Source organism: Ascaphus truei, chromosome 11 (genome assembly GCF_040206685.1).
Source record: "Ascaphus truei isolate aAscTru1 chromosome 11, aAscTru1.hap1, whole genome shotgun sequence".
NCBI classification, from domain to species: domain Eukaryota; kingdom Metazoa; phylum Chordata; class Amphibia; order Anura; family Ascaphidae; genus Ascaphus; species Ascaphus truei.
The window spans coordinates 20,007,454-20,151,632 of record NC_134493.1 but is presented as its reverse complement, the minus strand read 5'-3'; the positions used below and the strand labels follow the sequence as shown (position 1 = coordinate 20,151,632).

General features: G+C 44.3%; 1 protein-coding gene across 4 annotated transcripts; it reads left to right on the top strand.

The window, feature by feature from the left end:
- The first annotated feature begins 43,249 nt into the window (after positions 1-43,249).
- Positions 43,250-128,038, top strand: USP7 (ubiquitin specific peptidase 7). 4 transcript variants are annotated; one of them, XM_075565326.1, is made up of 33 exons: positions 43,250-43,985; positions 73,884-73,988; positions 75,193-75,391; positions 76,178-76,316; positions 82,440-82,528; positions 83,519-83,627; positions 86,240-86,370; positions 89,433-89,487; positions 93,440-93,520; positions 93,614-93,704; positions 96,242-96,324; positions 97,624-97,733; positions 99,423-99,579; positions 100,074-100,133; positions 105,346-105,490; positions 106,620-106,750; positions 106,906-107,040; positions 107,989-108,090; positions 113,430-113,535; positions 114,130-114,204; positions 115,365-115,457; positions 115,543-115,610; positions 115,955-116,055; positions 116,687-116,840; positions 116,993-117,060; positions 117,594-117,696; positions 117,786-117,863; positions 118,699-118,799; positions 121,435-121,534; positions 121,892-122,011; positions 124,687-124,758; positions 125,414-125,504; positions 126,727-128,038. In XM_075565326.1, the coding sequence occupies exons 1-33, from the start codon at positions 43,904-43,906 to the stop codon at positions 126,831-126,833; spliced, it is 3,441 nt and encodes a 1,146-aa protein (XP_075421441.1). In that variant the 5' UTR covers positions 43,250-43,903; the 3' UTR covers positions 126,834-128,038. The 4 variants fall into 4 exon arrangements, with proteins under 4 accessions (XP_075421441.1, XP_075421440.1, XP_075421443.1 ...); XM_075565325.1 differs by having other exon boundaries at positions 117,588-117,696; XM_075565327.1 differs by lacking the exon at positions 43,250-43,985 and adding an exon at positions 59,071-59,175 and having other exon boundaries at positions 117,588-117,696.
- Positions 128,039-144,179: the final 16,141 nt, after the last annotated feature.

Below are 144,179 nucleotides of genomic sequence, written 5' to 3'. Positions count from 1 at the left end.
GCTTCAGCTTAGGAGCGTGAGCACGGGAGTGGCCTCTTCGTGAGGAACGGCCTCGGCCCATGACGCCGGTCTCAGCAGGGGGAGACAGCAGGCTGGCCGAAGTACACCGCAGGGCAGCGTCGGGAAACCAACGCTTCAGCACAGAAGTCAGGAACGGGCCCCCGCATGGAACTAGCAGGCGGCCTCAGTAAACAACGCTTCAGCAGTGAAGTCAGGAACGGGCCCCCGCATGGAACTAGCAGCAGGCCTCAGGAACTAGGGGCAAGAACCAGAAAGGTTAGTACACCAGGATACAAACCAGAGTGGCTTGTGGCAGAGACAGTAACGTCCAGGGTAGGAATTTCTTAAAGGCATAGGATCTTGACTCGCAGCTAGAGGGCGGCGATCAGAAGTAAACAGGTAAGGAAGGAACACGCCGCAGGGGGCGTGTTCCGTGCATCGTTACAATATAGAGGTTTTACCCGTATTCTCCCATATATCATCCCAGTCTTCTCTTGTTATTTCAGTCTGAAAATCCAGGGCACACTAGTCCATGTATTTGTGGGCTGAGATATCCTTTTGGGGAATTAAACCTTGGTATAGAGATGAAATCAGGCCTTTTTGGTATTTTTTGTTTTGCATAAATCCTCGAATCGTGTGTATCTAGGAAATTCCTCCTCAGAGAAACCCTGCCGCATAAAGTGTCGGACCTGCATATACTTAAACATGTCAGTTAGATGTAAACCGTATTTTCTCATCAATTCCTCAAACGACATCATCTTGCCTTTTTCTAACAAATCTCCCGTCTCTAGAATCCCTCTATGTCTCCAGATTTCAAAACCCTGACCCTGAATTCCCGGGAGAACCCCCGGATTACCAAACAGGGGTGTACGTCTAGATGGAATTGACATAACCTTATACTTCTTTTTTTGCCATTTGCCAGTTCAGACTGTCTCCCAAGCCCAGTCCCAGAGCTCGGCCACAGTAAAGAAGGCAGACCCACCGTGTTTTTGAGTGAGCTCTCCAAATCTACCCAGACATAGCTCCCTTTCGGGAGTTCCAGTAAACCATTTGTTTCAAATGGGAGGCCTTCATGGTCCCAAGGCTCAACAAAGTATCCGGACGTTCCTCCTTCTCCTTCCGTGCACCCCAAAACTGGAACAACCTACCAGAGACTCTCATATCCACCACCAGCTTAAGTTCTTTCAAATCTAAGGCTGTCTCACACTTTAATCTGGTCTGTAACTGTTTCATACGCTCATAATATATATTTTCTTTAACTGTGCACGCAATGTCTCTGTATATAATGTATACCTTGTTCATTTATGTAACTGTACTTGTAACCATGTATTATTTGTTTTACTCTGTGCCCAGGACATACTTGAAAACGAGAGATAACTCTCAATGTATTACTTCCTGGTAAAATATTTTATAAATAAATAAATAAATAAATATCATATTTTAGGATATTTGGGACTGCCATATCACCCCCTTCCTTAGACTCTAAAATAATTGACCTGGCTTATCTCGGGTGTTTGTGTTTCCAAATAAATTGCATAATTTGATTTTGAATTTCTTTTATATTTGTATGTGGGACAGATATTGGTAGTGTCTGGAAGTAATACAGAAGTCTGGTGAGGATATTCATCTTAACCACAGTTATACGCCATATGCAGGAAATACAATGAGAATTACAGACTTGTAGGTCTTCCCTTATCTTAGAGAAAAGATCAGGATAATTATATTTATATAATGAATTGTAGTTTCTAGTAAGATATATCCCCATATCCTTCAAATGGGTCTTTTTCCACTTATAGTCAAAGTGTTGTTTAAGAACCTCGACCTCCTTTTCAGTTAGCATTAAATTTAGAGTTTCCGACTTTCCCATATTAACTTCATACCCAGATAGCTCACCAAACGCCCGGAGGGTGGATTGTAAATTCGGGAAAGTTGTCAAAGGATTAGATATAGTGAAAATAATATCCTCTGCAAAGAGTGATATTTTGTAGCACTCATCTTTTATTTTAATCCCTTGTATATTTGGGAGGCTCTGATTGTAGCCGCGAGGGGTTCGATTGTCAAGACAAAAAGAAGAGGAGAGAGGGGGCACTCCTGTCTAGTCTCATTTTTAATTATTTTCAGATTCCTCTCCCCCCTGGGATCTTTAGTGGCTGTTGGCGACTGATAGAATGCACAAACTGGCTGTAAAAAGAGCCACGAAAATCCAAATGCCTCTAATGTTTTATCTAGAAAATCCCATCTTATCCTATCAAATGCCTTCTCCGCATCCAGGCTCAACAACACTGCTTTTGCTTTAGACTTATGTACTGTATCTGATCAATCACATTAATCATTTTCCTTGTGTTATCCGACGCCTGGCGTTCGCTCACAAAGCCCACCTGGTCAGAATGGATTAATCTAAGCAGTATTGGGTTCAACCTGTTAGCCAGGATTTTACTATAAATGTTCAGATCCGTATTAAGCAATGAGATTGGTCTGTAACTACCACAACATAAAGGGTCCTTACCCTCTATAGGGATCACCACTGTATTGGCTTTCGTCATCTATGGGGGGATTTGTTTTCCACTAAGAAAATCCTTAAATAAGTCCAATAAACATGACCCTAGGATTCCTATAAAAATGCTATAATACAAATTTGAAAAAACATCTGGACCAGGTGCCTTTGATGGCTTCAATGAGCCGACCGCCCTTACTAACTCTATCTGGGTTATTTTTGCATTTAAAATTTTATGGTCTTCCTCTGTCAATTTTGGGAGGTTACAATCTCTCAGAAAGTCCTCAATCTGGGTCGAGTCCGGGATTTTAGCATTTGGGGTTGAATTGTCTAGGTCGTAGAGTATAGAATTGAGCAAATTCTTCTGCTATCTTAGAGGGGTTGTAAGTCACTCATCCTCCTTTTATCCCAATAGTGGGGACCAAAGCCTTCGACCTGATCCCTCTAAGTTTATTTGCCAGTAAATGGTCCGCCTTGTCTCCCTTATCATACTGCTGCGGCCAAGTTTATTCGAGCATTTGCCCGTTCTTGGCCGCAGCAGTAGCCTGGCGCGCGCCCGAGTGTGACGGGCGCGCGCCGAAGCAGCGGAAGAGCGCCCTCCGATCGGGGCGCTCTCCCTACCGCTGCCGGGTCCGCCGGGTCCCCCGGAACCCCCTGCCGCCGTCCCGCAGATCGCGGGACACCAGGGCTCCCTCGGGGAGCCCTGTACGCGCGTGCAGGGGGCGCAGGCTCCCGAAGACGCGTGACCGCGCGTCTATGACGCGCGGCACGCCGAGGGGCGGCCACTAGCAAGCCGGGAAATCTCCCGGCTTGCGGTACCGACCACACTGCAATAAAGTGTGTCGGTACTGTATTACGTCTGCTTAGTCCACTTAAGGGCCTTCTCTACATCCTCTAATTGCAACTTCTTAAGTTCCTCCCTTGCCTGGCTCAGGATTTAAAAAAAATTCCTCTACAGGTTTTTTTTATGTGGGTGTTCTAACTTTACAATTTTTTCAGTTAGATTTTTTTGTTTTTTCTATTTTTATTCTATTTTTGTGTGACGCTATTGAGATAAGCTGTCCGCTGATCGTGGCCTTATATGCCTCCCATAATATTGCTGTTGATTCTACAGATCCATTAATAATGTGAAAATAATTTTTAAGTGACTCTCCAATTTGTGTACTAATCTCAGAGTAATTTAGTAATGAATCATTCATCCTCCATTGGAAATATGGAGTCCTGGCAAATAGGGGATCAAACAAAATCACCACTGGGGCATGATCTGACCACATGATAGGCCCTATATATGAGTGAACCAATACTTCCAGAATGTTTGGGGATACAAATATATTATTGATTCTGGAGTACAAATTATGTGGGTGAGAATAAAAAGAATAATCCCTTTGTCCTTTATGGGAGCTACGCCAGGCGTCCCACAAACAAAGGCCTACCCTTCTGGCCCAGCAGCCTGCCTCTCTACCTCCAGGTCTGAAGAGATCTGGGGTCTCCGGCCTCCCGTCCTTCTTGAGGGGCATCTCTGCCGATTCCCCTGTCTGACACTGGAGTCGAGGGAGAGAGAATGACATAGAACGAAAGTGTCTCTTTGTGAAGTGCCCCAACTGAAACCAGGAAAGGATTAGTTTCAAGGATAATGGTCCCAGGTATCAGAGGTTTTCAATCAATGGCCACTACCGCTAACAGGATCTCACCAGTATGGAGAGGAATGGAGTGGAGTTCCACAAATGCGTGGTCAATTAAATTCCCTGTGGCTCCTGAATCCACAAAAGCCTGAGTGAACATGGAGGCTGGTCCCCAGGAGAGTGAAATGGGCAAGAGGAGTCGTGAAGGTTGTGATGAAGAAGGAATAGAAGAAATGCCAAGAGAATATTCCTCTATCTTAACTGGGCACTAGGGTTTCCGATTTTGAACAATTTCGGGCAAGATGACCTTTGAGCCCACAGTACAGGCATGATCCACTGACATGTCTCCTAGTTCTCTGCTGCTCAGGTCATTTGGCATCACCTAATTGCATCGGTTTCTCACCTGGGAGAGGTGCCGTAAGAGTAGTATTGAAGTTGGGAGCAGGCCAAATTATTGGGGTTTTTGAGGAACGGTCTCGCTCGGTCTTACAAAAGGCGCGCGCACCCGCTCTAGTTATCAGCCATCCCCAGGCACTGGCTCCGCCCCCCCGTCGGTTGCAGGCAATTACCCTGGATTACCTCCCATTCTCCTCCCCTGCTCTCACGGACCTATCCCTGCAATTACCCACTCAAACCTCTGCTCCTCCCTTCACCCCTAATGGCCCTTCTTCCCATATAACCCCACTCTGTCCTCTCAGTCCTTGCTCTGCATAGCTTTCCTGTAGCTCCTGTGTGTGCAGTGTCTATGCCTAGCTCCCTTGTCTGTTCCAGCTCTGTTTCCTGTCCCTGCCCCTGTTTGGATTCCTTTGATTTGAACTTGAACTCTGCTTTGGACTTGACTAAGCTGCCTTCTCCTGCCCTTGAACCCTGACTTTCGGACATCACTATGCTGCTCTCTCCAACCCCTGAACTCTGGCTCTTGGACATTACCCTCCGACCTCTGGCACCCCGGACTCAGCAAGTATAATGTTAACCCTTACTCACCAGGCCTGGCAACACAACTTACCACAATCCGGGCACGACCTCACTGCTGTGGGTGCGTGATATACCCTTACCCACCTCAGTACTGGGGACTGGCCAGGTCTGCGGGCATACAGGCGTTACAAAACTCTTTTGAATGCCTGAAGAAATGCCACGGCGTCGTAACCAGTGAGGATTCCTTCTCCCACAGAGGGGAAGCCCAGGCCAAAGCCTCAACCATTAGTAGGGACATTACGTAGGCTACCCGGGATCGATGGGTGCAGAACATGGAGGGCTGGGGTTCGAACTGAATCGAACACTTGTTAACCAGTGGTGATTCGAACTGAATCAAACACGTCGTTAACCAGTGGGGATTCCGTCTCCCACTATAATGTTTGCACGAGCCCACAAACAAGACCTGACCCCGGCACTGAGGTGGGAAGGACTATGCCACACATCCACAGTAACGGGGGCGGGCCCAGAAGGTGGTTTGTAACGTTGCTGGGTCTGGGTATGAAGAAAGGGTTAATCCAATACTTGCCTGGGTCCGTGGGTTGGAGAGGTACACGTAGTTGAAGTCCGTAAGCCTGTGGTCTGGGGTTGGAGAGGTACTCGTAGTCATTATCCGTAAGCCAGGGGTCAAAAGCCAGAGAGAATCCAAATGCAAAGCCAGGTCGGTACACGAGAGGTTAACTGCAGAGAACAAGACAAAACTGGGCTGGACAAGACAGGCACACGCAAAGGCTACACAAAATTATGCTCAGCAATGAGACTGAGCACTGACTGGGTCTTTATACAGGAAGTGACCAATGACTTGGGAGGCGGAGCGGAGGCGCGGACTCAGAGGAAGCTGGGATAGGTGCAGGCAGACAATGAGCTCATTAGTAGCTTGACACGCAGCTGGGGATCGTTGCACGATGTCACGCGTGCGCGCTGCGTGCAGAGGAGGCGCGTTGCGACCAAGGGGGTGGAGATACGCTCCATGACGCTCTGGAAGAGCGGGTGCGTGCTCTGTAAGCAGAGCAGGGTTGCGTGCACCAGCAGGGGGGAGAGCCAAGGCAGCAGCAGCTGCAATACTGGAAGTAAGAGAGGAGGGAACATGCCGCAAGGGACGTGTTCCCCGATTCCTCACAGTACCCCTCCCTTGAGGATCGGACTCCGGGCGATCCATAAAAGGCTTCTCCGGGTACCTGGCGTGGAACCGTCTGAGTAAGCCAGGAACGTGGATCTGGTCCTCAAATACCCAAGAGCGTTCTTCGGGCCCGAAACCCTTCCAATGTACGAGGAACTGTACTCCTCCTCTGGAGTACCTTGAGTTGACAATAGACTGGATCTCGAATTCTTCATGACCTTGTACCAGTACAGGAGGAGGAGGAGGACGAACATCAGGATACCTGGGACTCTACTTGACAGGTTTCAGAAGAGAGACATGAAATACTGATGGTATCTACATAGAAGGAGGCAAGTCCAGGCGATAAGCCACAGGATTAACCTGTTCCAGGATCTTGAAGGGTCCCAAGAATCTGGGAGCCAATTTTAAGATAGGGGTCTTTAATCTGATGTTCTTTGATCAAAGCCATACTTTGTCTCCTGTTTTAAGCCTGGGCGCCTCTAGACAATGTCGATCCGCTTGGGTCTTTTGTGTGAGGAATCAGGGATCGCGGCGCCCGCGCCCTGGTTCCTCTGCTGATATATTCCCTCCTGCTGCCGTGGCGCGCACCCCTCGCCAGCGCCACTCACCTCCGTCGGTTCTGGGGGTTCCCCGTCGTCCTCGGTTTCCAGCAGTACCTCACGCGGCCGCCATGTTGCTCGGGCGCGCGCCTGAACAGCGCGCGCCGGGCGAAGTTAATTTATTCACTGCTCTGGCAGTGAAGACCCGACCCCAATACAGGAATATGATCTCCTGTCAAGACAAGAGTCCTCACCTGCCTGCCAATCAAGGGAACCTATCCAGGATGGCTCCACGCAGTCCTCCAGGTCTGCCTTCACTTCTGATTGGTCAGCCACACTTTATAATGCCAGTCCTTCCTATCATTCATTGCTCGACATAGTTTTCATTGGATTACTACTCTGGCGTTTTCTCTCTCATTCACTCAGGTTACGACTTGGCTTGGCGGACGTCTCTCTCTGGCTCTAGACCCCTGCTTGGACAAACGACCTTCCAGAATTCTCCAATCCCAGACCTTGGCTAACGGCAACGACAACGGCATTTCTACACCGGTACCGGCAAGTATTGCTAGCGAAATACACCTGGCCTGGCAACGCCAAAATCACCACACTCCGGACACGCTCCCTTTGCTGCGGGTGCGTGCTTCTATACGTTCCTCACCTCAGTGAAAGGAACGGGTCTGGTCTGCGGGCAGCACCGGCGTAACATTATGTCGAGCCCACAAGACGCAGACCAGACTGTGGACTCTATGATGACGGCCATGTACCAACAAATACAGGCCTTAACGGATCAAGTGGCTCTCCTCTCCCAACAGGTATCGGACCGCCCTTTACAGGCTCCGCCTGCGGCTGCACCCCCGGCACAGCCTGACTTATCTTCCACTTCATTTTCAGTTCCGAAGATTCCGGCTCCAAGGCCCTACGCAGGGGATCCACACACCTGTCGTGGCTTTCTCAACCAGTGCGAGATCCAGTTCGAGATGGCTCCCCAGCTGTATGCTACTGGCCGGAAAAAGGTAGCCTACGTATATAGTCTGCTCACAGGTAATGCACTGGCATGGGCCTCTCCGATCTGGGAACTACGCCCTGATATTACCCGCGATTACGCGGCCTTCAGACGGGACTTTCGACAGGTTTTTGATATCCCCGCACGTCAAGAGACTGCTTCTGATACCCTGCTAGAGCTTACACAGGGACGTCGGCCTGTGGGTCAATACGCCTTGGAATTCAGAACCGTAGCAGCTGAGACTCATTGGGGTCAGGAGGCTTTAGTCGCCGCCTTCTGGAAAGGTCTATCGGAGTCTCTGAAGGATGAACTTGCTTCCCACACCAGGCCAGAGTTACTGGAGGATCTCATCACTCTGGCTACTCGTATGGATCAGCGCCTTCAGGTACGCCGCGCTCAGCGTCAGCTTCCCCGGGCTACGCCTTTCCGTGCTTCCTTTTCCAGGTTCTCTACTAACCAGAGACCCGTCGTATCCCCGTTACCGGCGCTGGAGGCTCCAGAGCCGATGCAACTTGGAGTTCAGCAACCTCGGGTACCGTCACGACAACTTCGCTCTACTGGGGAATCGTGCCATCATTGCGGAGCTTCTGAGCAGCGTACCCGTAACCATCCTCCATCTCCGGGAAACGACTAAGCCCAGTGAGTACAAAGGGGTGCTCTCTGGGTACTGAATCTCCTTGTCCCCCTCCAAGAAGGGAACTTCCCAAAAGATTGACTATTCCCGTCTCCCTTTCAGGACCGACTTTCCGCACCTCCACTGCTGCATTTATCGATTCCGGCGCAGGAGGGAATTTCATAGATCAAACCTTTTCTGAGCAAAATCAAATTCCGCTTTCCAGGAAGGACTCTCCCGTTGCCTTGGTCGGGATTGATAATCGACCTCTCACCCCGGCTTATATCTCCTTAGAGACCGGACCTATCACCCTTTCTACTCATTCTCACAAAGAGACTCTGGGTTTTGATGTTATTCATGCCCCAGGAACACTTATCACGCTTGGCTTGCCCTGGTTACAGAAGCATAATCCACTCATCGATTGGGTGTCTCCTAACCCTATTAACTGGAGGTCAAGGTCAGAGAAACCTTTTTCCTCTATCAAGCAACCATCCTTTCTATTAGCCAATACATCAAGTTCTCTGAGGGAGTTGCCTTCTCCATATGCCGAATTCTTGGACGTTTTCAGCAAGGCTCAGTCTGAACTTCTACCTCCTCATCGTTCCTACGATTGTCCGATTGATCTGGTACCTGGTTATACCTTGCCGAAAGCCAAATCTTATCCTCTCTCGTTGCCCGAGACCAAAGCTATGGACGAATATATTCGTGAGAATCTTAAGCGGGGCTTCATACGTCATTCCAATTCTCCTGCGGGGGCTGGATTCTTCTTTGTCAAAAAGAAAGATGGTACTCTCAGACCATGTATTGATTACCGGGGTCTGAACCATATCACGGTGAAGAATCGTTATCCACTCCCACTCATCTCCGAACTCTTTGATAGACTTCAGGGGACAATCTCTTTACTAAACTGGATCTCCGTGGGGCATACAACCTCATCCGCATCCGGGAGGGCGATGAATGGAAGACTGCCTTCAACACCCGTAGCGGACACTACGAATATCTAGTGATGCCCTTCGGGTTATGCAACGCACCGGCAGTTTTTCAGGACTTCATCAATGACATCTTTCGAGACGTTCTTAATATATTTGTCATTGTATACCTGGATGACATCCTTATTTTTTCTCAAAACTTACAGGATCATATCATGCATACGAAGTTTGTGCTTTCACGCCTCCGCGAGAACCGGTTGTTTGCTAAAATGGAGAAATGCATTTTTCATCAGTCTACCACTTCTTTTCTCGGATACATCAACTCCAACAAAGGTTTGGCCATGGACCCAGAGAAGCTAAAGGCCGTCGTGGATTGGCCACAACCCAATTCCCTCAAATCTGTTCAACGGTTTTTGTTTTTTTCTAATTATTATCGGAAGTTTATCCGCAACTTTTCCACCATTGTCGCTCCTATCACGGCACTGACCAAAAAAGGTGCAGACCCTTCATCTTGGTCTCCAGAAGCCGTCACGGCATTCGAGACACTGAAACAAACTTTTGTCTCTGCTCCCATCCTTCGACACCCTAACACGAATTTCCCCTTCACCTTAGAGGTTGACGCTTCGGACTGTGGGGCTGGGGCGGTTCTGTCTCAGAAATTTTCTTCCCAGGATAAACTTCATCCTTGCGGGTTTTTCTCCAAAAGATTTTCATCTGCAGAGAGGAATTATGACGTGGGCCATAGGGAACTTTTGGCCGTCAAAATGGCTCTTCAAGAATGGAGACATCTTCTGGAGGGGTCAAAAGAGCCATTCACCATCCTTACGGACCATAAGAACTTATTGTACATTGAGAATGCCCGTCGCCAAGCTCGCTGGTCGTCATTTTTCTCTAGATTCAATTTTGTTTTCTCATACATTCCCGGCACTAAAAACGTCAAGGCGGATGCTCTCTCCCGGCAATACTCTTCTGAAGAGAGATCAGAGAAAACCACTGAGTCCATCCTCCCTAAACAAAGAATCTTAGCAGCTGTGGCATTCAAGAATCTGGAGAGGATCATCAAGTCTCAAGAGAACCTCCCGTCCGGTCTTTTGGGTTCCTAAAGACTCTTTGTATGTGGAACCCAAATTTATCCCTGAAATACTGGACTGGGGACACGCCGTCCGTTCGGCAGGGCATCCTGGATTCAAGAAAACCTTGGACCTCATGCGTCGTACCTTTTGGTGGCCCAATATGGCTAAAACCATTCTGGAATTTACACGGTCCTGTCCGGTATGTGCGCGTAACAAGATTCCTCGTCAGAAACCTCAGGGTCTTCTCTTACCTTTACCTATTCCGGAGCGTCCCTGGTCCCACATTTCGATTGATTTTATTGTGGAGTTGCCTAGGTCGAATGGCATGAATACTATTCTTGTGGTAGTAGATCGGTTTTCCAAGATGGCACACTTTATCCCTCTCAAAGGATTACCCTCCTCACCCGCCCTTGCGGATATTTTTGCCAAAGAGATTTTCCGGATCCATGGGATTCCTACATCCATCGTGTCCGATCGGGGTTCCCAATTCGTCTCCAAGTTCTGGAGAAATTTCACCAAGAGACTAGGTATCTCGTCTTCCTTTTCTTCTGGATATCACCCTCAATCCAACGGACAGACCGAGAGGGTTAATCAATCCCTCGAGAAATACTTAAGGTGCTTCGTCTCTAATTCTCAGGATGACTGGGCAGAATTACTTATCTGGGCTGAGTACGCATTCAATTCTTCCAGGAATGAGTCCACCCACGAGACTCCCTTCTTTATCAACTACGGATTCCATCCGGCTCGCCTACCTATTACTAAAGAATCCTCTGGGGTACCAGCCGTGGACGAACATATTGCTATCCTACAAGACTCTTGGTCCAGAATACAATCTGCATTACAAAAAGCATCCTTGACATCTAAAAATCAGGCTGATCGTCACCGTCGTCCGGCACCCGAATACAAACCCGGGGACAAGGTGTGGCTATCTTCCAAGAACATCCGTCTCAAAACGCCTTCCCTCAAATTGGCTCCTAGGTTCCTGGGTCCCTTTTCCATTTTGGAGCAGGTTAATCCGGTTTTTTTTCGACTCCAACTTCCTCAAAGCATGAGAATTCCGAATGTCTTTCACACCTCACTTCTCAAACCTTTTATCTCCAGTAGCCTCTTTCCGGATCACACTTCGAAACCAGATCCTGTGATGGTACAGGGTAACGAAGAGTATGAAATACAGGCTCTACTGGATTGGTCCACTGGAGAGGTTTTGGACCCGAAGAGAGGTCATGGGTACCCCTGAAAGATATTCATGCTCCAGGACTCCTCAAACGCTTTCGTAAGAAGTTTCCATCAAAACCATGGAAGGATCGTCCTGAGGCCGATCCTGAAGGGGGGGGTACTGTGAGGAATCAGGGATCGCGGCGCCCGCGCCCTGGTTCCTCTGCTGATATATTCCCTCCTGCTGCCGTGGCGCGCACCCCTCGCCAGCGCCACTCACCTCCGTCGGTTCTGGGGGTTCCCCGTCGTCCTCGGTTTCCAGCAGTACCTCACGCGGCCGCCATGTTGCTCGGGCGCGCGCCTGAACAGCGCGCGCCGGGCGAAGTTAATTTATTCACTGCTCTGGCAGTGAAGACCCGCCCCCAATACAGGAATATGATCTCCTGTCAAGACAAGAGTCCTCACCTGCCTGCCAATCAAGGGAACCTATCCAGGATGGCTCCACGCAGTCCTCCAGGTCTGCCTTCACTTCTGATTGGTCAGCCACACTTTATAATGCCAGTCCTTCCTATCATTCATTGCTCGACATAGTTTTCATTGGATTACTACTCTGGCGTTTTCTCTCTCATTCACTCAGGTTACGACTTGGCTTGGCGGACGTCTCTCTCTGGCTCTAGACCCCTGCTTGGACAAACGACCTTCCAGAATTCTCCAATCCCAGACCTTGGCTAACGGCAACGACAACGGCATTTCTACACCGGTACCGGCAAGTATTGCTAGCGAAATACACCTGGCCTGGCAACGCCAAAATCACCACACTCCGGACACGCTCCCTTTGCTGCGGGTGCGTGCTTCTATACGTTCCTAACCTCAGTGAAAGGAACGGGTCTGGTCTGCGGGCAGCACCGGCGTAACATTTTGTCTCCGAACGGATTCTTGGAGGGTTTTCCGAATCTTTTTCCAAGACTCTAGAAGAGAGTTGACTCTGGCATCAGCAGCAGGAACTCCAGAAATATTAGAAGAGATAGGAAGAGAGTTAGGATGGTAGCCATAATTGACGAAGAAGGGTGACTCTTGGGTGGACTCGTTTCTGAGGGAGTTGTGTCCGAACTCAGCCCATGATAATAGAACAGCCCAATCATCCTGTGTATCCAAAACAAAACATCTTAGGTATTGCTCTAACGATTGGTTTACCCTCTTAGTCTGTCCATTGGTTTGCGGGTGGTACCCGGAAGAAAAAAGAAGAGACATTTTGAGTCTTTGAGAAAAGGCTCGCCAGAATTTTGACACAAATTGTGATCCTCGGTCAGAGACGATTGAGACAGGGACCCCATGTATGCGAAAGATCTCTCTGATGTAGATATCCGCTGGAGTGGCCCAGTTAGGGAGACCCTTGAGAGGTATGAAATGGGCCTGCTTGGAAAATCTATCAATGACCAGAATTGTATTCATACCATTGGAAACAGGCAGCTCTATAATAAAATCCATTGATAGATGGGACCAAGGACGTTCCGGAATGGGAAGCGAACGTAGCAGACCAAAAGGCTTTTTTCGAACTGACTTATTTCGAGCACAGACTGAACAAGATGAAACAAATTCCTTTATGTCGTTCAGCATGTCGTTCAGCATCTCTGGCCACTAAAAAGTACATCTGATTAAATCAGTGGTTCTTCTGATCCCAGGGTGACCGGCCGACCTGGAAGTCATCGGATCGGTCTTCGGAAATGAATTGACGAGACAAAGCATCGGCCTTCAAATTCTTTGTACCAGGAATGTAAGAGATAACATAATTAAATCTTGAGAAAAAAGAGAGCCCAGCGAGCTTGACGGGAACCAAGGTGTCGAGCGCCTTCAATATACAATACATTTTTGGGTCAGTAAGAATAAGAATTGGTTTCTCGGTACCTTCAAGAAGGTGTCTCCACTCTTGGAGTGCAAGTTTGATAGCCAAAAGTTCTCTATTACCAACGTCATAGTTGATCTCCGCGGGGGAGAATTTCTTGGAAAAGTAGCCGCATGGATGCAGGTGATCTTGAGGAGCACGTCTTTGGGAGAGCACTGTCCCGGCTCCAATATCAAAGCATCGACCTCCAATGTGAAGGGAAGGGAGGGGTCGGGGTGATGCAAGATGGGAGTGGTGGTGAAGGCCTTCTTTAAAGACTCGAAAGCAAGACAAGCCTCCGGAGGCCAGGAGGAAGGATCAGCACCTTTCTTGGTCAGAACGGTAATAGGAGCAACCAGTGTGGAAAATTTATGGATGAACTTACGATAATAATTGGCAAAGCCAAGGAATCGCTGGATGGCTTTAAGCGACGTAGGCTTGGCCAATCTAATACCGCCTTTAGTTTCTCAGGATCCATGGAAAATCCCTTCTCGGAGATTATATAACCCAGGAAGGAAGTCGAATTTTGATGAAACATACACTTCTCCATCTTGGCATACAGGCGATTCTGACGAAGACGAGAAAGCACTAGCTTGGTATACTGGATATGTTCAGGCAAGGATTTAGAAAAAAATGAGTATATCATCAAGGTATACGATGACGAATAAATTGAGAACATCACGAAAAATCTCATTTACAAATTCTTGAAAGACCGCAGGAGCATTACAGAGTCCAAATGGCATTACTAGGTACTCATAATGGCTGTCGCGGGTGTTAAAGGCCGTTTTCCATTTGTCTCCTTCCCTTAGGTGTATCAGGTTGTAGGCACCCTGGAGATCGAGTTTGGAGAAAATGGAGGCACCTCGTAGACGGTCAAACAATTCTGATATGAGTGGTAAAGGGTAACGGTTCTTCTGTGTTATCTTATTCAAGCCTCTATAATCTATGCAAGGGTGAAGAGATCCATCCTTCTTTTTTACAAAGAAGAACCCTGCCCCAGCAGGAGAGGTGGAGTTCTTAATAAAGCCCTTTTTAAGTTCTCCTGAATATACTCGGACATGGCTCGGGACTCTGGAAGGGACACGGGGTAAGACATGCCTTTAGGCAGAACGGCACCAGGGATCAGATCAATGGGGCAATCAAAGGGACGATGTGGAGGAAGAATCTCTGAACGGACCTTGTCGAAAACATCAAGAAAGTCATGGTAGACTTCAGGAAGGGACCCTTTGGAAGGATCCGCAGTCTCTAAACCAGCAAGAGAAAGTGAAGTGGGAACGCAAGGAATGGCACATGGGGTAGACCAACGTATGGGTTGTTTATCAGTCCAGTCAATCACAGGATTGTGCAGTTGTAACCAGGGTAGGCCCAAGATTACCTGTACAGATGGTGAATGAGATTTGTTCCTTGTGTCCATCTGTGGTGGAAAGAGTGAAGATCGCGGTCTCCAGGGTGATAAAGGCAGACTGGAGTGGACGACCGTCTCTCGCTTCGAGTCCTATGGGAGTGGACTTCCTAAGCTGTGGAATCCGGTGTTTCATAGCAAAATTCTGATCCATGAAGTTTCCTCCAGACCCAGAGTCGATGAAGGCAAGTGCAGAAGTATGAAAGTCTTTAACCTCCATTATGATAGGCAGAAGGATCCTTTTAGGCATATTTTCCTTGGAAGGAGGACAAGAAGATATGGTACCCAAAGAAATTCCATCATACCTTATAGGCCGCTGGCGTTCTACTGGACGCGTAGGACAGTGGTACGCCAAATGACCAGCTAGGCCACAATAAAGACATAGCCCCTCGCTTCTGCGGCGCTGCTTTTCTGTAAAGGACAACTGGTGAGTACCTAGCGGCATGGGGTCTGGTGCTTTAGGAACTGGAACAAAAGAAGGAGAGAGAGTAGGAGAGAGAGATATAGGTTCAGGCGTACGTGTAGTCTGGCCTTCACTTCGTCTCTCTTGGAGGCGTTGATCCACCCGTATACATGTAGAGATCAGAGCTTCCAGGGCAGTGGGTCTTTCACGTGCAGCCAATTGATCTTTCAAGGAGTCAGAGAGGCCCTGCCAGAAGGCTGCAGTTAAAGCCTCGTTGTTCCAACCGGTTTCTGTGGCAATAGTCCAAAATTCAAGAGCGTACTTCGCGACAGTCCAGTGGCCCTGGGTGATGTAGAAAAGAGAAGAGGCCGCAGTAGCCTCACGACCAGGAGTATCAAAGACCTGCTGAAACCTTTTTTTGAAAAAAAGAAAGTTCCTCGTGAGTTCAGGCATTAACTCCCAGATAGGAGATGCCCAAGCCAATGCGTCTCCGGTTAGCAATGCAATGATATAGGCCACTTTAGATCTATCGGTAGGGAAGCGAGAAGGGGTTAATTCAAAGTGGGTATCACATTGGATTAGAAAGCCTCGGCATCTTAGGGATTCACCCACATACCGATTGGGTGTCGGAAGACATGGTTCCTGGGGTATGTTTCCCACTAGTGTAGAAGCAGTTGTGGTTAGGCCCACCTCAGGGGGGGTCAATGTTTGTTGGGCTGAGCATACAGTAGCGCTTGCGCGAACCCACAAACAAGACCTGACCCCGGCACTGAGGTGGGAAGGACTATGCCATACACCCACAGTAGCGGGGACGGGCCCAGAAGGTGGTTTGTAGCGTTGCTGGGTCTGGGTATGAAGAAAGGGTTAATCCAATACTTGCCGGGGTCCGTGGGTTGGAGAGGTACACGTAGTTGAAGTCCGTAAGCCTGTGGTCTGGGGTTGGAGAGGTACTCGTAGTCGTTATCCGTAAGCCAGAGGTCAAAAGCCAGAGAGAATCCAAATGCAAAGCCAGGTCGGTACACGAGAGGTTAACTGCAGAGAACAAGACAAAACTGGGCTGGACAAGACAGGCACACGCAAAGGCTACACAAAATTATGCTCAGCAATGAGACTGAGCACTGACTGGGTCTTTATACAGGAAGTGACCAATGACTTGGGAGGCGGAGCGGAGGCGCGGACTCAGAGGAAGCTGGGATAGGTGCAGGCAGACAATGAGCTCGTTAGTAGCTTGACACACAGCTGGGGATCGTTGCACGATGTCACGCGTGCGCGCTGCGTGCAGAGGAGGCGCGTTGCGACCAAGGGGGCAGAGCTACGCTCTGTGACGCCCTGGAAGAGGAGCGGGTGCGTGCTCTGTAAGCAGAGCGGGGTTGCATGCACCAGCAGGGGGAAGAGCGGAGGCAGCAGCAGCAGCTGCAGTACTGGAAGTAAGAGAGGAGGGAACACGCCACAAGGGACGTGTTCCCCGATTCCTCACACCCACAGACAGGAAGCCTAGGCCAAAGCCTCAACCATTAGTAGGGAAATTATGTAGGCTACCCGGGATCAATGGGTGCAGAACATGAAGGGCTGGAGTTCGAACTAAATCGAACACTTGTTCAAAAACCCTCTACAAGTTATAGGGTTCCCTCCATAACGTACAGGCATTGGGATCCATGGTTCCCTGGGTGTAAGGGATGACGGGGCTGGCACTGGAGATGCTGCCAGTAATGGCCGAGTAGGGGTAGAACCCACCTGGACAGATGGCTTGATATGAGTGCCACCTGTTTGTTTTGTTGGGCAAGGCGTCTCTCTTGATTTCTGAGCAGTTCCCCATGGAGAGATACGGCTCGTGCTACCTCAGCAGGGTCCATATTTGGCTGAGCAAAATGTGATGGTGCTCATCTCGAATCAGGAAGCGGACACGCAGGGCTGAGGTAGGGATTCAGAATAAACGACCGAGTCCTGTTAGAGTATTCATAGTCGGTAAGCAGGCAGAGGTCAGGGCTGGCGGCACTGGTGCGGAGTCCAGGCGATAGGAAAAGGGTCAGGCCAGGCAGAAATCGGCAAGGTCTGGGTCACGGTCCGGGGTCAGCAACAGGGGAATCCAAACAGCAAAAGGGAAACGCGTGACAGCGAAGAAAAAACAGGAGCAGCAAACCTTAGAATCTTGCTCGGTGACTCCCACTAGGAAGTGCAGCCTTATATAGCAGGCCGCCAGTAAACAAAATGGCTGAACTGAGCAAAAAGGGCAGGTAACCTGGAAAACCCGAACTGCAGCAAAACCGGCACGGATCGGGCAGAATCCTTACAATACGACAGTTTCTCTTACCATAGAGAACAAACGGCTGTGGGCTTCCTCCAGGCTCAACACCAAACGCTAGCGTAATCACGTAACACTCAAAAAGGGGGTAGTCCCAACGAGTTTCATCACAGGTCATGTGACTTCATCAGGGCTATGAAGAGACTTGATACAAGCAATCCTTAAATAGTCACTTGTTAACTGATTGCAGCTGTACACAATGATTAGTAGCAAATGCACTAAATGAAAGAGCGCAATCAGTCTATAGAAGATGTAGTTAAAAACAGCACAAGAGATAATAGCTATGATATGTATCAGATAACAGAATGTACATATACAATGGAAACTGACAAAAAAAGTATAACAAGTATAACAAATATATATATATATATATATCACATCACACACAGAAATAAAAAACAGCGCTAAAATAGACTACTTCTAAATAGTACTAAATATAGAACCACTTGAACAAACTATCCCAGCTAGAAAGGAACCTAGAACACACTGAAATATTTATACAAAATATAAAAATACTTAATCCTTTAAAAGTCCAAGCAGTGAAAATATATTGTTTTTCTATAGTGAAAATATATGTTCCAATAAAAGGAAATTTGGATCCACTGGCTGCCTTCTCCACAGGGAAAACCACTCCCATAGATAATCTGAAAAGAAATAAAAGGGGGAAGGGAAAAAGAGAGGCGCACTCTCCCAGTGTAATATTGCTTGAATAATTTATTACACTATAAAAATCATCAATGGTTCAACTCGCAAAAACAGCAAGTCACTCTTATTTCTGAGTATAATACTCCGCTGTACACGCTTCACAATGTCTTCCACTGGCTCCACACGTGGGGTCTGTGTTGCACGTCCTCCGCTCCACTCACAGATCGGAAGTGGTATCACACTGAATTCAATCCCCCTGCTACGCCGAGACAGGAATCGCAACAGTTCCTCCAGATTTTTTACTGAACCACGGTTCATTAGAGGAACAGAATAGTCTCAAACCTCACAGAAGACCTGTCCAATGTCACTGGGGATTAGGACCACCTTACGCGTTTCGTCGTTAAACAACTTCTTCAGAGACTACTCTCTGAAGAAGTTGTTTGACGACGAAACGCGTAACGCAGACCTAGTCCCCAGTGACATGGCACTTTTAGCCATTGGACAGGTCTTCTGTGAGGTTTGAGACTATTCTGTTCCTCTAATGAACTGTGGTTCAGTGAAAATCTGGAGGAACTGTTGCGATTCCTGTCTCGGCGTAGCAGGGGGATTGAATTCAGTGTGCTCTGATACCACTTCCGGTCTGCGAGCAAAGCGGAGGACGTGCAACACAGATGAAGACATTGTGAAGCGTACACAGCTTAGCTGGGGACAGACGGAGTATTATACTCAGAAATACGAGTGACTTGCTGTTGTTTGTGAGTTGAACCATTGATGATTTTTATAGTGTAATAAATTGTTCAAGCAATATTACACTAGGAGAGTGCGCCTCTTTTTTTCCCTTCCCCCTTTTATTTATTTTTATATATATATATATATATATATATATATATATGTATATGTAACCCATGTTCCCCCCCCCCGGTCGCAGACTGGACCCCTAGGGTGTAGTGAGAGCTGGTTACATGTATGTGGGTGGTGCGTACCTGTGAGGAACAGGAGGGCCTGAGTCTCCCGCGGTGGTATAGGGGATAACAGGGACAGGCTTCTGGGGTATATGCCTCCATCTTCTCTAGCAACGGTGGTGCAGCGCCTCCATCTCTGGCGAGCCTTAAGGGATAAGGTGAAATTCTCCAGAGAAGCCCTGGTCTCAGGGCGAGAGATTTCAGTCTCCCACAGTCTTGATATAAAAAGCAGCAATGTCTGTTTATTCTGTACAGCAGATCAGTAGCAGCACACAGCAGCAGTTCATGCACAGCAGCAGTTCCTATGCAGTGTACAGGGTCTTGACCTCCTCTCCTTCTCCTCCAGGCTGTACCCCTGCAGGATGGGCTGTATGGGGCTTCAATACCCCCGACATCCACCCCAAGGGTATACTCTCTGGGTGAGGCAAGATCCCCCCCTCACCCCCTGAGCAGGGTGAGGGGGCTTGGTCCACCGTCTATAGTTTTATCAGCTCTAAACAGACTGGCCTTCTGCCTCCTCTCCAAGCACAGGTGTCACTCTAATCATGACCTCTCAGGTCAGACCTCCAGCACTCTCTGTTCCCAGGACGAACTTCTTGTCACTTACAAGAACAGGCAGGACTAAGATTAGTCAGCCCCACCCCTCATGATGTCAGCAGGCCCTCCCCTGTGTCTCATGCCTGCACACAGAATCAGGGGCCTACCTCCATCCATCAAGGCAGGGCTTGACGCGGGGAAAACCCATGATAACTACAGGCGGCCTGCCCTTAGCAGGACTTACACCAGTAGGAGAAAGATATATAGCCCCCATTTCTTACCGGGGCTACATATATATAAAATAAAGAGACAGCTGGCACTCCAAAGACCAAACAATAGTTGCGGTGTATGTCTTGTAAGAATAAACTAGGAAAGGGTAGTCTACTCTGGCAAGAGTAAACAAAAGACAGCACTCGGTGGTAAAGGAAAAAAGACCTGTATTCAGATAAACAGCAGCACAAACATGACCAACGTTTCGGTCCTCGTGGGACCTTCCTCAGGGCTGTGCTCACGAGGACCGAAATGTTGGTCATGTTTGTGCTGCTGTTTATCTGAATACAGGTCTTTTTTCATTTACCACCGAGTGCTGTCTTTTGTTTACTCTTGCCAGAGTAGACTACCCTTTCCTAGTTTATTCTTACAAGACATACACCGCAACTATTGTTTGGTCTTTGGAGTGCCAGCTGTCTCTTTATTTTAGTTTGTGCTGCTGTTTATCTTTTAAATTTACCCTTTCCTATATATATATATATAAAGAAATAAAGGGGGGAAGGGAAAAAGAGAGGAGCACTCTCCTAGTGTAATATTGCTTTAACAATATATATTATATATATATATAATATAATATATATATATATATATAAAACAGAAAAAAAAACAGATAATCAGCGCTAAAAAGCTGTACAAACAATAGTATTCCTAAAGCAGTAGGAGATATTTAAGTAATAATCCCCGAAGAACAGGCCATTACTGGCCAATAATGCCCTGGCTGGAAGAGTTGAAGGCCCGAGGCGAAGCCAAGGGACTTTAACCCATCCAGGGCATTATTGGCCAGTAATGCCTTGTTCTGAGGGGATAATAACTATTATAGGCTAAATGTAGGCTTATTTAAAAAAAAAAAAAAATTGTCATAAAAAATATACATTTTTGTAGTCATTTTGATTTTTATCAGCATGATTGTCTACTGTACATTCTTATTCTTTTACTGCAAGTTTATTAAAAGGAAATGTTACATACACAGACCCCTCTATACACACACACACACACTGCAACCCCCCCCCCTCTATATACACAAACACACTCTGCAGTTCCCCCTACACACTGTGCAGCCCCCTCATCTACACCCACAAAACACACTGCAGCCCTCCTCCACCCTCTACACTCACAAAACACACAGCAGCCTCCCCCCCATCCACACCCACAAACACACATAACACAGAAACACACTGCAGACACACACACACACACACACACACCAAAACACAGAAACACACTGCAGACACACACACACACACCAAAACACACTCTGCAGCCCTCCTCCACCATCTACTCCCACTGACACACACACACACACTGCAGCCCTCCTCTACACCCACAAAACACACCGCAGACACACACACCAAAAAAACAGACTGCTGCCCCCTCTACATCCATAAAACACACACCAGCACTCCCCCTCTACACCCACTGCAGCCCCATGTAAACCCACACACTGCAGACACACACAAACACACAACACTCTGCACCCCTCCTCCACCCACAAAACACACACTGAAGACACACACACTGTAACCCCCCCCCCCCTCTACACCAACAAAACACACACTGAAGACACACACAAACAAACAGACTCTGCTAGCTCTACATCCACAAAACACACACACACACACACACACACACACACAAAACACTCTGCACCCCTCCTCCACCCACAAAACACACACTGAAGACACACACACTGCAGCTCCCCCTCTACACCAACAAAACACACACACAGCATACACACACCAACAAGACTCTGCTGCCCCCTCTACACCCACAATACACACACCAACAAAGACACACACACTTATAAAACACTGAAGACACACATACTGCAGCTCCCCCTCTACACCAACAAAACACACACACAGCATACACAAACCAACAAGACTCTGCTGACCCCCTTTACACCCACAAAACACACACAAACCTTTCCCCTCACTCTCCTGTGCGGAGCTCTCTGTAGGCAGGGTGGGGGAGGAGTCAGTGCCTTGCTGGTGGCTTCTGTCCAATTACCTCCCCTGTCTAAGAGCAAATTTCACTCTTTGTAAATGAGAACTGAAAGCTGATTGGCTGAAAAACATGGCAAGCTGACAAAAATTCCGGGCTATTACTGATTGTATAATGCCTGGAATTTTAACCAATCAGAGAGCAAGGATTTCAATAATGCCCGGAATTTACCAGCTTTAGCCTATAATAATCATTACAACAAAGTACAGGTCAGTTGAAAAAGGGATATAGGGTAGATGGCCCAAATAATTCCTGGGGTCTGAGCAGCTTCTGTGGAATAAACCAAGTTTCAGGGGATCTAAAAAACAAAAAGCAGAAGCGCATGCCCCATAGTGTATTACCATTTAATACATGTACAGTATTAAGTTGATGAAAACATTAAACATGCACACTCATATTGTGACAGAGTCATAGACTCTGTATACATTAGTAGGAGGTGGCAGTATGCCTGCTTTCCAGTATACGAGGAGTTAACCCCACTAATTAGGCAGTCCACAGGTGATCCTAATTAAGTAAGCTCATCTGCTTTTAAAAGAGGAAGAGGAAATGCCTCTGGGGCCGCAGTCTCTCTCAGACACTGATAGAGGACAGAGGAGAGCTGACAGACAGACAGACACAGGCTCCACAGACTTATGCTGTCCCAATGGAATAAAGCTCCCAGGTAAGGAGCCGAGTGGTGTTACCAAATATTGTTGGTCTGGTCTAGTTCAGCTAGCCAGGCAGGTAAATAGACTGAACTTTTGTTTAGTTAGTTCCCCTAACGGGGATAGGCTTTTGGTTTATGTTTTGTTTTCCTTAAAGGGACAGAGCACCCATTGTTTTGTTATATTTTTGGACAAATAAAACCACCAGCATATTATTTCACCGGAAGAATTGTGTTGCCTCCTCACTAACCACGGTCATCCTGCCACAAGATATATATATATATATATATATATATATATATATATATATATATATAATCAAAAAATAAATAGATGATACCGTTCTGTGGCTAACGAAATGCTTTTATTTGTGCGAGCTTTCGAGATACACTGATCTCTTCTTCCGGCGATGTTACAATGAATGAAGCAAGGATAACTTAAAAACAGTGTCTCTTGGAATGTTATCTGTGCTTGTCCTTCCCCCGGTGTGGATGTGTTTTATGGCTAGATATAAAACAGGGACTGCGCTTAATATAATAGTGAGCAACACCAATAAAAATCCAAAAATGATATCAAATATAAAACCATATATGTTAATTAAAATATACAATTAGAATACAATAAAAAAATAAATGATTATAATATATCTGATGCCTACAGTAACTATACCACATATATGAACTACTAAAACTAGATGATACTTGAATTACTAATAACTATAATTACATAATAAATATAACTCAATGCTTGGGAGTGATATTTTACATGTATATCCGGATGGGACTCTGAACTACCATAAGTATAACTATATTCTATATCAATCCACACAGAAAATACTGTAGTAGTATACCAAATGAACTTCCTATAATGTCCTAATAAAGTAGGAAAGAATAGTATGGATAATGATACTTATGAGTCCATAGATAAAAAATCAGACATGTCTTGCACACTGGATACAGGCTGCATTCTTTGTGGGCTCAACGACCTCCCCTTGACCTGTATAGAAAAAAAGAAAAGCGCCCAATCCTAGTGCAATACATTAAAAAATATATGTAAATTTAATATCCCAGATTCACAAATGAACACTCACAAACAAACGTTAAAAAAGGCATGTTATGAGTATATACTCATGCTCCAACGATCCGTGACTGTGTCTTTGCTGATCATCAAAACTGCACGCCACGAGTCTCCACACCAAACAGGAACTTGCGATGTTAGTCCTCTGTATAGGTATCCTCCGGCAACACACCACAGGCGTATGTGGTTCCGGCTGGGGAATTAATTCTGTGTGGCTCCAATTGAAAACAGTGCAAGTCTCTTACAGTCTGTCGCGGAGCAGCGCCAAGATAGATATATCAAGTATAGTCCAATCCTACGCGTTTCATCAGATAAACTGACTTCATCAGGGAATACTTCAAGTATAATTTAAATAACCAATAATAATAAACTAATATTAATAAGCAGACATAATACATGATTAATTGTATACATATAACAGACATCAAGCCAAAAATGTGATAAGCAAATAGAAAATATATTGTAAATGAATGAAGGGAAAGAACAAACCAGTCAATTTACAATAAGTTGGATCAGATCGAAGGGCCAGAGAATGTTGAATATAGATATTACCTTGGTAAATGGGATGAGAACATATAAAATATATGCTATATCATAAAGGATAGAGAGAAGACTAGGGAACTGGGGATTGTATAAAGGATTGTGGGTTTCTCCTTTAACACAAATTAAACAGGACTCTACGGGGGTCTTCCAGTGACGTCACCAAGTATGGTCGGGTAAGCGTGGAGCTCCATGGACTCACCAGCAAATTTTAATTAGAAAACACCCTTCTGGCCCAAAATTGATCACTTTCTCAGGCTCCCCGAGAAGACCTAAGAAGCGAGGATGTCTATTAAATTTAAAAAAATGGCAAACCAAGGGGTCTCTAAGTACTTTTCTCCGCCTCATAGAAGAGCAGAGGAGTCGGGAGAAAAACAAGATGGCGTCGATACACGAGGTGCTGCAATGGCCTCAGGCGAACGGGCACAAACAGGACGGAGCCCAGAGGTAGAAGAGCCGATAACCCGCTCATACCTAGAGGATCTCTTCGCAGCAATGCATTTAAAATTGCACACATCACTACAAGCGGACCTAAAGGAAGCTGTTAAAAGCATCAAACAGGAGATCACGAGCCTGACGAAAAAGACGGAAGACATAGAAACTAAAGTGGAGGGGTCTCTGCTGAGGCAGACCGCGGCAGAAGAAGAAATTACCCGCTTGGAGGAGGAGATGGCAATTCTCAGGGAAGGTCTGGAAGAGCAAGAAAATAGGGACAGTCGGCAGAATCTGCGCGTCCGGAACGTCCAAGAGACAGTATCACCTGAGGAAATGAGACCTTACCTGTTGGAGTTATTCTCCATGATCTGCGGAGATATTGATGAAAAGGATCTCGAGATTGATAGGGCCCATCGGGCTCTGGGGCCGAAATCAGATGACCCTAAGCGCAGATGCGATATCATAGTGAGAATGCACAGCTACTCCACTAAGGAAAAGATCACCACGGCCTGCCGCGAGAGGGACTCCCTAATCTTCCATGAGGAAACTTTACTGATGTTTAAAGACCTCTCAAGACACATCATCAACCGCCGCAGGGAAATGAAGCCCCTTACCACCCTCCTACGTGAAAAAGAGGTGAGATACCCCTTCAAATTAATCGCCAACAAAGGGGGAAGATTCCTGACCCTACGCCACCCAGAGGATATGGCGCCGTTTGCCCGCGCACTTGGCCTGACCCCCCCGCAATCATGGTCGGAAGAGCCAACAAACCAAGAATCCGAGGAGAGCAGAGGAGGACCGACGCATGCACCCGAAAGAATCGCCGCACTTCACCACACCAAAAATAAATAAGTGCCCACTGAAATCAAAGAGGTCTTAACTCAAACAACTGATGCGACAATACCTGTTTTTCCGTTGGTGCCACAGCCGGCCTGTGAGTTCCAGAGGAGCGTCTCACCTGACCCGCCTAGGAGGATGCCACCTATGGAGTTACCGAGAGCTATGTGAAAATTCCCCTACAGTCAACTGCCAATGGTGAAGACCCTTCGCTATCCCGCAACTTCTGCAGAAGCGAAAATGTTGCCCCGTTGGGCATTTACTCTAAGTTTTGGGAGAGATGGAGGTGGGTGGTATGGTGGTGGCTTTGCCCGGAAACCTGGACTCCTACAAAAAGTCAGCCCGATGCTCCAGGAGGAAAGCTGGCCCCATCCGTCGGAGTAGAAACCTGAAGCGGTGAAGGGTTTGTGGGACAGGCAGGCGGGGGGGGGGGGTGAAACGATCCCACCGATATCCCATGTCCCGTTGCCACTGAGACGCACTCTCTCCCCCCCTCTCATTCAAACTTATGACTCACCAAAGCTAATCCCTTGCAAAAGTTCCCCTGTCCATCTTCCAGAAGTTACTGCCCATACACACATACCGAGCATGGTTTTGGCACCTCCAACGTCTAACTCACTAACCGAAATGTTAACATACAGCTAACATGTTTAAATCCCCTGGGTACTTCAACTCACGACTTATGGTTTATACAATAGACTTAGGGCTCCCCCCCTTCCCCTCACCCCACCCCCTTACCCCCCCCCCACCCCACTCCCCCTCGCTTCAGAAGAATAGACATCCCCCTCCCCACCGCAGACAGCCTGATTGCCCCCTGGGTTCAGACAATGTGAAGTGAATCTCATTGGGAATGAGTATTAACACAAAGAAAAGTTCTTGAACGTGTCACCATGCCCACCAACAGGTTTCCCAGGACTGATGTCTTAACCTGGGCCACCGGGAAGATATCAAGTGGAATCGGGTCAGCCGGCGAATCCTCTGAGCCTGAAAAAATTGTCCCGGCACTGAGAGTCCCCATGTCGGCAGCCCTGCGTGTTACATAATTTTCTCTCTTGAATATTAGATTGATAACTAGCGACATTTTCACCACAACAGACATGTGGATCTCTGCGGCCCAGATTCACTAAAGATTCACTTTATTTATTTATTTTCCCCTTCAATATGTGCATCAATACAATCCACACAATAGTAAGTAATTAGTAAAGTTGCCGATCGATTGGGGAAGATTCGGCTCAGGGGTGTCAGTTTCTTCCTGAAGTCCTAGTCTGCAGTACCTATGCATATTCAACGGGACTGCTGCTGCTCTTGCTAGCTCTCTCAAAGAACCTTCAAAACCTGAAACGTGACACCTCTGCACCTGTGTTCTATCTCTCAGCCTGCCTTTATAAACTTCCCCTTCCTGTATCTCAGTGCCTGTTTATACTGCCAGGTTCCTGTGTTTGCTGTTGCTGCTTCTGTTACTGTCGCTGTTTGCTGTTGACCAGTCCTGCTTCCTAGTCTCAGTCCTGCTTCCTAGTCTCAGTCCTGCTCCCTAGACCCAGTCCTGTTCCTGCCTCCTCGCTGTTGACCTTTGCTTGTGACCCCGACCATGGTACCTGCTGCCTACCTCCGACCTCCACCTGTGACCCCAATGAGCCCTGCCTGCTCCCTCCTGTTCCTGCCACTGGGATCCACTCCTTCCGTAGATCTTTCCATTCCGGCAGTTACAAAGAAACTTGAGATTCTGCGAGACATCCAGGAGACCCTCAAAGAGACACTTTGTGAGGCACAAGTACTGTACAATAAAGCAGCAGACCAACACCACAGACCCTCCCCAAAGTTTCACGTTGTGGATAAGGTCTGGCTTTGAACTAGAAATCTACAATTAAAGGTTCCAACCATTAAATTGGGACAAAAAGACATCAGGCCATTCCGCATTTCAGCACTGATAATGTAAGGAATCCGTTTCTGGCTTTGCTTGTAGCTTTGCAGATCTCTGCAGTTCACCTAATACTCCCTCTTGCAATCATTAGCACCTGTGCTAGCTTTCACTGCAGCCTTTGCCCTGTGCTCTGTCATTGGAGGATTCTCACACACCTCCCTCCTGTTACTGGCCTGTCGCCCTTCCTTATGGACGTTACATGTGTTCTGCCACAAGCCATCTGGCTTGTCTCCTGTTACTAATGATTTCGCTACGCTCTAGTTTCTAGTTCTCGTCTCTAGTTCCTGGTACCAGTGGCCTGCTGTTGCTCTCTACGCAGAGGACTGTGTTCATGTTTCCCGAAGGCCTGCTGCTTCTCTCTACGCAGAGGCCGGAGTTCTGCCTGCCTGGATTCTGCAACCTGTTGCACTCACCCCTAGCAGAGGTTACCGTTTGGATCCAGTGGCCTGCTTCTCTCTCCCTTCGCAGCGGCCAGCTTTGGACTTCTGTGCTGAAGCACTGGTTTACTAGTGCTGCCTGGAGGTGTGCCCACTTGGTCAACCTTCTCCTTGTTGAGACCGGTACCATGGGCCGCGGACGCCACTCGTGTCTGACGAAGGATTCAATTATCCGAAACACGTTGTGTGTGCAGAGACCTGGACCAGAAGTTGAGTGTCTGCTCGAGGACACCGTAGCTGGCGCCTGCACTGATGGTGAACAGTCCTGTAGACCGGATGCGGGGAACAGGAGCCCACTGCAACGGAGAGCGGGAGTTTGACGTCGGCGTCCCTGAGCAGTTTTTTACATGAGTGAATTGTTGTCTCACATTCTTTGCCAAATAAATGTATTTTTATTCATCTGTGGGGCGCTGACTTCCACTACATGCGCCCTGAGTGGCCCATCCATGATGTATAGAGGGAGAAGGAGCATGATTGACTAGCAAGAAGGAGGAAAGAAAATAAAGATACCTATAGTACTACCCAGTACCACACAGGCCCGTGTGAGTACATATTGCGTTATACTCTTATCACCCCTGTGCTCTTAACCATTGGTTTACTAGTGTATGTGTTTTCAACTACTGGTCTGATATTGACTCTGACCCTTGTCTGCACCCCTCTGTCTCTCTTTCTACCTATGTTTTCTTGAGGACCGTGGGAAGATCCTTTCCAGAGGTTGAGCAGCAGACACTGAGCATTTGAAGTGTGGTATATGTATATTTATTTTTGACCTTATTCTTCTGTTCAGTTTCAAGCATTGTGTAAAGGGAGCGCCCCAGTTCACTTCCATCATCATCCACTGACTATGCTGCCCTCTCCAGTCCCGACCCTGCTATGTGCGACTACGAACTGCACAATCCGGATCCGACTACGTGGTCTCAGGTCGATGATTACATAACCCCACCTCAGCCCCGTGGTCCGGTCCTGGTTTGTGGCAAGCACAACCGTGACAGATAAATGCAGTGTCCTTTAGATTAGATCTTCCAGAGGCCATGAAAATACACCCTATTTTCCACAGTTCCCTGCTGAAGCCATTCCAGGTGAATCCGTTTCCTGGACGGAGCCTTCCTCCTCCTGACCATGGAGGATAACAAAGAGAAATTAATTGTGGAAAGAATTTTGGACTCCAAGTTACACCGAGGGGGACTCCAATACCTGGTCCACTGGGGGGGCTATGGCCCAGAGGAGAGATCCTGGGAACCAAAACATTTCGTACATGCTGCAAGACTGGTCAGGGCTTTTCACCAGAGATATCTGGACAAGCCTAGGAAAGATCTTCCGGAGAACGCTCGAGAGGGGGGAGTAATGTCAGATTCTTCCTGATGTCCTAATCTGCAGTACCAATGCACATCCACCGGGATTGCTGCTTCTCTTGTTAGCTATCTCAAAGAACCTTCCAGACTCTGAAACCTGACACCTCTGCACCTGTGTTCAATCTCTCAGCCTGACTTTATAAACTTCCCCTTCCTGTATCTCAGTGCCTGTTTATACTGGTTCCTCCAGCTCCTACTAGGTTCCTGTGGTCACTGCTGCTGCTGTTTGCTGTTGCCCAGTCCTGCTCCCTAGTCCAAGCCCTGTTCCTAGTCCTAGTCCTGTTCACTAGTCCCAGTCCTGTTCCTGCCTTCTCTCTGTTGACCTTTGCTTGTGACCCCGACCACGCTACCTGTTGCCTACCTCTGACCTCTGCCTGTAACCCCCGACCACGCTACCTGCTGCCTGGCTCTGACCTCTGCCTTTGACCCCGACCACGCTACCTGTTGCCTGACTCCGACCTCCACCTATGACCTCGACGAGCCCTGCCTGCTCCCTGCTGTTCCTGCCACTGGGATCCACTCTTGCCATAGATCTCTCCTTGACCGGGGGGGGGGGGGGGTGGAATGGCTGAGTGTAGCAGAAGAGGACTAAAGATACAAAGTTCTGTGGGGAAGATTATGTGACCAGGCAGTCACTAGATACAATTGGTGCACTGCAAGAGAGAGGGCAGGGCTCAAAACAGAGTTTGCCAGAGCCAGTTTCAAAAGAGGAAGGGGATGTTACTTTGTAAATGGTTGCTACAGAAATTTAAAAAAAATGCTTGATACATTATAATACATAAAAAATCAGGTGTCACGGGAGACCAGGCAATTACACCTTTATACCGGGATCATAACACTGAGCAAAACCAAGAAGTAAAACAAATGTCATTTATTCCATTGAAACAGACGTACACACAGTGAATTACAATAAACACAGAGAAAAGAGAAAACACAGTTACTGGGGTTCTGGGCTACAAAACTACAGTACCTAGGGGCCCTTGGGCACCCAATCAACCCGGTGTCCACAAAGTCAATAACCCCACCCAATGTGTGGTACAGCATTGCCCCCGATAGTGTTGTTGGTGCACGTGATACGTTGGGTACCTGCCGGGTGCATCCATACCCGGGGGCGCTGACATAGCGATGATGGGATTCACGGATCCAAGATGTCCCCGCGAAGCCTCCGCCTCTACGCTCTAAATTCTTTATTGTCGCATATTTTCATACAATGCTTAGCAGTACATACACGACGGCCAGGTCCAAGAGCTGACACTCTAAGACCCCACCACGTGACTCAGGGGCAACCAAGTGGGCTTAACCTTTATTAGTGAGCCTGGTTACCCCCTCACCGTCACAGTGGTATGTTGGGAGATTTAGAGAGACCGTAGGTCAGGGAAAAAGTGCAGTAGATGGCAGTGCTTGGCCACAATCGGTGGTAGGAGTGACTGAGTGCGGGATAGTAACCATGAGTCCAGGCTATTGGGATGCTTCTTTTGGGATGTGAGTTTTAAGGTTAGTCAGTATTAAATTAGATGGGTTACTACCATTATCAGGGGAAGAGGTGGCATGGAGACGTGGGTGAGAGCAGAAGTGTATATGGCTGGGTCCAGGATTAGAAGAGAAATCCTCAGCATTAAAGAGGAGTAGAGAGAGAGGGTAAAAATGCGAATAGAGGATTTGTGGGGGTGCTTTTTATTTAGGGGTGAATAAGTTGTTGGGAAAGAGGTGTGTAAATAGTGGTGCAGTGTATGGGCACATGTATAGGTGGAGGGGAGGAGCAATGAAGAAATGTGGATAGGAGGGAAGTGGGGAAGTTTGTGAGAAGAGAAAAGTTTACTACACGCAAAAGGAACCCGCACAGCTAGTGTTAGACCACAATGAGGTGCTGACTGGATGGAGACGTGATAATATCATACAAAAGAAAAAAGAACCCAGTCTTGCAGCACTCAATCATTCGGAATGTAATGTTGTAAATTTAAAAAATACTTTATTAATAACCTTGAATAAAAAATAGGGTGTTAAAACGTAATTAAATGATAATAAACAGCTCGTGACTGTATCCTTGATACCCCACCTACGGTAAGGTGGGTAGGTGTAAATAGAGTCCCTAATGAATATTGGGGATCAAACGCTACGGATAGTAGCTACCTAGAAATATAAATATAAATGCCCTGAAGAAGCGTTCACTACGTGAAACGCGCGCGTCGGCCACCTACCTCTTACACACGCGGGAAGCTCATTTATTTAAAATGCAGCAGCATTCTGATATTTATCAGCGTCTGTATATATCCTAAGCCTCCCTGCCTGTGCATGTTACATGGGATCGCGCTATACAACACTATCGCGGGATCCTCCAGCCTGAGGGGCTATTGAGTTACTCACCTTCAGACAGGCAAGTCCTCGAGCACATCAGCGCTGATATAACCAAGATCAGCGCTGATGTAGGGGACTGTGCGTTATAAGTTAGTTCCTTCACTTGGTTACAGATACAGGTCAGCTAATCATTGAGAGGGAGGGTGGTGCGTATATGGGTTTCACAAACTAAACCCAGGTTCAACCATCCTTACACCCCACTCTTTTGAGCTGAGCATTTGGCTTTCCTACTATACATTAACCCATTATCTGCTGAACAGCACCGCAGGGGGTTACAGCCTACAACATCACATTTACTGATTAGTGCTAACCCTCCTGTGCCACTGCAGACACGTTGGAGGTTGCCTCTATGCCATTATTCACCCTTTGTGCGCAGCACAGTATCACGCTCACGTAAGGGTATTTGCATATATATACCTAGTATCTGCATCTGGCTCCTAATACAGCGTCCATTGGGCAGCAACAGCAGATAACATTGACAACCTATATTGATACGAGTTAAGGTTTACCCTGGTTAACAACATATGCATAGCACCACTGTATCAACTGCTACCAACAGGTGTTTCAACAACCTACCTCACCTACAGTTTAGGTGTCTATAGGATTACTTTATGCTTTAGCCAATGCCATACTATCCTGTATCTCTCTACTTAGTGTGTCCATGAGTCTGCACCTATGATCAACAGTGGGGGCTACACAGGTTCTTACCATAGACCTGGCTCACACAGTGCATATTTATATCAGGGACAGACATCACATAGGTCTAACCAAGCGCACATTATGCCATACTACAATACTGTACCTATCCTCAGTGTATCAATTTAGTGTGTACCATACGCCTGGTTACACTCGCAAGGAGAGTGTCTTCAAGTGGGCTCTCAGAGGCTCCTTTTTCCTATATTTCTAGGTAGCTACTATCCGTAGCGTTTGATCCCCAATATTCATTAGGGACTCTATTTACACCTACCCACCTTACCGTAGGTGGGGTATCAAGGATACAGTCACGAGCTGTTTATTATCATTTAATTACGTTTTAACACCCTATTTTTTATTCAAGGTTATTAATAAAGTATATTTTAAATTTACAACATTACATTTCGAATTATTGAGTGCTGCAAGACTGGGTTCTTTTTTCTTTTGTATGATATTAAGAGAAAAGTTTACAAAGGAGTGAGAAAACAGCAAATATGGAGGGCATTGTGAAATGCAGGGTGAGAGGTAGGAGGAGAGAGTCCCCAGGTACTGGAGGATAAGAGTAGGAGATGAATGAGAAGGGGTATGAAGATTAAGCAGCAGATTAGAAACCAGCGTGAGTCACGTATCATGGAAGTTAGTTTTTCCATAAGCATTATGTCCCAAAGTTTATTTTCAACCTGGGCCATGGAGGGTGTTCAGTTTATTATTTCACTGATCCCCCCCCCCCCCTTTTATTGAAACTCGTATTTTTTTTTAATGACCTCTCTTGATTATAAATCATAAATATTGTACAAAACCTTTTACCGTATGGGTCAAAAATGCTTTACACTTAATAGTTTCATGGGTTTAGAATTTCTTGAATCGGGCAGCACTTACTTTTTTAAGGTATTTCAACCATTAAATAAGAGGAGTTATTAAGAAGATCAGTCTAAATATAGAGTAGTTATCTTTTCTATTGTTTCATATGTTCCAATGGCATTATAAGCATATTGTTGAACAGGAAACCCAATTTTGACAATCATCGAATGCCTTTCTGCTATCAGAAGTGCCCGTTTCAATCATCTTTATATTCCAAATCTCTGTCTTTCCTCTTCAAATTCCTTGAGTGACTTTCAATTAAATTCTGTATCACCTACAAAGCTCTCCTCCCCTTCAAGGCTCTTCACTCCTCTCCCCCTCATTATAAAAATGCTCTCATCTCTAATGTAACCTGCTCACCTCCTGCAGTCTTTCCAAGGAGGCCTTTCTCTCTGTTCCACGCATTTCTACTGCTCAGTCTTGCCTGAGATCTTTCCCATGTCTAGAATACTCATTATACAGTATGCCAAGCTCCCCCTCGCATCTTCAAACCCACTTGAAAAGTCACTTCACAATAAAGTATTTTGATAGAATTATAATGTGACTTAATGACCCACTGTTTGTGCACTTACTAAATTTACCTATAAAAAAAAATCAATGTACTTTTTCTCTATATGTGACGCTGTGCTGCCCATTGACCAGACCAGTCCCCAGTACTGAGGTGGAAGGGAATATACCACACCCACAGCAGTGAGGGCATGCCTGGAGTGTGGTAGAGTGCGTTGCCGGGTCTGGTGAGATTAGGGTAGTTTGATACTTGCCGAAACCGGGGCGCCAGAGGTCCAAGAAGTGAGTCCGTAAGCCGTGGGAAGGAGAGAACAGCGAAGTCGTAATCCGTAGCCAAGTCCAGGGGTCAGAGGGGTACACGTAGTCAGGAGGGAGCCAGGGTCCAAAGCCAGAGAGGGTACGCAGACGAGCCGAATCAGAATCACGAACTGGAAGCAGAGAAGAGATCCAGGCACAGAACTCCAAACAGCACAAGGCTACTACAAGCTATGCAGAGCGAGAAAGGAGAGGGAGAACGGGGTAATAAAAAATAGCGGACCAACAGAGGGCAGAGGAGGGGCGGAGGAGTGTCCGAGCTGTTCCAGGGATAGGCTCAGGGGCAGAGAGGATGAGGAAGTCAGGTGTGTGGCTGGGATGAGAGGCGGAGCGTTCCGCGATGGGCGGAGGCGGGGCCACCCGTGCGGAGCTGGGGGATAGAAGGTGGGATGCGTGCGCGCCCTGTAAGACCTGTGCGCGTGCGACCCGGAAGTGTGGCAGCGTGTGCTGCTGAAGGTGGAGCAGGTAGTCGCGCACGGGCGCCGCGAGCGGAGGCCCGACAGGGTAATGCGGGGGCGGCCGCTGTGGGAGTTCGTCCAGGTAAGGAGGGGACACGCCGTGGGGGACGTGTCCCCCATTTCCTTACACTATAACGCCTAACACATCATGTAGGTTGTTAGATTTTTGGGACATGGACTCTTCTCATAATTTTTACTTTCATGTATTATGCTTTATTTTTTTACCGCATATATTATGTCTTTTTTGTTATGCGCACATAGTTAATGCTACAAAATGACAATACAAATACAGGTGGTCCTCAGTATCCGACGGTCCATTTTCCATCTAATGGCTTATCTGATGCTGCATAATGCAGTCCGCTGGATGAATTATCCAATGTCGGAACCGCTTATCCGACGCTCACAGCCATGGATTAACATGGACCCGCAATTCAACGGTCCGTTATCCGACAGTGGTTTGTGGGACAGATTCCGGCAGATAAGCGAGAACCGCCTGTACAATGTCAAACCTTCAAAGAAGTACTTAGAGAGAGAGCTGCACACTAAGGGGTTACGGTCACGGGAATGTCACGGGTGTTCACCACAAACCGGACTGGATCGCGACGCCGAGGTGGGGATACAGGTAAACCACCGCCCTACAGCCGCGTGGGCGGGTCCGGTAAGCAGAAGTAGTTGTGGATAGCCTGGCTCAGGGTAGGAGAGTGTCGGATCATAGAGGCACTTGCCGGAATCAGGGCTGGAGAGGTCAAGAGTAGTCGAAGTCTAATGCCAGAGGTCCAGGAGTGGAGAAGGTAGAAGTCCGATAAGCGAGTCAGGGTTCAAGGGTGCCAGAAGTCAGGAGTCCGGATACAGAGCAGGATCTATTACAAGGAGACAGGAACAGACTGCGAAGTGGCTTGTAGCAAGCACAACCAAAGACTGGCTATGCTCAGCAACCAGCTTAGGGCTGATTGCACTATATACAGAGAAGAGCCAATAGGGAACTACCAGCAGTGAAGTCAGACTTAGGTAGAGCGCTGATAGGCTGAGGCTGGATGCAGGACAGGTGTGAGAGACTGCAGGTAATTTGACACCACAGGGGTGGCCTTACACGCGAGCACACGACACCTGGCGGGGGTGGGATAGTTGAGCAGCCGAGAGAATACGGCTGGCAGGCGCTGGCGCGTGCGGGAGTCTGCCCTGCAGGGAATGCGCGTGCAGCCGGGTGGAGGGAGGAGATGCGGGACTGGATCCTGTGCACCTTGGCGGTGGGAGAGATAAGCAGCGGGGAGCCGTGACGGGCGGCCGCGGGAGGTAAGAGAGGCGGTGTCCTTACAGTACCCCCCCCCCCCCTTCAGGGTTGGCCTCTGGACGATCCATACAAGGCTTCAGAAGGAACTTAAGATGAAATACCCGGGTCAGCCTAAGAGCATGTACCTGGTCCTGCGGAATCCAAGACCTCTCTTCGGGGCCAAAGCCCCTCCAATGTACCAAATATTGGAGTCCTCCTCTAGAGATACGAGAGTCCAAGATAGACTGCACCTCGAATTCCTCTTGTCCGTTAACCAGTCTGGGACAGGGTGTGACGTGTGGACCCTGAGGATTAGGTATGAATGGCTTCAGTAGGGAACAGTGAAAAGTAGAGGGAATCCCCATAGTTGTAGGCAATTTCAGACGGTAGGTGACAGGATTAATTCTCTCCAATATTAGAAATGGACCGATATATTTGGGTACCAATTTTGGGGACGTGACTTTTAACCTGATGTTTTTTGTGGATAACCATACCTTCTGACCCGGGGCATAATTGGGTGGTTTCTGACGATGGCGATCAGCCTGTCTCTTCTGCATAGCAGTGGCCCGTCTGAGATTATCCTGAATCTTAGGCCAGGAAGCCTGAAGATCCTGAATCCTCTCCTCCGGAACTCCTGTACTAGGATGAGACTGAGGAAGGGTAGAGGGATGGAAGCCATAATTGGAAAAAATGGAGACTGTAGAGTGGACTCGTTCCTGAGGTTATAGTGTGCGAATTCTGCCCATGGGAGTAGATCGAATCAATTGTCTTCAGAGTCGGATATGAAGCAACGAAGGAACTGCTCTAGCGACTGGTTGTTTCGTTCAGTTTGCCCATTGGTCTGCGGGTGGTATCCAGAGGAGAAGTGAAGTGCCACGTTAAGTCTTTTACAGAAGGCCCTCCAGAATCTTGAGACAAACTGCGACCCTCGATCAGAGACTATGGTTTGGGGTGACCCATGGTGCCTGAAGACCTCCCTCACAAATACCTCAGTTAGTTTAGGGGCGCTGGGTAAGCCTTTGAGTGTGATAAAGTGCGCTTGTTTAGAAAAGCGGTCGACCACTACTAATTGTGTCCATTCCCTTAGATTTGGGAAGGTTGACAATAAAGTCCATCGAGAGATGTTCCCATGGTCGATCACGAATGGGGAGGGGTTGCAAGAGTCCTGGAGGTTTATTCCGTGGTGTCTTGGTTTGTGCGCAGGTGGGACATGCTGAGATGTAATGCTGAATATCCTTTCGCATGCTTGGCCACCAGAAGGTTCGTTGCAAGAGATCTATAGTCCTTTTGATTCCTGGATGACCTGCTGTCTTGGCCGCTTGCCCCGATTGCATTACCTTCTGGTGAAAGGTAGGGGGTGTAAACAGTCGCCCAACTGGCACCCTGAGACCCTGAGGAATCTGATCCTGAAACTTGGTGATTTCAGCCAGTGCATCAAAGGTATTGGCCGAAAGGACACATTTAGAGGGAAGAATAGTCTCTTGGTGGTCCACTGTCTTATCTTCTACAGCGAATTGACGAGACAGTGCGTCTGCTTTAACATTCTTTGAACCCGGGAGGTATGAAATAAGGAAGTTGAACCGGGTGAAGAAGAGGGACCAACGTGCCTGCCGGGCACTCAGATATACAAGAGGTTTTTATGATCCATAATGATGGTGACGGGGTACTCGGCACCTTCCAGCAGGTGACGCCACTCCTCCAAGGCCATTTTGATCACGAGAAGCTCACGTTATCCACATCATAATTCTGTTCTGCTGCGGAGAATTTCCTAGGGAAGAATGCACATGGATGCAATCTGGCTTGTGGGTTCTTTCTTTGGGATAAGATCGCCCCTTCTCATATGTCCGAAGCATCTACCTCGAGAGTGAAGGGTTGTCCTGGATCCGGATACACCAAGATGGGTGCTGTGACAAAAGCCTTTTTGAGAACGTCAAATGCCATGATAGCTTCAGGGGGCCATAGTGCTGGATTGGCGCGCTTCTGGGTGAGGGCTGTGATGGGTGCGATTACGGTAGAAAATGTCTTTATGAACCTGCGGTAATAATTGGCAAAACCTAAGAACCTCTGTACCGCGAACTATGGGTTCCATCCGGCATATCTACCCATCACTCCCTCTTCCTCTGGGGTTCCTGCAGCGGATAGCCGGGTCCAGACCTTGGACTAAGATTCAAGAGAATTTGAAGAAAGCTGCTTCCAGGCAGAAGACTCAAGCTGATTGCCACCGCCGCAAGATTTCTGTACTAAATCCAGGAGACAAGGTATGGCTCTCCTCTAAGAACATATGCTTAAAAACTCCCACACTCAAGCTTGCACCAAGATTTTTGGGTCCCTTCCAACCCGGTGGCGTACCGCTTACGACTTCCGGCATCTATGAGGATACCATCCGTGTTTCACGTTTCCTTGCTGAAACCTGCCTATCACAGTTCCCGGTTTCCGGATCGCTCCCCCACAGCACCACCTCCTCAACTCATGCAGGGACAACAGGAGTATGAGATCCAAGCTATCATTGATTCCCGAATATCCAGGAGGACCACTCAGTACCTCATCCACTGGAAAGGATATGGCCCAGAGGAGCGTTCTTGGGTTTCATACCAACAGATTCACGCACCTGAACTTATCAAGAAGTTCCATCAGAGATATCCCCTTAAACCCCGCTGGAATCGCCCGGAGGTCTCTCTTGAAGAGGGGGGTACTGTAAGGACTCGGGGGTCCACCAGCATCCCTGCGCAGGTTCCGCGCACCCGCACTTACCTGCGGCCCGATCCGGTGCCCGCTGTTGGCCCTCCCCGCTCCCGGTCGGCCTCGCGCGCCTCTTCTTGCATGCGCGGGGTGTCCCCGCAGGAGCGGCGCCCTCCGCTGGAGCAGTGCGCAGGCGTGGACCCCGCATCGTGGGATTAGAGGCTGGATGCATGGCGCGTCACCAACACGCGACGCGTGCGCGACGCACCCGAGCGACGTGTCAAGAAGTGCTCATTAGCTCCATCTCTTGCAGCTGCCTTAGCCCAATCCAGCCTATCACTGGACTCTGTAGAAGTCCCGCCTCCCCTCCACCCCCCGGGGGATTGGTCAGTGCCTGCTATTATGCTCAGCTGTGCCACTGGCACTTTGGCTGAGCATAGACTCACATTACCTGTGTTTGCCTCTGCTTACGCTGCCTTGTGCCTGTGCTGTTACCTTGTTCTTAGTTCTGATCTCCCGTGTACCGACCCAGCCTGCCCTTGGACCCTTCGCTCTCTGGAATACTGATCTCGGTTTCACCTGGCTCTCCGCACCTCTCCTGCACTGACCCCTAGCTTTGAACTCCGACTATCCGCTCTTCTCCAGTCCTGACCTTGGCAATAGTAACTCCCACGCTCCGGACCTCTCCTGCATCGGACCTGGCAAGTATACGTTTATTCTGATCTCTCCTGCCCTAGACTCGGCCAGCAAGACCATTCTACATTCCGGACGGGGTCCCCATGTCTGTGGCTGGTGTTTGCCTATTCCCATCTCAGCACAGGGGTTTCGTCTAGTTTGTGGTGAGCACAGCGTAACACTCTGTCTGTTAGCTTCTCTTGCTCTCAGAGGCGCTCTGAAGGTAGAACTCCACACTCCATCCCAGAGTGTCTCTCTGGAAGTAGAACTGATTCTCTGATCAGCAGCACCCCTTTATATATCCCTCTGTGGCAATAATTTACATGGGAGGGGGCTGCTGGACATTGATTAAGGTTGGGCCACAACAGCCAGAGGGCATGCTAAAACCCATGCCTGATTAAATCAGTCGGTGCAATACAATGCGCTTACTCCCAGATCTGAATATCAGCCTTTCACCCTCCCCCCCCCACCCTAGGAGTCCCGACACCTAGCTGTCCCTAATCCTATCAATTCTATAGAAAGCTTCAATTTAAGTGGCTTGCCTTCTCCATAGAAATTATATTAAGAATGGAATATCTCATTTGCCTTCTGGTAGGGCTGACACTCAAAGCACATTTACAGAAGAATAGTGATTCACTAAACTGTGGGATTGTATTTACAGGTAATAACTAATACAGACTTTGAAATACATTCTTACAGACATGGAAATACATTTACACATTCCCTGTTCTTCCCCAGAGGTTAAATACATTTGGTCAAAATAAGCCTTACAAAGGTGGCCAAGTTACATAGATTTAGGGGTAGCTAGCTGGGCTTCATAACAGTTAGTGATGCCAGCAACCCCTATCGTCACAATAGGTCAAAGAGAGGAGGAGGGGTGTTATTTTATATCGGACGCCTTACAATTTACACTGTTAAATTGCCCCCCAAGCCAACCCTCTTTTGAAATCCTAGTTGGCAAAATCTGCCTCCCCTTTTCTAAGCCCATCTTGGTTGCTGGCATCTACCGCCCCCCTAAAGCCCCTCTACAATCCCTGACTGATCTCACCCAGTTTCTTGGCTCCATTTCCTCTCTGAATGAAAAGGGTGAGCTTCTAGTTCTTGGGGATTTCAACTACAATTGGCTCGACCCTAAAAACCACAAAATCCAGATACAACTCAAGTCACTTAACCTAACACAAATCATTTCCCAAGCCACACGGACAAACCTGAAATCACACAACCATTCCTTGCTAGACTGGATTCTCTCCTCAAATCCCAGCAGAATCCAACCCTCTGGCATCCTTCCTGACATTTTCAGTGACCATGTAATAGTATTCTGTGTAAGGAAAATTAAACCGCCCCAATCAAGCCCTAAGTTCTCCTCACTAGAACATTTAGAAACTTTAACCCACAGCAGTTTCTGGCTAACCTTACCAACTGACCTTGGTAAGGGGCAGCTTTGGGAATACTTTCGAGTAGCTCAAATTGCCCCGAAGTTTCTCTGGCACACCCCACCCAATAAGGTTAATTAGGTGGATATCGAAAACCATTATACCCTCCCAACATCACTAGAAGATATAATGTTGATACCCAGGGAACATACAACCAAAGGAGGTGCTATAGTCCCCACCACTCGCCATTCCATTCAAATATGGGATGCCATAGAAGTAAAGAAAGGGTTACTACAACCAAACAGCACCATGATTCCTTTATTTGGTAACCCCATGTTTTTACTGGGCATGGGGAGGGAGAGCTTTATGTGGTAGATAGATAATAGAATCACCAGAATCAGAGACACGGTTGGAGAAGGAGCAGTTAAAACATTTGGCTATTTACAGTAAAACAGTCACAAAATATACCGAAAGCAGAACTTTTCCCGATACATACAAATTAGACAAATCAACGCATACTCCAGAAGGGTCTACCAGACACCAGTACCTATCTAGTAATGGTATGCGATTCACAGACCAATTCAGTCTTCGACTGAGCCACTGATTAAGCCACCTGTGCTGAAGCAGGGAGAGTCTGATATCCGACACATATCAGGATCTGATCCCGGTAGAAAGAGGGAGGGAAGGATCACATATCAGAAAATGGGAAGCAGACCTGGGGGAGCCGAGAGACTCTGAGACTTGGGGAGATATACGGGAAGACACAGCAAGGGTCTCCATGAATACCATAATTAAAGAAAACAGTTACTGTATCGATGGTATTTGAGCCCGTCCAAACTGAACAAAATATAAAGACAGGTATCTCCCCTATTCTTCAGAGGATATTGTGACCAGATGTCCCAGTTTAGCTGTGATAGTCCAGTTTTTTGTCCCCTGTCCTGGTATCCTGAAATGTCTGTAAATTTCCCGGTTTTCTCGCAGCTTGCCGGCCTGAGCATGCGCGATCGGTGCTTGCTGGCCCGCGCATGCGTATATCCCACGTGCTTGCAATTTTGTGGCCTTAAATATTGCAGTGTGGTGGTAGTACTGTATATATACAGAACCGTTACTTTTAATGTAGAAACCCAGAATACCACGACTCCTCTTAATAAAAATTGTATTCTTGAGAAATTCTCTACCTTTGCATTTTTTATAACAAAAATATTCTACAGATCTTTCTAAATACAGCCCTGAGACCTATGCTTCAATGTATAAGTGCAAAATAAAGGAGTACTTCAGTATTAGGCAGTACTTTTTTTATTTGGACTAACAATTGATATTATAGGACAAGCTTTTGAGAGTTCTCTCTCTTCCTAAGGACGGATGATACTGATTTTCAAAAGATTCCATGCATTACTTCTCTGTTAAACTCATGGAATATTTGTAAGACCGCGATTATAGTGAGCGTGGCAGTCATATTTTCTGAATGTTACTGATTTTTAGCATTTGTCATCTGTAACTGATAAAAATCAGTATTTTTTCCATTGGTCTGGCATCTGCAAATCTTACCAATTTCAGTCATTAGAAGTTGACATCTCTGCAACTTTCTTCAGTTACGGTGTTCTTTAAATACGCAGTCCAGTTACATTCAGTTTCCAACCCTACACATACCTCGTTCCGTACAGGGTTGTCATGATTTTCCTGTTCTTACAGTAAAAACAAAAAAAATGAAAGAACTCTACCCTGAATAAAGTGGGGTAAACCTTCATTGCCACAAACCTGCTTCAAAAGATGTAATAAACCTCCTGAACAAGCTTTTTCATTCAGCTCTTTGCAAAAAAATTGCCATGAACCACAACAAATGTCTTTTATAAATAGACTTCTAGGAGATGCAGGATAGAAATTAGTTTTATGTTTTTGTTATTAAGATCTCCTGGCTGAAGAACTTGTGAATAAAAACTCCACCCTATGTATGCTTGTTCCTTAAATAGTGCTGGAATTGTATGCAGTACGCAAACATTTTGAGGTACAAGGAGCCAATACCCCATGGAGCTCACAACCTAATGTTAAAGGGTTAAACTAGGTGTCCGTATTCCTGCCTGTGTGTGGGAGCTGAGGAGCCCCTGTTTCCTATTGGTTGAAGCTGAGAACCTTCAGCTAATTACAACAATTTATAGAAAAATGTCTGACTTGATCAATGATCGAAGTTATCCTCATTTCTATTTTACGTATATCACTATAAGTAGAATCCAGAAACACAAATGTTGTAGTGGTGAATGGTCTTTGCATATAATAAATTGCATTTGTTAAGGCGTCTTCATAGGAGTGAGGACCCCACATTGACAGGGCTCTACAACGGGGCGGCCCCCAAACCAGATGTAGCCTCGGACTCGGTATGAACTACAGTAGTATGAAATCAGTAGGAGCAAAGTGCCGTTTTTCACCCTAAAACTCACGTGTAACTAAAAGTAATGTCAATATACATATTACTTCCTGGTAAAACAGTTTATAAATAAATAGATATACATGGCACAGATGTTATGGATGCTTGCAAAATGATGAAATATTATAATTCTCAACTGTTTGAATGCACCAACAATTATATTATAACACACCTGTGGCCTTTCTACGCCTACATGATTTCTGACCTGGCCCCTTTGGACAACCCTACACTAAAGCTGAAGCTGCTGTGATGTGCCCAGTGTGGGAGAGCCTGGTTTCAATGGTAAATGTGATGGAAAGAAAGGGTGGGGGCGTGGCTAATGAGGGGAGGTAACGCAGCAGCAGGAGGGGGCGGGGGCGATGATAGCCTCACGCATTGATGACTCCTCCCTCCTCATCGCGTCACGCGCCTCCCCCCCCTACCCCCGTCCTCATCGCTTCACGCGCCTCCCCCTCTCACGCTGCCCCATGCGGATGTGACATCTCATTGAGCCGCCATTTTGAGAGCCTGGCGTCTCCACATAGAGGCTGAAGAAAGCGGGCAGGGAGATAGGGAAGAAAGAAAAAGAGGGGAGGGTAACAACAACAAAAAACAATAATAATACATAATAATCCTGATACACCCGGCTAGCGGCTCGCCCGGTCCTGTTCTCCGGGGAAACAGGCGGGCAGGAGACGGTGCGGATGAAGCTCTGCATATAAACACACGCGGGGGTGCTAGGAGAGACACGCCTCGCTGTGTCCGGCGGAGGCTGACAGGGCCCCGGGGCTCCCGCCGCACCGGCCGCTCTCTCATCCCACCAATGAGGAGGGGGAGGGGAGCAGCACGCGAGCTCCCTGCGGCCCGGTAACGGTGACTCCCTCCCCCGGTTTAGCGAAGTGAGTCAGCCCCCCCCCCCCTGCTGCAGGTCCTCCTCCGGTAGCCGCGGAAGGCCGCACCGGGGAGACGCAGCCACCTCCCCCTACTAACGGCGCCGAAATTGGGCGAATAGCGAGTAAATACGTGCGCGTGTCGCTGCCGCCGGCTCCCGCCGCCCTCCCCCCCGCGCCGAGGCCCCTCTCCGCCCCCCTCCCGCCGGGCCCGCAGCGAGCAGGACACACCGAGGCCGCGGAGGCCGCGCCCGGAGACATGAACCACCACCAGCAGCAGCAGCAGCAGCAGAAAGCCGGGGAGCAGCAGCTCAGCGAGCCCGAGGACATGGAGATGGAAGGTAAATCCGCACCTCCATTAATCACCGCACCTAACCTCTCCCCGGGATCCCCATCACCGCATACACACACATCGCTGCTCTGCGTGCCAGGGACATCCTCTCCTGTATTGTGATCCACCAGGGCAGCCTCTGTTACATATAGGGGGTATGACATGACTTGGCACGTCTGCATCACTGTGTACATACATGTAATAGCCTTGTTCCCTCTGCACCCGTCCCTGTTTCTGTTTGCCCTTCGCACCTAACTCCTTATTTAGTGATTTTGTTATTGATACTCTTAATATTTTCCATTAGCGCTACACTGGTCCTACTATACATGACTGGGGCGGAGCATCTTTCCGGTACCCCCCCTAGGTATGCCCTCTGTGTATCTGTACCCCCCTAGGTATGCCCTCTGCATCTGTACCCCCCTAGGTATGCCCTCTGCATCTGTACCCCGCGTCCATATCTATCACCCATCAATTGCTGCCTGAAACGGATGTGTACATGGACGTTCACGTGTTCATACGTACATCTATTTATGTATATGTGAGTGTATAATATATATTATACAATCTCCCACTTATATACATTGACACCTTTCACAACAATGTCGGTGTACGCTGGGTGCTGTTGGCAAGTAAACAAATCAGTACTCTGCTAAATGGTGCATGTATGGCTGGTAACATTGTGGGGAAGAGACTTCTTTCCCCAGAATGGTTATGTAACCCCCACTAATCTGTTTTTTTTTGGGGGGGGGGGGGTCGGATAACCACAGTGAGTTATGTTAAAAGCAACAGGCTGGTCAGATTGTTGATGGTAACTTGAATGCCGGGATTGTAAGAGATCTGTAAAGGAAACCACAACGGGGGGTGGGCGTAATGCAGAGCGATGATCGGTTACCATGGCCGGATAGGGGAGGCAGCGGTATATACGGGGAGGGAGAGGCCGGTTTCTCTCAGATCCCTGCCTTGCTGGGATGACCCACTATTGGGAGTATGAATAGGGATCCGCAGTGCTTGTATAGCAGCTTCCCCTCACACAGCTGGAGGGGAGGGAGGGACAAGGCCCGGCGTGCTGTTGATGCCCCAGAAGGGGAGGCGCTGGGGCTGCAGATCAGACCGTCTTTTCATTGTATCAGAGCAGGCACAGCCACGCTATCCCCGGCTCGCCATGTTTGTTGCAAACAGGCGTCGTAGGAGATTAACAGGAAGGGGGTTGCCGTGGTGTCACCGGGGCCTATCACATCCGCTCCCCGCCTGCTTTGTGTAGCTGCTTGATTTCTGTGCCCACTCTCCGGCTAGGATTACCTGAATCCGATCTTATTTTCCAAGATCCTCCAGGCCGCGATCCTACTGTCAGGGCGGGGGTGGGGGTGGGGGGAGGAGAGTGTTTTTGTGGAGCAGTGAGCTGAATTTTTCAGCATCATTGCTGCCCATTCCAGAGAGGGGGGTGAACACATGATTGATCACTTGCAAACATTATAGAATTGAAACATTATTGCACTTAAATGTGATTACGTTTAAATCCATAGTCAGATTAATTTAAACCTGATGCCAAATGAGGGTTTTTTTTAAGTGACTGTCCAAAGGGGGGTATAGGGGGATGCCCACAAGGGGGTATGAGGGATGTTGACCTTCTCTTTACAGCAACTCAGTTAGTATTGGTTTGCTTCATTATATTACAGTAGGCCTACATGTCCTTGGCCATTAAGACTGTAAGAACGTCATCATTTTAGGTATCACAATGCCTTTACATTTTATTTTTTAAAGTTTTAACTGTAATTATATATTCATAGCGTCATTAGTGCACTAAGTATTTTTTAGATGATTGAGGAAGCATTTTTTTTAAATCCTCAACCCCCTTGCATACTGTTATTGTGCAGTGTTTGTCACAATATTGAGTTGTGAACCCATGCCATCCTTTTCACACTAATTTAAAATACATATTCTCTAATATTTAGACACTGGTAGATCTATGCTTCTAGGTGCTCATAGTTGCTGAGGTGATGCTATACCCATTAGTTTACAATTTTCTGTAGATTGGAATAGTCTGGTTGAGTGACTATATAATGAAGGCGTTTCCCCTTGTGTAGATCTCACCCTGTGTGCAGCGCGGTACATAGAATTTTTGCAGCCATGAGTCCCTGTCCCATAAAGCTTACAATCTGTTTTTGGTGCCTGAAGCACAGGGAGAGAGTGACTTGCCCAATGTGACAGAGCTGACACTGGGATTTGAACTAGGCTCCTCTGCTTCAAACTCTGTCATTGTTTTTAGTCACTACTTACTGAGCCACTCGTTTCAGTAGGAAACGGAGTCGGTAGTTAGATATACTTGTTCATTTATTTTAGCCTCTGTTGCTCATTCAATCTGTATAAACCTGTGCAAAATACCTTATGTCCCTGTACTTAATTTGACCCACATTAAATTAAGGAATACTAGGTATCCATTTGTCCTGAGCACTGCGATGGAAATGTCCTTTCAGGGTTCCTCACAAGAGTTGTCTCCAACGTGATGTATTACTGTACAATAGTTACTTATCGTGATTATTTTTTTCAAGTGGGAGGTCATGAGATACCAAGTGTTGTAGCTGACCGTTAGTGACTCAAGGTTAAATGGCAACTATTATGTCAACCTGGCTATTCAGAAGGTATGACAAGTTTAATTACTAATTGTGTGTGCTACTGCTTGTAGCCCCGGAATGCCAAACTCTGGAGTGCCTCATCATTATAAGAGTTTGGCAATCATAAATGTAATATTTCAAAAGCAAAATAAGTTCTTCTTTAAAATACGAAGTGTTCACACAAGCTACCTGTACTTAAACACACGCCATTGATCATGTGTACAGGTGTATTTTTCCAATATTCTTAGTTTGTGACAAACATTGATCATATTCACTCCAGTGAAAAACAACCCCTCACGAAAATAACCAATGACCACCATGCTGCCAAAGACGAAGGCCATTACACTCTGCTCATATTATTCATCCCCTCTGCAGCCTTTGATGCTATGGACAACCTCTTCTCCTTCATTCTCCATACTCTTGGTGTCTGTAATGGAACTCTATCCTGGATTTCCTCTTCTCTCCCATCTTATTTTCAGTGTCTTGTTTGCTAACATCTTCTCCTCCTGTTGATCTCTCTTGTCTGTCCTGGGACCTCTTCCCACCTCGGTTTCAAATATCACCTCTATGCTGGCATCACAAATTTACCTTTTTGAAGTCTCTGTCTCTCCGCTATATCATCCTGAATGGACCTGCACCAACTCCAACTTGTCAAAGTAGGAGGAGCTCACGAGCCTGGAGACAAGAAGAGAACTTCTTCCTAAAGCCCTCTCCCGCCTTAAACCTTTTTCACTGACTGCCCCACACCTCTGGAATGCCCTTCCCCTCAGTACCCGACTAGCACCCTCTCTATCCACCTTTAAGACCCACCTTAAGACACACTTGCTTAAAGAAGCATATGAATAGCACTGTGAATATTCTGAACACATGATACATAAAGCTTGGCCCCCTGCAGACGCACTTACCAGAACTCCCTCCTACTGTCTCTGTACGTTCTCCCTATCTACCAATTAGACTGTAAGCTCCTCGGGGCAGGGACTCCTCTTCCTTAATGTTATGTTTATATCTAAAGCACTTATTCCCATGATCTGTTATTTATATTATCTGTTATTTATTTGATTACCACATGTATTACTACTGTGAAGCGCTATGTACATTAATGGCGCTATATAAATAAAGACATACAATACAATACAACTTCCGAGAAACAGCTGGCAGGAATGAGCCCGGCCTACTAGAAAATATATCGTAGTTTATTAGATCATAGAGCAAGTTTAAAAAAAAAAAACACCCGGAAAGACCTCTACTCCTAAAACTATAATGCAGACCCTCATTTTCGCCCTTCTCAACTATTGTACCCTTCTACTGTCCGGCCTTCCTGCCTCTCACCCGTTTCCCCTACAATCTATCCAAAACGCTTCTGCTAGAATAGATTTACTCTCTCCAAAATCTGTCTTGGTGTCTCCTGCTGAAATCCCTCCCCTGGCTTCCTATCAAATCCTGTATTACACAGAAAATTCTCCTCCTCGCTTTTAAGGCTATACATTCCTCTGTTACTCCTTATCTGTCCTAATTTCTCTCTACCTGCCCGACTCTTGCGTTCTGCTCAATGATGTCCTCTGTGTACGCCTTTTGTATCCAAAGCCCTCTCCCACCTAAAACCTTTCTCACTCACTGCCCCACACCTCTGGAATGCCCTTCCCTTCAATATCAGACTGGCACCATCTCTCTCCACCTTTTTAGGACTGATCCTAAAAGATTTCTTTAACAAAACATATGGGTAGCTCCGCTCGTTGATACTATTCATCTTCTATTCACTGACCATGGCTCCTTGTAGACATACTTAACAGAACACCCTCCTACTGTTTCTAAGTTCTCCCTACTTAACACTTAAATTGTACGCTCTTCAGGGCAGTGACTCCTTTTTCCTATTTTATGTCTGAAGCGCTAATTCCCAATATGTTATGTCACGTGTATTACTGCTGTGAAGCGCTATGTACCTGGATACACAGACACACAGGAAGGCCAGAGGTGTCCTTTTTGTTGGCATCTCCTCCCAAAACTAACACCAACATTAATTGGTGGGTGAAACATATCTCCTCTGTCATTTAAGGCTAAGGTCCCTCTGGAGGGTGCTACACGCTCACCTGGCGTTCTGGTGGGACGTGCACTGCTGACAACTGCGGTCTGTTAGCAGCGATGGGGCGTGGCCTAAACGGGCAAGGTGTGCGAGGCCATGAACTTGCTAGTCTGTTATTGGTTCTAGGATTTGTTAACATCCAAGTAAAATTGATGAACTTCGGAACCGGTTACAATGCTGTGATGGGCCTCTGCCCCGCAGTATATATTTACGGAGAATGTCCGCATAACGCACAGATTCCTGGTACTACAGCTAGGTGTTTGCTCCTTGCTGCATCTTACAACAGGAATGGGGTCATCACAGCCGGTTACTCCTGGAAGTAAACCTTTTCTAAGTACATGTCCAGCGTTTTTTGCTCTGGGTTACACAGTGTCTCTTGTCTGTGCCTGAGGGCTGGCTGCTGTCCATTGTATTTGTAGTATGTTTAACGCATGAAAAGGGACAGGTTTATTCTGGGCCTGAAACCAAACATTTACGTTTTTCTTTTTCTTTTTTAGTTTACTTTAGGTTGTTTCATTCTGGCTTTGTGTCCATTTCAGGTAATGTCTTGCAATTATGTGGGAAGGGATTTGGCTCCAGCAATCTCCCTCTTGATTGGCTCACAGCGCACCGTGACGCGTTGCCGCATGGGAACACAATCTTGTTGTATCCCCTGCTTGCTGACGCGCCTCAGCACGAGGTGGGACAACAAGCGAGGAGACAACGGGGCCTGCTAGAAAGGAGCTGAGGGACTGGTGAGGGGCGTGTGTGCCGCCGTCAGCAGCAGCAGCGGGGACCCAGCAGTACGCTTGCTAGGAGATGCATGTTTTATGATATATAACTATTTCTTATTGCTGGTTCTATATGTTGTCTGTAGCAGGCTGTGTGGCCTTCTGGAGTTACAGGATAGAGAAGTGAACTTGGAGGCAATTGGGTGGAAAATGGTTGAGAGACCCAGGTCACCTGAAACTCTTTTGGGAGGAAAAAAACGGTGTAAATATTTTTTGTGAAGTGTCTTTCATTTTTACATTCGGCCCCTTTTTATGTTCTTGGGTTTGACTGCTCATCTGAAATAATAAAGTAATTGTATGCCATTCCCTGGAGACGTTTTGAAGATTTCAGACTACACAAGCCTGAGCTTGCATTTAATGAAAGGGTGGACTACAATTTGGCTATACATTAATAGGGACAGGGTCGGCCTATATAAAGTGACCTCTTTTGTGAACATTGTGAGAATTAACATCTTAAAAGGTTTACAATCACTTGTACCTGTTTTTGAAGTGAAACTTCTTTAGCGGCGTGAATGTTGTTGATTTGGAGACGGAAGTGACATCACTCCTGGCAGATGAGGCCGTCGGTGTTGCCAGTTTCCACCAGGAGGTGGCAGCGCTGGACGGACGGGGATGGGCAGACTCGCACTCTCTATATAAAAAAGACACACAAAATCTGGCTGCGGCTCTTTGCCGAGGGGGAGAGAGTGGGGGCTGCTCCTGGCCGGAGGACTCAGACAGCGGCGGTTCTAGAGCAGCTGTGACTGCGGACATGCGCATCAACGCCTTTGACTGCGCTCATGAGCAGGAGCACACGGCGCCATGCGCTTCACCGCGTACTTGCGCTCCTCACGCATGCGCAGAAGTGTTCGCATGTGCACTGACTCAAAAACGGGCATATCCATGCACGTGTCGCAAACGCATGCACGGAGATGCCCTCCACATCCAGAGCCACACAACACAGCCAGCCACATAACCAGATAACACACATAGTGTCACACCACACACACTCGCAGTGTCACACCACACACACTGAAGCACGCGTGTACTGTCGCTTCAAATAATTTTGCGTTTCGTCAATGAAATTGTATTTTGATTTTTAATTAAAAACTTCACCAGCACAAATACCATTTCTGTGCCAAAACAGTGACAAGACACAGGTTTCACTTAAAATGCGGGTGCTCGGTGCACACTTTTTTTTTTCTTTTTTAATTGCTTGTGTACTGACCTGCTTACTTGGCGGTGCTTTCCCTTTATGATGTCATCTTTTCCATTGTATAACACCACACTTAAGCATGATTGGGGACATTCATTTATGAAAACACAGCAAGTGGACCAGTGTGTGTGAAGAGGAAGGTCTGATAGTCACATTGGTTTACGTTTCTAAAACTCTTAGTCGAGTTGGCACATTTGGCTACTTGTAATTCTCATCTAATCAGCCAGGAGCTCAATGGCCCTTGATTTAGTTGCTTACTTTAGTGTTACGGATTGTCTGCTGCCAGTAACTCTCAAATTCCCACGCTAAGACTACAGCTGTCCAATGACCCCTACAACACCTTGCAGAGAATCATCTATAATGTTCACAATGTTCAGCGCTCCTCGTGATATGGAAAAGATGTGAGAAAGTAAAAGAGCAATATAGTGAAGTACGTTCATATGAGTTTCAGCACATAAAGGTGGTAAGATATGCACTTACTTAAAAGTGCCTATACTAGGCACGTAACGGTATCTTTTGAAGACAATTCACCTCCGTTTTGGCAATAACTTCAAGAGGGACTGCTTCAGTAAAAGCTTCAGCTTTATGAAAGTTCAGGTATTGATTATACACAAGACAGTGTAAAAACAAATAGAGACAGACCAGTTCGTGTGCTACTCCGGTTTCTGCGACATCACCACCGATCTAGCTGGCGTTCTACGTCACTTCCGGTCTTTGGTATTACACCGTAACTGGTCCTCCCGGCAACCCTACGCGTTACGTGGTCCTTCGTCAGTGGTAAGTATGGTATATCCTGGTGTTCCTTTCTTTTATACCAAGAAAAGGCTCCTGTGTGCTTCCTCCACCACTTTATTTCTTCATCTTCATAAAGTGGTGGAGGAAGCACACAGGAGCCTTTTCTGCGTATAACCGGGAGGACCAGTTACGGTGTAACACCAAAGACCGGAAGTGACATAGAACGCCGGCTGGATCGGCGGTGGATGTCGCAGAAACCGGAGTAGAACACACGAACTGGTCTGTCTCTATTTGTTTTTACACTGTCTTGTGTATAATCAATACCTGAACTTTTATAAAGTAGTAAGCGCAACACGACAGAGCGATAGCTTGGTCGCTATCACTGGAAGGCATCTGAATTTTATTTTTCCAGCGACAGTAGCCTGACCGTCGTCAGCACTATAAGCGTAGCCTAAGGCCCCGTGCCTCAGACCACGCGTGGAGAGGCACTTGAAGCTATTTGCGGTCCATAGGGAGGATTTTTGCGGGGGGCGTGGCCAAACGGGTCGGGGGGGGGCGGCCATGACAGGGGGCACAACAATAGAGCTCACAGCACTGCAGCAGCCCAAGGGGGGGGGGGGGGGTTGGTGGTGTGTGTGTGTGTGTGTGTGTGTGTGTGTGTGTGTGTGTTGTAACTGCGTGTTGTAACTGCTGTTTGCAAGTTTGAAGTTTTCCCTCTTCCTGGTTTTAAAATGATGTCCTCCCATTGGCTATCACTAGCTGGCTTGCTATTGGTTGATGGGAGCCAGTTTGTGATTGGCTCCCTCGCGCCCCATGTGACGCGTCGCCGCACGGGAACACGATCCTCGTGTATCCCCTGCTGGCTGACGCGTCACAGCAAGTAGTCAGCTGTGCAGTGAGGAGAGACTGGGAACGGCTCGGGAGGCTACAAGGAAATGGTGAGTAGCGCTCACGCAGCCTTAAGGCTGCGTCCTTGCTGCCGAAGATCGTGTGGAGGCATGTGCGCGTGTCATCATCCATGTTTAGCGGGAGCGTTTTCTGGACAAGGTAGATGCGACGTGGGGGCGTGTCTATGGGTGTGTCTGTGACATCACGGAACTGGTTCGCCCTCATTGGGCGAACCGCTCACGTGACCTGACTTTCGCGCCGAGGAATCAGATTGAACTGATTCCTCGTGCACCGGGCGCCCCCTCATTTTGCACGCACGCGTGGTCTATGGGCGTGATCATTGCTTTAAGGCATTGTGATCTCGTGCTCACGCAGTCGTGCGGTCTTCGTCAGCATGGACGCCGCCTAAGACTAGTGTAGTATATCGCAAATCATATTGATGGCACTACAGGTTGAAATGCACTCTGAAGGTTGTCACTGATGTGGATTCTGATTCATTGCTGGACTCTGCTTTCACAGGAATGCTGTTGTAGTGCCCGTCTTTCCTTCTGTTCCTGGATTTGCCTTTGCCTCCACCACTGTCACACATCCAAAGCGGTTCATGCTGTTATGAGTTACATAAGGGAACAGGGTATACATTATATGCAAGACATAGCATGCACAGTAAGAGATAATATATATATTATAGGCGCATGTAACAGTTACAGACCAGATTAAAATGTGAGACGCTTTAGTTTTGAAAGAACTTAGACTGGTGGTGGATGTGAGAGTCTCTGGTAGGTTGTTCCAGTTTTGGGGTGCACGGTACCAGGAGGAGCGGCCGGATACTTTGTTGAGCCGTGGGACCATAATGTTTCCTCTATCATTTTCTAAATGAATTGCTTCCTCTGTAGTGTTTTTATATGTATATCTATCTCTGGTTCCTGAACTTTATACCTAATTAGAATACATTTAATTACAAATGCTTTAAAAAAATCTTCAACCAGCAAGTGCAAAAAATAATAAACGTGCATAGTATGTATAATATTGGATTGTGAGTGGGATTCGTCTACTTGGAACTTGTGGTAAATACTTGAAACTGTTTAAATTGTATACATTCCAACTCCTGACCTATTGACAAGTGTAACATTTAACACAGATAAGAGGTGATGGTTGAAATAGTGTCATCTTAAGTATATTATGTTCATAATGTGGAAATGTACATAATAAAATGTGAGGTATTTAAAAATTCAAGGTGTTTGTAGACCAGTAATGGGCAATTTGGTTGTTACGGCTGTCAATAGATGGTGATCTTGTATAAATAACCCCCAAAAAGGAAATATAATCTTATTAAAATAGTCATGTAAATTATGTGCAAAACTTAGAAAATAAAATATAAGTATATATTTTCCAATTTAATATATAGATTTAAATGTGTACACGATATGTAGAATATATATAGAAATGTAGAAAATAGCCGAAAAAAGGATTATGCCAACCCTTAGAGCTGGAAAACACAAAGGGTAGAGCATAGAACTAATGCACAATCTTTTCGGGGTTTTACACAACATTTTGTAGTGTATTTGTTCTATGCATTAACCAGACACTGACACGGTCTAGGACATTCCGCCACCGCCCAGTAAGATGAGTAAACCCCCTACGCCAAACTCTTAACCTAAAAACGCCTACTCTAACTGCTAAAACCCTTACATTAACCCCCTGCCCATAACAATAGTAAAACTTGCCGGCGGTGGAGGTTCCAGCGCTCGTGGCGGAACGGCCGCGTACAAATGTCCCATTCCGCAGTGGTAACCCTCCAATGTACAGTAGTGTGCAGCAAATGAAAATGCCACTTATGGGCACGTTCCCATTTCCCCATTATGTCGTGGGATATGATGCCAGAGACACAATTTCGTTGCTTATTTCCCTTACAAAGGGACTAAAAAAACAAAAAAATGGTGATAGAATACAATTAAAACTACAAAACAGTGTATAAACAATACATGTGTAGACGTAAATCTTAATTAGAAGTAAAATTTTTTTGTTTTAAGACACATCCGGTCTATTAATGTCAATGCCTTTCCATGTCTAGATCCGTAGCTGGGGAACTCGATTTTTCGATAATGCGTTGAGCCCCTCCGGTGTGCCACCTTGGCGTTAATACCACAATATTTAAGGCCAGTTAGAAGTCTTAAGTTTTGCTTGAAGTTTAGGAAGACACGATTTCTAATCACGTAGCAATTTTTGCTTTATGCTCTCAAATTTGTTTTCAACTGGCTTATTGTTCTAGTACATTGTAACCCACCAGGGCACTCCAGTGTATGTACAGTATAACTCCTCCTGCATCTGTTAAGAAAATGCTAGAAACCTTTTCCCCGCTTTCATTTGCTTTAAAGGTAAAACATTTTGTCTGATCCCAAATCACAGGCCTTAAATTTGGAACCTTTTTGTAAAAGCCTTGTGGTTGGCCAGAGCTACTTGTTTATTTTTCCTCTGTTACATTTCAATACACTGGATGACAGTTGCTGGTTAAGGGCGTTTGCCCTGGGGAAATATATTACTTGATTTTCTGATAAAATGCGGTTCACCATTGGATCTCCTCATATTGGACCAATGTTTCCTCAAATGCCTCTTTTTTTTTTTTTTTTTATATATATATATATATATATATATATATATATATATATATATATATATATGTGGTAGTGAAGGGGCTAAAGTTTTCTGAAATCAATTATTTTTAGCTCTACTTCGCTCATGGTTATTTAATCGCTTTATCTGCAGATTTTCAATTTTTCGTTGATTAGTCAATCATATTTTCTTTCTATGAATGTGGTTTTCCGCCTGTTTTCTGAAATCTACAGTTACAGCCGCGGCCCATTTTATCCTCCTACATCCCCGTAAAAATTTGGAGATGTTTTCCGTTTGTCACGGACTTTGCCGCGCGTCAGCCGCATTCACCAGACAGCGCTAATGGCGCTTAACATTGAAGGCGCCCAAAACGGCCGAAAACATGCCGCATCTGCCCGCAATTTAAAAAATCGCGGGGAAACGGACGCAGGAGGTTAAAGGCGGCCGCCACTGTACTTATTCTTTGAAACTGGCCAAATGGAATGTTACCCTACCGTGTGACTACTAGTGGCTTCTAGGTAGCGATTACAATCTACCATCGTGAAGGTTTTTGTGTAAATTGTTTTGTCCTCAATTACTATTTCTACAGCTTTGTGTAAAATCACACATGGAGCACCTTATCAATCGTTTTCAAAGCACCAAGTTTGCGCCATTTTGCGTAATTGTTTAAAAAATACTGCATGTTTGCAAATAAAACTATTGCACCAAAAATAATTTTTGTACCATAATACTATCATAAATGAAGGACTTTTGTTCTGACAGCGTTGTGAGATGGTGATCAAGAAAATACTTGGTCTTACATCCCAAATCATGGCTGATTCATATATACAGTGATTAGACATCTACTGTAACCAAAACGAATTATGTCCCATTCTACTGTACTTTATATATTGGTTTGCCTGGGAGATTTTCAAGACTTAATTTTTTTTTTTTTCCCCGTTAAGTGGTAAAATATTTGTAGCTTTGGTTGTTTTAAATAAATAAATCATTGTTTATCTTTACTTATAACACCCTTATGCAAGCCCTGAATTCTGTGGTTGTCTTTTTATTTCTGTGTAGTATAAGTTTCTGAATCACTGAATAATGGTTGAGCCTTCACTAAATACTAAATTGTCGGATGACCATTTCTTTCTACTTTTTTAGACTGCTAGAACAGGGGAGCGCAAACTTTTCCTGCTGCGCCCCCCTGTCTTCATTGTCCTGCTCTCACACACCCCCCCCCCCCCCAACCTGGTATGCGAAATCCGTATCAAATGACGCTGTGGGGTAATGATGACCCGCGGCGTCATTTGACGCGTGTGATGGCCCCGCAGCGTCGCTTGTCGCCACGTTGCCATGGCGACGCGTCACAGCCGTCTGAATCTGGGTAAAATGTTGCAGGGGCCTCACGCGATCCCCGGCATTTAATTTTAAATGCCGTGGGGAAGAGCGTGGGGCCTCTGCAACAGCCCTCGCCCCTAAAAAAGTCTCCTGCCCCCATGGGGCGCACCCCCGTACTAGAACGTTATATCCTTACCAAAATGCATTTTAATTAAAATTCTCCATTTGTTTCAAGCTCTCTATGAAGCTCCTCTATTGACAATAAAGGTAACAAGTGGTGGTATTCAATTATTAGTGGGTGTTACTTGACCCTATTCTTTTCTTGATTCTGTTCCTGGGGGGAAGGGTGAATAAAAAAGTGTCAATCTCCTGATATATTTCTTTACATTATTGGTTTTCGCTAATCTACAGAGAGAGACCCTATTGATTTAAAATGTGCTTGTTTAAATTACTTTTCTGGAATTTAAAGAGCAATGCAATTTCTGTTCAAAGTATTCCTCTCGCGTCTTCTTTCCTTCTTGTTCAACTTCAAATCATCCATCTTTCTCCCGAGTGGAGAAGCTGGTTCGTAGTTTTCCTTTACCGCTCATCTTCTGTATTCTTTCCTGAGCCCTCTTGTGCGGGGGATCCTTTTCTCAAACAATATAAAAAAAATCCCTATTATATAAGTGGTCCCCCCCTTCTCTAGTTTTTATTATATTGTTTAACAGTAGGTAGTCTGTGAATAGGGCCCTTATTAAATCTCCCATATTTCCTTAATGGACTTCTCCAATACTTTGGCCTATTCCTTGATGTATAAGGGTTTCTACAGGTATAAAGTCTGGAATCTGTAAAGTAAATAACTAAAGAGGAAATAATCTGCTGCTAATTAAGTGGCGTTCTCCCATAAATGGCACAACTAATTAGTGAGCAGCACTTTTTTAAAAGACATCCCTCACAAAGTGCTCATCAGCAGTCAGTCTGCGCGATTCAATAAAAGGACATTGGTCCTTTGACGTTTCATACTGCATTGATATCAATACAACTTAAAATATACTGCATTGTAACGCTTTTCCCTGTTTGCGATTCCATTTTCGTTCAGTTACTTGGGCCAGCTCATATGGGGGAGAGCCATTTTAGGTATTAGCCACTGCTTTGTTAGGGATACCTTGATTGCCACGAGTCGAAAGTACAGAGCGCTGCAATACTGCCCCTGCGGGTGGTTATTAGAGCCAACCTCCCCTGATGGGTTTAACTAAAATAATGATACCTTGATAAAGAGCCACGGCTCAACACGTAGGTGTTTTTTTGTTTTTGTGGGTTTTTTATCCTTTGACTATCCATGTAAGCTATTAATAAACTGTTTTTTTTTTTTTTACAGGAGTTACCCCTTGACCACAATTTCACAGCTTGTTCATTGTGCTCGTTTCTTTTCTCCAAACTGCTTTAACTAAAATAATCATGTTATATCTGTTTATTGTCCAAATCGTAAGACAATACGAACAATTATAAGTATCGCCTCTAACATAATTGCTCCGCCACAAAAGGCCAGCTTTCAGGTGCAAAAAAAGTAATCTACTAAACATTTATACATAAAACAGAACACTGTAAAATACAGAAAAGTAATGCAACCGCAATGCTCCCATGTACCCATGAAAAAAAGAAAATAAACACAATCTTCTAATACACGGCTATTCCCCTGTTTGGCCCAATTTCTACCAAATACTACCTACAAAAAAAGACTGTGGTCCTGCAGCTCACAACTAGCCCACTGTGGTCAATGAGCTCACTCACTACGTAAACCTTTTACCAGAACAATTTAAGGCTTTGAGAGCATACAGCAATTTATCTAAAATAATGTAGGATAAGGTTCATAGTGGAATATGCCACGATGGGCGAGTGTAGGAACTTGAAATGTTATTTTCTTGTAAATGGATAAGGAAGTCTTTCTGCGGGGATCTTCGGAGCCCCCTTAGATACGGTCTCAACATTCACACTTTGTCATATCACATTTAAACAAACTTCTAAAGCAACCCAGTAATACTATAATTCTGTGTGCGCATGGCAGAGAAGATAATCGGACACGATCATAAACACAAGTCAAAGAAAAAGTATATACACAGAGCGCATGTGAACAGCTTCAGGTGGTTTTACTCTACCGTTCACAGGTTCACTTAGAGGGCCAGTAAGTCTGTATTAGATGCTATAAACGGCTTTAGCAATTACTAGATACTGTATATATCTATATCCTACCCAACTCTTACATTGCACAGCCAGTACAACCAACCTTACACTGAGACCCAAAATGTCAAAGCAGCGGTCTGTGAGTGGGTTTTACTGCCTTTGCATCTGATCCCAGGCTGTGTTTAAAACGTCGAGCATTGGCTTAAGGGTTCCATGTAATAATGGATTTGAGGCAAAGGTTGACACTGTGTGCTCATTTGCATATCATTTCTCAGAATCCCTTGCTGCAGTGGAAGCACTATGCAAGGTGATAATGGTGAAAGGCAGGGTTGCAGACCTGTTTAAGACATGTGAATGTGCTCACAAGTGATCATAACCTAAATAATGTGTGGTGATATAGATATGTATATGTATGTGTGTTTAGAGGGTTGTGCAATATTGGCGCTAGAAAGATGAAGCTCTGTCTTGCAGTAGCTAGAAATATTGGTGAGGCATTTGTCATTTTGATGTGAATCTATCAAGCTTTTTTTCCTAGATATAAATAAAACTTGCAAAGGAACCACATTAACTAGAATGCCTTCAAGTAGTGATAATTCATACTGAAGGGGATAATGTAGGGCTCAGAAATGTAGAAAAATAGAAATCCAACAAAAACAGAGAAGGGTAGTAAATGGGAGTGTATATTCATTTATGTAATCCTAATCTTTCTCTCCCCCCGCAGGTCCTTCTGTGCTACTTCCTAAAATGGCTTTCCCCCATATGAGCTGGCCCAAGTAACTGAGCGAAAATGGTGTTGGTGATTGACGCAAACACAACAATCACAGGCAGTAGTTTATATAATTTATTTTTATTTTTTATAACTAGTAACTGCATTTCTATTTAGTATCTTTACCGTTTTAGTGCAGAAGAGAAGCTGTTAAATGTAGGTACAATGATAATCCAGCCCCCTCTCCCCCCCCCCACCTTTTTGTTCTAATTAAGTAAACACTTTAAGGGTGAGTGCATATTTCTAATGAAGCAAATTATATTGATCCTTTTAAAGAACTCTTATTGTCTTTGAGTCTGTCTATTACTTTTCAAAGCCAATTAGTTTGCTAGATGCAGTTAATCAATTGCTGACATTTAAAAAATAAATGTAAGCTTTAGCGTGCCCCATGATGTATCTTGTAGGGCAGGGGAGCGCAAACTTTTTTCCCTGCGCCCCCCTGCCAGTGGTCCCCTCACTCCCGCGCCCCCCCCAACCCCAACTTACCTGCGCTCCGGCGTCATGAGGCAACGTGATGTCACATGACCTTTCGGCGTCATTTTGAAGCCACGTTGCCATGGCGACGCAGGAAGGAAGCCGGGTAAGTTAGGTTTACAGAGGCCCTGCAGCTCCCCCGGCACTTAATTTAAGTGTCTTCGGGAATCGTGCGGGGCCTCTGTAAAGCCCACCCCTCCCCCCCCCCCCCCCCCCCCCGTCGGCAGTGTAGCGCCCCCCAGTTTGCGCACCGCTGTTGTAGAGCATGGGCTTGCCAGAGAGGCCAAATTACGTACCAGGTACGTCGTGGCAAGCCCCATCCGCTTCCATTTAAAACAGCTGCGGGTAGTAGCAATCACAAAAAGGTTAAGCCTTGTAGCATTTGATTTGCTTTGAGTTGGGTGTTTCCAGGGGGCAATTTGAAGCAGATTGATGTCCTGCAGAGAGGTCCAACACTGATTGACCCCATAGTTGAAAAGAAATGGAGCGTTTTTGGCTGCCTTCTGCAACCTTTACTCATTGGCTTACCAGCTTCTTTCAGTGAATACCTTTTTCCCTATTTAACAAAGATGAGGGGCACGTCAGATTGGCTGGCATGCTGTAAACCTGCGCTACGCAAGTGCCTTTTCATAGTTGCATGACTTTTTTGACATGGTCTATCTACTTCGTCTACCCATACATACATAAATTGCTAAATTCTTTGCAACCTAGGTAACATTCCAGCTTTCTGTTTTGTGCTATGACTATGCAAGGATCCTTAAAGTTCATTAGTGTTCAGACTGTTATGCATCTCATTTTCAAGTGTTGGCTTAAAAGTGGTCCAGTTTCTTAATGCTTCATGGTTGTCAAAACGACATAATTAGGGCTTTCTGATATCGCTGGCTTCATTTTTTTTTCTTAGGCAGCTGTCTGTTTCCCTGTCCGAAAAGCAACATTCACGTAGATTTTAATGCTTGTCCTTCATAATGGCTAAAAGTATTTAGGAAAACAAGAGTTCTAGTTTCAAAGTTGTCCTAATAAGATTTGGTTTTGTAGTATGAAGCCTTGTGGTATCAAACTGTTTTATTTACAAAACCAAATATACAGGCATACCTCGGTTTAAGGACACTCACTTTAAGTACACTCGAGAGTAAGTACATCTCGCTCAATAGGCAAACGGCAGTTCACGCATGCGTCTGTCAGCACGTCCTGAACAGCAATACCAGCTCCCTAACTGTACCGAAGCTGTGCGCAAGCGGGGAGACTATAGAGCCTGTTACACATGTGTTATTTACATCAGTTATGCACGTATATGACGATTGCAGTTCAGTACATGCATTGATAAGTGGGGGAAAGGTAGTGCTTCACTTTAAGTACATTTTCGCTTTACATACGTGCTCCGGTCCCATTGTGTACGTTAATGCGGGGTATGCCTGTACACCATTTTATCCAGTTATCTTTTGTGGAATGATTCAGTCCACTTTATGGACCGAGATATCTATATCAACATCTATATGTGAAAGAAGGGGAGGATTTTTGTGACCCTGTATATTGAATTCTAATGGATTGAATCTTCAACTAACGTAATTTTTTAAACGTTTGTAAATCGGTAGTGTGTTTAATGAGACCGTTGCTAAATCCATTGCAACTCATTTGTTGTGCGCAGAAAGCATTTTCACGTCCTCATTAATGGCATTTTGATGGAACAGTTTCTGCAGATGCACAAAAACTGTGTATTTTAAACTGATCTTGGCTTAACCAGTTAAACTTTAAAATACATTTCTACAGAATGGGTCCAATAGACCTGGCATGTAAATAGCTTCTTGTATTGCTTAAAATACAGAAACAATTAGTTTGACACCTAAGCTTTGATCTTGGCTCTTTTTTTCTTTACATCTATAGCAATTATACCACTTGTGAGCACATTACCACGTCTTAGACAGGTCTGTAACACTGCATATCCCCATTATCTCTTGCCATGCAATGCTTTCACTGGAGCCAGGGATTATGGGTGATGACATGCCAATGAGTACTCTGTGCCATCTTTTTTGCAAATTATCCATTTAAACATGGACCCCTATAAGTTTATGCCTGCTGTATTACACGGTTGTTGTGGTTTTTTTTTGCACAGCCTGGGTTAAATTCTATAGGTTTACTGGCTATGCAAAGGGTCATTCTAAATTGCTTGTGAACCTTTCAAATGTTTAATAAATGAAAAGCTAATGAGCTGTATATTTTGACATTGCGCTTTGCACTGTTTCTATGTTTTCTCGCTATTGAAGAGTGCCTGTGGGTGGTGGCTGAAGTGGACCGCAGTGTAAGTAAGTGTAACGTCCCAAGGAGCACCAGTCTGCAGTGGGCTTGTAATAAGGTCGTGGGCTACAACCCATGATAGAAGTGTAGCATCTATGGGGTATCACAGGAACGCACTGCAATCATCTTCTTAGCATTATGTATAAAACTATGTGGAAATACATGGTGATAGAGTAACCATTATTCAGCATTGTTTCATGTGTCAAAGTTGATCCACTTGGCCTTAAAATATTGTTAATTATAAAGTACCCTGCTCTACTGGACACCAGTCTAAGTGCATTGTAAAGCTAGGCTTGCGCTGTTCCATTTGGATCTAATACACATGCTGGGTATTTTTTAATAAAAAATAGTGCAAGTAGAGAAATGTAACGTTAAAATGTATCCAACCTTAAGATACGGTCTGTAAAACATTGAATATCAGAGCTTGGTAATGTCCTCTTTACTAGCATTTGCACTATTCAAGTCCTTGATGGACAGTAAAATTAAATGAAATAGTGTTCATTTGTGCCAGATATTTGCTTTAACATTAATATATTTACTGAAAGATTTGGGAAATGATTGCTTCACATCGTCATAGAACCAAATCTTTGATTACACATTCATGATTTTGCCATTAATTAAAATTGACTCGTTTTTTATTTTAATGTCAGTGGCTGCATGCTTATCTGTGCACTGACCACGCATGTCTGCGCTGAATGGTCATTTTTAAATGGGTTATGTTTATGGAATTTGAGTTGCTGCATTTAATGGCAAATCTTTGCAGCCAAAGAGGGTTAATGAATTGGGTAAGTATGCAGTCAAGTTGCTATTTGATGGAATTTAGACAGTTGTCAGTCAGAATGGTTTTTAAATACATTTAGATTTTTTTTTTCTCTCCCTATCCCAAAACATGTTTTTTTTATATTAAGGAACAACTTCTGTATTTTGAGTTCCTTTTTCCAGTTATCGTCATAAAATGCAGTTAACAAAATTTGATCCAAAATACTAAGGGGTGCAGTTAGGGCGGGTTACAGCAGTTGAGAATTAATCAAAGGATAATTGCCCTGGCAAAAACCACGAAAAAACCCATATCTACATATAACTGTAATTATGTCCATCTGATGCTTCTCACATGTTAGGCCTCGATTTATAGTTGCTCCGGCTGTGCACGCGCGAGCAACCTCGTGATGTCACTTGCGCAATGCGCTTGAAACCTGCACTGGAGGTGTGGCCATGACATCACGTGAGCGGTTCACCCTCATTGGCTGAACCGCTCACGTGACGTGGCCATCACGCATCAATATCAGTTTCAAGTCTTTTGAAAAATCGCGTGCCAGGACGCGGCGTTCCCGCGTGTAGTAGTGCGCCTTCGTTGCTCTGCGTTTGTGCGCACGCCGCCTTTATAAGCACGTCCTTACAATGCAGTGTTGTGAACCAATTTTCATACAAAAAGCTTAGTGTGTATTAAAATATACCATGTAGGTGGTGATTGAGCCTTTTATTGTAATGGATAATACATCGGTCTTGCCTATCTATATAATTACGTTTGGTTGAAACAGTAACCACGTGGGGGCATAATGACTGAATTACAGCTCCTGTTTTGTTGCCTGGCCTTTCTTTCACAAACATGTCATTTAGAAACACAGAATGTCCATTATTAGAGGGGGCACGTGTACATTCTACAAAAAAAGTGTATTTACTTGTAAGAATTTGAAGATGTTCATAAGACTTGTATCTGCGCAGGGCATGGTTAGAAATTGTACATTTTCCCCTGTTATGTAGCCACTTTTGTTTTTTGCAATGTTGGTTGAAGTAGACTAGCATTTCAATGGGAATAGCTTGTGCACAGCTTCGGTACAGGTAGGGAGCCGGTATTGCTGTTCAGGACGTGATGACAGGCGCATGCGTGAACTGCCGTTTGCCTATTGGGCGATATGTACTTACTCGCGAGTGTACTTAAAGTGAGTGTCCTTAAAGCGGGGTATGCCTGTACTACTTTATAGCAACGTTTGACATACAGGATTTTAATTGGTTCTTGGATGAACCGTAACTTGCATGAAGCTTTGTGTTACAAAGCGGATACAGAAGGGATTTGGGCAAACATGGTTCTCAATCCTTGAAATACCAGGTTTAGGCAAAGCCAATACATTAACAAACACTTCAAAGCAGCATTTCATTTAAAATAGTCTTCTTCTCTTTTTTTTTTGTGGGGTGTATATATTTTATATTACTTGTGTAGTATTTCATGCATTTTTCACTCTATGCCCGTTGTGTAATGATTAATGTATAAAGCTTTCTTGAGCTATTGTAGCAACCATTTAGGAAGCCACACAATTTCTTCTTTTGAAATGTTCTACCATATTGCATGCCCTGGGAAGCGGAATCTACGACCGATCAGCTTGGATAATTGCATTGCCTTGGCTTAAAGGCAAATATCTGCTGCATTGATTAAAACTGAAAATTGGGGAAGAAATTCCCCCCCCCCCCTTTAAAAAAAAATAATAATAATATTGCATTGCTACATGTTTTATGAGCTTGTTGAAGACTCCTCCCTGGCAACTCCACTTTTATAGTACATCTGGAAAGCTGGTTTTCTTCAAATTGCCGTGAAGAAAATGGTACAGTAACAAGCATGTTAGGATCTCACAATTCAGACTTCTCAAATCATTCAGATTAAATATTTAAAATAAAAGTTTATTTTCATTTTGTATGTAAAATGAGGATTTATAGATTCATAAAGATTATAGATAACTGGCCAAACGTAGACAAGTAATCCTTCCATTTGATGCCCTAGACTTTCATTGTAAAAGCTCTACCGTAACACAGATGATAAAATATTTGGGGTAATTTAGATTTGTATCTGCATATTAAAAATAATAGTTTCAATCCCTTTTCTGTACGTACGCGTTCTCATGCCTAGGAAGGGCAGAATGAATTGGCGAGTCCTCACTAATGGTTTGGAACAACTTCTTGTGGATTTAGGTTGCATCAACTCCAATAGCCTTCTGTTTTCACAGGGTATCATATATGGATTTAATCATTGTTACGGTGTTTCATTTTATGGTATCATAAAATGTATGAATGGTACTTTATATAGTTTTGCTTCACCGGTGATTTCTAACTTTTAACAATGAGCTTTTCACATGCCATTTGTATTTATGTATAAGTGACCGGAATGGGACATTTGGTCGCGGCCGTTTTTACCGTGATTAAATGACCATCGGTGTTTGGCTGCAGACACGTTCTCTTCCGCAGCCGGTGCGCTGCTGGAACGGCCGCCACCGGTCACTTCTACAAGGATTTACTTTAGGGGTTTTAGCATAAGGGGTTAAGGTTTTTAGGGACGAGGGTCACATTAGTATTAAAGGCTAATGGGGTTAAGCTTGGGGACTTGCCTTACCCCGTGAAAGGAGTGCCCAGACCGCTGGTAAGACCTAGGCTCTCTCTCCCCTGGAGCTAGACTATATATCAATAATGCAATCCATCAAAGTTCTTATGCGGATAAAGTACTCAGGTGGTATTGCAACTCGAGAAATTCATGTGCTCTCAGCCCAAACAGGAGCAAGGAAGTGGCACCCCATGGGGGAAGCATTAGGCTGCACTTATAGTCCCGGCTATGGTGGCATGATGTCCTCTGTTGTAATAGCGATCTCTGCTTATAGTGCAGGAGACTATGAGCTTGGCCGTGAGCAGTTGGCCCTCATTGACAACCGCTCACGTGCGGCATACGGCGGAAAAAATCAATTTCCATGGACTTAAGCAATTTTGGTCACGCACACTATAGGCGCACGCGACGGATGAAATCAACTTGTTTTGCCGCCGTGTTGCCGGGGCTATAAGGACGGCCATAGGCGGTGTGCACTGCATGTCAAGTCAAAAAATGACGGCGGCTGGAACGCTCAGCAATAGAAAAAACTTTATTGGATTCTCTACGTCATGGACATAAAACACAGGAACTGATGATCGGACCCTCTGACGTATTTCGCACATCTGTGCGCTTTGTCAAAGTGTGTTATTGTCCATCACATTTAGGTGTCGAAACATTATTTTTGACTTGACACACACGCACTGCCTAATGCTTCCCCCATGGGATGTCACTTCCTAGGTTAATAAAACATACTATGAAAATGTATATTTCATATAGCTTTACTTTTAAAAGCTCCACTGCTAAACACGTTAATTTCAGCTCCAGGAACGCCCCTGCTTCTGAGATGCATTCCCGTAGCCTCAGTAACATAATGAGTACATCTCTTCCCCCCCACCCCCCCAAACCCATAAGAGACTGGTTAATTGCGGCTTATTTGCTCATGTGGCAGAAATTTAACAACCAGAAAGTCCTGGTAGTAGCGTTCCCGTTATGTACATTGTGATCGAAAGTGTGTGTGTGTGTCTTGAGTGTCCCTTGACATTGTTGCTTATGCCATAACATGAACTGATGGTGGACAAAGGGGATGATGACACTTTCGTAATGTCATCAGTGACTAAGCAGTTACGAGACCACTTCATAGAACCGCTCATGTGATCGGTGCCGGAGGAGCTGTGGCGTTCTGCCCGTGGACCCCATAGCCACTCAAAGGGTTAAATATATATAGAATATCTGGGGGACAAACTGCCCCTTTTAAGGTAAAGGTCATGTTAATTAAGTTTCCAGTTACTATGTCTGAAACACTTGTAATATCTTCAATATGCATCACTGTTTTTTGGTAAGCCGTTTTACAAAAATATTACTCTATCAAAAGAGGCTTTACGCTTTCTCAGACACAAGGTTAGTGTGGGTAAAAAAGTGACGAGCTGCCCACTGTCCAAAATACAGTACAGGCATACCCTGGTTTATGGGCACTCACTTTAGGTACACTCGCGAGTAAGGACATATCGCCCAATAATAGGCAAACGGCAGCTCACGCATGCGCCTGTCAGCACGTCCTGAACAGCAATACTGGCTCCCTACCTTTACCGAAACTGTGCGCAAGCAGGGAGACTGTAGAGCCTGTTACAAATGTGTTATTTACATCAGTTATGCACGTATATGAAGATTGCAGTACAGTACATGCATCGATAAGTGGGAAAAAGGGAGTGCTTCACTTTAAGTACATTTTCGCTTTACATACATGCTCCGGCCCCATTCCGTATGTTAATGCGGGGTATGCCTGTACAGAGCTAATACCCAGAAGTGCATTTGCATCTCTTCCACAGGACTTGCTGCTTTCTTTAGCACTCATTTGTCGTGAAATGTGAGTTGTTGCAGGTATCATTAAGCTTAAGTCGGAGAAAGCAGTTGTATTCTAAAACTCAATTTGAAATGACATTAACATGTCATTTTACATTTTGAGGTGCAATTCTTGCAAAAGGTTGTTTAAAAAATGGATAAAGTATTCCCTTAATTTTGCCTATTTGAGGTTGTCTTTATATTTCTGAATGTTCTATTGTAAACTATATGTTTAATTAAATGCTTTAAAAAAATGGTGGATGTATATGTGGATAAAACAATGAAAAGCACACACTCCTATTGCATTTATACAATATGACAACATCTATTTTAAAAATCGGACAACAAAGTCCGATGGCAAATAATAAAAGGGCAATAAACTTGCAGAGATAGTCAACCAGTGAAGCTGTATATAGAAAGTACAGTTAGGTCTGGAAATAATTGGACACTGATACAAGTTTCGTTATTTCGGCTGTGTACCAAAATAAATTCAAGTTACAGTTAAATAATTAATATGGGCTTAAAGTACAGTCTATCAGCTTTAATTTGAGGGTATTCACATCCAAATTGGAGGAAGGGTTTAGGAATTACATCTCTTTAATATGTAGCCCCCTCTTTTTCAAGGGACCAAAAGTAATTGGACAATTGACTCAAAAGCTGTTTCATGGACAGGTGTGGGCTATTCTTTCGTTATTTCATCATCAACTAAGCAGGTAATACAGTAGGTCTGGAGTTGATTCCAGGTGTGGCATTCGCATTTGGAAGCTGTTGCTGTGAACCCACAACATGCGGTCAAAGGAGCTCTCAATGCAAGTGAAACAGGGCATCCTTAGGCTGCAAAAAAAAAAAAAAAAAGACAATCCATCAGAGAGATAGCAGGAACAATAGGAGTGGCCAAATCAACAGTTTGGTACATTCTGGGGGGGGAAAAGTACGCGCTGGTGAGCTCTGCAACACAAAAAGGCCTGGACGTCCACGGAAGACAACAGTGGTGGATGATCGTAGGATCCTTTCCATGGTAAAGAAAAACCATTTCACAACATCCAGCCAAGTGAAGAACACTCTCCAGGAGGTAGGCATGTCATTATCCAAGTCTACTATAAAGAAAAGACTTCACGAGAGCAAATACAGAGGGTTCACCACAAGGTGCAAACCATTCATAAGCCTCAAGAATAGAAAGACCAGATTAGACTTTGCCAAACAATATCTAAAAAAAAGTTAGCCCAGTTCTGGAGCAGCATTCTTTGGACAGATGAAACTAAGATCAACCTGTACCAGAATGATGGGAAGAAAAAAAGTATGGAGACGGCTTGGAACGGCTCATGATCCGAAGCATACCACATCTGTAAAACACGGTGGAGGCAGTGTGATGGCATGGGCATGCATGGCTTACAATGGCACTGGGTCACTAGTGTTTATTGATGATGTGACAGAAGACAGAAGCAGCCGGATGAATTCTGAAGTGTATAGGGATATATTGTCATCTCAGATTCTGCCAAATTCAGCAAATTTGATTGGACGGCGCTTCACTTTACAGATGGACAATGACCCAAAACATACTGCGAAAGCAACCCAGGAGTTTTGTAAGGCAAAGAAGTGGAATATTCTGCAATGGCCGAGTCAATCACCTGATCTCAACCCGATCGAGCATGCATTTCACTTGCTGAAGACAACCTAAGACAGAAAGACCCACAAACAAACAACAACTGAAGACAGCTGCAGTGAAGGCCTGGCAAAGCATCACAAAGGAGAAAACCCAGCGTTTGGTGATGTCCATGCGTTCCAGACTTCAAGCAGTCATTGCCTCCAAAGGATTCTCCACAAAGTATTAAAAATTAACATTTTATTTATGATTGTGTTAATTTGTTTAATTACATTTGAGCCCCTGAAATAAGGGGACTGTGTATGAAAATGGCTGCAATTCCTAAACGTTTCATACGATATTTTTGTTCAAACCCTTGAATTAAATCTGAAAGTCTGCACTTCTATTGCATCTCAGTTGTTTAATTTCAATCCATTGTAGTGGCATACAGAGCCAAAATTATTAAAATTGTCAGTGTCCAATTATTTCCGGACCTAACTATATAAAGTTCAAGCCTTGAGGGCTAATAAACTCTGAGTGATGGTGTCCAATGATATTGCTGTAGATAGATGGAAAATAATCCACAGAACCCCATGTTGGTGTAGCGGTGAAATGGAGATTATTGAGCGCACTCCAGTGGTTAAGGGTATTGGTGTAATCTTCCAAATCAGTAGATGCAAGTCACTCTATTTATATGGGGGAACCCCAGATTGCTGATCAGCGCTGTGCGCCCATCAGCTGGGACCGCAGTAAGTGAAAAGGGACAGGTCATGGCAGACCTGATATGGGGATAGTCTAATGACCCAATTGCTGTACCCCGCCGGACTGCCTTGATATTATGCTGCGCTGAATCCACAGAAATCCAGTACTTTTAGGGAATCCCAGGTAGCGGGGTAAACTGTGTGCAGCTGAGCTGGAAACCGTCCAGCAACTCCTCCAGAAAGAAAGGCTTCCTGGGTAAAACATAACAGCAGCTCCCTATCCACCGCTGGGGAAATCCTCAGAGCAGCTGATCAACTGGTTTGACGTGATGACGTGCCCTGCATGTTCTGTCAGCTGGGACGCTGACTTTATCGGGGGGTTAAAATAAAAAAAAAACTATATCTTTTCATAAACAGATTTTTTTTTTTAAATGAAGTTGCAAGCACTTATAAGCAAGTTGCCAGATGTCTGTTATTTAGTTTATTTAAATGTATTTTTATTGTGAGGAAACATGTCTGATAGTTCTGTTGGTTTCGCCTTAATTGCCATCACTGTTTACACAAACATGTTATTACGTATTTTAAGAGTAGAGGCTAACCTCCTTTTGGGGCATCTTTGAATAACTTTTTTTGTGTGGTGTTTAGTGGGTTCCTCAAAAGCTGCTTAGTTTCCTGCATTCAGCTATTTGAAGCAGGACTCTCTGTCCAGGGTGCTGATTGTTAACAAAAACCAGCATTACCTTTTTTAAACAAATCTACAAAACCAATACTTTTCAGGCTTGTATTTCATGTCTATAAGCCCTACACTTTATTGCAAACTTGGTTGTACTAGCAGAAAATGACGTGGAAGACCTGAGATACATTTTCATTCATTATTTTTGGAAATTGAGCTGTGATCTGTCAATTTGCACGGATCACCATTCACATTAGCATTGGAAATAACAAATGTATTTGCAAACCTTAATGAATGCACCTAATTTGGGTATCAATAGGAGATTGGGCAATAAACTAAACACCTGCTGTGAATTGGGCTCGGACGAGATGTTTTAGGGACCGTTGGTTTCATTTTCTGGATAGGGGGTGTGCAGAGACACTGTTGGGGGTGCTATCCCACAAGACCAAAATGAACGAGTGGTAGCTAGATGTTGAATGGCTTTAAGGAGCCCCTAATTTAAAAAAAATATTTTTTGTTAATGCAGCAGTTCCTTGCCGTTACGGCAATTCAATTATCTAAGCTGCAGATCGATCTGTTATCCCATGATTGATCAATGAAGAGCCTGTTTCCCAGGACACCAAATATGGCTGTCTATTTCAAAAGCCGAAATTGTGTTGCTTCCTAAATAGTTGCTATAGCAGCTCAAGGAAGCGTAATACGTTCAAATAATTATGAAGAGCATAGTGGGGGTAATATGTAGCAAGTATCTAATGCTACACAACAAAAAAAAGTGTATTTGTTTTAAAGCATAGGATTTTGAATGACATGCTGCTTTAACCTCCTTGTGATTAAAGTGCAGCCAGGGAAATCCAACTTCTGACTTGAAAATGAAGAGGGAAAAAAGCAAGCAACTCCAAAATAGCAATGCGGTCAGGTTTATTGCAGGCTAAAAAGACAATGAATATATATATATATAGTTGGTTATTAATTTTATCATTTAATCATTTTATACTTTTCCTGTTGTTATTTTTCTTTGTTGGTGACAACAAGCACAATAAGACCAGGTTATAAACTGTTTTCAGTATTTTCTGTGAATATCATTGACCTGCATTGAGTGCACATTGTTTTGGGGTTGCAAAATGGGGTGGTGCATTATTAAACATCCTTAATATATGTAAAAAGCTTGCAATGTACAGGCGGGCACCGGTAATGCGGCAGGTTCCGTTCTATGGCCCCACCGCACAGCGAAAATCGCCGGAGAGCGGAACCGGCGATTTTTGGCATCTGCGCAGACCAGCAATTCCCCCTTATGCACATGTACGCATGTTCGACCTCTGTTCTGTGCATGCGCAACCTCAGCATCCCCCGTTCTGTGCATGCGCGGACATGGCGGCCCCCTTCCCGGTACTGCTGTATGAGCGGGAACACTGTTAAGTGGGCTGCCGAAAAGCCTGTAACCTGTGTTGGGCTGAAATCTCCCCAGTTATGACGCTTACGAAGAAAATGCCAATTGTGTATTGAGTGGTGTTTTTGTCTACGTGTTGCTAGTAGGTTAGCGTGTTTGTAATATACCTAGGGGCCTTCCACATAAGTATCTTTTGTTGGCTGGTGACACTGAATAGGTTTATAGCTGTAAACATTTTTTTGGTGACTGTAAATGTTTTCAAAAGCTAAAAAACAAATTTCTGTTTAACCATGTGGTTGTCAGTTGGTCGCTGTCTTGACCATACCTACAAGCAATCGCGGGGTGTCCATTAACCTGGTATCTGAAGCTGTTGTGTTCCCCCCCCCCCCCCCCTCCGCCCCTCTCTCTTCCTTTTCCCTGCATTACAAATCGCTTTCTGTGCTCCATAGGCGTGCATATCTCAATCTCCCCATGAGAACAAGCACTCGAATGACATGACATAGGCCAGTGTTATTCAACAGGGGTTCCAAGGAGCCCTTGGGCTTCGTTGCAGGAAACCCTTTAGGGATGCCAGTCTTCAGGTCTTTTGAAAATTGTACCAAACGCATTGTAAATTTTTCTGTATCTTAATGGGGTTCCTTACAACGTATCTGATCTCGGACGTGCTATTAGAGAAAGTTGGGGTTCCTTAGAATTTATCAATATTATAGGGTTCCTTAACAAAAAAGGTTGCAAACCACTGTCCTTTGGGCAGAATTGTACCTTTCTGTCTAGAAACATGCAGCTATTGTAATACAGACTTGAGTGGCATCTATAAACTTTCAATTAGTTATGCAGGAAACGGTGGCAAATTGTGTCTATGTTGGTGGTTTGATATATTTCTTGACAGCAGTGTGTGAATGTACCAAAACTCCATTAGATCTTTGTTCCCTTGTTTTCCCTTAACCTATTTGCTGCCAAAGGGAATATGTTGCAAGCTCCTCTAACAGCAAAGGAGTTAACACAATAGTGTGTGACACTAAAGGAAGATTTGTTTCAGTAATTGTAAATGGCCCGATTTGTATTGTCGGGAACGGCCAACTTTCTAAAAAATTTTAGTCTCCCAACATCTTCGTTGATAAAATTGGCTGAAGCCCTTCCAGCTGACTACCTGTTACTGTACATAAACACACACACACACACACCCTTTTCCCTTACTCACACTATGCCACACACCCTCCTTTGTCCTGCCAGCAGAGGTGGGTCCGCGTCTGATCTCTAGACAGACGTGACCTGTTAGAGCTGTAATTACGGCAACCTGTCACTGAGAGGCTAGGACCCATGGTGAGCGAGAGACTGGTCAGCGTTTTGGGAGTGTGGGGCAGTGTGTGTGTTCAAGAAAATGGACCTCTCAGAGAGGCACCAGGAAACCTTTGGCTGCATGTGAATTTCCTGCCCCATTGGTCGGTGGCAGGTAGTTATTTCACACCTGAGCCACAACAAAAGTTTTGTTTTTTACACCGATCATTGGTGATGCTAGTCAACATCCCTAGCTTTACACTGTTTCAAATTAAAATTACATTACACTAAGGCCGAGTTCAGGGTGCCAGAGACAGGAGGTTTAGGGCGCGCGTTCACACGTCAGTCTGCTGGCCGATGTGTGCACATCATCCCCAGCAGACCTTTTCAAGCTTTCAGGAGGCGGGGCGACAGACAGCAGTTTAGGGAACGTTGTTGCTGTGTTGAAATAATTTTCAAGAATGATTTCATTAGCTGCAGAAATACCAGTGACGCTGCTGCAGCTTCAAAAAACAACTTGGGTTGTTTATTGAAACTGTAGCAAGCGTCAGCTCCGTAATTCGGAGACAGGGCAGCTGCTACCCTGACTACTGCTATTCAGTTTAAACAGTTTGTATCGAACGTCCACCCGCACGTACGCACGCCCCCTCCCCCCCCCTCCGAAGCCGGCACCCTGAACGAACTAAAAAAGCTTTCTATGTCACATGTCAACAGAAGGCTAGCTATTGTATTAAAATATTTAATGTTTTCTTCTCCTTTTCTCTGAATTGCTAGAGGTTTGGAAATGTTAACACTGTAGGTCTACAGTTGGTAAATAAAGTGTAAAACCTAATCAGGAACTTCTGTTTTACTCATTAATTAAGAGCTGTGTAAGTCTGCTTGGCGCCAGACATAAATAACGTGTTATACTTGTGCATTTGGTTTTTGTTGTAGTTTCAATGCAGAAATGTCTTAATATTGGCATGTCACCTGCTGTCCTAGTGTTTTCTGAAGGGGAGGGGGGGGGGGAGTTTAAATAAATCAAATGGTAATGCACAACTCCTGCTGCTCCTAGGTAGTTTCTACTAGTTTGTATAGTTATTTTCTGTGTATTTGTGATGAAACCTTGCAATGCATAATAAAGTGTATATACAAGTTCAACTTTGTTGACAACTGAAAATGTAGTATCTGTTTTTTAATTATTTTTTTTGCCCTAAGCTGGAGACACAGATGACCCCCCAAGAATCACTCCAAATCCTGTCATAAATGGCAATGTTGCAATGGCGGATGGACACAACAATGCAGAGGAAGATATGGAAGATGGTACGTGAATGCAGAGTAATGGGAAGTCGTTTAGAGGATAACACCTTGATTAAATAGTTCCAAGGCTTTCTTCAGGTAGCCTTTTGCTGTACCTGTATGTTTGTCTCATTTAGGTGTTTAGTGCTGGAAATTGCGTTCTCCTGCATTGAGCACTGTAGAATCCCTTGTTAGTTTCTTTTTTGCTGGTTTGTTTACCATGGTAATATTACCAAGCTTATTGTTCATACTGCTGCCTGCAATTATTCATTTCAAGTGTTACTTGTGTCTTCATATAACTAGATCATTATCGTCTCTTATAGACGGCCCTATCCATGATGATAGCTCTGAAGAGCATTGCACATTGTTTGAATACATAATGCTTGTAATACTATGAAGATGGCTAAACATGGTTTAGGTGTGAAACATTAGGACCAGTGTGTGCACTTTTATATATAGATAAGCCTTTTGTGTTCAAAGCAGATTTTTTTTCTTCATACTGTTTGCAAATATTGATTAAAAAGGTAACCCTTCTCCCTCATTGCCATTTTGCCCTGGGGATAAATAAAACTTTTAAAATCTTGAACATGGAACAGATCAATCGGCCACTGGAGACCCCCTAATGTCCAGATATAGTTGTAGTTTCTTTTACACAAACTACTAGTATGGCAGTGGACTGCAATAGTTACCGCCGGGGGTTTGGGGGGGGGGGGGGTGGTGTGTGTGTGACCATTATAAAGCCACAACGCCCTCTACTGATGACCACATTACCCTGTCCACACTGGGATTGCCAATTAGCCGAAGGTCCCTGGATGTCAGGATAACGCTTAACTTCGTTGGTTCACGTAATATTTTTAAAAATAAATACAATTCTTTTAAGCCGGGATTGCTTTATTTTATTTTTTAAGTGGTATCTCATGTTTCCTTGGCGAATGCTCGTGTAGTTGCCCAGTCATTTGCACTGAATTTACTACTTAACCATCTGACAACTGGTCAGGAAAATGCAATAGAAAGCTTGTGGTTTTCTTGAATCTCCTCTCCCCAGGCAGTTAGTATTTTTGTATATTCATTCATAGAGCATTTTAGGATCTGAAAAGCGTTTTATTTTTTATTTTAGCTATATATCTCTGTTCAGAAATAAAGAAATTGGAGAACAGGCACCGGTCCCACTCCATTATGTTATTCTGTTGCTTAAGTAAGAATTACTTACCAATCTGTTTGTTTCCAGATACTAGTTGGCGGTCGGAAGCTACATTTCAGTTCACTGTGGAACGCTTTAGCAGACTAAGTGAATCTGTGCTCAGCCCACCCTGCTTTGTACGGAATCTTCCATGGAAAATTATGGTGATGCCACGATTTTACCCAGACAGACCGCACCAGAAAAGTGTGGGTTTCTTCCTTCAATGCAACGCTGAATCGGACTCAACGTAAGGCCTCTCTTTGATTTGCATCTAGTTATCTTTCCCTTTTTGTTCCAATGACCTGTTGCTTATCTAGAAGTCGGTCCACGTTAAATAACCTCATCAGCCTTTACATTGGTGGATCAAGGTTATATACGCCTGCTTGTCCATCTAACACTCCAAGAGGGCAATTTTTAACTCCCAGTGCCTTAGACAATTTGTTATACAGGAGATTTGCATCCTAGTTTGGCCACTGTGAAAACCATACACACACTTAAGGTCTCTTCAGGACTCTAACCTCTGATAACTGCCCTTTTTTTGTCTTTTTAGATTTTGTATTACACAGAGATCATACAAAGTTTCTCATGGGCCACTTCAGTCTTAATCGCATGCTAACATGGCTATTACATAGGTGTTGTATTGTAAATCCTGCACGCAGATGTACAAAACTCATACTACAGGCAAGTCAGTGTCAGGATTTTTTTTTTTTTCAAGGTGTTCTAATGGGACGCCAGTGAAGTGTTTGGCAACAGGAGCAGTAACGTTGGCTAGGTGTGTGTGTGTATATACATGCACACATAAAAAACAGATGTAGCCAATGTTACTGCTATATATATTTACACACATACACATACTGTACATGTGTGTTTAGAGAACTTTGTTGTGTTGCATATCATTTTTCTCATTTGTTTACTTAGAATATACAGTGAGTTCTAATGTGCCGTGTGCCCTTTAAGCTTTTCAAAGTGTAATTCATTTTTTTCCATTTTTAGTTGAAATGTAAATGTTGTGGTTCATCTTTGATTTTTGCAGGTCCTGGTCCTGTCACGCACAGGCAGTGCTGAAGATAATCAATTACAAGGACGATGAAAAATCTTTTAGTCGTCGCATTAGTCACTTATTCTTTCACAAGGAGAATGATTGGGGCTTTTCCAATTTCATGGCATGGAGTGTAAGTAACTGTATACTGAGTTTCCTCCAGTTAACTTGTTGTAGTGATTTGGTGCTTAAGAACTGGGTTTTTTGTATGGTGACACTAGTGCATTGGGGTAAGTATTATTCATTTAGGCATTGCATCATCCTGCTCTTAAATTGATCTTAATTGGTTCCTAATGTTTCAGCTAGTTGCTTTGTAAAACTGGTAACTTTCAACTGGGTTGTTACATGCCTGGTCTATAATGGGGATAACTCGTTAATTTTAACTGTAAACACATTTTCACTCTAAGTCAGGGTTCTGCTACCTTTTTATCGGTTCAAATTATTCTGGTGATCACAAAATATGAATTAAAAACATTTGAAAAGTACTTTGATATTTAAAGGGGCTATGCAAATACAACTTCTTAATATTACTTAGATGTTCCTTCTATATGTTTCCGTGCCAGTATTGTACTCTTCATCTGACTGAAGCTTTCCCATCACATAATGACTGCAGGCTTGGCAATATTGCTCAATGTCAGGCAGTAGCTGCAGAGGGCAAACATGTTTATTTTGCAATTAACTGGTATTGGATTGAAGGAAAGCTGGTATAATTTTCTCACTATAAATTATTAGTGAGATCACACACCTTTTATAATGGAGTACAGTTTTGGGCACCGCTCCTTAGACTTTCTGGAACTGGAAAAAGTGCAGCGACTTGGGACCAAATTAATAAAGGGGATGTAAGGTCTGACTTACGAGGAAAGGATTGCTAAATTAGCATTTTTTTGCATTAGAAACGAGTCATTGGAGGATATGACTATTTACAAATGTATTCAGGGTCAATACAAGGAGCTTTTATTCAGCCAAAGGATTACAAATGCCAGGGTCATCCCTTGAGGCTGAAGCAAAGATGTCACGAAGTGAAGGAAAGGGTTTTGTTTTTAAACAAAGAACAGGGGTATATGTGATGCTCTAAAATTGTAACCAGTTCCTTAAGTGGAATATCCAAATACATAAATCCACAATGGGTAATCCAAGAAGCGATGGAGTGCCCCAAATGAAGTAGAAATAGAACTGGTGGGGATAAGTGTACTAGTGGAGTCGGCCTGACATCCACAACCATGAACACTATAATAACACCCAACCAATATAATAATGAAAAGGGACAATGTCTGTGGGAGACAGGAGTAAATAAGGCACTGCGGCACTTTACCTGTACTATCCAAGGGGCACTCTTGTCGTCAACGGCGTGCAATCCATCCGTAGTGGGTACAGGAAGATAGAGAGCGTAGATAGAGCACAGCCAGGGATATCCTATATATTCCGTCCAGGAAAGAGAAAAAGGCCAGGCCACTCCAGAAATGACAAAAAATAAGTAATTTATTGCATGGTGGACATACAGCAAAAAAGGACTGAGTGAACGCACCTACGCGTTTCGTACACGGGGTACTTTATCAAATATGTCACGAAGTGAAGGAAAGTGTTTTGTTTTTAAACTACAGGTAATTAAAATGTGGAATCTACCCATGGAGACACTGATGGCAGATACAATACATAGCTTTAAGATAAGGATAGATAAATGTTTAAAAAAGAAAGGTTTACAGTACATGGATTTACCAAATAAGTAAACCTAGGAACTATGTTGATCCAGGGAGAAATCTGATATGCCAATACTGGGGTCAGGAAGAAAATGTATTTTTCCCCTTGAGACATAATTGGATAATGTTTCACTGCGATTTTTAGTTGGCCTTTCTCTAAATATAGGATGAGAGATATAGATAGATGTCTCGGTCATCCAAATTTAACATATTTTTAGGTCGATGGACATGTCTTTTCCAACCTCATCTACATATGTAAAGTTGGTTTGCACTTTCGCCTCCGTTAACCCTATGTTTCTTAAGTAAATAAAGGCTTTCTTAAAGCTGCAGTTCAGGCAATATCCTGCATGTGTGTTTTTTTTAATAAATCAGTTCTGTAGTGAGAAAAAATACTTTTAGCATTTTCTGTTTTTAAAAAAACAACTTTTAAAGACCAATTTTCTTGTATTCTATTTTAACAGCCATTTGCTAAGGCACTGCCCCTTCATGTCCTGTCACAAGCCCTGGCACACCCCTTTGTCAGCCCTGCCCTCCCTCTAGCACATGTCAATGCAGGAGTGCTCATGAATATTCATGAGCTTCCATTGACAGACAAGCAGAATATAAACAGATCCCTTCACTAATTATGTCACCAAATTTCGACCTATCAATACATGGAGAACGAATTGACCTGCAGCTATACAGTTCTTTAGGTAATTGGAGATTGCACACATAAAACTATTGAAGTAAAAAAATAAATGAAAAAAAAAAAAGACTGAACTGCAGCTTTTAGGAATTAGAAACTTCAGTACGTATGCATATTTAGCAATTGTTTCTACGGTAAAGTTATGAAATACACTAGAATTCTTTTGCCGCAGATATATATTTAGGGTTTTAAAGTAAATTTTAACATTTTATTATTTTCAGCCACTTGTTTTGTTCAGATATTTAGAAATCACTGAATGGCTATTGGTGGAGTTGAAAACAGGACTGTTGAAACGGTCATGAAAATGTAAAGCTTCTTGATTTCTATTTATTTTTTCCCAGACTCGGAGGGAATATTCTAACACATTTCTAATTAGATTGAGAAGCCCTGCTTTGTATTAAAAAGTGTAAATATATAACTTGATCAAATTGATTAAATCTGATCTCTATAAGGGATCTGTTACATCGGTGTTTCATGTTTAGCCTCGCATACATACTGCTGTAATAGTCTCTGCTCTTCAGGCCGCAATAAATTGTACTGCATCACATTTCAGACCCTTCCAACATCAACAGTGACTAAGCAAATGTCATGCAAATGGATTCACTGCTTTCCGGTAACAGCAGTTGTGTACTGAAATCACTACTTTGTAGCGATTAGTACTTTGAGTTGTAGGTTTTTTTTATTCTATTAAAGCTGCAATTCAAGCTGCCGTTTAAAAAATATATATATATATTCTCCCCCCCCCCCCCCCCATTCAATATGTGCATCAATACAATCTGCACACTGACAAGTGATTAGCTAAGCTGCAGATCGATCTGTTCTCCTGTAATCGATCGCTTGCTCTGGGCTATTTAATACAGTTCTTGCACAGCACTTTGGGCAATGTAGTTCCTGGAATATGATTGACTGGGCAGTTACTAGATACGATTGGTGCACTGCTAGAGAGAGGGCGGGGCTCAAGAGCCAGAGCCTATCAGAAGGGGAAGGGGCTGTCACTTTGGAAATGCTTCCTACATTAGAAACATTAAAAATGTGTTTAAAAGATTTTTTTTTTTAAATGCTACAAGTATTTGCTCATAGTACAGAACTGATTTATTATTAAAAAAAAAACACACACGTTGGATATTGCTTGAACTGCTGCTTTAGCCTAGCCTTCAAGAAGCAAGACTTTCTATGCAAACCTTAAACTGCCGTGATTGAGGATGTAATCGGCAGGCTATCAAAAGCGGCAATCTCCCCCCAAATTGCATTTTCGTTTACAGAATCTAAATCTGGAGGCCCCTCCCTCGGAAACAGGGGCTATGCATGGGGATTGTTTGCACTGGATACATCCAATAAATAGGGGGTAATGTTAAATACTTTAAAAGCTGAGGGTTTCCCCCAAAAAATCAAGAATACATTTGACAAACTAGTAATACACACGTGGCAAATGATCTAACAAAAAATCTTATGGTAGATTTGTGAACAGAAAATACTGAATACTTTTTTCTTCAGGCACACACATCAGCCTCAGTGTCGTTGGTTAATGTTTTCCAGTAACTTGATATTGGCATATTTTGTATGTAGCTTTCCTAAAATTGAGTTGATGTAATAATGTGACAGACTCCTATGCGAGACACGGTTATTAATTCGTGATTCCTTGTGTCACGCTGGGACGGGAAAGCTTTCTGATTTTAGTAGGAAAGATCCTGGTGGTGGTGGTAGAAAACGGTTTCATTATGTTGGTGAAATCAAGTTAACCGTTACTTTCCAGAAAAAGACAGCAGTTATTCTATTGTGTGATAACTGGTTCAGTTGACGTTTGAAACATGGATTAATAAGGCTTGTTTAGAGTAGAGCGAGGTAGACCTGTTACTGTATTGGTTCCTTTTGTGAACAGCATGTAAGCTACCATATTCACTTCCCTGATCACAAATACCGATTTTGTTTTTTGTTTTTATTATTATTATTATTATTATTATTTTTTTTGGGTCGGCTAAGAAAAATATGCCTGGGTTTGATTAACAGGCAAGTTGTATTCTTATTGCACCAAAAAAAAATTGTTAAAAATCTGCCTGCGATAAGTCAAGATCTTTAAAGCTTCAGTTTGGACAAAACTGAGGTATTTCCATCAAAGAAAATGGCTTTTTAGTGTTGTGCCTTCAATCAAACCCTTAATCTCAAATGAGATTTAAATTATTGGGAATTTTTAATCCTATTTATCTGATACCCAAAAGAGAATTAAGAAAATATTTAATCTCTTGTTGTATTGGAATATGGTCTCCCTTAATCTAACTTGGTGGGCAGAATAGAAACTCCTAAAATGGTGGTTATGCCTAAAGTTAATTACATTCTAAGTGTTACCCCCTTACCTTTGACACACAATAGTTCATCTAAATTAATAAGATATTTAATTCCTTTTATCTGCTATCACAAACCACCTAAAATAGCACTTAATAAAAAAGTAATGTTCCTATAGAACAAGGGCGTAACGTGCCGAACTTCCTGTTGCATCATAAAGCTTTCTTCGCCAAGCTTTACTTTGGTTAGATCAGGATTGTAATCCAGAAAACCCCTGCCTGGGTATTGGAAAAAGCCATTATTTGTCTTGGGCATCTTTCCTTTATCATTGTTACCTATGAAGGTCAGACTTAACCCAATATTTATTTCCTCATAAATAAGGCTTTGTTGGATTTAGTTAAATGTATTTATCCCATGTTTCAATTCTTTACAATTGCCTATTTTTTTAAAATTTAAAATGGAAAAAATTACTAGGTGGGTAAACATAGGTATTTTATACTCGAGGGAAGTAGATGGTCGATATAAATTCTTACACTTTTTTTTTTAATTCTTTAGAATAATCCTATTGTTTGGGTTTACCAGATTATCAATTATAGCTCTCAAAAATGGTTTAACGCAGCAGAAGTAGTTTAAAAAAAAAAAATAGTTTTGGTGCCGAGGGTGTCCCATGTTGAACCCCATTATTTTCAGCTCTTTGGACCCCCTGCTTCTCCAGATACATCACTCCGTAGGGGGGTGCCTGAAGCAGCCCCACATGGGTAAAGCTTCCGGTGACGCGGGCCCATTGGCAACCGCAAGAGATGTCACGGTTCCTATTGGCCCGCGGGACATTTAAGCTGCCATTTCGATAACCCAGCCAGAGCTGCTGCCAACAACCCGTTCGGAGGTATGTATCTCGAGAAGCAAGGGGTCCCCGCTGCTAAAATAAACAGTTCAGCTTTGGAGACCTCCTGCTTCAACACTATAACTCAAAAAAAATACAAAACAAAAAAAGGATTGTTGCTTTAAGAAAATGTCCCTAGTCTTAATATTCTAAATCCCACCTCTGGATTTAACGCAGATTCAAACACATCTCACGTTTTTATGAATGTTTTATTTAGTTGGACAAATCTAATCATATTGGTATAATTAAAACCTGGAAAAAGATGCAAACTTCCCTATTCCTATTAAAATATGGGAAAGGATTTTTGTTGACGGTCAAGATGTAAATGTGTGCATCTCACAATCTGTGTGTAGCTGGACTCCTAGAAAACTTTACCTATCTTTTCAGAGGTATTGTAATAAAGACCTAGGCATTTTAGTTCATCTCATATTTTATATATTGACCAACACCAATTTTGGCAGTGAATTTAGAATAAAATGTTATCTTGTACAGAATGACTCCTCTCTCTGCACTTTGCTCCCCCCGCTCTCTCTCCCCCTGCGCATTAGCACGACCCCCATAGAAATGGGAAAACATTGGCTATCGTGCGAGAGCCATTTAAAGATGAGGGACTGGCAGAGGAGCAGCGGTGGCGGTTTGGTGGCAGTTCTTACTGTTTGTTACTAGAAATCTTGTAAGATGACTAAATTATATTTGTTTGTTCTTTTGCAGGAAGTTACTGATCCAGAAAAAGGCTTTGTAGATGATGACAAGGTGACATTTGAAACCTATGTGCAGGCTGATGCACCTCATGGAGTAGCGTGAGTGTTTCCACCTAGATCTTTACTGATGAGTTTGTGGACATCTGAATAATGCTAGAACAGTAAAAAGTGGTTATAAAAAATGGGGGGGATGATTGAAAGATGAACAAAATTCTTAGGAGGTGGTCTAAAATGTCCTGCCAGATTTCTCCCCGGGGTCAGGTAGAGGTATTCCATTTTTGTCAAGGCAAGCAGCAAGTTAATGTTAGTCTTTCTATCTTTGCTATGGTTGGGGTGACATTTATCTCCCAGTTGGGTTTAGCAGGCCAGAGCACCAGCTTATTTACACAAGATATCCCTGTAGACATGTTGTCACAATATGGTATAGTTCCCAGAACAGGATTATTTTGCTTTCCCATAGTGAAGTCCTACAGAGTGCATGAATTTGGGTTTCAGTTTATATTTAGTGCAAGTTAACCGTGCATCTTGCACAATGAGCATTACACACCATTTTATCTTACATATTTTGTGTGTTTGAAAAAGTTTTATATACATCTTCATGAAACCCGTCTTGGCTTTGCAAATTCAGCAGCTTCTAAGCCCTCCTTTGTCAAATCCAACTGTAGCTTGCACATTCCCTGCTTTAAACCGGGCTTTCCTAACCCAGCGTAGCTTTCTATTACACGTTATAGTGAATGCCCGCGCTAAAAAACTATGTAATTAGTCTGACACTACTTTTAATTAACCTTCATCAAAGTACTTTTAATGATGTACATTTATAAAATAAAACTTGTGTAATGCCTGCCCTATGGTGCTCTGTGTACCCACTTTGTTTTATGTCCCATCGGTACCATTAGAATACAAAGGTAGAATTTTTGTTTGCACCACTTGTTCTTTACATGTTTTGACATGTAGCCAAGCATATCATCAGGTCTTGTGCCTAACCACATGGGTTTGCATGTTCTACCTTGCTCTCTTGTAAAAGCTACACAGGTGTTTCCAAAGTGTACACACAAAGTAAATTGCCACCAACTCTGATTCTGTTTGTAGGTGGGATTCAAAGAAGCACACAGGATATGTTGGACTGAAGAACCAGGGAGCTACCTGCTACATGAACAGTCTATTGCAAACCTTATTTTTCACAAACCAGCTTCGAAAGGTATTTCAAAATGTTGTGGTGCTTCTAATGTAACAACTGGCTACACTTTCAAAATAAAAACCAAACTTGCCCTGAACCGGTAAAAAAAAAAAAAAAAAAAAAACCCCACCAGAAACAATACAAAAAGGAAATCTTACTACGTTTTAATTTGTTTCCTTAAATTGGCGGTCTCTGATTTGTGATGTGTGGCATTTGAATTAACAGACCAGTACCTTAAGATTAATTGCTAATTTGCGACGTCTCGTGAAACATTTCCTTTATCTTACTGGTGACTTGTAGAAGTCAGTGGAAGAAGGCATGTTGTGCTGCTTTAGAAATGCAGAAAATAAAAAGTACAGAACATTACTAGACACACAGAACAGAGTGTTTATGGCCTCCTAAAGATTTAAGCACATTACATTAAAAGAAGGAACTGTAATTAAATGCACAAGAACGGTAAAAGAAAATTAAATATTGAATATGTTATCGGCAGAGATGCGGATCAGGGACGGGGTTTAAGCTAGATGTCATCATGAAGGTACAGCTTAACCCCGTTATAACGCGATCTGTTACAACGCGAATCTGCTTATAACGCGATGCAACCGTGGCTCCCAATTTTTGTATTTATGTATACTTTCCAACACGATTATTGGTATCATAAATACTTTATTGTACAATGCATACAATTGTACATTATTTCTAACGCGATCCGCATATAATACGATGTGATTCTTTGACCCCAAGCACCGCGTTATAAGGGGGTTGAGCTGTACCTTGCGTTCTCACCCGTGATTTTTTTTCTACGCCAGTGTAAGGCTGTGCTTATAGTGACAGCGACGCTATGTCGCGTCAAAACAAATGCTTTGCCGCCGCCGCGTGCGCTTGTAGTATGCGTGACGGAGCGACGGCTTGGTCGCGATCGCTGGAAGTCATCTCAATTTTAATTTTTCCAGCGACCGTAGCCTGAAGGTCACAACTAACCTGAAACATTGACTTATCTGTATCTCTGCCAGTTAAACGCAGAAAATCAACTGGGACAAAATTGTGAGCGTTTTCACATAAGGTGGGCTACATTCGGTGAACTTGCATAGTTACATAGTAAATGAGGTTGAAAAAAGACATGCGTCCATCAAGTTCAACCTATGCTACATTTAGACAACAGATACTTTATCCTATATCTATACTTACAGTATATTGATCCAGAGGAAGGCAAACAAAAAACCCCAGTGACATAAATTCCTTCTTGACTCCAAGAATTTACAATCGGATTACTCCCTGGATCAACGGCCTTCCCATGTTTACGTATTTGGTATATCCCTGTATACCTTTCCTCTCTAAAAAGATGTGCAACCTTTTTTTTTATTTTAACAAATCTATTGTATCTGCCATCACAGTCTCCATGGGTAATGAATTCCACATTTTAACTGCCCTTACTGTAAAGAACCCTTTCCTTTGTTGCTGGTGAAATCTCCTTTCCTCCAACCTTAAGGGATGCCCCCGAGTCCTTTGTACTGCCCTTGGGATGAAAAGTTCTTTTGAAAGCTCCTTGTTCTATCCCCGAATATATTTGTATATAGTTATATCCCCTCTTAGACGCCTCTTTTCTAATGTAAACAAATATAATTAAGCTAGCCTCTGGTATGTTAGATTGTCCATCCCCTTTATTCATTTGGTTGCTCTTCTCTGCACAGACTCTAGTTCCATAATGTATTTTCTAAGGAGTGGTGCCCAAAATTGTCCATATTCAAGGTGGGGTCTTACTAATGCTTTGTAAAGGGGCATACTTATGTTTACTTCCCTTCCATCCATTGGCCGTTTAATGCAAGATAAGATCTTGTTTGCCTTTGCAGCTACTGCATGACTTTGGGCACTATTGCTAAGCCTGCTGTTTACAAGCACTCCTAAATCCTTCTCCATTAAGGATTCCCCCAATTTATCCCCATTTAATTTGTAAGTCGCCTGTTTATTCTTGCTTCCCAAATGCATAACCTTACATGTATCTGTATTAAACCTCATTTGCCATTTACCTGCCCACGTTTCCAGTTTCTCCAAGTCCTTCTGAAGAGAAATTACATCCTGCTCTGATTCTACTACCTTACACAATTTAGTATCATCAGCAAAGATGGAGAACTTCAACTTCTTTCATTTCAGTGATATCAATGACCTGGTAAATGAAAGGTTGCTGCCTCTTGATTTCTTGGGTGTAGCCTGCCTTCAAATGTGCTTTCACCCTCAGGTTAAAATTAGGGTGGGTTGTTTGATTCTCACTAGTGAAGATTCCTCTTGTTAGATGTTTTATGTTTACAAAAAGTGGCTTTGAACCTTGGTTATGCGGTTTCATGGTTAATGTTTGTTTCCTAGTTAATTTTCTTCTTAGTTGACAACTAGCAGAAGCAAACTTATTTGAAATTGGTCAACAGAAATATTTCTTGAACGATTTTGCAAAGACTACCAGCTGAGTTAACTCTAAAACAAAGCTGTACACCGTGGCATAAATAAAATGGGTACTGACAAAACTCGACACTAATGTTCACGTCACTTATCCAGAGGAGATGGGGCATGATGTTGCAATATTTAGTCTGTTAATCTTTAGATAAGCTGCAATGGTAAATATAATGTCCTTTTTTTCTCAGGCTGTGTATATGATGCCCACAGAAGGTGATGACTCCTCTAAGAGTGTTCCTCTAGCATTACAGCGGGTGTTTTATGAACTCCAACACAGTGACAAGCCAGTTGGAACTAAAAAGCTAACAAAATCGTTTGGGTAAGTCGCCTATTAAACCCTCTTCCAGCTGTGGTTTTTAATTGTCCTATTTACACCCTATATTATTTGAAACTTTCAGAAGACACGGGTGCCCAATGCTACATCAAATTGACAAAACATATATGGTAATGAGTATAAAGTTTAAATACTTGAATAATAATAGTAATAACTTGGTTTTTTAGTTAAACCCTTTGGCCAAAGCGTCGTAAGCCTGCATACCAACGTCAAGGTAAACAAAAAATGCAGGTCCTAACCTAAAACTGTGAACCCTTCCTGTTACCTCTGTATGAGGGGAAGGAACTGCAGTGAGCCCTGTCCATTCAGCAAGTTGCAAGAACCTCCCACGTTAAAAAGGTGAGATGGGGCGAGCTCTGGGGGAAGGTGCCACCTAACCTCCAGAGACTGTTACCAGTCAGAAATTAATTAACACACATATTCCTGAGCTCCTACATCCACAACACCATGAATAAATATATATATATATATATATATATATATATATATATATATATATTTTGATGTGGTGGATGTAGGAGTGTGTGTTAATCTATTTGAAACTTTCAGCAAAACTGAACATTATTTAAGAATTACCCAAAACAAACCCCAAAAGACGGAAGAAACTAATTCTTCAAAAAGTGGCCACAAGAAGCCAGGAACCCTGTATCAAAACTTAATGTACAGTGTATGTATATAAAAAGATATCCAACACAGCGCAACATTTTTTTTAACCTATCTGGAGCCAGGTTCCTGAACATAGTTATAATTGCATGAAATATATATGAGGCTACAGCAGAGATCCCCTAGGGGTCCGTGCAGTGTCTCAAAGGGGTTTTCCAATAAAAAACAGATCATGGCGGATCCCAGGCAGTACAGTGAGTTCCTGAGCCTGTGTGGGCATTGCTCACTTAGTAATGCCCCAAACTGCATTTTAGCGTGGGCAATAAAGCTGTCAATTACAGCAAATTAATTGGAGGGTTTCCAAAGTCACGCCTCACAATGCTTTGCATCCATGGGGCACAGCCTTGTGGGGTGTGACTTTGGAGGCTTCCGCAGTAATTTATCTCTACCACCCATGCTGTTTCCCCACACCGGGGTGCAGTTTGGGACCTTAAGTGCGTGTTCCCCCACACTCGGGATACTACTACTTGGGATCAGTTAAACTGTTTGCTATTAATAATTCGTATTGCCTACTTAGATTATTGGTTCTCAAAACAACTATTCTGTTAAGGGGTGCAAAAAAGGCTGTGATCCACTGAGCCAGAGGCTGTGATCTACAGAACCAGAGGTATGCTTTGGATGCAAAAAGAATCCACAAGCTAAACTGCCACCTAAATATAAGCCGATAATTATATAATATTAAAACGCAGCATAGCTCAGATGTACAGATCAAAGTACAAAAATGCAGTGAATATGCAATATGATGTGAATAGCCAACTGTGTGTGTGTGTAGGGATATTGAATATTTAAGTTAAAAAATTTAGATCTGTCAATCATAAGTCCCAGTAAATGATATTGTGCTTGGCAAGTTCAGTACGGCGACACCTGCTCCCCCCTCCCGCTACACTCCCGCTCCCACCTCCCGCTCCCACCTCCCGCTACACTCCCGCTTCCACCTCCCGCTACGCTCCCACCTCCCGCTACGCTCCCGCTCCCACCACCTGCTACACTCCCGCTCCCACCTCCCGCTACACTCCCGCTCCCACCTCCCGCTACGCTCCCACCTCCCGCTACACTCCCGCTCCCACCTCCCGCTACACTCCCGCTCCCACCTCCCGCTACACTCCCGCTTCCACCTCCCGCTACGCTCCCACCTCCCGCTACGCTCCCGCTCCCACCACCTGCTACACTCCCGCTCCCACCTCCCGCTACACTCCCGCTCCCACCTCCCGCTACGCTCCCACCACCTGCTACGCTCCCGCTCCCACCACCTGCTACACTCCCGCTCCCACCTCCCGCTACACTCCCGCTCCCACCTCCCGCTACACTCCCGCTCCCACCTCCCGCTACGCTCCCACCTCCCGCTCCCACCTCCTGCTACGCTCCCACCTCCCGCTCCCACCTCTGCCCTGTCTGTCCGTCGGTTTTTGGGTAATATTTTGTTTTTCTTCTGTGGATCACCGCCGCATTTATATTTAAAACTACTATATATTACAAATTAGTTTTATTTTTTGGCAGATATGCTCTTCATTTACAATTTATTTAAGAATTGTAAGGTTTATTGAAAACGAATTATTTAATGCATCTAGTCTTGTATGAACTCTATCTTAAATGTAAAGAAATGCATTATTCACCTTTTTCATTGGTAGCATAAGGTGTTTGTTTTCAATTTTGGAAAGTTGTTTACTTTCTAAAAAATAAACGATAGAATGATGCATGTACCCTTTTTATTTTATTTATTTGTTTCTTCCTGTAATGTTTCCATTACAAAAAATAGCCCATTCAATATGTGCATCTGCACACTGACAAGTGAGTAGCTAAGTTGCCGATCGATCCGTTCTCCTGTAACGGATCGCTGAAGATTTGGCTCGGGGGTTCTTTAAATCACTGTTAGGGCTGCAGAAGATTACCCAAGATGCAACTTTCTGTGGGGAAGATCAGGTTACCAGGCTGGCACTAGATACAATTTGGTTCACTGCAAGAGATAGTGCAAGGTTCGAGCCAGAGCCTGTCACAGAAGAGGAAGGGGATGTGACTTTATAAATGGTTGCTATAGAAACAAAAATGCGTGTTATATTAAAATACATGAAAAATGTCTAAAAAAAAAAAAAAAATTTAGGTGCTTCAAGTATATTGTCATAGTACAGAACTGAATATATTTAGTTTTTTTAAACACACGTAGGATATTGCTTGATCTGCAGCTTTAACATCTTTTTACTTTCATAGGGTTTATATCTCTATCGCAAAGTAATCTAGAAAAGATTGCCACGAAACTGATGCTCCCATTTTTGGCCTCTGTGATGAGGCTTTAGTATACTACATAGGTAAAGTGCATGCAATACGCATGTAGAGAGCTGGGGTAATTTACAATAGAAATTTTCTCCAATTTTTTATTTTTTTGTTAGGTGGGAAACTCTGGACAGCTTTATGCAACACGACGTCCAAGAACTGTGCAGAGTGGTAAGTGCTTCAGATGATTCTAAAGCAGAAGGTTCTCGGAATGGGTATAAGCCGCTATTACCGTGCCCGCACGCGTGCTGAACATGCACTGAGGCTGGAGGCTATCGGGAGCGTTGGCAGAGGCGTGGCCGTGACGCCACATGAGCATCTCGCCCTCATTGGCTGAGCCGCGCGCGTGACCCGGCTGTCGCGCGACAAAGAAATGTATTGTCTGACCAAGAAAAGCTCGCTCCATGGCCGCGCTCAGAGGTACAGCCTTTTGTTCGCGGCCTTAGAAGTTACAAATGGCATTGGCGATCTATTAATAAGCTGAAAACTTACTGCACACATGAAATGTTAATTTTTGGTGGGGTTTTTAGTGTTTCAACCGTACTCCTATTTTAGTTAAGTAGTTGGCCATAAATTTGAAAGCAAAATCTTCTATGCAACACTGTACAGGCATACCCCGCTTTAAGGACACTCACTTTAAGTACACTCGCGAGTAAGTACATATCGCCCAATAGGCAAACGGCAGCTCACGCATGCGCCTGTCATCACGTCCTGAACAGCAATACCTGCTCCCTACCAGTACCGAAGCTGTTCGCAAGCGAGGAGACTATAGAGCCTGTTACAAATGTGTTATTTACATCAGTTATGCTCGTATATGATGATTGCAGAACAGTACATGCATCGATAAGTGGGAAAAGGTAGTGCTTCACTTTAAGTACATTTTCGCTTTACATACATGCTCCGGTCCCATTGCGTACGTTAATGCGGGGTATGCCTGTACTTGTTACTATAAAAAGTATTGCACAAACGTCTGTAACGGCTCTTGTCGGTCACAAGGAGGTTTTCTAAGAGAACGATACTGAGCTGGGTGGTGTGACTATGTGATACTATAAGGGGAGAGTCAGACCCAAATCTTTATACACCATTTTTCTTTTGATCTGTGCAAGAACACCAGATCCCTTTATGCCCTGTAGAGGTGCCCTGACAGTTGCTCGTGACTTCTCTCTCTCATTGCGGGCAGTTAAATAGCTTTAAGACATGAAAGAAAACGATTACTTGATTCGCAATCTAATCAGGAATTAAATAGGAAATAACTCACCACGATTATCAGATGGATTGTACCAGCGTCGTCATATTGCAGATAACTTCCCGGTCGTAAACACAAGTGTAGTAATTCCCTTTGCAACCTTGAGCATGAACTACATTATCGGCTGGATCCTATCAACTTCTACCCTTAAATGACAGATTCTGGTCATGTTATACATATTAAAGTGACGCGGCTGCTTGGTTGTATAAAATAAAATTTTCATTCTGTTATTAGTCTCGCCGGTTAGTCTCGCCGGTTAGTCTCGGCTATCTTGTATAATCTCGCCCATAATGACACACGTGGGGTACATAGGCTCCGTGCATACTTGCTCCACCCTGGTTGTCATTTTAGTATAAACCGTAAAATTATGTTGGTGCCTGATGACAAAGTAATTCCTTAATTATCGGATTACCTGGGCCTGCAGATTAAGCCATGCGCAACCTAACCTACATTTTTATTTAACCTCTCACCTAGAGCAAAAAAACGAACCTCTTGGTTACCTCCATGCACAGAATTAAATCTTTATATGGCTAGATTGTGACGCAAAGCTTTTGAAGTTTGGTTGATTTTTCAGTCTGTAAATTCAAACCACTTAAAGCCACAATACCTGTACTTTTTTTGTGATGGTACCCCAGAGCTGAACTGTGCGATTTCTCGGTTACTGAGAAAATTACCAGTGAAGTTGGTTTCAATCTCCCTCAAGGGGAAACCAAATGGCTGCCAAATCTTCACAGGAAGCCAGTGTCTTCGGTTGCAGCTTCCTGTTGAACGGCTGTTTTTAAACCCCTTCAAAAACCAGGAATTCATTTTGTGCTTCAGCTCTGGTGGACCCGCAATCCAATCCTTCGTGTCGGGACTTTGTAAAGGTAACTTTGTTTTCTTTAGTTTTAAAATAGTCACGTGGCAAAAAATATACAATCGCAATTGGCCATTGTCCTTGTGCAGAGATTTAAAAAAGCACATTTGCCTTCCTCTGCACATTTGGGCTTTTGATCCTTCAGAAACACAGATGTTGATTGTACAGGTGTGTATGTCCGGTTGATTTTGAAAGGATGGTCAATTGCTTGACGTTCACCTATTCAAATTCTCCACAGACACACAACCTACTTGAATATGTGTATATAGGATTGTTTTTTGATAAGAGATTGACACTGTTGGTCTATACTAGGAATCTCAACACACCGCTTTAAATCTTTAAGAATAAACCACAGTCATGTTTGATCTTAAACTATTGGAATCTGGCACGTTACACCTTTTTATGGGATCAGTTCACTAGGACATTATTGAATACATTGGGTTTAATCAGGCAAGCCTGCAGACATACAAGAATTGCATAAAATACAGTAAATACATACCGTCGGGGGGAGTCACTAGCCTCAACTAGGTGCAGGGCACCTGCTTCAGGTCGGCTTACCCTGTCGACTCCACATCCAGGATCACACAGTAGTCTTTTTGGGAGAGCCACCACGCTCGTTTCAGCTCCGTCCAATTCTCAGAACATGGATGCAAGAACTTGCTCCCTGCGCTTCTCTTCTGCTTGGCCGGGCTGCTCCGGCACTTCTATGCAGAGCCTCCGCCGGTCGCGTCACTGGAGGAAGCCTGGAACAAGCTAAAACCTTTGTGGGAACTTGAGCGCACTGAATTTGGCCGCGATTTACAGGGCTTCTCCTGCAACTCCGTGCCGAGTGCTATGCTATTCATAGCAAAGCACTTTTGAAAAGCCCGCCATCGCTTCACCGGATCAATCCCTAGGTTGCTCTGATTCGCCAGTCCCCTTACATGGACCGTCCTGTCCTATGTTCAACATGGAAGTGGGACTGGCGACTAATCGGAGCTTGGGATTCTACGCAACAGTCAATCACGAGCCGGGGTCTCGCCTGGCGTTGCCCAATCAAACGAGGGGGCGTGCTTAGGCTCAGGTTGCCGGCAAGGCGGGAAATAGGAACTGGCCAATGGAAATCGCGCCTATGAGCTCCGTCTCGGCAACGGCTTTCCCTGGCAATCCCATTACCGCCTGCTGAGTAGGCTCCACAGTCTGGCTACAACAAAGGGTTTCACCTGCTGAGAGCCCATCTGCAGACCTGTCCCTCCGCCCTTCTCCGCCTCCCACATGTCCCGACACCTAGCCCATCCGTCTCTTTGATCCGCCATTGCCATGCGGCCCCCTGCCCCCTCCCCTCCCGGCTAATTGCATTACCGGGGTTGTCTCCGTAGTAATGGATACCTATCAAAATACATTTGAGAACTTGTAGTCTAAAACTTGGTTTTTAAAACGGGCTCCTGCGCTGTGTTTTAAACCCGATTGTAGAACCTGGTGACGGGGCAAAGATATTACATAGTTGAATTAACACTCCAGCACACCGTCTTTATCAACCGACGCGTACCTGCAAATCATGCACTATTCGCGGGTACAATTACAGTACTCGGTAGAATCGGTCAGCAACCCCTTACACTGTTTTCAACCCTATTTGCCCCCCAACATCCACCTGTAAATTCCTGTTCTCAAAGTCCCGGTCCTGCAGCTATTTCCTATGAGGGGCCCTAACCACACACAGCATCTATAGCTTATAAACCCACAGGGGACAGTTTAAGGAAACATGGTTACAGGGGAACACATTTCACTGATCTCAAGAGCTGGCACAAATAGCCCATTACATACGGTTTATTTTAGGGGCAGCCAGCCGGGCTTCACCTTTATTATGAAGGTCGGCTACCCCTACTGTCACAGTTCCATTACAATGTTTATAAAAACAAACATGGCTTCCTGTAACGGCATTTTGTAAGTACATGTACGTGGTCTGGTATCATGTGGTTTTTTTTCTTATTCTAAGTTTTACAATTCTACTTTTTTGTTTACCACAATTTTCTACATTTCAGCTGCTGGATAATGTGGAGAATAAAATGAAAGGCACTTGTGTTGAAGGAACCATTCCTAAATTATTCAGAGGCAAGATGGTGGTATGTATAAAGTCTGTTTTATTTATTTTTATATGATTCAATGATTTCTGTTATCTGAAGTGCTAATTCCTTGCGCCCTGTCCTTGGTTTCAGTCCTACATACAGTGCAAGCACGTGGACTACCGGTCTGAAAGAATAGAGGACTATTATGACATCCAGCTAAGTATAAAGGGGAAGAAAAACAGTAAGTAATGTTGATAAATGTGCTGCAAATGGCTGGCATTCAATAATGTGGTGTAACACGTTTGCTGCTGTAAATGAGAAATCGGAGGCTGTGAGAAATCTTAAGTGGCAGGTGAACAAAGATTAACATAACATTAACAATATATAAAATATCAAGAGTGCCTTTCTCACAAACATGCTTTGTTCCTTGGGGTTTGAAAGTAACAAACGTTAAGACTTAGCTTTACAGAAACATGTTGAAGTGTATAATCATTTGTTCATGATGCTCAAGTGCAGATGGAGGCATACATAACTATTTGTCAAAATAATCAAACATTTAAATTGGGCTCTTAAATCGAATGTTTTCACAGGGGTAAGGGAGAGATTAACCTTTGTTTAAAAACAAATAATTGCATACTAATTTTTAACAAAGTGAATTCCCCTATTTTCAAACACAACCCCCCGTCCCCCCCCACAAAATATTGATTTGAGTCTATTACCATGCTTATTTTTAAATTTTACATTTGAGTTTATTTGTGTAATCAGTATGCATTAATAAAAACATACTTAGTGGGTTATCAAGCAGACCCATGACTCGGGAAAAGTCCACAATTGTTTCTGTAGGTTTGTAGTCTGTTTAATCAATAGCCACAGTAAGCACCAGCCTGGCTGTACTGAAACCACCGTTCTTCACTGATGCAGCTAATCGTAAAGCAAGACTTTCTCTAGCAGTCACTGTTTATTGATACAGTGAGGTTGATACCTTGTCAGATAAATAAGGTATTTCTGGCCAGGCTATAAACTAAAATAATTGCTGAGTGCTCCTATCCATTACTGTTCAGTAGTACATTGTTTGATTACACAACTAAAGATCATATTTGGAAAACTGTTATTATGCTCATTACATTTTAGGGGTTAATGCCTATTGGTTATTTAATCGTTCCTGTTTTTCCAATGCTTTGGAAACTGCGGTCCTGGGCTTTAATATAGTATTGCACACAAACTCCGCAAAACCTTATTTAGTACATGCCGTAACTAGTACAGATTATTCAGCAGCGTTTGGTCAGTTGTTCTAGAAGGGCCCACAACTCTGCTTTTTGTGAGCTGAACATGTTTTCTGAAGTGCACTAAGAAGACAAAATAAGATACATAAGCAGAACTCCTGGGACAAATGTATTTGGTCAGAGATCCCATCCAACATGAATTTATGGATTATCCGTACATTATCCGAGTGTTAAAAAAAAAAAAAAAATAATAATACTGTACTATTGAGTCTAACTTGCGCTAATTGCCATACCTTGCTTACTAATGAGAGCAAAAAAAGATTGAGGTTTTTTCAGTTGTGTAATGTGGGTTATTTAGAAATGGTTGCATATCATGGAGACAGATGTAGATGAATTGCTGCTTAGGGTGTGATTTCTTTCCAGAAATACAGCTATAGCCAATGTTATTGCAACCTGCTATTTTACTCCTGCCCCTTCTTGCTGATTCAAAACAATGCAGCAGAGAGTGAAACTATCAGGGTGTAAAACACACATTAATGCAGAGAATCAAAACGCACACACAGTTCCAAAATAAGGGATATCCCACTCATGTTGTGAGATCATCAGAGACATCTTTAATATCTTGAGTCTTGATGAGACCAAAATCCAAATGTCAGGATACAGTCCCCCTCCCTCTTTGTCTCTCTCTCCCCCCTCCCCTTTCCCCACATACACGTGCATACAGTGCAAAACCTTTTTATAAACGAGGTAAAATGAATTGCACTTGCAGAATGAGTCTGGCATAGAAGGACTAGTTTCGGTCTGCTCAGCTGTGATTGTGGGCCCGTGCAGTCCCACAATAGCCAATAGCACAAGCTGAAGATGCAGCAGGGGATTGACAATGTGAGGGACACAGAGGTTACAGAGCCAATTCCTCACTGTGTGTCCCGTTCCTCACTGTGTGTACTTCAGGAAGGTTTTGCACGATCTCTCTCTCTCGTGACCTATTTTGATGAGTCTTGATCAGAGCAAAATCCATATATATATATATATATTTATTTTATTTTTTTTATTTAAATACCCTTCGGAGTTTCAATTCTGTGCACTATTTTGTGGGGATTTTTATGTTCTATCCTCTGGTAGTTTTGCCATTTGTTTTTTTCTGCTGCAATCTTCCTTGATGTCCAGAAAACATAATTTTCCTTCAGAGATGCACTTCTTACATTGAGCTCTACATGTATTATATTTTCACATTGTCACTGTATATCATTGTATGACCCATTTGGGTCTATTACACTTGTCTGACATATTGATGCGCTCGTTTATTTTCTGCGCTCATGATTCAAAACAATGTCCGCTTCTCCCACTGATGCGTTGTGTATGTCCCGCTGCAGCGGGCACGTGGTGCAGTAACGTTGGCTACGTCTTTTGCAGCAAGATCATATAGGAGGTTAATGTCAAAATAAGAAAGTATTAAATTGGCCCCTTGTCCATAAGTAGTTGAAATATTGAGTAACCTATTTTGTGTTATATAGTTTAAAGGCTCGTCATTCAGGCAGCTTTGTTTGTGTTTTAGTATTTGAGTCTTTCATTGACTATGTGGCAGTGGAGCAGTTGGATGGCGATAACAAATACGATGCTGGGGAGCATGGTTTGCAGGTAAATGATTTTCTGACTTCCCTAATGTGGTATTTGTCTACATGTGCCGTATAGAAACATGCAAATCCACTGACGCACCGTACGTACACTTTATATTCTGCTATAAAGAAGAAAAAGAACCGTGGTTCTATTCCGATGCTGCAGAGATTTCACGTGGTGTAAATCAGTTAATTTCATTGGTTGCATACACTTGCAGTGATTTGTGCGGACATATGTAACTACGGCTTTGGGATAATGTGTATGACATCAATATCACCCCAAGATCAGGCATTTATCTTGCTCGTGTGCTAGGGGTGACTGGCCGCTAGATGAGTAGTGACCCTAGGCAAAACCCCTCAACGCTGAGACAACACCGTGTTCAATCATGATTTCGTAGTCCATTGTACAGTAATACTGTAATAAACGCCTAAATATGTGGGATAAGTATCATTCCCGTACTCGCGATCCTGCCGAGTGAACTTCCACTTGCTTCATGCCCACTGTGGAACACCATGCAGAAAAGGTCCCGTAAGGGAAAACGAGGCGATGCACTGCTGCTGGAAGAAAGGGCGGGGTCACGTTAGAAAATCCAAATCAATTTGGCTCATGGCAACAAACAATGATGGGACAACGTAAACCTGGCATGGTTCACACCTATGGGCGCTTTGTTAAAACGCCCATAAGCGTGAAATGCGTCAGGTTTTCGTTTGCCTATCCTCATTGTTTTTGTTGCCATGAGCCAAATTGATTTTTATTTTCTAAGATGATCCCGCCCTTCCAGCAGCAGTGCACTGCCTCCTATTCCCACACAGGACTTTGTTTGCATTATATTCTGCTATATAAGTGCAGCATGGGAAAAATGAGATGTCAGACTATTAGACATGGAGATTCTATGTTACAGTTACCAGAGAGGCATTATTGTAGTAAGGTTAACACTTATGTCGAGTCATTTAGTTTGTCGGAACTAAAATTTAAACCATGCTATATATTTTGTAGAACTGAGGGGAACCCAGGGTAATGACCAAATGACGTCTCGGCTTCTCATTCATTCTCTAACACCACATTGAATTCTGCAAACCGTATCTTGAATCATACTTTTAAATTATTCAGTGTAAACTGATCTGTGGTTTAACAATACAGCATCAAAATATGTATTTTAAATTCTCTTAACAATTGTGATGGGACCTAAAAAACAGAATTGAGAACTTTTGCAACAAGAAGCAAATGTTATGTACACTGTAATGCCTTTTTGGAAGTGTTCACGTAAAGAACATAGCTTGGGTTGTTCATAAAGGTAATATATTGTTTTTCTATTTGTAGGAAGCAGAGAAAGGTGTGAAGTTTCTAACTTTACCCCCAGTGTTACATCTTCAACTTATGAGATTCATGTATGATCCTCAAACTGACCAAAACATCAAGATCAATGACAGGTATTGGTGTAAACGTCTCCTCTGGTTTGTATGTTGTGCTGTTTTCCATTTTAAGTTGATTCATTGGCTATTTAAAATCCCTTCCCCATCAAATATAAATGTAACTTGCCCAGTCCGACGACAAATATTTGAAATGTTAAATTGCATCTAATGTTCCTTTACAGAAAAAGGATGATTGCGGTGTAAGTTTGCGTTCCCACTTATATGCACCATTAAATTACATTTAATTAAAAAAAACATGGACAATGTGTATTACACAGATAACATCTCTACTGAAATTGGTTGTAGTTTGTGTGGAAGAATGCATATGGGAGAAACGCACTGTATAGTTTTACCAAAACGGAGGGAATGCGTTGTGTACAGTAGTTTCACCTTTTAATACTGTGCTGTTCATTAGAAATGTTCATGTATTACCCTATTTCCTTGATTCTAAGACGCACCTTTTTTCCGATTTTCACATGTCTGAAATCAGGGTGCGTCTTAGAATCGATGTATTACATTTTTTTTTATATATATATATATATATATATATTTATTAAAGTGTCTACAGTACTAACCCCCTCTTCTCACTTACCATGTTTCAGAAGAGGTCCCATGTCAGCGGAAAACGAAGCAGCTGGCGGCGACATGAGAGGTCCCACGTCTGCAGATGGTTGAAGATACAGCGGGCGGGTGTGCGGCGGCAGTAGAGGTCCCAAGTCAGCAGATGAATGAAGATAACAAGACAGCGGGCGGGCGGCAGCAGGAGATCATAATAGCAGGAAAGCCGAGCAGGAGAAGAGCGACACAGGGGGAACAGCTTGGGAGGTGCACACTGTAACACCAGAAGTCAGTCACCGGTCAACTTCCAGTGTTAGTGTGCACCTCCCAAGCTGTTCCCATGTGTCACTCTGCTCCTGCTCAGCTCTCCTGCTATTATGATCTCCTGCCGCCGCCCGCTGTCTTATCTTCATTCACCTGCAGACTTGGGACCTGTCCTGCCGCCGCACACCTGCCCGCTGTCCATCTTCAACCATATGCAGACGTGGGACCTCTCCTGCCGCCGCTGCTCATGTCATCCTCCGCTGACATGGGACCTCTCCTGAAACATGGCAAGTGAAAAAGTAATTTTCCTGGATTGTAAGGGCCAAATCAATGCTGCATCTTACAATCGAGGAAATACGGTAGTTTAACCCTAGATAGTGGTGTTAGGCGTCTATAAACTAACGTTGTAGCTGATTTTAATATAAGTCAGCATGACACTGTTGCAACTAACCTCCACTGTTGACCTCAGTCTGGTGTAATTACAGAAATATTGATGGAAAACTAAGAAAATGCCTGTAAACCTGAACATGCATATGAGAGGAAGTTCATTTAGAGCCATATTTCTTGTCCGTACCCCCACATTGTACTGTAACTGGTTAATGTTGGCGCTATATAAATATGAATATTTACTAGGCAGTCTTCTGCCATTAGACACCTGTTGGTCCTGGAAGATGCCATTCAGACATTCAAGTGACTGCTGTAAGGATTCTTCCAGTGCCGGAAGGAGTCTCAGTGCAGACGACTACCTCGTACATATGGACCTTAACCCCCTGAAATCTAGGGACTGAACCCTCACAATCATTCCATTTATCCAGCCAAGGTTTAATTGCAAACAAAATGTGGGCAGGTTACCCATTTTTCTTTGATCCTTTTCTCTGTTAACAGGTTTGAGTTTCCAGAGCAGTTACCACTGGACGAATTCCTCCAGAAGACGGACGCCAAGGATCCTGCAAACTATATTCTTCACGCCGTGTTGGTGCACAGCGGGGACAACCACGGAGGGCACTATGTTGTTTATTTGAATCCCAAAGGAGAAGGCAAAGTATGTGTTTACCCACTAAAAAGATTGAACTTCCAACACTTAGAGTCCCAGATGTGACGCACATGAAGCACTGTGACCATCTTCTTTTGTTACCTGTTCTGCATTCCATCGATTTGAGTAAAATGCTTCAATGAGACTTTATAGGTGCTCCTGTAGCTGCTGCCAAATAGGACGTGCTAAGGGCCTGTTTGAGTTGAGAGCTGCTTTTGTAGCTAATTTGACGCAGCAGTGCCACTGAAGATATGTAGCAGCAAACTGCATAACCCACATAACGCATACTATTTTAACATGGTTTTTATAATTTGCTTCAATTTGTGCTCAAACGTTACTCTGTGGGGGGATAATGGCAAATATACGGGTATTTTTATGGTGTTATACTAGTGTTATCCATGGGGCTCATGTAAGGGTTACAGTTGTTTACTCGGCTCTGAAGTCACTTTGAATCCTGCGCCCTGCAAATATTCTATGAAATAATTGTTTTCTCTCTGAAATAGATAACTACTGGAGGCATTTACAGTGACGTATGTGATCAGGATGATAAAGGCAATGGAAAGGTAGTTTATGAATAAATACTGCGGCTTTAAATCATTTGGTTTAACTATTCTATGTTTGTAATTATCCTCTCGACATTGCAGCTGGTGCTAATATTGATGAATGTCCAATGGTAGATGAACGGCTATTTTTAATTTTTTTGTAGGATTGACGTTATTGGGTAACAAGTATATGTGATTAATGCTTTTTAATCTGTATTAAAATACTTTTTGTTTTTACTCAAAATTTGAATTTTAATATGATGGGGGAGAGATAAAAGAGCTGGGGCAGGGAGGGCTAACTACAGTCCTCAAGGGCCCACAACAAGTCAGGTTTTTCAAGATATCCCTGCTTCAGCACCGGTGGCTGTCAAAGATTGAGTCGCCTCTGGTGAAGCTGGGATATCCTGAAAAACATGACTTGTTGGTGGGCCTTTGAGGACTGGAGTTGCCCACCCTGCCCCCTGAGCTGGGGGGATGATCAGGCACGGAGGTTGGTACAATTTATAGACCAAGTAACTGTTAAGTTATTAAAGATCACATGTACACAAAGCGTTCTGAATTTTGGTGTTTGGTTCAAATTATAGTAGACCAGGCGAAAAACTAAAAATGGTAGAAAGGCAGAAGAAGCCGGTGTGTGCAGCTCCTGAGGCTAACATTCAGATTATGAGGTAGTCTCGAACACCACTAAAAATGGCAAACCGCTCAATCCCCAATGCCGCTTGTTTTAATTATTGATGTAAAAAATACTATGCTGCACAGGGATAATATTAAAAACGAGGCGGCTACCATCTGAGGAAACCAGTTTAATGTTCTCAAACTACAAAACATGTAGGCCGTGATTCATGAAACTGACGTGGGATATCGCACACCAATCTGGCGGTAACCATTACAGCTGGATGGGTGCAGTGCCCGGCATTACAGGCGAATAAATGCCTGGCCATAGTGCTAATCCACATTGCCAAAGGTCTTCTCTGCATCCAGCTAACCTGACTGGGGTCTGCTATTTTTGGGCCAATGGGGATTAGATTAATTGCTCTCCTTTGTATTGTCAGAACTCTGGTTTCCTGGGATTTAAACTGACCATGTCACAGTGAACTAAATTTAAGAGAAATTCGTTCAGTTTAGTGGACCGAGTTTATAGTTGGCACAGCACGCTTGGTCTTTACCAGGTTTATACATCACGGTAAAAGTGACTTTTATAACAAGGATGTAAAAGATTTACCTTCTACGGTTAAATACGTTTAGTAGGCGGGGAGAAGGTCTGTGCAATCTGTGTGTAAATTTGAGAATCCATTTGCGCAGCAAGGTTTTTACATTTTTAATAGTAGTAAATGTGTATTGAACTGTTAAAATAAAATTGCCCTCAATTATCCAGCCTCAAAAGTCTCAATGTTTAAATAGAGAACTGCCCTCAGGAGAATCAAGATTTGCCGGTGTTCTAGCGGAGCAGCCAGGTCTGGCCTATCTGATGGCATAGACTCCGGGGTAAAATTAATTCTTGCGTCAACTTCAAATCTCAAAGTAGAAATCTTGGTCCCTGCTTATTAAGTTCCTAGCTTGTTAAAGGCAAACTTCATTTTATGAAAAGAATAAAATATACGGATGGGAATAAACAAAGAAAGGACAGAACGTTCATCCCTACTATGTGATATTAATGTACAAATGGATTCGTCTCCTAGCTAAGATCCTCTTGATTGGTATCATAGTGTCATAAAGCTGGAGCACTGTGCCCAACTTGGGGATAGCATGCCTTCAGAGTGAACTGCAAAGTCAGACCGAATTGGGCCTTGGTTTATATTCCTCTTCAGAAAGCTGGGAAGTTTTCAGATCGGCCTGTGAGTGAGGCGTAACTTTTGGTGGACATCTTTGGGCTAAACAACCCAAATTGGCTTGTCAGTCTTGCTTGGTACAGGGCTCTGCTGCAAGTGAGGCGGGGGGGTTGAAGTCTCAACCTCTGCAGGAAGACTGCGCCATCTTTTGGATAATTTAATGAAGCTTGTCCCCTGTTGTTGAAAGCAATCTGCTTAAATGGGAACCCACCCTGATGACGGATATTCTTATCCATACCAGGGTATGAAGGTGTTGTCATTGAAGGTCTGAAGGTGCTTTCTGTTCAGATTAGATCGGGTTTAGATCTGACTGCGGTTAAAATCACTTTTTGTTTTAGAACAGTGAAAACTAATCCAGTCCTGTGAGTTTCTCGATTAGGTGATCTTGGTCTCGGACCCCTAAGTGAGCAATTTCAGCAAAAACTGCTTATCTGGCAAAAAAGATCGGAATCATTTCACAAAGTTATCATCGCGCTTTGTGACCTGTATTGTGTAAGTAAATTGTTGTGGCGGCCCTATTTTGTCATCTTGCCTTTCCAGTAAGCTGTAGACCTGGAATTGACGTAATGAACCTTCTTGATGGGTTATATTTTGGGTGTTAATTCGTCCATTTATTTTCAAGTCAGTCGTTTTACCCAAAATTGTAATTTATAGGTTATTCTGAGCTTTTTTTCTAGTTACAGCTGGAGCATGTACTTAAAAAAATATACATACACACATTCATGCGCACACATATTCACGCGCGTGCACATATTCGTGCGCACAAACACACCCCTTCATGCAGACACACACCCCTTCATGCAGACACACACACCCCTTCATGCAGACACACACACCCCTTCATGCAGACACACACACCCCTTCATGCAGACACACACACCCCTTCATGCAGAGACACACGCACACCTTCATGCAGACACGCCTTCATGCAGACACGCCTACACGCCTTCGTGCAGACACGCCAACACGCCTTCGTGCAGACACGCCTACACGCCTTCGTGCAGACACGCCTACACGCCTTCGTGCAGACACGCCTACACGCCTTCGTGCAGACACGCCTACACGCCTTCGTGCAGACACGCCTACACGCCTTCGTGCAGACACGCCTACACGCCTTCGTGCAGACACGCCTACACGCCTTCGTGCCTACTCGCCTTCGTGCAGACACGCCTACACGCCTTCGTGCAGACACGCCTACACGCCTTCATGCAGACATGCCTACACGCCTTCATGCAGACACGCCTACACGCCTTCATGCAGACACGCCTACACGCCTTCATGCAGACACGCCTACACGCCTTCACGCAGACACACCTACACGCCTTCACGCAGACATACCTACACGCCGACACGCCTTCACGCAGACACGCCTTCACGCAGACACGCCTTCACGCAGACACGCCTTCACGCAGACACGCCTTCACGCAGACACGCCTTCACGCAGACACGCCAACCCGCCTTCATGCAGACACGCCGACCCGCCTTCATGCAGACACGCCGACCCGCCTTCATGCAGACACCCCTACACGCCGACCCGCCTTCACGCAGACACGCCTTCACGCAGACACGCCTTCACGCAGACACGCCTTCACGCAGACACGCCTTCACGCAGACACGCCTACACGCAGACACGCCTTCCCGCAGACACGCCTTCACGCAGACACGCCTACACGCCTTCACGCAGACACGCCTACACGCCTTCACGCAGACACGCCTACACGCCTTCATGCAGACACGCCTACACGCCTTCACGCAGACACGCCTACACGCCTTCATGCAGACACGCCTACACGCCTTCATGCAGACACGCCTACACACACACTTATTCACACACACCTACACACGCTTATTCAGACACGCTTATTCACTCTTATTCAGACACACGCACACTCTTTTCAGTTATCAATGGTTGATAGTCTTGTGTTCAAATTGACTGCAAGGGAGCATGTGGCAAGGTACCATCTTCATGGCTTTGTTTTATTTTAGTGGGCACATTGAATATTTTAGGCAGTAGTCAAGATGAAAAAGGCAAGTTTCTATTTTGTGAGATTGTTTAAAGAAACACCCTGCTTGTCCATGAAGGCAAATCTAAGCTGACATCTTGTCCGGTCCCACCCCCCTCCTCCTACTGATATACGGTACTATTTTACGGCTGTACAGTATATGGTCTGTTAGCAATGCAGCAGAATGTGCTTTAGTACATTCTGTAATACAGATAGTGTTACTTGTTTTATTGATGTGTTCTGAGAGTTCTGGGTTCTAGTTGACACTAGAATCTTTTAACGTATTCAACTTGTACATGTGTGTAGAAACCACACATCTCACCTTGTTTTTCAGTCTCTGGTTTAGAGATCATTGAATGGAGAGTAGGAGCTGTTTTCTGATATGCCAAACAGATGCTCCATAGATGTGTATGGTCTTGTGTTATTGCTTTATATGGTGTTATACTGACAGGTGTTTAAACTTATTTCTGCACATGTTGGACTGTAAAAGTGCCTGTGCTCCGAGGGTCAGCATTGAGTTCTGGGGTGTTCTGCTTTGCATGTTCCGTAGCACAGCACTGCCCCTAATCATTTACTCCAGCAAAGATATCATCTTGGATTCCAATGTGATGTATTTTCTGTCAGGTTGAAAAACCAAGTAATCAAGTAACTTAATACTGAAGGACTTTTTTAACTGCTAAATCAGTTCACATTTCAGTCCTGCCTGCCAGTCACTGCCAACCGGAGGAATGGCACAGCCTTCTTTTTCTGTCTGAATAATTGTTCTGTACACCATTTATTTAAAAGTGTTTTTTTGTCAAATATGTACTTTTGGAAAGACTTCATTACAATTATGTAGTATGTTTTTGGGGGGTGTGAGGGTCAGGAGTTTAAAGCAAATATACAACAAAATATAGTGTGTGTGTGTGTGTGTACACACACACATATATGTATATATGTACACACACATATGTGTGTGTGTGTGTGTGTGTGTGTGTGTGTGTGTGTGTGTGTGTGTATATATATATATATACATATATATACATACACTTTTTTTTTTTGTTTTTTTGCACGATCATTCGGTCTTGGTGGTAATTCTGATTCTTTACTGAGCCTATCTCGGCTTCAGAAATTACAGCAGTTTAATCCTGAATGAGTAACGAATACAAATTCTGTGTTGTAGGAAAGGAAATGTGATAAGGTTAAAAGCTGAATACGAATTATGTGTTTTAGGCCCCACTTTCACTGCATTCATTTTATGCCACGATTCCATTTCAGATGAATAGCAAGTGTCCTACATAATTTGACCAGATTATCTCATTGAGTGCTGGAGGTGTCTGTATTTATGGCCTCCCCGCACTGCTATTTTCCTATCTTTCACCCGGTGACATCTATATTTAGATTTGTGTCTTCTTTCTGCAGTGGTGTAAGTTTGATGACGACGTCGTCTCAAGATGCACAAAAGAAGAAGCCATTGAGCATAATTATGGCGGCCATGATGATGACCTATCCGTTCGACACTGCACTAATGCTTATATGTTGGTTTACATCAGGGAATCCAAACTTAGTAAGTGTTCTAAACACGCAACCATAAGCAGAACTTAAGATGCTTTCAGATCTACTAGTACAGGAGTGGCCACCAACAGGCCAGGTTTTCAGGATACCCCTGATTCAGTACATGTGGCTGTCCTCGACTGAGCCACCTAGGCTCAAGCAGAAATATCCTGAATACCTGGCCTGTTTGTTGCCCTTAAAGACTAGAGTTGGCCACTCCTGTACTAGTTTAATAGTAGTATTTGTGTTTTGATATTCTTGTAGTATGATCTTGTTAAAAGTTTTTTTTCGCCCCAACCCCCCGTGGCAAAAATAAATAATTTTGAGAATCATATTACACATACTTTATAAGATTCAGTCCAAAATAAGAAATGTCAAAATATATATATATATATATCACGCTACTTTCACGTCTTTTTCTCTTAAGTACGGGTGCGGTATCTTTGGCTAGCATAAAAATCGTAGTTCACACTGCTTAGTTCTAATACCATATGTATGGGAAACCTATCCAGCCATGAAAATTGCAAAGCTAGTACAACCAACCTCGCACTGATGAGACCCATAAAGGTCGAAACATGTCTGCGAATGGTTTGACTGGCTTTGCATCTAATCCCATGCTGTGCTTAAAAGCTGTGTGAACAGCAGAGCATTTGCTTACAATGGTTCCATGTAAAAATGGATCTCGGGCAAAAGGTGACAAATTGTGTGTCTATTTGCATATCATTTCCCAGAATCCCTTGCTGCAGTGGGAGCACTGTATGCGAGGTGGTAATGGTGAAAGGCAGGTTTGTAGACCTGTCTAAGACATGTGAATGTGCTCACAAGTGATATTCTTTATCGGCTTTATGCTAACGGTGGAGGGTTTTTGTCGCCTTTTTCACCCACCATAACTTAATGTGTATATTCCTCAAAGTAATGAATTATGACATTTCATTTTAAGGATTTTGACGATTCAAGATGCAGTTAAATTGCTGCTCAAATTAATTAAAAAAAAATAGTTTTTTTTAAATGGACCAATAAGTTTTTCATAGGTTTAATTATTGTTTTTCCAATTTGTGTCCAAACAGACGTGCTAATTGTAAACCACCAGCCCTACAATTGTTTAGTTCAAAGGGAAAAAAACAAATACTTTCTTGTTTTAGGTGAAGTTTTACAAGCTGTCACAGATCATGATATCCCTCAGCAGCTGGTGGAGAGACTTCAAGAAGAAAAACGGATAGAAGCTCAGAAAAGAAAGGAGCGACAAGAGGCCCATCTATACATGCAAGTGCAGGTCCGTCTAAAGCCATTTCCCTCATAATACGAGTGCTATACATCATTTCACAGGGGAGGCGTTTGAGGTGTCCTGCTTTTTAAAGCGTCTTGCAGTCACCATTCGTTGTAAAAATGTTTGTCGAACTTAATTTGTAAACCTTTTTTGACTTTCAGATAGTGGCAGAGGACCAGTTCTGTGGCCACCAAGGCAATGACATGTATGATGAAGAGAAAGTGAAATACACGGTGTTCAAAGTATTAAAAAACTCCACCCTTGCAGAATTTGTTCAGAACCTCTCACAGACTATGGTAAGTGGTGTATCGAGCCAGATCTGCCCTCTCACTAACTCCTCTGACAATGGCAGGCTTCATCCGTGGTACCTTACTTTGGTTGTGCACTCATAAAATGCATTCAAAAGCATTGCGGAAAAACACGTCATGGTGTAAACGGCCTCATATCTGGTGTATTAGAGTAACAATCCATTTCCTGAACCCTATCCGGAGGGGGGAGGGGAGGTTGAATCTACAGTGTTATTAAGGCACTTGTGTAGTTTTAAGTGTTCGGAGCAGGAGGGGAAAGTACTACTGTTTCTGTTGGCCACTGATTTTCTGTTCCTTTGTTCCTTACCCAGTTTTTAAAATCAGTGTAGCTGTAAAGCAATATGGAACATATTGGGGTTGGAGTGGTTAACTCCAGTCCTCCAGGGCCACCAACAGGTCAGGTTTTAAGGATGTTAATGCATCGACACTTGTGGCTCAGTTGACTGGGCCACTGATTGATTGAGCCACCTTTTGTTGGACCAGGGATATCTTTAACCTGATCTGTTGGTGGCCCTTGAAGTCTGGAGTTGGCCGCCCCTGTACTAGAGGAATTTTTGTAGGTTAATTAGCAGTGCCCATTAAAAAAATAATAATACAAGCAACGTACCTTTAAAGGTGCAATCCGTCCTAGGACCAAAATGAGCAGTGACATGTTTAAGGCGTTTGCACTTGCGAAACCCTCTGTCCCCTTATTACTCACTTTATAGGCCTTAGAACCAGGACCACATGGGCTAGAGATTGCGTTAATATTTAATTCACACGCACCCCACTTTCAGAGGCCCTGATGAAAGAAAATCCCAAAACATCCACATGATTTCTTCAGACACAAATACATTGTCATTGTTTGAAATGTTGTTTTTGAGAACTAACTGGGATTAAACCTCAAGATGCGTGTCATTTACAAGTTCTTACTTCTTTATTTATTTTTATCTGTAGGGATTTCCGCAGGATCAGATTCGGTTATGGCCCATGCAAGCCAGAAGTAATGGGACAAAAAGGCCAGCGATGTTGGATTATGAAGCGGATTGCAATAAAACGGTAAATATTCAATAGCTATACACTTTTCTTCTGGATTCATGTACAGAATGCATTAGTAGGGTAATGCTGCACTCCCCAAAAGAACAAAATGTACAATAAATACCGGTGCCCCTGGTTCAGAAATCTCTGGGTGGTACTCCAATATCTGATAGGAAGGAAAAAACCTGGGCACTGCGGATTTCTGCTTAGAAAATGTATTCATTGGCTCACAATAAATTTTCTATGCAGAAATCCGCAGTGCCCAGGTTTTTTCCTTCCTATCAGAAAGCATTAGTGACAACTTTTTTCCGCTCGTGCTTTGCAGTTTGAATCCATTTGACTGAACAAGTGCAGTACGTTGTGGGAACCTCCACAGTTCCTTGTTGACTATTTTAGCTAAGCGGTAACCCAGCAGCTGCCCTTTGGCTGAATCTTTGTTCACACGAAGTGTCGTTTGTGCCATCATAAATGATGGTACAATTAAAACAAGCCAGCAGGCCTGGGCACAAGTGTGTAAATGGTTGCACCAACACATATAACTATGCGTGAGGAACTAAAGCAGATTTCTTGGATTCAGCTTAAAACTTGTCACTTTGATTTGCAATGTGAGGCGCTATTGTCATGTTAAATAACACAAATTGCGCAACTGTAACAAACCTTGGTTCCCATGCATATGAATGCAAGTAAAAGCGTGCTAAATCTTGGCACCCTTTTGTGACACTGGGACTAAACGTCTGTAAAGAAATACACTTTACCTTTTTTACATTTGGATGGGACATTTAAAGAAAAATGAAACCCCCGGTTCTTTTCTCATTATTTGTTGAAGAAAAATATCACCGCACCCGGAATAAAAAAAAAACAGGGAAGTACGTTTATAAAAACCAATAATTTTTTTTCACAATCTGGTGAGATATACAGTTATGTCAGTGCCTGACCACAGGCAATGAAAGGTATCTCTTCCTCCGTTTGGCCGTTTCTCTATACCATGTGGATAATAAAGGCGTAAGGCAGCCTCTTTGAAAAGGTATAAAGAAGACTTCTTTATCTTAAAATCCGAGAAAACAACTCACACAGTATGTCCTCAGACATACCCCCAAGGAAGCAGGAACTCCCTGTGAAACTAGTAGGGTGACGGAGGACCAGATTGAGTGTGACACACGAGATCCCGGAAGTGACGTCAGATGCCGACTGGGACAGCAAGGACGATTGCAACATAGAGAGAAAGGGACCGTCTTTATCTGGCTCCTAGTTTGAACTGAATGTGTGAGTTGTTTTCTCTGATTTTAATATAAAGAAGTCTACGTTATACCTTTCCAAAGAAGGTGCCTAACGCCTTCATTATCCACATAGTCTGGAGAAACGGCCAAACGGAGGAAAAGATGCATGTCGGTGCCTGTCCACAGGCAAGTAAATGTTTACTGCATATCTCACCAGATTGTGAACATTTATTTTGATATATCTATCTTATACTATATTAGTGAAAGCACTGTATGTTTGCCTGCCTGCCTGCATGCATGCCTGCCTGCTGGATGTCCGGTGTCCCTAGGGGAAATCTCATTGGTCCCTTGGGCCGCCCCCGCACACCTCTCATTGGCCTGAGGCGGAGTGACGGCCCAAAGGACACACAGGGACAAAAACACACACACAGGGATATACACACACACACGGACACACACACACGGACACACACGGACACACACACGGACACACACACAGTAGGGGGGGGGGTGTACATTAGCAGCATGTATAACCCGGGGGGGGGGGGGGGGGGCCCTCACATACCCGCCGGAGCCTCCGCCTCTTCCTCCCCGAAATCAGCCTCCCCCCCCGGCGCCGCTACAGTCAGCGGAGGAGCGAGTGCCCGGGACACAGCGGGGGAGCGGCCACAACAAGCTGCCTCCCGCCTCAGTTCCACGTGGGAGCGGCCGGACGGGTGAGTGAGCGGCCTTCACCTCCCCTCACCCCCCTTCAAATCACCTCCCCCCCCTCTCACCCCCCTTCAAATCACCTACCCCCCCCCCCCCCCCCCGGCGCCGCTACTGTCAGCGGCGAGTGCCCGGGACACAGCGGGGGAGCGGCCACAACAAGCTGCCTCCCGCCTCAGTTCCACGTGGGAGCGGCCGGACGGGTGAGTGAGCGGCCTTCACCTCCCCTCACCCCCCTTCAAATCACCTCCCCTCCACCCCCCCCCCCCCCCCCCCCCGGCGCCGCTACAGTCAGCGGAGCGAGCGAGCGCCCGGGACACAGCGGGGGACCGGCCACAACAAGCTGCCTCCCGCCTCAGATCCACGTGGGAGCGGCCGGACGGGTGAGGGAGCTGCCGAACGGGTGAGTGAGCGGCCGGACGGGTGAGGGAGCGGCCTTCACCTCCCCACACCCCCCTTCACCTCCCCTCACCCCCCTTCACCTCCCCTCACCCCCCTTCATCTCACCTCCCCTCACCCACCCCTCACCTCCCCTCACTCCACTTCCCTTCCACCTCCCTCCACCCCCCCTTCACCTCCCCTCCACCCCCCCTTCACCTCCCCTCCACCCCCCCTTCACCTCCCCTCCACCCCCCCTTCACCCCCCCCCCCCCCCCACCTCCCCTTCACCCCCCCCCCCCCCACCTCCCCTTCACCCCCCCGACCTCCCCTTCACCCCCCCCACCTCCCCTTCACCCCCCCCCACCTCCCCTTCACCCCCCCCCACCTCCCCTTCACCTCCCCTCCACCCCCCCCCTTCACCTCCCCTCCACCCTCCCCTCCACCCCCCCCCTCACCTCGCCTCCACCCCCCCTTCACCTCCCCTTCACCCCCCCCCCCACCTCCCCTTCACCCACCTCCCCTTCACCCCCCCCCACCTCCCCTTCACCCCCCCACCTCCCCTTCACCCCCCCACCTCCCCTTCACCCCCCCGACCTCTCCTTCACCCCCCTTCACCTCCCCTTCACCCCCCCCCCCACCTCCCCTCCACCCCCCCCCCCTTCACCTCCCCTCCACCCCCCCCTTCACCTCCCCTCCACCCCCCCCTTCACCTCCCCTCCACCCCCCCCTCACCTCCCCTCCACCCCCCCTTCACCTCCCCTCCACCCCCCTTCACCTCCCCTCCACCCCCCCTTCACCCCCCCTTCACCTCCCCTCCACCCCCCCCCCTTTTCACCTCCCCTCCACCCCCACCTTCACCTTCCCTTCACTCCCCCCTTACAACCTCTCACCACCTCCACCCCCCTTCCCCCCACCCCCCCCTTCCCACCACCTCCCCCGCACCCCCCCCCCTTCCCACCACCTCCCCCCCCTTCCCACCACCTCCCCCGCACCCCCCCCCCTTCCCACCACCTCCCCCGCACCCGCACCCCCCCCCCTTTCCCACCACCTCCCCCCCACCCCACCACCTCCCCCCCACCCCACCACCTCCCCCCCACCTCCCCTTCCCCCCCACCCCCCTCCTTCCCACCACCTCCCTCCCCCCCCACCCCCCCCCCCTTCCCTGAGGCGGAGTCACGGGCCAAAGGACACACAGGGACACAGACACACACACACACACACGTACACACACACGCACGTAGACACACACGCACGTACACGTAGACACACACACATGTACACGTAGACACGCACACACACATGTACACGTAGACACGTACACACACACACACACGTACACACACACACACATGTACACGTAGACACGTACACACACACACACATGTACACGTATACTCACACACATGTACACGTACACACACACATGGAGACATACACACACACATGGAGACATACAAACACATACGTGGAGACATACACACACACACATGTACACATACACACACACACGTATACACTCACACACGTATACACACAGGTATACATACACATAATGTATACACACACACATGTATACACACACATGTATACACACACACACATGTATACACACACACATGTATACACACACACACACATGTATACACACACACACACACACGTGTATACACACACGTGTATACACACACGTGTATACACACACGTGTATACACACACACACATGTGTATACACACACACGTGTATACACACACACATGTGTATACACACACACGTGTGTACACACACACACGTGTACACACACACACATGTACACACACACACATGTGTACACACACACACACATGTGTACACACACACACACGTGTACACACACACACACACGTGTACACACACACACACACGTGTACACACACACACACATGTGTACACACACACACATGTGTACACACACACACACATGTGTACACACACACACACATGTGTACACACACACACACGTGTACACACACACACGTGTACACACACACATGTGTACACACACACATGTATACACACACACATGTGTATACACACACATGTATACACACACACATGTGTATACACACACAAACATGTGTATACACACACACACACACACACTTATACACACACACACATACAATGTATACACACAAACATGTATACACACACACAAACATGTATACACGTGTATACACACACACGTATACACACACACAATATATACATACACACAATGTATACACACACACGTGTATACACACACGTGTATACACACACACACGTGTATACACACACACACGTGTATACACACACACACGTGTATACACACACACACGTGTATACACACACACACGTGTATACACATACACACGTGTATACACACACACACGTGTATACACATACACACACACGTGTATACACATACACACACACGTGTATACACACACACACCCCAGCACTACCACATCAGCACACCGGTATCCCATGCCCCCCCAGCACACTGGCATTCTCGGCTCCCCACCATTCCCAGCCCCCATCAACACCATCAGCACCCACACATCGCCACCTTTGCACCTCCCCCATCGGCACACCCACATCCGCACCCCCACATCAGCACCAAACCCTCCCAAATCAGCACACCAATACAATCACCATCAGTACAGCCACAGCAGCACTACCACCGCACATGGGCCGCGTGGACCACTCCCCACCCAAATGCCACACCCACACCACAAACATCCCGGGCAACGCCGGGGCTCTCAGCTAGTATATCTATATTTTCACTGTTCCTTTTATTGCACTGATTTAAATTTTTTTTTTTTTTTTTCTTCAACGCTGAACTATTTGGACCGGGAACGGTCCTTTTTCATGCAGCACCCACATTGAGTATTGAGTTACCTCTATCCTTAGCGCTTTCCTTTAAATTGGATATTTAGCTTTCCTCATTATTTGACTCTGTGGTTATATATTTGTGCTCTTAGCTTTGCTGTATAACAAACTGATAACAGCGTGCCTCTGTTTCCTTTGTATAGATGATTGAGCTCTGTGACAATGAAAATCCGTGGACAATATTTTTGGAAACGGTAGATCCAGAAATGGCTGCTAGCGGGGCGACTCTTCCCAAATTTGACAAAGATCGTAAGTTTAAACAATCAATTTTATGAATATTCTTTTCCCCCGCCCTCTCTTCTTAATCCTAACCAAGGTCCCATGACCGAGATCCTAATGTAATTGCTGTGCATGCGCTGCTTTTCTCTCTGCGAAATGTAAACTGCACATTTTCTTTAAATTCTGAAAACAAAGAGAATAAAATGTTTACTAATTGTTTGCGCCTAATACGGGAGTTACCAAGTCCAGTCCTCCCGGGCCACCAGCAGGTCAGTGGTTCAGGGTATCCCTGCTTCTGCACATGTGGCTCGGTCATTGGCTCTGTCATAATGATTTAGCCAGCTGTGCTGAAGCAAGGATGTCCTTAACCTGACCTGTTGATGGCTCTCAAGGACTGGAGATGACCACCCCTGGCCTAGGACATTTTTATTTAAACCATTTCCAAGCGCGCCACAGAATGTGGAAACATGTCAAATACAATAAAATTGCTATAGCATATGCCGGTGTTTCTCCCCCGGGGCGCTGCGGCCCCCCCCCCCCCCCCGGGGGAAACACTGGCCGCTGCTCAGCACGCGCTATCTGGAGACTGAGAGGCTGTGAACCCCCTCTACTCTCCTCTCTCAGCCCAGCACAGAAGGGAGAGCGGAAACGCAGGTCGCAGCCTCCCCGCCTCCAGGCCGCGTGGGACGCCTGTTTTAGGTGTGTTGGGAATGGGAATGGGGAGGGGGATGTGATGGCTTTGTGTGGTGAGAGGGAAAGCGTGTTGGTTGAATATGGGAAGGGGTAGGCGAGTAGAGGGGCCGAGTGTGGTGTGCATAAGAGGTATGTGTGTGAGAAAAAGGTGGTATGGGGTGAGTATGCCGTATGAGACAAGTGGAGTGAATGTGGATTAAGTGATTGAGATTAGGGATAGGTGTGCTCTGCGAGGAGGAGGGTGGGCAAATGGGATTTATGAAGTGTGAAAATGGGGTGAATGTGGAGTGTATTGAGAATACTGGTGAATATAAAGTGAGGGGGGTGCATGTAGAAGGTGTAAAAAGACTGTGTTTGGTGCTTGTGAGGGCTTCGCAGGTGTTCCCTTGAGATTTAGAAAATCCCCTAGGGGTGCCCATGCTCAAAGGTTGAGAACCACTGACGCACACACTTACACGTTCTATATTTCACCAGCAAAACGAGTTTGTTTCAGTATTCCTTGTCTACTAGAAACTAGATTCCTCAGTCTGCTAATAAACTGTGATAGATGTTATTTATTTATAAAAAAAAAAAGTTTTACCAGGAAGTAATACATTGAGTTACCTCTCGTTTTTCAAGTATGTCCTGGGCACAGTTATGAAGACAGATACATGGTTGCAAATACACGGTTACATTAGGTGAACAGCGTTATACATTATATATGAAGACCATTGCATAAACTGTTAAAATAAAATAAGTTCTAGGCATATGTAACAGTTACAGACACTTTTAGTTCTGTGCATAGCAGTGTTGGTACTTCAATCCCTCTATGATAATGCAAGTGTCACAATGAGGCACACATGATCAAATGAGGTCTGCTTTTGCCGATGGCCAAATCTTCAGTGTGTGGCTTTTAAAATACTTTGAACTTCCGTCTTTAGACACAAACCCATTACTGCAGGACACTTGCAATTGTGGCTTTTTCTGTTGCTCATCTAAATACATTCTGCTATTTAACGATGGAGCAAGGCAGAAATAGCACAGCTACCCTGAGTATTAGGTATGCATGGCTCAAGTATGAATGTGATCATTTAATGATGGAGAAAATCCTGCAATTTGAGTGCGATAGTCTGTTAGTCCGTGCTCTTTTTATGAAGCCTGACTTATGACTTGTGTTTAAAATACAGATGATGTGATGCTGTTCCTAAAGATGTATGATCCAAAAACTCGGAGTTTGAATTATTGTGGACATATCTACACACCAATCTCCTGTAAAATACGTAAGTCTTTCAACTTTAGGCTGTGTAACACGCTAAACACTAATTCATGTCAGGTTATCACATCTTCCTCTTTGCCTTTGAATAGGTGACCTTCTGCCGGTTATGTGTGAGAGAGCAGGATTTGCGCAAGGGACCAACCTTATCCTCTATGAGGTACGTGTTTAAATGTCATGTTTGAGATGAATATCCCTTAACTTTACATCTGTTGTCCTTGGATATTCATATGCCGGTTTCTGGTTATTGCTGCGCCAGAAATATAAAGTAGCACACTTTTGTTTTGCATTTCTTTTAAAATTCGTTTTTTTGGGGGGCTAAATCTCATCACCCTTTGTGAGTACATCCCGTTCAAAAATGTGTGAATCCTTTATTTGACCAATGTTCTTTTAGACCTTATTTTAATGGAATAGCAGATATCAGTAGTACTGTAATTGTTTTTTTTAAAGACCTGAAGTTCAGTATTTATTGGCTGAGCGCTAACATATTTGCTTTATTTGCAGGAAGTAAAACCGAATTTAACGGAGAGAATTCAAGACTATGATGTGTCCCTTGATAAAGCGCTTGATGAGCTTATGGACGGTGACATTATAGTGTTTCAAAAGTGCGTATATATTTTTGCTTGCGATTATGTACCTTGCTATACCGCTGTTTCCATGTTAGATCTATCATTGTATTCATGTTACGAAGACATGATCGTGGATTGGTGAATATGTTAGCATTGTGACTTCATTTATGTCTATTTGGTTGAGTTTTAATATATTACCGGAAGTAGCAGTTGAAGGCAACGGCTTTCCGGAAGAATTGTTTGGGGCGAGTAAAAAGTATATACAGGCTTGACCTTGACATTATGAACCCTATAAGGGTATGAAGTACCAGATTTAAGGTCGCTGCTTTTTAAAACATGCGGTGCTTTGGTGCACTGTTGACCTCGGTTGCAGTCTTAAAGTTGAATTGTAAGATGGTAAACACACATTCCCAGCAAGCTCAAACTCCCACACCCACCACATGATGAATATATATTTATGTCAACCAGAGTGCTACTGAGCGTGGCAATGGTATACAACACCCCCTGTCTCTTGTTGTAAGATGGTAAGCCTGAAACATGCTTCAAGTTGTCCTCTTGCATTGTATGTTTCTGAATGGTGGTTCGACTTGATGCAATAGAACACAATCAGAAAGCTGCCAATAATTGCGTTTGCTGCCACTTCACGTGATTCTGTTGTCTTCTGCAGAGACGATCCAGAGAACGATAATAGCGAATTACCAACTGCAAAGGAGTATTTCAGAGACCTTTACCACCGTGTTGATGTAATCTTCTGTGATAAAACAATTCCTAATGATCCAGGATTTGTCGTAACATTGTCTAATAGAATGAACTACTTTCAGGTGTGTGTTTATTTTGTTTTTTAAACACTTCAGCAATCTGCAGCTCTAACTGAAGGGTTTGGGTGACTGCTAATGGTAGTGCTTAACACTGCACAGTACTGGGCAAATTCAGTTTTACAAAGTGTGTCAGCTGTACTATATTCTTCCCACAGGTTGCAAAGACTGTTGCGCAAAGACTCAACACTGATCCAATGCTTCTACAGTTTTTCAAATCTCAAGGGTAAGGTCCATTTTTATATTGTTTTTTTAAAGTCCCTTTAGATTTGGGAAATTCTGGAAAGTTTAAACTGTATACAGGCATACCCCGCATTAACGTACGCAATGGGACCGGAGCATGTATGTAAAGTGAAAATGTACTTAAAATGAAGCACTCCCTTTTCCCCACTTATCGATGCATGTACTGTACTGCAATCGTCATATACGTGTATAACTGCTGTAAATAAGGCATGTGTAACAGGCTCTATAGTCTCCCCGCTGGCGCACAGCTTCGGTACAGGTAGGGAGCCGGTATTGCTGATCAGGACGTGCTGACTGGCGCATGCGTGAGCTGCCGTTTGCCTATTGGGCGCTATGTCCTTACTCGCGAGTGTACTTAAAGTGAGTGTCCTTAAACCGGGGTATGCCTGTACTAATTCTTTACCCACAATGCCTGTGTTGTATCTAGCCATGCTTGCTATTTAAAGTATTGGATTATGAGCCCTTTTGCACATCGATGGCATCCCATGTTTCATTGTGCATTATTTGTAGTTACAGGGATGGACCTGGAAACCCTCTTAGACATAATTATGAAGGTACTTTAAGAGATCTTCTGCAGTTCTTCAAGCCCAGGCAACCTAAGAAACTGTACTATCAGCAGGTAGGTCCTCCCTTAAATCCCAATATGTGTTTATCGCCTTTATGTAAAAATATCACTGTTTTATATATCTGCTATTCTGGTCTTTTCAGCTTAAAATGAAAATCACAGACTTTGAAAACAGACGAAGCTTCAAGTGTATATGGCTAAATAGCCAATTTAGGGAAGAGGTATGTATTTCCACTGGTCTCATCCCAGCTTTCTGTATTTGTTGTATTTCATTGTAAAATAACCTGTGACATAAAAAGGAGTTCTATGAGTGGATTTGCAAATCTATAGATTTGCTGATGCCTCCAGGATTAAGACAGAACACTTAATTTACTGTAATGGTTTGCGGGAAGAAGGCACACCAGAGGTGAAAAGGCTGATTATAGCAGCTCCCCTCACATTACAGATTGGCAGAGACTGCTTCAGGAACTAATTGATGTACATAGTGCTACTCTGCTTGCAAAAACTGCAGAATCATGTCCAGACTAAACATTGACTTGCATATCTTAAATATATTTTTCGGAAGTATGTACAGTAGTCTCCCAGAGACGTACAAATGATAAATTAGGACCATTCTTATTATATTTACACACTGTATGTATGTATGTATTGCCAGTGATGCAAAGTCCCATTTTCCTTTGTATATGAAACTCAGCATAAAACTTTCATAGAAGAAGCCAAATCAGAATTGTTTTTTATTTGTTCATGTAATATCTCGCTTTTTTTATTTGCTGTAAGTGCCTAAATGACCCGCTAGGCCTCACTTATGACTGAGCACTTTTTGTCCTTTTGGATATCTTTGTTACATTACTTATTTATATATACAGTAAATTGGACTATTAGGACATCTTGCAAAATTGATTTCAGGAAATAACTCCCTGGTGGCAAATGTATTTGGAGCATAGGAGTGTACTTCGCATAGCATAAACTGGGATACTTGCTCTGTATCGGCTTTAAACTTGGTATATTTGATGCATTAAAACGTTTTGGTTTTTTTTGTTTTTTTTTTAAATATAGGAAATAACACTATATCCTGACAAACACGGTTGTGTGCGGGACCTTTTAGAAGAATGTAAAAAAGCTGTGGAACTCTCCGAGAAGGGGTCGGGTAAATTAAGGTAAATGGTACTGCAAAATCAATGCTCATTAAATCAGACCAGTGCAGCCCGGATTTGACCATGTTATGTAAAGCCAGGTGTTGTGCAGTGTTACAGCTGCCTTCGCTTTACAAAAATGATTACATGTAAAGCTAGGAAAAAAAAAACATGTTGTAGAGTAGTTTGGCTTAAAGGAGGTCCCTCCTAGGATGATAGCGTGCAAATATTGTTAAATATTTGAAAATATCTTTTTATGGGAAACATTGTTTGGCTGGTTACATTTTGTATTTTGGGTACAAGATTGTTTTCATTCCTCAACGCTAAAGGTATATTGTTCTTTGTTTGCATTGTAGCTGTGATTGCCATTGGTGAAACGGATAGAGTAGTGAATATGCAGGAGTCCTGTATCCTGGAGAAAAGCAATCAATACATTATTTATTTTCTCCCCTCCTATTTATCATTTAATATTGAATGCAGACCGCACCACAATTAAATCCCTATAAATTAATGTTTTTATGCCAGGAAAAATCTGTGTATGTTTAATATATCAAGAAAGGAGTTAGCATGGCTTGTTCAGTATTGTCATATAAATATATTGAATGTAATATTTACGTATGTAGATGGATAAATACGTACACACAGTATGTGTGACTAGGATCTGACTAATATCTACTTTATCTTGCTATGTATACTGTGTATGTATAGCTATATGGGACACTGGGATCTGATTGTAAGACTACAAACTTACAACGGTTGCTGTATTTTAATGTGTTGAGAATATATATTATATGACCCTGCATAGGATACCCAATCTGAAACAAATACCTGTTCGATTTAAAGCAGTCAAACGGTGATTGTGTTGCTGTATTAGCATGGAAGGGTATATGGCTTCTGGAGAGTTTATACATCAGTGATGTTTGTACCAAGAGCTCTCTGGGTAAGGGTACAAGCACACCAAATTGAGAAGATACTATAATTGGTGAATTTAGGAGCTCTGTAATTCTAATATACTGCTAATTTATTATTTTTTTCTAATATGAGGTACTGTTTCAAGTATAAGTAATTACACTGAGCCTGCCGGCAAACACTGTCTCAAGAGACTATTGCTGACGCCATTTGAAATCCCTTCTGGATAATCTCCCTAGCTGCAGCTTCGTTTCACTTGCTCGTTAAGCCTGTTCCCTGCCTTCCCGCTGCTGCAGGACATGAACTACAATCGCAGAGCCATGTGGGAGGAAGGGTCGTGGTTACCAAAGTTCTGCACTAATTGGCGGGTCCCTGGGTGATGTCTTAGTATTTTACACAAAGGCTTCCGGGTCTTGTAGCATCCTGGAGCAGGCGCTGGGAGTCAATTTTTAGGTGCCTGGCTGGGATTTTTCCACCCATGCTTAAGGGTAATTAAATACATTGGAAGGAAAAAATGCATTTCTTATTGGCCTGCTCAGTCATTCACTGCTGCTCTAAGGCTACGGCCCCAGTCACTGCGCGATTCGGAGCGCCTGGTGGTGCGTTCACCTGTTTCAGCTGTGGTCTGGCACGCGCGTCGGAGAGCAGGAGATCGCAACCTATGCTAAATTTAGACATATGCTTATCCTGTATTTGTATTTACAGTATATTGATTGAGGAAGGCTAACAAAAACCCCAGTGACACATCATTGGATGATGTTTCATTAAGCGAAAAATAAATTCCTTCCTGACTCCAAATAATGGCAATCAGATTACTCCCTGTATCAACATCCTTCCCATGTTTACTTATTTGGCATATCCCTTAATACCTTTCTTTTCTAAAATGATATCTATTGTATCTGCCATCACAGTCTCCATGGGTAATGAATTCCACATTTTAACTGCCCTTACTGGAAAGAACCCTTTCCTTTGTTGCTGGTGAAATTTCCTTTCCTCCAACCTTAAGGGATGGCCCCGAGTCCATTGTACTGCCCGTGGGATGAATAGTTCATTTGAAAGCTCCTTGTATTGATCCTGAATATATTTGTTTATAGTTATATCCCCTCTTAGACGCCTTTTTTCTAATGTAAACAAATCTAAATTGGCTAGCCTTTCATAAATCAGATTTTCTATTCCTTTTTATTCATTTAGTGGCTCTTTTCTGCACATCTAGTTCTTTAATGCATTTTTTATGGAGTGGTGCCCAAAACAACTCCATATTTAAGGTGTGTGCTTACTAATGCTTTATAAAGGGACATAATTGTTTACTTCCCTTCCATTCATACCCTGTTTAATGCAAGATAAGATCTTGTTTGCCTTTGCAGTTACTGCCGGACATTTGGCACTATTGCTAAGCCTGCTGTGTACAAGCACTCCTAAATCCTTCTCCATCAAGGATTCACCTAATTTTGCCCCATTTAATTTGTAAGTCGCCTGTTTATTCTTGTTTCCCAAGTGAATCACACAAAAAACATTTATACATCATGAATATTACACACGTTTATGCACATGCACGTGTGTAATCATAATGAAAACTACATTTGCTACTCTTGTGGAGTTGTGGGGCTACAGTCTTTGATCACATATAGCCTGGTTAATTGTTTTGTGTTTTTTTCCCCTCTGTTAATTATTGTATATCTTGTTGCTGATGCAGTTGGCATTTCTTAAATAAATTTTATTTTTTTTAAAAAACATTTTTTTCCCTATTTAGGCTGCTAGAAATTGTAAGCTACAAAATAATCGGTGTGCATCAGGAGGAGGAACTGTTAGAGTGCTTATCTCCTGCAACAAGTCGGACATTTCGAATAGAGGTGAATAAAGATGCACAGTCTATAGGGATTCTTACCTTTTATAGAATAGCTTTGTGATGGTACAGTATTTTCTTTAGATACAAAATGTAGACAGTACACACACCAATTTAAAAGAGAAATGGTGACTAGACATGATTTGCTTTTGTGTTCTTTAAAACAAATAATGCCCACCACCATCAACACTCATATGTCACACATGTGACACTGTTAAATCTGCCACATTTTAGTGACACAGAAGTCAGTCACATCCCTTCCTTTAAACTCCAACGACATTATTATTATGACATTAGCGTTTTTAGCAGCCTGTGAATGTACAGAGCATGACACAAATGCATGTTTGTTTCAATTCTTCTACAGGAGATTCCTCAGGACCAGGTAGATATAGAGAAAGAAAATGAGATGCTAATCACAGTGGCACATTTTCACAAAGAAGTGTTTGGCACATTTGGAATTCCATTTTTGCTAAGGATACATCAGGTATGTTTCAACATCTATAGTTCTGTATAAAGTGACTTGTTTACATGGCAGAGAGGGGATTTAGTGTTTTAGAACTGGTTTCATTGGTTCGCGGGGATCCTGTTTATTAATGGCACTGTATAAAGAAAAACAAAATAGCGCACAACTCTTAGTATAATAAATTCAATTCTATTGGACAAATGTGAAAAAGTGGCGAGTATCGCACGTACTTCGGATTAGGTCAATGCATTACATGTATATGATACATGTTACCACAATGGCTCTAGACGGGTTTCCTCATCCGACAGGTATCCCGGCGGTCCTCTACCAGAGAGATATGTAATCAGCGTTCCTCTCGGTGACCCGGTGCTGATCAGCGTAAACATGGCCGGGGAGGCTCCTATAGCAGTTATAAGCTATAAAGACTCCTGTTTGTACTAGCTGCACTCCGTGTTAGCGGGAGGCTCCTATAGCAGTTAAAAGCTATAAAGACTCCTGTTTGTACTAGCTGTACTCCGTGTTAGCGTGCATTGCTACTGATTACAACCCGACAATCGCTTCCTAGTGACGTACGTCTAGTGACGTCGGTAGCAGCCGCTCTTGAGACACATTGGGTGCTTTTGTTGGTACACAACTGGACCTGTGCTGGAGCCTCCCCGGCCACACTTGCGCTGACCTTAAACGGAGCCATCCGGATTCACAGATGTTTGCTCTATGGGGCGTGGACATCGAGACACAACCATGATACAGCAGCACGCGAGGTCTTGTGAAGCCACGTTGCTATGGTAGTGTGACGTCTCGTGACCCTGCGGTGTCATTTGATGCCAGGATATCCAGGACGATGCAACGCTGGAAGGGATGTGTTATAGAGGCCTCGCGCGGTCCCCCGGCATTTAATTTAAATGCCTGGGGGAGGAGAGTGCGGGACTTCTATAACTGCCACGCCCCCCAGTTAGCGCGCCGCTGATGTAATACATATATTGACCTAATCTGATGTACGTGCGATACTCGCCACTTTCCACATGTGTCCAATATCATTGAATTTACTAAACTATGAGAGTTGTGCACTGTTTGGTTTTTCTTTATACTAGCTCTATTTGATGCTGAGCCATCTTGATTGGAACAGCAGCAGACTCTTGAGTATTAACACAAGGTTACGTTGATTGTTTTTTATCAAATTGTATTTTTGATATGTCGCTGATATTTATTGAATTTATATTTCTTATCATGGTTGAAGGGTATTTATATTTATCACTTATATACTGGGATAATAATATTTTATCACAAGTATTATTAGTTGCGCAGATTTTCACAAACGTTTCACTAGTAATGGCACTGACCTGAGAACCATTTTCAAGCTGTTTTTTGTTTGTACTTTTATACTGTAAATGTTGTGCGTTTCACGTGTAGACTACGAGTCAGACATACCAGCTTCTTTCCCCCAAGGATGGTGACCTGGGGGTCCCCAGAGCTGAAACCTGCCATTTTCAACTCCGGGAGCCCTCAGTTCTGAACATAATTATAACTGAAGGTAGCTGTCCCACTCCAGGTTTAAATCTCCAGCCTTATGCTGGCCACTCGGAAGACTTTGCTTTGAGAGGGTACGTTTTAGCGAAACATTGCTTCCATTTTTCTATGCAAAGAGAAAAAAGGAAGCAAACGGCGCACAGGGAGTCAGGTGGGGAAAAGTAATATCCTATTTATTCAGCACATAGCCAGTAAAAACATCACTCAGGAGGGGAACAAAGATCCTCCTACGCGTTTCGGACGGGTAGGTCCTTTATCCTTGATAAAGGTGTATGTGGGGTGAATTGAGCATTATTACGCTTCCTGTAAATACCATTGATCTTGGTATATATTGGTGACTCGGGCCATTTTGAAATATACCCACTCCGCTATAGTCTATTTGGGGCCCTTTAAGATTTATTGATTACTGGATGAAGTTTATCACCGGTTGGAGCACCCCCCTCCCCCCCCCCCCCCCCCGGACACATTTTTCTATGCAGACTTGGTTTTTGTTACTCATTTTCTTTCTTTTTTTTCTGAACAAAAGTCATTACAATTTCTATATCTCCAATAGAAGGCATGTAGCTTGGCAAACCTTTCACTTTATTAAACGGTTGTCGTGCCGCCTAATTGGGAATACATGTATTTTAGACCCCTTCTGTCCCTAAAGTTGGCTATGACTGGTCTTACTGTAAACATGCTTGCCTGATGAAACATTTGCTGTATTTAAAAAAATAAAAACTATCAATTTTCTTTTCATCCTAATCATACATTTCATTGGGCAGTTCCCCAATCTTATCCAATTTATCAGATGCAAACTAGAAAACGAACAGTGACATTTTTAAAAATTCCCAGAAACTAAGGGATTGCCGTAACTTGTCACTCACTGCAGCATTATTTCCACGGGTGAATGATGGCTATATGTATAGTGTACCATGACCACCTTAATAAGCTGCTACACAAATCAGGGAGGTGGGGGGACAGAGGTGCTTTTAGGCTGTAACCTGGATCCGTTTTGACTTCTGCAGCTTACGTACTGTACGTATGTTGTATGAAGTAATGCTCTGTGCAGTCCTTTGTGTAAATTGCTGGGCAAAACAGGAAATCTCTCCATGAAAAAGTTATCAAAAACACACTATTACTTGAAAATTAGCAAAAGACCGATCCAGGCATTTGTTTTGTTCTTTTAGAGCGAACCTTTCAGAGAGGTGATGAAGCGCATCCAAACAATGCTGGAGATCCAAGAAAAAGAGTTTGAAAAGGTACTAATAAAATGGCCTTTACTGCAGAATGAGCCCTAATTGTGTTGTTTTTATTGCCCCAAACTCTTCAGCTATGGTTTTTATACTGCTATTCTTTTAATAACAGATATATGCCCTCTCTGTCATGACATTTCCTTGTGGTAGCTCTGCATAAAGTATACGTGCGGTGAAACCAAAATGTGTTTCATTAAACAATTAAATAAAATGGTGGCATTTTTATCTGCCCTCTGGTGTACGTTGGCATCAGAATGCAGTTCCGTAGAAAATTAAACTCTTCTGTCCTTGGTTTTTATTCCTTGCCTGGTTTCCACCCATTGCGTTTATTGGCTTATCCTGCTGTTTCTATCCCAAGGAAGGTCTAGATTGGTCAGAGGATTGACGTTAAGTCTTCCCTTTGAAGTCAGTTCTTTAATGATGGGCGCTTTAGTCATCATTTCACACCCATTTTAGTTTGCGAACCCGTGCTCTATAGCACAAGTAGGAACACACATACTTGTCTTCTGTCCTCCTTTGTTTAAAGAATGGTATACAATATTGCACCTTTTAGGTGCTTTAGTAATTAAAGCCCTCACTGCAGTTGGCACTTTTAACTTGGTCACGTTTAGTTAAAGCAAATTTAAAGCCATTTAAAGATCATTTCTATTTCATATTACAGTTCAAGTTTGCCATTGTAATGATGGGCCGGCACCAGTACATAAACGAAGATGATTATGAAGTGAACTTGAAAGACTTTGAGCCCCAGCCCGGTGAGTCTATCGAACAACTTGAATCCGTGTGATGAGTTCATATACTTTCTCCTTACGATAGGTTTATTCAGTGCTGTGCCTCCTATTATCAAACCTGTTTTTCCTGTGTAGAGAAGTTCCTTTAAGTTGTATGCTGTAGCACTGCAGATGTACCTACACTGTACTTATACACAATGTTTGCGTGTGCGCGCGTGTGTAAACCCCAGTTGTGTGCACTCTGTTCCGTTAATGAATTGTTGATGGAGGATAAAATAGGTAAATTAAAATAATGGAGTAGCTAACCGACAAAAGACTAACAATACCCACAAACTGCACTCTGCGTACTATAGTGAGCAATACACAAATGTAGGAATAGTATTGACCTACATAAGCAGCTCCAAGTTTAATGTAATGTGGTCAGGGTAGTAGTGGCTCCTGATTGGAGTGGCTGATATAGCGTTAAGCCTCCTTATTGTGCTGCAAGATGTGCCCAAATTGGCTCATTTATCTGTAGTATATAGTTATATGGTTGTGGCATACAAATAAATAGCTCTGTATATAGTAATCTATATGAATGGATCACTACCCTGTACCTAACAGTATATAACACAACAACTGTGGGACGCAGGTGCTCTGGACAGTTATTTTCGGCTCTCGGAGACCCCCATTGGTTCCCGAGATCTTTCCAGGAAAGTTGTCACCCATATTTCCTGGTTGTTTAAAGCCCCAGCGTCACAATACATTGTGGCTTCCTATTGGCTTGCGCGGTGCAGTAGATTGAAACCTCTATTTTGTTTCCCGCTTACCCTTCTAAGTATCTTTGTAACCAGGGCTCCCCAGAGCTGAAATGAATGTTTCATCTGCAGCGACCCTCTGCCTCCCACCCATGTTAAAAATGGGGAAGGGGCAGAGATTATGTAGGGAACTGCTCCTTTTATGCTGAAAAAATGCATTCTCTGCTTAGAGCAGCTAGATGATAAACTAACCAAATTTAATTTCAAAACAGTTTTGGATGCTTTTAGTGAGTAGCAAATATTAGCGCTTTTGTGTTTTGGTAACTTTAACATGCAATCAGGGGAACAGAATATGACCAGCCCAGAAACAGTATTACAAAATATCTCAAAAGTAACATGAGTATATAGAAATGCATTTAAATTGGACCATCTGTAAAACCCATTTAGCTAAAGAACATGTGTGTTTTGGAGTTCTAATCTTTTCCCTTTGTCTTTCTCTCACCCTTCAGGTAACATGTCGCATCCCAGGCCTTGGCTAGGGCTCGATCACTTCAATAAAGCCCCAAAGAGAAGTCGCTACACTTACCTTGAGAAAGCAATTAAAATCCATAACTGACTCGCCTAACCAAGTTTATTAAAGTCAAGGGACAAATAAGTGTGTGTGTGTGCACCTTTTTAACAACGCTAGAACTTTGGTACACGTGCACTATATCTGAAGTCTACAGCAAGAGGATTTGCTGCTGATGTTAATTTTATTTTGTTGAGGCTGTTCCGTTTGGCTTCTGTTATCTATTGACTGCCCTTTTTGAGCAAAATGAAGGTGTTTTATAAAGCTTGAATGCCAATGAGATATTTTATGGTAACCGTAATGCGAGACTTTTGTCAGCAAGCTGAGGGATGAGTTTAGTAGAACAAATTAAATTGGCACAATTTGTCTTTAGACTATTTTGTAGGAGGCATAAGATGGCTGGCTGGCTGCCCGCCATCCCTGGTGTTGTCATTCCACCGTCATTGCAGCACGTAGATCTTATGTTTACACTCACAATAGGTTTCATCTTCAGTTATACTTCAAGTTACATCTTTGTGCATTTGTAAATGCCAACCCCCTCACGTCAATAAATAGCAATCTACTTAATTGTCTACATTGTTGCCACTTATTTGGGAATCGTCAAATACAACCACACAATATCTTTTAGATTTTGTCTTTCTACTTTGCTAAACCAATAAATTGGAGAACGGTGTGTGCTGAAGATGCACACAACAAGCCTGTTGGCAAATTAGAAAGACATCCAAAGCTGGCAGACATCTAATATATACAACCACATGTGTGTGAATATATATTTGACAATGCTAATGGAAAAACACCATCGATATTTACAGCCTTTGAGCACAGAGGGCATGCTCACTAGTGTTTAGTAGAATAACTTTGTACAAAAGCTACAGACATAAAATAAAATTGTATATTTAATGAATGAACATGTACAAATTAACACATGGAGGTTCATATTGTTGGGTGAGTCTGCAAGTCCATTTCACTGATGTTGATATTCATTGTGTGTAGTTTTATTTCCAACCCTCACTCTCCCTCCTCCCCTCCACCACCCCCCGGGTTTTTTTTTTTGGTTGTTATTTTGGAGCTAAAGGCAGCGGCGTGTAGTTTGAGTGCAGTAAATAGATTACAGCCATTCAACTTAATTTTACACTTTCCCGGTCTTTTTTTTTTTCTCCCTTTCCTGTAGCAGCAGTGTACAACTCTACCTGTATATTGCCTTTTTGCTGGAAAATGTTGTCTGTTGAATAAAATTTTCTATAAAAATGTCATTTCAGTGAGTGATATGCAAAGTTAAGGAACAGTTTTATCCCTGCAGAATTGACCAATGCTTTCAGCACCAAGAGTTTGCGCAGTAATGTTTCATCGGTTTTGCAGATATGTTCCTTGGGTTTCTCTCTTTTTTTTTCTTCTTCTTCTTCTTTGTGTTACTGAACAGTCTTGGTTACAATAAACCAAGGGTTTTCCCAAGAGGTAAATATTAATGCAAATATTTCAATAGTTTCTCACAGTATGTAGTCAAATATGGACACTAGATGTTGCTCTGGCTTCCTTTAAAAAAAAAAAAAAAAAATAAACCTGAGGTTCAGATAATTTTCAAAATATGGTTCCCAGCAAAGTGTGAACTCTGAAAGGTAAGTGCATTCATGGTCGTTATGTTAAAGAAGCATGGCCATCTATTACTTGTCCTATGAATAAACTGCCGTTGTGTGTTCTTTATTGTCCTTATGAAACAATCCATGCTACAATACTGTGGTACCAGTGGAGTTCTGCATGACTGCATAAGATGCATTAACGTTTGTGCGCACACCAAATTATTTTTACAAGTTCTTCTGACCCAAAGGCCTAATAAAGGTTCAATAGTGTTGAGCAAAGCAAATGCTTCATTTGTTCTCATTTTCCATTCATTTATAGAAACAAGAACAACCCATTTGGGTATCAAACTCTGGTCTCCGTTGTGATAGAAAAAGCAGTCTGCATGAGAGCGGCCTGAAATTAATTTGAAAGGATTGAGGATTACTGCTGAGGCCTTTGAGGGCCACAGTCCATGAACCATTGCTTCGGATGCTGTGTATTCGAGTAAATACCAGATCACCTGAGTCCATTTTACTGCGCCTGTACCTAAGCAGCACAAAAATACCGAATGCTACACACAAAAGTAACTAGTTTTCCATGACACAAAACAGCTGTCCATCCCTGACGTAACGAGTAGTACTTTGACTATGCTCACGAGTAACAGATCTAGTGGGTGTCGCTAATAAAGGGCAAAAAATACTCTGAAAAGTTGTACCCTCAGAAGTCCTCTAATACTGTGTATTTGTGATACTGTCCTGTACGGTTTGTATTCCCTTTGAAGTTGTGTTACGAATGTTGGTATAATTCAGTAAGGACTGAAAGACTGATCTGCTGTTGCTGGAGGTATGTGTGCAAGGGCAAACCAGTGTGGCAATTAAAGTATAAATGACGTGCATCCTATTCCTAGCAGGTCCAGCAGTGAAGTACATGTGGTTACCATGAAATCATGATGTACACTATACCCAAACTGCCTGCAATACACAATCAAATAAAGCATGAGGTTGTGCATTAAAACTGTATGGACTATTTGGAATTAATACAATGTCTGCTTTTAACATTTTCAATTTAGGCAATGTATCAAAAATTTGATACTGTACTGCTGTGCTGGTTCATCAGAGGCACTGAATTGAGCTTAAGCATGTCTTTGTTACCATCATTTCAGATTAACAATGTATTTTGCATTGAACGGAAGTCTCCATGTTTGTTATGGACTGGTATTTTTAGTGACCATAATAGGAGCTGCAAATTATACAATGGTGCTGTTGCCTTCAGTGGACTGTTTAAGTATTGGGAAAATAACTAGTACACGGGTATATGTTAGATTTATTTGCAGGGAAACCATTGTAAATGTAACCAGCCATTTAGTAGTATAATACACAGGAACCCCAGTATTAAAAGGAACACATTTGTATTGTGGTCTCATTGCAGCAACAGGTCTTGGTACTGTACATTGTTAGCAACTTTTGCTGTAGCTGGTTATTGGCAAATTATTCAATGCCTAAAATGGTATTGTGGTTTTTCTTTAAAGACCCCGGCAGGTAACGATAATTATATGTATATATAATATAGTTATTTGGGGTTGGGAGGGAGAACTTCACATCCTACTGTAAAAACATATTTTACAGTAGCATGTGACGTGCTTCCTCCACACACCCCAAATGACTAATATACACATCCAATTATTGTTACCTCCCAGGGTCTACCAAGAAAGCCCCTCCTCAAGCCCATTTTAGGTATTGAATCATTTGCCAATAAACAGCTACAGCAAAAGATAAGGTACAGTACAGCACCAAACCTCTTTTGTTGCAAAGAGACGTGACACCAGAGAAACATGTAGCCAACGTTATTGCAACAACGGTGAGCTGCTGAAGAGGAAGTGATGTGTATTCACATGAGGAGGGGGGGAATTCTATAGTGCCAACACAAAGCGCTTTATAAAAGAGAACACATAGTATATTGTTTGAGCAACAAACCTAAAATAATATACTGTAATAGTACATTAATGTCCTACCTTGTGTAGATGGAAGTGCTTGACCATGATGGTAAGTGTGACACTGGGACGGTTGTCCAGTAGAGTGTAGACCAGTGTTCCTCAACCTTTCTTTGAGCAGGGACAATCCTGAATGATTTTCAAAAATGTAGGAGCACCCCTGCTATGTAGTCCCCACCCACCTCCTATTCGATGCACGTTGCATTTTCCCCCACACAGCACACTTGTGCAATAATAAATGCCACAATCCCCCACACCCCACAAAAAGCCTTCGACACAAAACCTTTAATATTTACTCCCACTTCAAACATATCAGGTGCATCCTGCTCTGTCTGGAGATGGAGACTTGTGTCAGCCTGGCGGAAGAGGTGGCTTGCAGCCTCTACATCTTGAGGCTGAGCTCTTTTTCCCCCTGACGTTGTGGCAACCTTGGCAGAGGGTCCTGGTACACTAGTCTAAACTATTAAAATGATTCATACAAAAGTGTTTTGAGGTTTGGTAAATGTTGGGTGAGAAGATGCTGAGTTCAAATGGTAAGGAAAGTGAGGGTGAAGAGGGTTCATGCAAGAGAGCAGTAGGGGCGGAGACAGGTTTGAGAAGAGTGCAGCATCGCAACCAGCGAGTGAGAAAAGCTGATCTGAAGGAACAAAATAGAAAATTAAGTACAACAACCTTGCATAACTCGTATCACGAAATTACATAGATCTAAATATGTACTTTTCAGCCCATCGAGACGCAGCTCCAAATGTTCAGACTATCCAAAATCTGCAAAAGGTATCCAATGTGTTAATCTGGATGTCAAAAAACTGGGGTACAGTATATTAAATGTGTCAACAACACTGCAGTGGACGGTGTCACTTATTCCTTATTAAAGAAGAAATCCTCAGCACATCTAGAAAAGAAATAAGAGAACCTAGCCTTAAGAAAATGACTGATCAAAAATAGGTTTAAAAAAAAAAAAATCTACATTGCACTCAAGTGTAGGTGAGTATAATGTCCAAGAACAGAAGAGTCTGGAATCGGTGCTCAGAAGGAATCACACTGGGTCCACAATCATTCTATAGTATATCCAAGCAGATATTGCTGCAATAAAAGTAAATTGAGTAGTACCAGGGACTTGTGGTTTGGTTATGATATGCACTGTTATAACGCCTATTCTGGGTAGAACACCCGCCACATTGACTTGCCCTGTGGATCTGTCTGTTGAATCACAGCCGTGAGATAAGGACAGACCACCACTGGATTTATGGGCCTGTTACCTGGAGTACAGGCAGTCTGAATTATATAAACTTTAGAAATATTATTGACGGCGATCAAGTTCTCACCTTCTCCATGATGCGTCTCTGGAAGGCGTGCATACGTCTGAAGGAAACTAGTAACCAGATTTATTCCCGCGGGGTAAGGACAAGGCGGTGCACTGCCAAGAAAGATGGAGGCTGGATCGCGAAAAAAAGATAATTTGTATTCCATCATAGCAACACGATAAAAATCAGGGAACTGTAGAGAACACTTTCATGCTGTCAAGCGCTTTGTCAAAGATGAGTATAAAGCTTTTAGAGTGTATAGAAGTTGCCCCGAGTTGTCTTTGGGTGTGGTTGAGGTATCGACACTCTCCGCTCCCACAATTCTCTGCCAGCTCCCTGATCAGCATATGCCCGGAGTGTGGAATGCTGGGAGAACACCGATACCTCAACAGCACCCAAAGAAGGCTTGGGGAAACCTCTATACGTTCGAAAGGCTTTATACTCACCTACACTAGTGCTTGAAATGTATGAGTGTTTTTACTTCTCTTTTTCATCAGTAAATTGTTTTATGCTAGTGTAGCCCCGGTCTAATTTCAGCCCCAGAGACCCCCTTTGTAGCATGCCGAGCGATCGCGGGTGCCGGAGGCAGCGACGGACCCTCTGGCACGCCATGAAGGTGGGGGCCGGAGCAGGGAGCGCTCCGAGTCCCGGCGGCGCACCCGGCTAGCGGGAGCCGCCATTACAGATGCTCGCTCAAGTGCTGTGATCGCGCATGCGCGGGAGCAGCTAGGGAGTTGCGGCGGCCATTAGGGACTCGCGCATGCACAGGGCAAGTGCGCACGCGGCCCCAATGGTACAGCAGCCTCCACGGGACTACAAGTCCCATGAGGCATAGGGAGGGAGACCCCCAGGTGTCTGCAAGTGGCCAATGAGAGGCCAGGATTCCCTAGAGCTGGGATAGATACATTTCGCGGGCTTAGGGCAACGTCAGTTGGAGCTGGGAGCAGGAAGGGGAAGGCAGGGTGTAGGGAGCAAGTGGCTCCTACACCAGGTAAGGTGATCCCCAAGCCCCAGGCAGGCCCCAATCCCCTTGTTAGGGTAGTGGGTAGGTACTGCGGGACGGCCCCTAAGGTAGGGACCCTGCCCTTAGGTGTGTGTGTGTGCAGTCTTGTCAGTGTCACGGCTGTCAGTGCTGTGAGCGCTGACAAGAAGGACACAGGGTTGAGTGCAGTGTAGCTGCAGGTACTTAGTGCAGTGAGGTTGCTGCAGGTATAGTTAGTGCAGTGGGGTTGCTGCAGGGATTAAGGTTGTTCGTGAGAGGGGATCCGGGAGGTGAAGGGAGAGGCAGTGTGGGTGCAGGGGGTCAAGGACCCGCCTGCATAGGACAGGCTACTCCGTAGGCCCTAGGAGTATCCCTGAAGACACCATAGGTTGCTGTGCTGCAGGGACGCCCTATAGGATAGGAACGCCATTCACCTTACTGTGTAGACAGCTAGGGACAAAGGTACAGCGTTGCGGTTGTGGCGAGTCGTTTGGGAACAGACGGCTGGACATTGAGACCCAGGAAGCAGGCCGCTAATTCATCTGACCCTTTGTGAAGTTGTTGCCGGTCACCGCCGTGACCGGAAGGTATTATTACATCAAGTGCACCAACACCGGTCAACAGGCGCTGATCCCGTCTTAGGCGTAACTCTTTAGGGACAATGAGCGAGGGGCTAAAGATCTGAGCCTATACCAATATTACTATACATGGACACGGTATGTGGGGCACGCGGTGAGGGGACGGAGACGTTACTCCTGATGAGTGGGCGAGCCACTAAGGTTATACCATTAGAGTATACGTGTATATGTTGTGTTATTGCTACCGTGCATTATTATAGTAAAACCAGTTACAATCATAAGGTGTTGTATGTTTCTTGCCCAGGGGAATGTTACATCACGGGGATCCTGGGTAAGTGGAGGCGCTGCGCTAAGTAAGTGTATAAGTGTTACCCCAGGCTCCCAGCTAGCGGAGGCTCAGATCTCCTGGAGCCGCAGGTTGTATACAGTGACCAGTAGTCTCTTTGGGAGCATCAGAAAAAGGGCTACACTAGGTTCTCTTATTTCTCTTTTCCAAATGTGCTGAGGATTTCTTCTTTAGTATGGAATAAGTGACATCCACTGCAGAGAGGGTTTTTGAACTATTTAATATACCCCAGTTTTTTGCCGCCTGAATTAACACATTCGATACCATTTGCAGATTTTTTTGGGATATTGTAAACATTTAGAGCCCGGATTTACCACAATGAAGGAGGGAGAACATGAGTAAAAAAAACCTTGATGGTCGGAAGATCTTTGTAAGTAACCAGGAGCTTGATTGGAAGCCAGTGGAGTTCTAGGAAAAGTTAAGTTATTTTAGCTGCAACATTTTAAATGGATTGCAAGGGAGTAAGTTGCAATGACGTCTTATTCATGCAATAATCGAAACGGAAGAGGAAAGGGGCATGCATTAGAATTTCGACAGTAGATTGACAAAACCTGCCCTTTCCTCTGTCAATGTTAAGGATAAAGAGACACGTTTAGCCAGAATGTATATTAATGTAAATTTCAAATTCACACCTAGGCAACATAGTCATTCTGTTTACTGTAACGTAGAAAGATATCGGGCCACGTTTAGGCGGAAATATGAGGAGTTTTAGACATTGTGGTGAGGGCAGCACTATCCATGAAACTTGGGACTGAATGACAGGTGTGAGGTTAGGGGTGGATAGATCTATCTGCATATAAAGCCAAAGAGTTTGCATGGTCACCAAGTTATAGTGTGTAGAGAGAAAAGGAGCAGTCCCCAAAACAGCCTTTCTTTACACCCACACAGATTAATAGATGAAGACATAAGCAAAATAGAAAAGGAGAGGTCTAAGAACCAGGATAGAACACACAGACAGGCACTCAGGCACACACATACACACACACAGACAGGCACTCACAAATACACACGGGGTGGGTGGGGGGTGAATCGAGGCCCGGGGGATCGGAGCAGGAGGGGAATCGGAAGGGGGACCCCCACCAAGAGGAGAGAGTCTGTGGGAGGGAGCAGGGGGGACTTCCTTGGTGCTGCAGAGTTTATTTAAAATCGCTACTTTCCCCCCACACTCTCCTCCCCGCTCCCCGAAGCCTCCCCTCCTCATTGGCTCACAGTCACACCACGTGACGCGTCGCCGCTTGGGATTACAATTCTCTTGAATCCCCTGGCGGCTGACGCGTCACAGCGTGTAGTGAGCTGTGCAGCGATGGGGGACTGGGACCGGCTCGGGAGGATTCCCCTGCTGGTGGGGAACGCTCGTGCGGCCGCCCGCGCCGCCGGGCGCAGCGGGTCCCAGCCCTTAAAGCTGCAGTTCAAGCTCCCGTTTTTTTTTTTTTTTTTAGGTTTTTTTTTCTTCTTTCAATTGTTTCATTTGGGCAATCTCTACTTACTTAAAGAACGGCATAGCTGCTGGTCAATTCGTTCTCCGTCTATTGATCGGCAAAGTTTGGCGACATCTTTAAATATGGGGAATGTAAATGGTTGCTATAGCAACACGCATGCTTTTAAAAATAGAATACAAGAAAATTGGTCTTTCAAAGTTGTTTTTTTTTTTAAAACAGAAAATGCTAAAAGTATTTTTTCTTACTACAGAACTGATTTATTAAAAAAAACACACATGCAGGATATTGCTTAAACTGCAGCTTTAATGGAAGCTTAAAATGGTCTTGGACAAGAAACTGCCAACAAACAGCAGTTGAAATCCAAATGTCAGCACTCCTTGTGATCTTCGGCCAGTCACTAACTTCATGCGCCTCAGGTACCAAAACTGAGACCTTTTGGGCATGGATTCATAGGTCTTTATGTATCAAGGTAAAAGTATTGCAATTCTGAGCAGAAAACAGCAACAGATGTAGAATATCAATGAGAGAGAAACAAATCTATTTAAAATCCATAAGATATTTTTTTCGGATCTCCAAAGCAATGTTTTTGCTTTAGAATGACATCACTTTTACCGCAATACACATGCGCTATTGTGTCTGCGTCCACTGTCGGCTCTATATAAGAGCCATATACTTTTATGACCAATCAGGTCATTAAAAATGAAAATTCTCCATATCAGTAACATAGAAAAGTAAATATTCTACCATTTCTGCATAACTAAGGCTGCGGTCCCAGTCATAACTGGGGCACGCGCGCCCGGCGGGGGGTGGGGGGCGCAGCACGTACACAGCGCTAACTGCGATCTGCGGTCTGACAGGGAGAATGGGAGCTTGCGACGGGAGGGGGCGTGGTCGGGGATTTGCGGGGGCGTGGCCATCACGTCACGCGTCAGGTTCGCCCTCATTGGGTCAACCGCCGGTGGGGGCGTGGCCACGCCTCAGTCGCAAGTTTTAAACTCAATGAAATCTTGCAGCACGGCGCGGCTGCACCTTCAGCGTGAAGGTGCGTACTGGGCCCTTCCCCATTGAGGGGCGGTGCTTACACTCACAGCGCACGCCGAGCCGTGCGCTGTGGCAGTGACTGGGACCGCAGCCTAAGGCTATGTATTTATCTATATCTTCGTAACAATAATTGAAAAAAAAAAAAAAATATATATATATACACACAATCATAATATGCATGTAAAATACTATTTTTCTCAGCTTTATTTTATTGAAAGCTATTCATGCAACTGTTCAAAAACAAAACCAGTAAGTAAACGAATCACGTTGTATTCATGTAATATATCTTTCACAATCAAAAGAACATTGATTATTCTGGATCACTAGAGTACAGTATGCAAGAATTGTAGGCACAGGAGGCGCGCGAGCTATTTCTACAGTCGTTTATATTTGCAGATATGATGATTACAGTGAGGACAGAAGTGATCCACATCCTTGAAGCTGTCGATACAGAGGGGTATAAGGCAGCAACCCAAGACACAGCTAGAAAGATATAAAAAGAAAGGCATTTAATATGATGGAATGAGACTCGAAGCAGTAGGGGGGGGGGTGGGAAATGCAATACTACATTTGCCTTAAGCCGCTCAGCAGAGGAATCAATACTTCCATCAAAAATACATTTTGGTTTATGACCTGGACAAGGAGTGACTCAGTGAGTAAAGACACTGACTGGCACTGAGTTCAACCTGGTTCAATTCCCGGTGTTTGCTCCTTGTGACCTTGGGCACGTCACTTTATCTCCCTGTGCCTCAGGCACCAAAAACATAGATTGTAAGCTCCACGGGGCAGCGCTATACAAGAACATGCTATTATTCCCGGCCAGACCTTTTCCGTCTGAAGACTGAGAAGCCATTGCAAGCCCGTGTCATTTCGAGTAAAATCACAATGGGTTGATTGCCTGTTAAATGTACTGTATGTTTAAACACTAAGGGGCTTATGCAGAGAGGAATGTTATATAATTGTAAAACGGCAATAAAATAGCCACAGAATTGCCGTTACTTAAGGTCATATGCTGAAAACGTCGTTACCTCTTTTTACACATGTGGTGTCAATTTCGGCGAGTTCCGATTTGCCTTAAACTCGCCATACCGCAGCGCGAGCTGTATAGCCAACTTTTCCTGGATACCTAAAACTCGCCATACTATGGCACATATTGGCGCGTTCACGCGATTCGGACCTTCTGGAATTGCATGCTATATTAGCATGGCGAGTTCCAGGTTCTCGCCACGTGTTTGGCGACTTTTACACTTCAGAAAACAGTTCTGGTGGATTTTAAAAATCGCGCCATTTTCTCACGAGTAAAAGGTTTTGTGGCGAGTTTTTTGGCCAGAAGATGGCGCAATTTCCATATCTATCTTCTCTGCATAAGCCCCTAAGACACTTGTGGGCAAAAGTTCCAGTTGAACCAGTGATGCCTGAATCTTTTTATGACTTTTAATGCTGCTTATTGGATTGAAATGATCAGGTTGATATTCTCAATATTTTATCGTTTTTTTAAAAACATTTTGTAGTAGTATTGATTTATTGAGTTACAATGAAGATGGTCACCCTGAGTTGAAGCCTTATACCTGCATCATTTTTGATGATGTAATATTCTGTGCAACTAAACAAATAAATATTATAGTCTGTAGTCAAGATAAAGACGGGTGATGCTAATTTAATTCCAAATGTCAGATAAATGTTCCAATTTTTTTTTTTTTAGCAAGTGTGCAAATATGTTTAGTAATATCCATGTGTAGAAGTAGACATCTTTATGAATTCTATCAAACTGCATAATCAAACTGTAAATTGCATCCAAAGCACACACACTGGAATAGGGGTCAGTTAAAGGAGTTTATTCACAGCAAAATGTATTTAATAGGTTGTATGTACTCGTTGAGGCTAATAATAATTGGTGGAGGTGGGTATTGTGGGACCTTGGGGGGTGGGGGTTGGTTATAAGGAGGTAATGGACCTGGGGGGGAGCGGGGGGAATTACAAGGAGGTAATGGACATGGGAGGGGGGGATTATAAGTAAGGAGGTAATGGACCTTAGGGGGGGATATAAGGAGGTAATGGACCTGGGGGGGTTGGCTATGAGGAGGTAATGGACCTGGGGGCGTTGGTTATGAGGAGGTAATGGACCTGGGGGCGTTGGTTATAAGGAGGTAATGGACCTGCGGGGGGATTATAAAGAGGTAATGGACCTGGGGAGGGGGGTTTATGGAGTTAATGGACCATGGGGGAGGGATGTAAAATGGTAATGGACCAGGGAGAGCAATAAGGAGTTAGTAGGTTGGGGCGGATATCAGGAGGTCCTCGGGTGGAGGGTATAAGGGGATTCTTTGGGGGAGGGTATAAGTAGGTCCTGGGGGAAGAAAAGGGGGCACTGGGCCTGGGGAGGCGGTATAAAGGGGTTCTGGGTGAGCAGATGTAGGGGGTTCTGGGCCTAGGGAATGGGATATAAGGGGGTTCTGGGGAAGGGGTAAGAGGGGGTACTGGGCCTGGGGAGAGGGGGACAAGGGGATACTGGGTCTGGAAGTTTAGTGGGCTTACCTGGGGCCCTCGGATTGGCCTGCAGGCCCGGTGGATGTCCACAGAATGAGAGTGTGGGAAATACCCCCTTCCAGATGGGTGTCGGCCAGCAAAGGGGAGGACCCTGCGGGAGGGGGCATGGGGAAGAGGAGGGCCTTACATAGGGGGCATGGGGAAGAGGAGGGCCATAAGGGGGGCCTAGGGAAGTTGAGGGCCCTGCATGGGGGGGGGCCTGTTGAAGAGGAATGCGTACAGAGGGGGGTCTGGGGAAGAGGAGTGCCCTGCATGGGGGGCCAGTGGAATAGGAGGGCCCTGCATGGGGGGCCAGTGGAAGAGGAGGGCCCTGCAGAGGGGGCCTGGGGAAGAGGAGGGCCCTGCATGGGGGGCCAGTGGAAGAGGAGGGCCCTGCATGGGGGGCCAGTGGAAGAGGAGGGCCCTGCATGGGGGGCCAGTGGAAGAGGAGGGCCCTGCAGAGGGGGCCTGGGGAAGAGGAGGGCCCTGCATGGATTGCCCTGGGGAAGAGGAGGGCCCTGCTTGTGGGGGGCTGTGGAAGAGGATGGCCCTGAATGGTAGGCTGGGGAAGTGGAGGGCCCTGCTTGTGTGGGCTCTGGGGATGTGGAGGGCTCTGCATGGGGGTCCTGTGGAAGAGGAGGGCCCTGGGGAAGTGGATGGCCCTGCTTATGGGGGGCCTGGGGAAGAGGAGGGCCCTGCTTGTGGGGGGCCTGGGGAAGAGGAATGTCCTGCATGGGAGGCTGGGGAAGAGGAGGGCCCTGCATGGGGGGCCTGGGGAAGAGGAGGGCCCGGCATGGGGGCCGGGGGAAGAGTAGAGTCCTGCAAACGGGAGGGGGGGTGGCGGGCGTATGGGGAAGGGGATTTCCCTTCTTGCCTGCAGGCAATAAAGTCTAGTGTCTCCGGCAGCAGGGGCGGGCCCCCTTGACTGACCATGCCTGGGACAGCAGTCCCGGCTGTCTCCCCCTGTGGGTGGCCCTGATTGGACCCAGGTTTGTAAGGACAGGCTTTTTCAGTTCTTTTTCGTTTACCTCTGAGATTGAGTTGACAACCCTACTTATGACATCACTAATCAAAGATAGCTGACACCTGTGAGTAACATGAATTGTAGTTGGTGGGTGGTCACAGCAACAGGCACTCAGCCGGATACATGAATGAATAAAAACAGCTTTATTGCACTATAGTGCTGCGCATCACAAAACGGAGAACACCTCTGACGCGTTTCGTTCCGTGAGTAAAAAGTGATTCCACCAATCATTTTATCAATGGAATTTATATATTTCCTATAGTATACATGTACAATTTGTAACAGATGTAGCCTGCATTCAACCTCTGAAGAGAATAACTTACCCAAAGAAAAACATAAGGCAACACAAAAGTGTTACCAAACAACCTGAATTGTATTCAATCCTTGTTGTACATGGCAGATGGCAAGAGGGACATACAGCTGATGTTGGTGCATTCTTCATAGGAGTGGTATTCACGATCACCGCGGTTACATTACCTATATATATAAAATTAAAACAATTTATTATAGACGCCTTGTTACTTTAACTACAGTAAGTACTTGCACCTACAGCACTGAAGGTATTTATTAGCCAATTTACCAGCCTGTAGTATGATGGAAATTATGCCAAGGATTTAAGTGGCACACACTACTGTCTCTGTGCGTTCTCAGCTCTTCGGGGCAGGGACTTTCCTTTTGTTTTGCTGAAGCACTTATTCCCATTGTGTTATAATATTATCACATGTATTGTAAAGCGCTCTGTACCTGGATGGTGCTATATAAATAAAGATATACATACATACATACACTGTACTAACTGTGGGGGGGGGGGGGACTCTTTTTCATGTTCATGGATTGTGCCCCAGAAACATCCTTACTGTACTTCACCCCTTGTTGCGACTACTCTTTCTCTGTTTGAACTTATCCCCCCCCCCTCCTGTAACATTTCCCCCTATCTGTTTGCACTTATTCCCCTCCCTCCCGTAACATTTCCCTCTATCTGTTTGCACGTATTCCCCCCCCTCCCGTAACATTTCCCTCTATCTGTTTGCACTTATTCCCCTCCCGTAACATTTCCCCCTATCTGTTTGCACATATTCCCCTCCCTCCCGTAACATTTCCCCCTATCTGTTTGCACGTATTCCCCCCCCTCCCGTAACATTTCCCCCTATCTGTTTGCACTTATTCCCCTCCCGTAACATTTCCCCCTATCTGTTTGCACTTATTCCCCTCCCGTAACATTTCCCCCTATCTGTTTGCACTTATTCCCCTCCCGTAACATTTCCCTCTATCTGTTTGCACTTATTCCCCTCCCGTAACATTTCCCTCTATCTGTTTGCACTTATTCCCCTCCCGTAACATTTCCCTCTATCTGTTTGCACTTATTCCCCTCCCGTAACATTTCCCTCTATCTGTTTGCACTTATTCCCCTCCCGTAACATTTCCCTCTATCTGTTTGCACTTATTCCCCCCCTCCCGTAACATTTCCCCCTATCTGTTTGCACTTATTCCCCTCCCTCCCGTAACATTTCCCCCTATCTGTTTGCACTTATTCCCCTCCCTCCGTAACATTTCCCTCTATCTGTTTGCACTTATTCCCCTCCCTCCCGTAACATTTCCCCCTATCTGTTTGCACTTATTCCCCTCCCATAACATTTCCCCCTATCTGTTTGCACTTATTCCCCTCCCTCCCGTAACATTTCCCTCTATCTGTTTGCACTTATTCCCCTCCCGTAACATTTCCCCCTATCTGTTTCCACTTATTCCCCCTCCCTCCCGTAACATTTCCCTCCATCTGTTTGCACTTATTCCCCTCCCGTAACATTTCCCCCTATCTGTTTGCACTTATTCCCCTCCCTCCCGTAACATTTCCCCCTATCTGTTTGCACTTATTCCCCTCCCTCCCATAACATTTCCCCCTATCTGTTTGCACTTATTCCCCTCCCTCCCATAACATTTCCCCCTATCTGTTTGCACGTATTCCCCTCCCTCCCGTAACATTTCCCCCTATCTGTTTGCACGTATTCCCCTCCCTCCTGTAACATTTCCCCCTATCTGTTTGCACTTATTCCCCTCCCGTAACATTTCCCCCTATCTGTTTGCACTTACTCCCCTCCCTCCCGTAACATTTCCCTCTATCTGTTTGCACTTATTCCCCTCCCTCCCGTAACATCTCCCTCTATCTGTTTGCACTTATTCCCCTCCCTCCCGTAACATTTCCCTCTATCTGTTTGCACTTATTCCCCTCCCTCCCGTAACATTTCCCCCTATCTGTTTGCACGTATTCCCCTCCCTCCCGTAACATTTCCCCCTATCTGTTTGCACGTATTCCCCTCCCTCCCGTAACATTTCCCCCTATCTGTTTGCACTTATTCCCCTCCCTCCCGTAACATTTCCCCCTATCTGTTTGCACTTATTCCCCTCCCTCCCGTAACATTTCCCCCTATCTGTTTGCACTTATTCCCCTCCCTCCTGTAACATTTCCCCCCATCTGTTTGCACTTATTCCCCTCCCGTAACATCTCCCTCTATCTGTTTGCACTTATTCCCCTTCCTCCCGTAACATTTCCCCCTATCTGTTTGCACGTATTCCCCTCCCTCCCGTAACATTTCCCCCTATCTGTTTGCACTTATTCCCCTCCCTCCCGTAACATTTCCCTCTATCTGTTTGCACTTATTCCCCTCCCGTAACATTTCCCTCTATCTGTTTGCACTTATTCCCCTCCCTCCCGTAACATTTCCCTCTATCTGTTTGCACTTATTCCCCTCCCTCCCATAACATTTCCCTCTATCTGTTTGCACTTATTCCCCTCCCGTAACATTTCCCCCTATCTGTTTGCACGTATTCCCCCCCCTCCCGTAACATTTCCCCCTATCTGTTTGCACGTATTCCCCTCCCTCCTGTAACATTTCCCTCTATCTGTTTGCACTTATTCCCCTCCCGTAACATTTCCCTCTATCTGTTTGCACTTATTCCCCTCCCTCCCATAACATTTCCCTCTATCTGTTTGCACTTATTCCCCTCCCTCCAGTAACATTTCCCCCTATCTGTTTGCACGTATTCCCCCCCCCTCCCGTAACATTTCCCCCTATCTGTTTGCACGTATTCCCCTCCCTCCTGTAACATTTCCCTCTATCTGTTTGCACTTATTCCCCTCCCGTAACATTTCCCTCTATCTGTTTGCACTTATTCCCCCCCCTCCCGTAACATTTCCCCCTATCTGTTTGCACTTATTCCCCTCCCTCCCGTAACATTTCCCTCTATCTGTTTGCACTTATTCCCCTCCCGTAACATTTCCCTCTATCTGTTTGCACTTATTCCCCTCCCTCCAGTAACATTTCCCCCTATCTGTTTGCACGTATTCCCCCCCCTCCCGTAACATTTCCCCCTATCTGTTTGCACGTATTCCCCTCCCTCCTGTAACATTTCCCTCTATCTGTTTGCACTTATTCCCCTCCCGTAACATTTCCCTCTATCTGTTTGCACTTATTCCCCCCCCTCCCGTAACATTTCCCCCTATCTGTTTGCACTTATTCCCCTCCCTCCCGTAACATTTCCCTCTATCTGTTTGCACTTATTCCCCTCCCGTAACATTTCCCTCTATCTGTTTGCACTTATTCCCCTCCCTCCCGTAACATTTCCCTCTATCTGTTTGCACTTATTCCCCTCCCTCCCGTAACATTTCCCCCTATCTGTTTGCACGTATTCCCCCCCCTCCCGTAACATTTCCCCCTATCTGTTTGCACTTATTCCCCTCCCTCCCGTAACATTTCCCCCTATCTGTTTGCACTTATTCCCCTCCCGTAACATTTCCCCCTATCTGTTTGCACGTATTCCCCTCCCTCCCGTAACATTTCCCCCTATCTGTTTGCACTTACTCCCCTCCCTCCCGTAACATTTCGCTCTATCTGTTTGCACTTATTCCCCTCCCTCCCGTAACATTTCCCTCTATCTGTTTGCACTTATTCCCCTCCCTCCCGTAACATTTCCCCCTATCTGTTTGCACGTATTCCCCTCCCTCCCGTAACATTTCCCCCTATCTGTTTGCACGTATTCCCCTCCCTCCCGTAACATTTCCCCCTATCTGTTTGCACTTATTCCCCTCCCTCCCGTAACATTTCCCCCTATCTGTTTGCACTTATTCCCCTCCCTCCCGTAACATTTCCCCCTATCTGTTTGCACTTATTCCCCTCCCTCCTGTAACATTTCCCCCTATCTGTTTGCACTTATTCCCCTCCCGTAACATCTCCCTCTATCTGTTTGCACTTATTCCCCTCCCTCCCGTAACATTTCCCCCTATCTGTTTGCACGTATTCCCCTCCCTCCCGTAACATTTCCCCCTATCTGTTTGCACTTATTCCCCTCCCTCCCGTAACATTTCCCTCTATCTGTTTGCACTTATTCCCCTCCCGTAACATTTCCCTCTATCTGTTTGCACTTATTCCCCTCCCTCCCGTAACATTTCCCTCTATCTGTTTGCACTTATTCCCCTCCCTCCCATAACATTTCCCTCTATCTGTTTGCACTTATTCCCCTCCCTCCCGTAACATTTCCCCCTATCTGTTTGCACGTATTCCCCCCCTCCCGTAACATTTCCCCCTATCTGTTTGCACTTATTCCCCTCCCTC

Excerpts from the sequence above, each read along its gene's own strand:
- USP7 (XM_075565325.1), top strand. The coding sequence starts at position 43,904 with ATGAACCACCACCAGCAGCAGCAGCAGCAGCAGAAAGCCGGGGAGCAG. Across the intron at positions 89,488-93,439 it reads TCCAAGAACTGTGCAGAGTG|CTGCTGGATAATGTGGAGAA; the intron begins GTAAGTGCTTCA and ends TCTACATTTCAG. Across the intron at positions 113,536-114,129 it reads TCCCAAATTTGACAAAGATC|CCCAGCACAGAAGGGAGAGC; the intron begins GTAAGTTTAAAC and ends CTCCTCTCTCAG.